This window comes from Gymnoscopelus braueri (genome assembly GCF_963280865.1).
Source record: "Gymnoscopelus braueri genome assembly, chromosome: 12".
Classification (NCBI taxonomy): domain Eukaryota; kingdom Metazoa; phylum Chordata; class Actinopteri; order Myctophiformes; family Myctophidae; genus Gymnoscopelus; species Gymnoscopelus braueri.
Window position 1 is genome coordinate 25,205,725 of NC_137614.1, and position 144,179 is coordinate 25,349,903.

The following is a 144,179-nucleotide window of genomic DNA, read 5'->3' on the forward strand; positions in this document are numbered from 1 at the left end:
GATGACAGAATCCCTTTTGTATGTTGGTTCACACATGACCGTGCCCCCCACTTGCAGATACTCTAATGCACCGATCATAGGCTAAACTTCGGTTAGCTTCTATATAAGGCTGTGTGAGACTGTGTGACACCTCGCCTCGGTGATCTGGACTGCATTAACATCAACATTGACTTATAAGGAGGAGCGTGCCAGATAGCAGTGCAGGGGGGGTATGTGTATGGTCTTTATGGGAGACATTGTGACTCACCGTCATAAACATTTTTTTTTTTCATTTACAGAAGGTGACAGTGACGCACGCTCCTGCTGAAGTACGGTACATTCTTATGAAAGCTCTGCACAACCATGCTGTACACTGGCCTCTGCTGAGCACAGTCTGGACAGGACATAGAACACAATACGTCAGGAAATACTTAGTTGTTCGATAGGGTAGAAATAATGAAACTGTTATCAGCATGGAACAACAGATTTGACAATATACAAAACTTGCAATATTTATATGTGGCAGACTTTATAGAATGACACTGCATCCCTCGACAGCATCATTGGAAAAAGTAAGAAGACGGAATATTTATGTAATACATGTGCTTCCTGTCCATGACAGATTCTGCCGCAGGCAGGAAGAGACAGCTTGGTAAACAAATGCCTTTGGAAAACAAAGGAAGGTGGCAAGCAGGGCATATGGTAGATAGTAAGACAACATTATTTTTGAATAACATTCCTGTGCTAGCGCAAAGTTTGCAAATGCAATCTACAAAATAAAAGAGAAAATTATCATAATGAAGCTTTGTTTTCTCTATCAGGAAAAGAGGAGGTGGGCACGTTGGTCTTGTTCCATCAATCTCCGCTATAGGATCTTCTTTGTCAATGGAGGAAATATATGTCACTGTTCTCCTGATGGATTGTTGAAAGTGTGCACAATAGTGTTGTGTCTGCTAGTGCCATCCACCATTAATAACAAAGGGATTTAGATGTCACAGCAGAAGCAGTTGAAAGAGCTGGTCTAGTGACTTACACGTCAACTTACACCAGCTTCAGGGACTATAGTACATGATGAGGGGATTCTGAGATATGATGCGATGAGTATTTTTCTTTCATGTCACATTTTTTTTTAGAATAAAACAAAAGATTGCAAATGTTCATGTGTGAAATTTTAGCACATTTACAAAGCTCTATTAATCTGATCTTTAGTCTTAAACTACAGATTCTATAAACTATATATATTTGGGTTTTTTTTGTTCCCTTTCTTGGAGTGAAATTGTCATTCATGAGCACTGTGTCAAACATAATATATGGTCAAGAGAGTGGGCGTGGGAAACCTACAGCAGTGAACGCGGATCGAATGTGTATAATTGTGTGCACGTACATGCACGTGCACATGTGTGCACATGTGTGTATGTTTGTGAGAATGAAACAATACCCTCAGGCTCTGCAGTGGTCACACTGATTCACTGCCCTCTCCTGCTGTACCCCCAGATACACACTTTACAGCCGCATTCCTTCACTGCAAGGCCTCGCACACCAGCAGCCCCACAGCACAGCCGCCCCAATAAGAAAACACACAAGGGGGTCAGGGGGCGCACATTATTCTGAGAGACAAATAGGCCATGCAAATAAAACATGACACCCGTACCATGGAGGATGAGAATGCAAAAGCGGAGGGGACGTGTCTTTTTCAATGGTATCTTTGAATTGAGCCATTAACCAATCAGCTTGTTCAAATGTTTTTCCTTCCATAGGCTTTGTGAGATATAGTTAATTCATAGTTGGTTTAACCTTAGGGTTAGGGTTATCCTTAGGCTTAAGCCACTTTTATATTTAAGTGAATATACTTATTTACCCATATTAGCCTCTATATTGAATGTTGAATATTGTATATTTTTTCAATCTTCATCTTTATATTTATATTTGTAGAGAACGTACTATGTAAGTATGTCTTCACACTGTTGTTATGTGTCCAAGGCAAATTCCTTATAGTGCAAACATAGCCTGGCATTAAAAAATATTCTGATTCTGACTATGATTGTGATTCTGACTGTGATTTTGATTGTGAAGATGTAGCGGTTGTTTTGATTACAGCTACAAAAACAAAATAACGATGTGGCTTGAGACACAAAGTTTGTGAAAACGAGTCTTTAAAAGAGATAGGTTTCAGGGGTGAGAGTGTGTGTGATCCACATTGTGAGGGCTCACAGACACGTTGTAAATGCAGACAGGTCAGGGTTGGTATTAGGGGATAGTTATGTGTTATGGGATGTGGAATGTCTCTGGCAGAGTTTGTACCCCCACAACAGCACGCGCACTGCTGCTTTACTGCTCTGCTCCCTCAGACAGATTAGCGGATGTACATAAAACTCAAACTGCTCATTTTCAGATGGTTTGTGGCCACTTTAACAAGGTAATTGAACAATGGACACTCTTAGGATCATCTTGCTGCTCGCCCACATCGCCTGAAGTTCATGGGGGTTCCTCAATAACATCTCAACAATAAGAGAGATGGCAAAGAAATGCAGATGGAACCATGCTTGTGTTAGTATTATGGGGAGGATTATTTCGCCTTGTAAGGAGCCCTCCAGATGAGTCCCCTGTCTAAAACAATGGTATGATTCACTCAACCTCTACGTTGCTAAGAGATGGTGTTGAAAACAAGGGACAGCCAAACTCAGGAGTTCCACTCCTTCATGACAAATCTGTCGACCAGTAAGCAACGTCCCAGAGAGATCAACAACACCCCACCACCCTTCCTCTTTCAGTTTTACTGTACATGCACAATGTTACAGGGAGAAGGGGACTGGGATTTGTGCCAAGAGAGAGAGAGAGAGAGAGAGAGAGAGAGAGAGAGGGAGAGAGGGAGAGAGAGAGAGAGAGAGAGAGAGAGAGAGAGAGAGAGAGAGAGAGAGAGAGAGAGAGAGAGAGAGAGAGAGAGAGAGAGGGGGGGGGGGGGGGTTATGTATGTGCATGTGTGCACAGTCTGAAAGTGCAGGAAGCCCAGGCAGGCAGGCCTTTACATTGGAGGAATTTCCTGTCAGTTAGATGTGTATCAGGACATCACAACAGTGGAGTAGAGAGGATGAAGGGGAGAGACGCAGAGAGAAATAGGGAGGAGGGGAAAACATGGAGAGAGTGACAGGGATAAACAATATAAGGAGGAAGGAAGGAAGGAAGGCCAACTCTGTGTGCTTAAAATGTATTTTGATACAGGTTGTAAAGCTTTAGCTTTAAAGATCAAGACCAGATCCTGCAATGTTAGGCCTAAGCTACAGTAGTTCATTCCTCTCTATACTTTTCTTTTACATACTTTTCAGTTTTAAATGGTAGCACAGACCTTTATCGTTTCATAATCAGAAATCACCCTCCCATTATAACTGCAAATTTCCTTTCTCAATAAGACTTTCTCAGCCCATGGCTAAGCAGATCAGTAAAACAATGGGTCAGAGGGGATTTGCCTACTGCTAGGAACAAATAGATGAATTTATCCTGCTTTGATTGTTGTGGCTAGCGTGTGTGTACATAACATATCGCCTGTTGTGGCTTTTATTTGCTGTCTGCTCCTGGGGCCTTTATCCTGGTGCTAACAGTTGCTTAATGGCAACCATCAGTGTGGCTCTCCACCCCACCCCCATGGAGTCCATCAGTGTCAGGCCACTGTTTGTGTTATAGAGAGAAATGAGATGAGGGAGGCCTGGAGGGCAAGGGCAAGGGCTCAGGGAATAAATATATTGTATTGTGGATAGAGGTGCTGGTAAATTGTTGAATAAGAATCTATAACTAATTCCAAAATGCAACGGTTTGGGAAGAATTAACCACTTAGGCCCTACGATATATAATTTGTCATATGACAAATAGCGAAAATAGCTGATCAACAAGCATACAGATGTGATGTGTTGTGAGTTGGTAGATCTGCTATTTTCAGATAATGATATGCCCCAGGGGGGCCCCCAGGTTGCAAGTGGCCATAATATCTAGTTGATAATATAAATGTTGGAGGGCAGAGTGACAATAATCAAATAACTCCTCCATAGGATTTTGAAACACTGCCAGCAACTTTTAAGTCAATGACTAGAAGTTTCCAGGTTGGCTCAATGAAAAGCGTTCACATCATATAACATATAGCTGCATATAACTGTGCCAAGATAATAATAGTGACTGGCCTTATGGTTGTGCTATTAATAATTTGTCCCAGTGTATGGAAAGACACATGCTCAGTTGCCCAAAAGAGTGTGTAAATGATCATCAGAAATGTATATGTGATGATCTGAACACATTCACCTGTAAGATTACAGAATAAACTTCATAAAGCTCAGTGAGAGAGAAAAGTATGCATAATGGCTAGTTATATTATTTTGTATTACCAGCATTTACTTCTACTTTTGATACTCAAAATACATTCAGAAACCAATGACATCATCCATGGGGATTCCAAGCTTCCAAACTACAGCCTTGCTCTTCCTGGGAAGTCACATTTAAAAAAAAGTTTGAAATCTTGACCAAACATGGCTACCAAGGATGTCAATAGCCATCCTCTGAGTCACAGGGTGACAGGGAGTAGACAGAAATGGTACACATTTAAGAGCACTAGTGAGGACTAATTATACATAGGTTGAAAATGGGTACTGTATAAGACTTGACTGAATTGGTATTTTAATGGGTGACTTTCAGTTTTACTATGAGTATTGAATTGTGAGATAGGCTATCTCTGCTTTGAGTGGCAGGTAGGTAGGTAATTTGGCACCACTGATCATGTAAAACATAGTAGCCTACTTTAAAACAATCTACATTCTAGATTTGTCTACCCCAAAAAAGGTTGTCCAATGATAAATGATAAATGACAATTGATAATTGATAAATGATAATTCTATTCTAAGGCAGTCTTGTCTGACAGCAAATTCATGTTGAAACGGTCAACATAGCAGTCAGATAGCATCCATTGAACACTTGAGATTCATTGTTCATTTTTGGTTAATCTTATCTTCGCATCTGGTAAGCATCTCTCTCTCTCTCTCTCTCTCTCTCTCTCTCTCTCTCTCTCTCTCTCTCTCTCTCTCTATCTCTCTCTCTCTCTCTCAAATTTCCTCCGCTGAAAAGGATTACAGGGACTGTCCCGACCAGGACCACATGATACAACAATATCTAGTATCTACCACCACCAGATTAGCTTATTCTCAGATAGTAGCGGCTGAGAAGCAGAGTTGAGAAGACTCAGAAGAGTGCTCTCCGAACTTTTTGTGAATTAACAGGCTCCACCTCCCCAAAAGTTTGTCACGACTCAAGGAACTCCCTAGTACCGTCTAGCGTTGCCATGTCCGCGTATTATAAGTGACGTTGGGCTTCTTTTTCTGTGAAGTTGCTTGTAAAAATTGGTAATTGCGGGTTGCGGTTTTTTGGGGTTATTTCTAACGTGTAGGCCTACTTGCTTATTTAGGCTTGCTTCCATTTTTTTAATTATGATTTAAACCAGTGATTCTCACATATTTTCATGAAAATGTTTTGTGCCAGGGAACATTTGTGTTGTTAGAATGTTTCAAAAAAAATATTCCACATTTTATTGCAAGAGTTTTTTAAACTAGCAGATCTACAAGCTCACAACGATTTGCAACGCGACCGTTGTGAACTTGTAGATCGGACACTTTCAAATAGTCGATAGTCTAAAATAAAGTAGCCTGAATCGAGTGAAACGAAATGAAAATTCAGGCTGAATGTCAGGTTAAGTTAAGGTGTTAATGTGTTGCTTCTTTTGGGCTTGTTTTCCTGGACCTGGTTGCTTATTTCTCTCACAAAACTTGGCAACGCCTACTACAGTCAATTAGGTGAGGAGAGAGAGAGAGAGAGAGAGAGCGAGAGCGAGAGAGAGTAGTGACTAGTGAAGGAGAGAAGTGAAGTGAAGAAGAGAGAGAGAAGAGAACTGCAGAAGAAAGAGAGAGAGAGAGAGTAGTGAAGTGAAGAAGAGTTCGGTCTGAGGAGGACGCCGAGAGAAGCTGACGGAGCATTTATGAGATACAACCCGGCTAGAGTTACAGGGATGCAGTCTAGCTAGAGACTCAACCGCTATTTCAGGGTCTCTCTGTGGATTTCAAAGCGCTGAAGTTGGGGGGGACATTTTTGGCCTTTCAAACAAACTTTTAGTGGATTAATTTATTCCCTAAAAATGGGGATGAAAAGATTTCGCACCAAAACGCCGGGGACGGCCGTGGTTCTGATCCGCACGCTTCTGTACAGTATTGTTGGGGTTCTTCTGCTCCGATCATGTTCTCAGCCGTTCTGCGAGGCGTTCAACCTGGACGTGGAGAACCCCGCAGTTTACAGCGGACCCAACGGGAGTTACTTCGGATATGCGGTGGAATTTTACTTGCCCGATTCGAATAGGTGAGTTGGGTTTTTCGAGACGAAATCTTTATTTTGCAAGATGTTGCAAACCCCGGGGTGACATTATAAAGCAGTGGTTCTCAACCTTTTCAGGCCGTGACCCCCCAAAATAATCATATTTGAACTGGGGACCCCCACCCTGACAAGCATTTTGAAATGTATAGTTGAGGCATTACATTTGGTTTGACTCTGTTCCACAGATTATTGTGAAAATAGCTTGTAGATCGGCTATTTTATATTTATTCTTATATTATTTGGCCAATGTTTGACCGGTTTTTATAGCATAGTTTGATGATTACTTTTGATGCAATGATGGTCTTTTTATTTTTTATTTTTTAGGTATTAAAATGTCTTAAAAGTCCTTAAATTGTCACTTCACTGTCATCTGGGGACCCCCCCCCCTCAAATCATGTGGGGAACCCCCTGGGGATCCCGACCCACAGGTTGAGGACCACTGATATAAAGCAACGCCAGCTGCCTCCTCGCAAATTCCATTGCTAAGTATGGGGGTTTGTTTATAATGTTTTTGGGTACATTCAAGAGAGCATTATTGTGTTCCTGTATCGCGCACTGGAAATAGAAACTTTTTTTTTCTTCTTTTTTTTTTTACAGAACCCCCATAAATGTTAGAATCAAATCAGGGGTTACATTCGTAAACATTAGGCTACTTTCATGAGATGAGACGTCCATTGGCCTTGACACCGAGCCTACATTTTTGTGTACATCATTTTGGAGACTTTTACGCACTACGCACGCGCTCAGCTCCCATCCAATTATCTTTTAAATTGAATATGCACTGAGGAATTCCATGTCCTTAAGTGTGGTTGCAGACGAATCTGGTGTGTTGAGCCCTGAGCATGTCATTAGAAAAGAGTAGCCATTTCATCATGAAAAATGCATTAACTCAGTCGCAAAAGGAAAATAAACCCTTTTTGATATAATCATCCTCAAATTCTAAGCCAGTTGGTCACTGGCATTTTCATTAAATTCTGACCTTTGAATCTGTCTTCAGGCTTGAAATGCCCCACAAAACCAATTACACCTAACCTGTAACAATCACATCTTATTGGTGTGAAACCCTCACCAGTGCAGGCTACATGAGATGCTTCTTGACATGGCAGGAATGTGATCTCTCAGTCTGTTTTGCGAACATGCTGTGACTATCAGCATTCTATCAGTCCCCCTGTAGAGCTACTGAGACACTGAGAGAGGGATTCTGTCTAGCATATTATATGGGCGTCTCAGCCCTGAAGTAGGCAGTGTAATCAGGTATAATGGCCTGGTGTGCTGTGACGTGGTGTGGTCTGTGGTGAATACACCATATGATGATGCAAGGCAGGCAGGCGGACTGGCACAATATCATGTCCAGGAGACTGTGTAACATCTGGTCCTTGTATCAGAGAAGCTGCCACGGGAGTGAGTGCTGGTGTGCTGGCCAATATGAGTTGTTGCTCTGTCAATCGGCGTCACTGCAGTACATTATGGACCTGCCCTGAAACCAACATCCCTGTGATTTGTATGAACAGCAACACATTTGGCTCCAAGAGGAAGCTTTGTAGCCGAGTGGGTAGCCAGCATCTCTAGTTTCCTGGTGTTCCTCCTCCCCACTTCTCCAGGCAGCAGACACTCAGACATTGGGGGGAACCCCCCTCTCCTTGCCTCTTGCTTTCTCTTTTTAAAGGGCTGCCGCTCTTGGTCTGTATTTTTGATTTAGGCTGTGATGTTAGCAGACACTCGAGTCAGAGAGGAGAGTGTGCTACGACTACCCCCTTACTTCCTATGCTGATGTCATTCTGCCTTTTCTTTTAAATCCCTCCATCCACCATACTTCCCCCACTGTCTAGTCTAGCCTCCCTCCCTCCGCGTCGTCTCTCCGTCTCTCCCCTTTCTACAGTATGTGCAGGAGTACATCTCTCCGATGACTTCATCTGAACTTTCTTTTACCAGCTGAGACACAATGGTTATGGAGAGGATGAGACAATGGGTTGTGTGTGTGTGTGTGTGTGTGTGTGTGTGTGTGTAGATATTCCAACACAGTCCTCTGTGATTTCCCTGTAGATGTTATGTATGTTTTCAAAAGTTGAATGCCAAGCCAAACGACATTATGAGAGCGGGTGTAAGGTGGGCTTATAAGCTGCCAGCCCACCACTGGCACTATTCACGTGTAGCTTCGGAGAACTTGGCATGTCAATAAGTGTGCACCAACGCATCACTATCACCCACGTCTTGGAGACACGGGGGAGTCTAAGAGAATCTGGAATCCAAGGAGGTGGGGGGTTGTCAGACCAGAGAGGGAGTTTCTTCTCCTTCTTCAAAGAACAGTTACACGGTCAAATCCGGAGTATGAAGATTAAGATACTTTAAAAAAATAAATAAATCAGAGTTAATGAACACTGAATTTGACTGTGTATGACTTGATGGGGGGAAATCATTCTTCTCTATAATCTATAATCTGTCAAATTGCTGTCATGTTTCAGCTGCATAATGACAATGAATGATGGAAGATGAGGATATATTGACCTCCCCATATCATGCCCTCTAGCACAAAGGCTCACGTTGTTCTAGTTTGACTGATGGCACTGATCCATGACAATGAGTTTATATATAGTCTTATGTGTGTGTCTGTCATGCCCCCTTGGCTGAGAGTAATAGAATTAAATGTGGACACCCGGGGCACTGGGGGCAGACCACCATAGAGAAATGCCTGAGGATAGGATCTATCTATGAACTGTGTGTGACGGCTCTTGTCAGACACGCATGAACTTAAAGTTCTTATATATGTTCTTGTGCATGGTCTGGAGCCAAGCGGGTTCATGTTGCATTTGCGTGATCATGTGGATAGTACTTGTGTATGATACAAGTGGGAGTGTGTCAGAAAGAGAGACTCCCCGTGCAGGTTTGCAAGTAACGGTTTCAACTAAAGCCGATAGCGGCCTATTATCAGTCCACATCCCATCACGCTTGGGCAGCTCTGCTCACACACATAATCAGTAACTCATTCCTATTTGACTTTACCCCGTGCCAGGCAGAGATCAGGGAGTGGATCACACTGAGATAGACCGGGTCTAAGGTCACGGTCTGTAAATAAAAACAGACTCTGGGTCTGGTAAGGGGGTGGTTGGAAAGACCCAAGAGAGGTTTTTGGAGCTGGTCCATAGGTATATGTAATGGTGACGTTAACAACTGGATGGCTCATAGATTGACTTCTGTTCCTTGTCAGGGAGGCTGAGCACCTCTATACAATAAAATCCTTATGGACCCGCAAGGGTCCATAAGGAATTTACAAATGGATTCATTAACACTAAGGATTTTACTGTGCGCATCCTCCATTCTGAGCTCCTTCAGTGGGACATGCCATCATCTTCTATCTATCGTTGAATATGAATAGGAGGTCATCATCAAATACCTCTGGGTGTTTGTAATGGAGGGTGGCTCTTCCGCTGCGGCTGACGGAGATGGTAATGTGTTCCATTGAGCACGTGTTCTTCTGAGTGGGGCGTGGGTGCCGCGCTGCATTAGCTCATGTGACGAGTGCATACTACATGAGGTCACCCCATCCATGTTGGTCACCCTCCCAGAGTTTACGCTCTCAAACAGGGTTGCCGTTAAAATAAATATTGACCCTGGACCCGATCCTCTTCTTTTTTTTTTTGGCTACCAACACAGAAATGTTTTCCCTACGTCTATGCCACAGTCCCTCTCCATATATGATCAGGCAGTTTTCTGTTATTGTTTTCATTGCTGTCCTTTTCGTATGGACCTGTTTATAAATCAGACCAGTGGGTGTTTGGTTTGCAGAAATGGAGCTTGTATATTTGGACTTCCAGGCTATTCTTCATCCAGGTTCTCAGCTATCGTGGCCCGTTACGGCCGGCCACTGGACAATGGAGCTCTTTGTCCGAGATCGTTCGCTGTTCCCATTGCAAGAACTTTCCATGTGACCCTTTTCTCTATTTATTTATTGGCATTTTGAAAAGCATAGTTATTCTTTAGTAGAGCTAGCTATGTATGCCCCTATAGGCTAAGCTGGTAGCTTGGTAAGCTGAGTAGGCTGCTGTTTTAAAGGTTAATAGGAATATGCTGTGGCCTGGTGACACAAACTGCAGCAGTCTGTCTCTCACATTAAGTGCCCTTCTCGCTTTTACTGGTCTGATGGTTATAAGGGGGTTTACATAATGAGCCTGTGTGTTTCAGTGGAAAAAGATGTCAGTGTGATGATGGGTTTAAAGGGCCCTCGGACCCTGTGTCAGGTCTGCTGTGTGGGGCTGGGAATGCCCCCTGGGTATCCCGTCTACTTTGGATTGGTCCGCGTCATCGTGCTGACGCATGCTTTAGTAAGATGTAATCTCTGACCGCCATCAAGCCTGGTTTGTTTTAACTCCTGGGCCCATAATGACTAATTTCTTTGGTAGCGTTGTAAAGGCCGTAGGCCAAAAAGTGACTTTATGAGACAAAGAATGACACACTGTCACTGGCTATTCATGAAATTCCAACAATATTCCATTGACATTTCAGAATGGGGCGATGGGATAAAAAAATCTAAAATGAATATTTGAGTGTGTGTGTGTGTGTGGGGGGGGGGGCTGTTGGTGTATAGACAAAGAGCTCTAACAGCTGCAGTGATTGGGAGTGATTAGAGAGAGAGGTGGGTTTGTGACACCCTCCTGTTCACCCTACATTCCCAGAACAGCCCCTCTATCCAGAGGTGTGAACACCCGGACCCCCTGCGGTGGCATTGTGGAGAGGTGTTGAAGCAGTCAGCAGTTAAACTCCCCATCGTGAGGTTTTTGGGGTCAGTCAGGCATTGTGAATTACAAGGGTATGTGTAGTTGAGGGGCGGGGGTGGGCGGCAATATGGTATCAGAAAATACACAGCCTGAAACCTCAGCGTGTGTTGATTTTTGAAGCTGCAAGGCATCTAGAATTACCCACTTACCACTTGTGAAACCCTTCTCGGAGCAAAATGACATGGTTGGTGGTTTTGCATAAAGAGTAGCTGGCGTTCACACAATTGGTAGTAAGGAGGTACTCAAATCGAGATAAAAAAGAAAAAGTATTGTTTCTATACATCATTGTACACATGTCACATAGTAAAAAACGGTTTCTAATTTTAACTTTACAGAGTGAAACAGTGATGGCAACATTTGTCAACACGTTGACACAGCTACCAGTTTAGTTTAGTAGGTCCAACACAGGTGTAGAACAAATTGCATAGCCTAAACGAAAACATGTGAAATGCCTCTTATGTCACTGTTTTTCTACCTTGCGATTTGCAGGCCACATGTTACCAGAGAACTTTTATTATCCTTTGAAAATGTTGAGGAAATGCTTTTGTGCTGCTATCTGTATCTGGTGCTTTAACGGGCCAGACTGTTTATCACCTTTTGATGATGAGCCAAATATGTGGAACTGTCTATAAATTCTACTACGATGTGCATCTTTTAACCGCATGGACCTGGGCTTTTGTCTGGACCTAGTTCAGACATGGATGGCTTTGGAGCACTAGTTCAGCATACAAATCCTTTCTCCAGCTCTGTGACTTGTACCAGCTGATTGTAAAATATGTGGCCTCAGCACAGTGTAGTTTCTGTAGCCAGTACACGCTATCCCAGCAGGCACTGCTACTCTCATCATCCTCCGAGCCCCTGGACACCAGCACCGAGCGCGCGCTGCGCGCGCGCGTGTGTGTGTGTGTGTGTGTGTACAAGTGTATTCACTTGATCGCTGAGTAGTCAACCAGCCATAAGGCAGCGGTAAGGACTCAAACAGCTCCTGTCTGGCCTTGACTCTGAGAGGATGCTAGACTAGCCTCATGGCTCCATGCGGTCTAGAATAAGTCATCAATTACTGCTGGGACGACTCATTTCTCATGGGTTCAGTTCCTCCAAAGTGACAATGTAAACTTACAGTAGACACTATTTTAAGTCACATGACATCATATGACATACAGCAGGTGAACTGGACTGAAGGATGTCCGTCACCAGGATTGATGTTATGATTCCTCTTGGTGGGTGGTAAAGAGAGTCTTTGCTGTTTACTCATAGCTGGGGCCACGCCAGTCCTTTGTCCCCATTACTGGAGTGAGGGGACAGGAGGACAAGAGTTGCATCTGGTTCAGCCCAGGACACTGCATCTGAAATAATTAGGCCTCCTTCGCTGATATGGAACCTGTCCAGTCTGTGAGTGTGTGGTGTTAGCTCAGTGTAAACTCTGTGGAACATTGTATAAATGGCGGCTTCGTCCAAGCCCTCTCATGTGGCTAGGAGATGAGCCAAAGCCCTTGGACACATCCGGTTAGCTGTTGGCTGGTTATTATCTTGTAATTAGTATCGGCTAACTAGGTTATATATCATCAGCCAATTTAGCTTATTTTGTAGCTAACAATGGAAAGGGTCAGGGAGAGAGATGCCCACAGGATATTTTCTCCCAGTATTGTTTTGTTCCTCACCCTAATTACTACGGGACCACCAAATACGTATGTATATTTATCTCTGGCAGACTGGAACGGCCAGGGGCGGGGATTATGTTTTTACCCCGTCCATGTGTCTATATACGTGTGTGTGTCTGTGAGCAGCTAATGTTGGACACAGCTGGACCGATTGACATAAAACTGCATGCACACTCACAGTTGACATGAAACTGCATGCACACTCACAGTAGGCAAAGGAAGAACCTTCATGACAAATGTGTCAAATCGGCCTCATGGTAGCGCTATAACAGGCCACGTCATATTTTGGCCTATAACTCTTGAACCGTAGGTGGTACTATAACGATTTGTCCCCTCTGGATTCCTTGGATCATGATGCAACTGTCCGTACAGGCCAGACCCATTTCAGCCAACTCGATTTTCTGTCATTTTGCGATTTCTTCAAAATACACTTTTTGTTGCTACTCCTACAGATTTTGTCCAAAACTCTGGTTACATTTGGCTTCCAAGGGTTGCGGGAGGGGTCAGTTTATCAAAAAATACCACAAATCATGAACACAACATCCGATCTGCTCCAAATTTTTATCACGCATTGAGGGGCCTCTCTAAACAATGCACTTACACCCATCGGGAGCGGCACAAATGCTACAAATGTCACTGTTGCTGAAATGTCACCCCCCCAAACATCGCCACCAAGTTGGGCATCACGAGTCATGTGACAATGACTGTCAAACAGCCTTTAGAATATGTATACTGTTTCCCTGTAACTGACTCCACAAATTTGTGGGTGGGGCATATAAAAAAAAAACTATATATTCAATCATACCCAAATTGGAATCGCATGTTGAACGGCCTCTAAAGCTCACCTCCAAAACCGATTTCACTTCTGCCCATACGTACCACCACAAACGTGAACAGTTCCACTGTCCGTCATACAAACACTATTTCCCCCTCAGCATCCTTATGTTCTGATGGCTGCACCCCACGACTCACATAGCCCTGGGTATGCAACCTGGCCTGGCAAAGATATGCGCTCCGAGGAGCACACCTTTCTAGTATTCAGGAAACAGAATGGAAGTTGGAATGTTCACTTTTGTTATCATTCGTTTGTTAGCTTAGAACTGTTTATCTAATGTTACATGATGTTGTGGAATGTATTCAGGTGTGGCTAAGGTTTGTCCTGGAGCCCATTAAGCCCCCTGCCCTTTTTCCCCCTGGTCTGGTCCTGTCCCTGGGTGTCTGTGCCATAGACTCCCCAATGCCGTCTTTATGACTGCAGATGGTGACTGCATCTGCAGCCGGGAAGCTAACGTGATTGTGATTTCTTGTTTTTTCTGTACAGTTAAACCAGCATGTGTTTTTCCCTACCTAGCTTAAAGCAATTATAATAGTGTTCAAGTGACATAAGCGTTGCAGCTGGGAGGAAGACAATTAAATGTGAAATCGGTGGAAAATGGTGTTTCGGTCACTGGGGAGGGGGGCGCAAGAGGAATTTGCCCTCTGACAACCTCTTTATGGAACCTCATCATAGGCTTGATTAGCTGTGGTTATGAAGGATAGTGTCACTTCAGCAAGTTCCAACATTCTGCATCACCCCTAATTTCTCAACCCCACATAAAATAGTGGTTACAGTGGGGCAATTGTGGTGTGGTGAGATATTTTTTTAGAATGTCATTTGATTGCTTAAGCTTCAAATGAAGCAAGCCAGTCTTTGGTTAGAGTGAGGCTGGTGTTTACGCGTTCCTCTCTTGCAGCCCAAATCAATTACAGTAGTTTTAATTAACAGTAAATCATGAGATGCGTGTTGAGATCGTTAGTGGTTGGCGAATGGCAGCTGATTGGGGTGGTGGAAATGACTATGGCAGACTAATGTTTCAGTTCCACCCATCTGTTCACCAGTAGATTGCTCAAGGCTCTTTCCTACTAAATTGTTTTGTAATTTGTTTGCAGCAACACAAAAATGCATATAGATTCTTTTTTTTATTTTATTTTTTTGTTTTTATAAACCAGAGGCCAAGTCATTCCAGTGAGGAATGTGTTTTTTCTGTGATGGCGCTTGCATTGCCCAACAACTGCAATGCGGTCATGTATTTTCTTGGATTTACGGTTATATCCGGGGCTATATCTCCATAGAAGCCCACGTTCAAACCCCGCTGGGGCCTTTCTGTGTGAAGTTGGCATGTCCTCACACCAGTTGTTTCCTCATCCACCATAGAACTTCATTACATAGAACTCACTGCCATTGACCAAGACAGGCATGTTGCCATTGACCAAGACAGGCATGTTGAGGACATAGTACTCACTACCATTGACAAAGACATCATACATGTTGGGGACACAGTAGTCGGTGCCCTTGACCACTGGCCTTTTGAGCTGGACCTTTTGATCAGTGTGGCTACCCAGTGCCCACTGCTCTTAATAGTTATGATCTGATAAGTAGAGAACAATTATGGTTATGTGCCAATGAAAACAATAAAAACATTTAAAACAATCGTGCCAAAAAATTAATGCCTGCTCATTCTGAACAAATGCTTATAAATTGCTCAACAGAACAGAGTAATCTTGAAAGATAAACCATTAGCCTAAGCAAATACCGTGTTTGTGAAATTATATGGATTTAACCATTCTAGTATCACATTACCTTATGACAATAGAGAAACAGCACACACACTGTAAGATCCTGTAACTGAGTGTACTGCAACCAAATGGACCCTTAGACGTACATTTGATTATATTTGGACACGCGCAAATGAACACACGTTTCTATCTCGGTGACCTTCCTCACGGTGCATCAGGAGCGAGTGATCCGCTGTGTTATACAGCAGGACATCAGGCAAAGGGGCAGTTGACTTTTGGCAGGCGTTCTTTCTTCGGCACAATGCCGGCCCGGCATGGCTTCCCCGTTGACTGTGATCCCTATCAGTGCCACAATGGTGTTGACTCTTCTCCTCTCACTCCCACCGTCTGCAGATTTTCTTCTACCTCAGAGCCTCATTAGTGCTACTTGCAGATAAGTCCATAAGTACATTGTTGAATGAAGCAGCTGACAATAGCTGGTCCCCTATCATTCCCTGTTTGCACACCCATTCATGGGGCAGTCAGTCTCCTCTTTACGTGAAGCCATTCTCAATCCTGCAATCTGTCGACTTCAGTTAAGTCCTTAATAGCTACATCTTTAAGTGCATAGTTGGCACAGGAGGTGGAGGGGAGATTTGCCATTTAGAACCAGACTGATCATCACCAGATAAAGGCCCATTAAATACTAATTCTTCCTTGTTTACAGTGCTTTAAGATTGCTATCAATGTCATTGTGTGTGTGTGTGTGTGTGTCATTGTGTGTGTGTGTGTGTGTGTGTGTGTGTGTGTCATTGTGTGTGTGCTTGTGTGTATATGGAGTGAAATCACGCTTCAGTTACCAATTTGCTTATTAAAGAAAGTCCCCCTCCCACCCCAACATTTATGCCCTTTCAATTGCTGCCATAGCGATTTATGATTGATTCCTTGGTCAGAACTGACATAACAATATGCACATAATTGTGATTGGCTTCCATTACCAATGTATTTGGCTTTTTTTAGTACCTGCATATACTGTCCTAGTGGTATTTGTGTGAGTGAAGGTTTATAACCACAATTTGTTTCTTTCCCATATAAACATCAGATTCACTATCCTCTTGAGTTTGAGTTGGCGTGGAAACTTTCGCAACGTTATTGCTCAAAAGGAGCATTTCAAAATGTTCACGACACACCGGTCAAGATGGGATTGTTTATCTCTTGCAGTTTATTCTTGGAATTTATCTTGGAACAGGCCATCTTTGTTTCCTCAGAAAACTCCTGAATGTTAGCAGCCACAGTCGTGCTGCCATGTTGACCACGGAGCTTGTCCAGAGCAGACGAGCACAACATTGTGGTTTATTATCAGTGTGTACTGTCCATTCACTGCACTGGAGTTCAGATGTTAATTGTTTTTTTATCGGTCTGTTATGGTTTTGTATGTGAAAAGAGGGCATAGAGAGACAGGCAGAAAGATCCCCCAGCTGTTCTCATCGTGAGAATCCGTGACAAGCAGGCTTCACTGGGATTTACATTATTCTACAGAGCAGAGCTGTGGTCCTCCTCTGGGACATCCCCTCCATCTGCACACATGGCAGGAAAGTGCGGGTGCTCTCTCTTTACTTCTCTCTTCTTGCCAGAGGGATATGTTGTTGACTTTTGTCCTTTCCAAAATACAGTTTAGTGTTTCTTTCACACTTCAGCTCATAACCTCCGTTTCATGCCTTTTTGTTATTACAGAAGTGTGTTTTCACAACCACATGCATTTCTTCAGGATTGTCAGTGCAGATAAAAAATGTAATGTATCTTATTGGGATCTTTTTTTCCCTTTTTTTTTTTTTTGTTACCAAATATATTTGGTTGAATTGTATTTCTGCCTCTCCCTTGCTCCTTGTAGGCCTCAGGACTGCTTCTTTTTCTTTGTGTTCAAGTGGCCTTTTTATGATTTATTCTTATATATTCGTCTGAATTCTCTAGATGGGAGAGTGTAGAGAGACAGGAAACCAAGGGCAGAGAGAGGAAAGACATGCATGCACAGTAGTCGGATTCAAACTTGGGCCCAGTGGTCCACACGGCTCTAAGGAGCATTATGGGGTGTGCACTGACAGGCCGAGCTTCTTTATGGACCCTACCGAGCTGTTATCCTTGGGGGCGAGATGCTAATTTTAGCTGACGTATAAACGTCCATGCACTACTGGAAGATCTGGGGCAGGAAAGGGTGTGCACTTCCTGTTTGGGATGCCCCCCAACGTCCCGTCTACAGTCTGTGCCCCCATTCCTCTTCCTTCCACAGCATAATGGGCCGTACCCATTCCTGTGATGTTTAGGAGGATAATGCCTAACTTGTACACCATCGTACGACAAAGCATAAATCAGACTTAAGTGAGTCTGCAATGAGGTAATGGCTGAACCGTCTACTTCAGACAGATTGACTATTGGAAAAAAAAGCGTTTCCAACTTTACCATGCCCAGGTCTCCGTTGTCTCCCATCCCAGCCACTCCTTCTCAGTCTCCATTCACTCATCCATTCATCCATCATCTCCCTCAATTCATCGTCTCCCTCTATGTGCTGTCAGTCTCCTCTGTCTCTGAAGTCTATCTTCCTACCTGTTCTTGGACCTGGCCAGTCACCCGTACGCCCACGTGTTCTCTTCTCCGGGCTGCCAAATCGGTTGGTCGTTTTTTACAGGAGGAGCTCCAGCAGGATTGATGTTTAGTATTGCGTGTCCTTCGGGAGACAGCCACACACACACACACACACACACACACACACACACACACACACACACAGCTGTAGAAACAACAGTGTGGCTCCACTTAGACCGTCTGCTTTCTTGTTTTCCCATCGAATTTGCCCCACGGGGTGTGTGCGTGTGTGTGTTCGTGTTCGTGTGCGTGCGCGTAGGTGTGCGCACGTGTGAGTGTGAGTGCGTATGTGCTATGCTTACACACAGGTGTCTGCATCGGCCTCTCTGTGCTGTAGGTTCCTTTCTCAACGTTTCATGCTTGCACCAGTGGCACTAGCAGCAGTTGCTCTCATATCCAGTGGATTATGTAATGCCATAAAGGAAACCTTTTCAACAGGTTTCATCACTTAGTCGGCATAGAGCGCCTTAAGCAGTAAAACTTGTGTTCTGCACAATGTTCAAAACTGTCGAGTGGGAGGTCTGGAATGCATTCTTTAATTGATGCCAGACCAAGAGCTAATTTTGACCCAACCTTATCGTTGGATAGATAAAGTCATTCAGATTTATGAGGATGTTGCGGTTTGGATCATGTGACATTCTGGTTCTCTCTTCCCCCCCCCCCAGTGCGAGCGTGGTGATCGGGGCGCCCAAGGCCAACACCAGCCAGATGAAAGTCACAGAGGGAGGGTCTGTCTTCTACTGCCCGTGGGGCCCTGACCAGTCAGACTGCCACAGTATTGAGTTCGACCCTCAAGGTAAAACCTCATCATTGACACACAACCATATCTGTATGTTTTTTTTAAAATTTTGATCATTTGTGTTTTTCACTGCAGGTGAGGCAGCAGTCTAGCCTAATATTATGCGTTTATGTCATGCATATTCCTGCACAGGACAGCTGAAATATGAGATTAGAATTGCTAAGTATCCAACAGACATATTTTGATCCTCTCAGCTAAGCCACACATTTAGCATATGGACATTAATAGTGTGCTCCCCCCCCCCCCCGCCCGGTTACATGACATTCATCACTACCCTCTCTTATTGCCTCGGCTGGTGACTTGAGAGCTTCAGGGAAGTAGGGATGGAGTCTTAAGAACTGTTGAGCCGGTCGAGCTTTGCTGCTTCTCCAAACACTTGTTAAGCCAGTAGTCCATTTCCTTTGTGCTGGTGTAGTCAGCAGTAAGTCTGGATCAGACGTCACTGTTCCACTCCACTGGACTGTTGCTGGCCAGGCTAGTTCCTGGAAAAGTGATTCCTGTTCCCTTTTGCGTCCTTTGGGTTGAAAAGGATAATGGAGTGTCTATAACGGTATTCCTTCCTGCCTCGAGGTCATGTTTGTGTTGTCCTGTCCCCAAAGGGCAAGAGAGAGAGATAAGCGACCAATAAACAAATAGGTCAAACAAAGACTCATGTCTCAGTTGTAGGACAACGGAAACAGACACCACGAGTCCCAACAACAGGGCTTCTATGCAGTCAGACTTGGATAATTGGTTCGGGAAAGAAGGGATGCAATCTTTTACCTGAATGATCCGTTTTTTTGGTCAAAGGTCATAGGCCCCACTGATGGAATGAGGCAATGGTGTAGCATGGAAGGCTGGGATAAGGTATAAGTCGTATTTTTAGAGTTTAATGAGGTTTTATATCATGCACAGAACACACACAAACACCCAGACTATTCCTAACACATGTAGTAGGACGGCAGCGTGTGTGCTCTGCTCTCTACTTAGCAGGGGACTCTTGGCGTCTTTCCTGGGAAATCAAAGCCTCACTCCTTGGGCCAACTTAAGATTTACAGTCTATAATGCACAATAGGGGAGAAATATTCCACTGAGTCTTTCACAAGCCTCGTTTAACAGCCCCTTTGTGCAGTATTCCACCACCAGTTGCCTCGCGCTCATTTATTTTTCTACCCCATTCCCCTGCAACAGAAAATGTGCTGCACATCCTTGGGTGCTGGCACGAGGCCACTGTGAGTGATGTCATCCCGCGCCAGCGGGGTCTCAGGGTGAAGGATAGTCCCCTGAGTTGTCAGCGTGTCCTTCATTTTTTCTTTTTGCATCGAGGCCTTTTTGCATCGAGGCTTTGAAGGCGCAAAGAAGTGCTGCGCGAGAGCCAGATTCAGCCATCTGGATCATAGCAGAACCGCTGTACAATAGGAGGACGCTCGATGCATTCTGTTGTTATACAGCCTTTAGACTTCATCGTACGACGGTGTCACGTGCCAGAAATAGTAGATCTATAAGCTCACAGTGTGTCGCATTGTGACATGTTTTGAGCTTGTAGATCTGCTATTGTCAGTGTGTGACACCGCTGTATGACAGAGTATAAATGAAGCATATCTGTGCCATAGAGACATTAAATGGGATGCCTGTGGACATTCACTGCTATAGAATTCCTTTTTCAAAATAATCTAAAAAATAAAAAATCTCCAATCTCCCTGTTTTTTCTGGTCAAATAAAGAACAGATGATAAGATGTTATCGTCTTATAACATTATGCTAAGTGATGCTTATCTTTCTTGCACTACAAACTTTACTCTTAATTCAACTCTGAGAGTGTAAAGATGGACTCCTACGTGCCGAACCCACCAAGAAAGTGTCAGCACAAGCACTTTATTGTGCACGCAGGTTTGTGCGTGACTGTTCTCGCGACTGTGGTCACCCAATGTATTTCTATTAGAATGCGCGAGGGCAAGCTTTTTTCCCTGCCCAGAGCGGGAAAACAATCTTCACGTGTGTGAGCGGAGCGTCTGTATGTGGCCAGTGAGAACGGCTGCATTCATCAACATGGAGTGGAAGAAAAGCAGCGTCCGTGCGCTTATGCTTGCACGTCGCCTGGTGGGTTTTGTGCGTTACAGGCACTTAGAAAGTACAGTGACTTTCCTCTTGTACTTCAGTATTGGTACCCAGCTATCCAGCTCCAGTGTGTCCCCTGCTCTCTAGAGTGTGGGTGAGGTCTGACCCAGAGGCCATGGGCCCTCTTAATTAGCCTAACTAATTGGGTCAAAGTGGTCCGAGAACCCTCCTACCAACTTCCTCTTCCACTGAGATAAGGGCTTGTCTGGATCTGAGCAAAAAAAGGAGAAGGGGAGGGAGGGGAGAGGGGAGGGTGCAAGAGAGAGGGTCATACAGGGCGAGGGAGGGAGGGAGGGAAGGAAGGAAGGGATCCAGAATGGAGGGAGAAACCAGAGCTCTGGTTCTCTATTCTGTTGCCCTCTCATAACCCCCCCTCAACCTCAGCACTCCCACAGGGGCAGCTGATGTGATGAGTGAATTTGGCCATTTGTCTTCTAAGCTATTGACACACACACACACACACACACACACACACACACACACACACACACACACACACACACACACACACCGAGAGGCTCTAACTGCACTAATGGCTATCCTCTCACACACAGTTCAAAGGGTAGAGGGGGGGTATACAGACCCCACTGCAGGCCCCCCACACCACTCTGGTGTCCCAGGAGAGATGTGTCCAGGCACCATGTCACATCAGCACGCTGCTCTAGCCATCTTCCCAGGAGGACCTGAAATGACACGTTATTGTGACAACGTCCCTGGGTTTCTTTCTTTATCTCCCCATCTGAATCGGACCCCTGTCGGATCCACTTCAGTCACCTGTTCTTGTTGGCCCTATTGAATGAACACTGATGAATTGATGGGCTGCGGTGGGAGCTGTGTGTGTGTGTGTGTGTGCGTCAGTGATGTAACATTTCATACCTGGTACCTCCTCAGTACAATGTCTTCTCTGGGCTGCTGAGCAGCTTCAATTAGACACATCGGAAGTTATATTATGCCTCTCTCACTTTAACCCCTTTCAGATTCAACCTGGCATCTCTATTTTGGGCATGTCAAAAAAAAAATCAGTAAGTTATTTTATTTTTTCAAAAACGGCAGATCTAGATCGGCCATATTCGCTATCTGTTCTGCGACAAAGTAAGTAAGGGGCGACCCAGTAGACGAACGGTTAAGGTGCAAACCACATGGGAGCAAAATCCTTCTTCAGTGTCTCCCTTGTTTTACTCCCGGCTGCCCGGACTGTTTGCTCTGTGTCGTTCCCCTGCTGTCTGTAAGCCTTTCCTGGCAATCTCTCACTGTCGCTATCAAAAAGAAAAAAAGAAAAAACTTAAAAACGTTATCAGCAATGGACAGCATTTCTCATTCACATTCCTTCTCCAGATTTTCCCACTGGATGTGGGATTTGACCCCTTACCCTCCAGCCACAGCTAGGCATGCTTATCTAGCGTCTTAGCTGCCGCTGTTGATTGTCAATCAATTATATGGAATACGAAGCATAACAGGAAACTGTTATGCTTCCCTTCTTTCGCCGTGACCGGTTCTCCTCAAGATGTCAATAGACAGAAGTTTTAAGATGTGAGACAGATCTGTTCCAATCCTGGATGCTGTTAGCTTGTGACATCACCTCAAACCTACGCATGGCCCTCTCAAACGTGTCCAAACCCCCAGAGTAGCACTGTGTTCCCTTATCCAAACAATGGGCCTGAGTTATGAAAATATGAAGGAAGGTATGGTGTAGGAACAAGGTTCTGTACAGTTATTGTAGATTAGTTAAAGCAACAAGCTCCTAAAGATGCCGTTTGATGTGCAGGTCACGTTAGTGCCGGTACAGCTAAAGCATGTCCCTTCACACATGGCCTGTCGCAGACATGTAATGGGGTGGGGGGGGGGGGGGGTGGGGTGAGGGAGGTCAGCCGCCGCTTTGCCCCACGATGAGTAATGTTGCATGGAAAAGCCTGGTGATGGACATGGAGCAGAACTACTGTTAGGTTATTATTATTAAGGAGACATAATCCCACGGCTTACCTACGGTTAGGAGAGAGAGAGAGAGATGCCAGAAAAGAGAGAATGATAGCACATAGAAAGGTGTAGAAATGTAATTTAGAAAGAGAGGCGAGTGTAGAGCGAGAGAGATTGAGAGAGGGAAGCATGTGCTTAAACAAAGATGACTGTGGGGTTGCTATGAGGAAGGCAGGCCAGAGAGTGTGTGTTTTCATTGGACGCCAGCCCCCTTTTCTGTTTCTTTCCACCAAGACACGGAGCAGGCCCTCAGCCCCAGCTCCAGGCTGCCTAGTTGGCTGAGAAGTGGAGAGGAAAGGGGTAGGAGAGGCAAGAGTCGGGATATAGAAGGAGCTGACACACAGCCTGCTTTCCTCACATCCACATAGGTCAAGATCTCTCACACAGAGACAGCTTGTTGCTGCTCTGTTGCAACTTGCCTGTGGTTTTTCAATTTTTTCACAGACGAAATATACAGCAGGAAATGAGTCTGGGAGGATTTTAAATGATAAGGGTGGAGTAGTTATTGAAACTTGCTTGGTTACACTTCAAAACACATCTGCACTTCCCCCTGAATATGCTACTTGGGTTCTGACCGACAAGCCCTTGAGGTATCGGACATTGCCTTGCCGGATGGGTTTGTTTGAACCTTGTCCTCGCCATGGCAACGCAGAAGTTGCATCTGTCTCCCAATAAAGCTGTTTGTAGATCGGACTCATTTGGCCATCTGCCGTGTCACCTGCTGCTGTCGCAAAGCTCAAGTGGGAGATCGTAGTTATTGGCCAGGTGGCCAAACAGCCAAAGGTCAACAAGGCTAAGCCAGGCTAGTCCAGTCCAGAAATCCAGACATCAGGCCACACTAAGGGAACGGCCTCATGTTGACATCTGAACAGTGGCTGAGAAGCCAATTCTGTTCCCTTCAAATTCTCACCCCGATCGTTATTACATGAAAAATAATGTAACTGGAGTCTGGAGGCCTGTTTTCTGCCAAACAGGGCAGATGTTTCCAAGAGCCTGGGAGACTGACGGGGGAGGGGGGCGGGATGATTGGTCGGGGTCCTAGTTGAAGACATACATGTTTTGTCAAAAAACTGTCATTCAGTGTTGTTTTTCTCTTGCCTTCCTCCCAGGGGACCGTAATGTCTCGCTCAATGACACAGACTATCAAGCGGAATTCAAGTCTCACCAATGGTTCGGCGCCACTGTGCGTTCCCACGGCGACACCATTCTGGTAAGGTGACCCTCTGAGAGACTGGGGTTCTGGGGGTGGTGGTGGGGGGCATAAAGAGACTTGCCTTTCAGGTTTGCTCCATTGCACTGGTGCCCTTCCCCTGTTATGATTTGTTTTCCTCTGTGAAACCCACCCACATCATGTGGCCATGAGAAACTTTTATAGCAGAACATGTTGTGATGTCATGGAGGGATGTGAATGTGCTTCGTTCAAAGGTCACTGTCCATAGTGTTGTTGTGATTCACCAGTTTTCACTTCCACTCTCGCTTCACTAACTGAGAAGTGCAGTTCTGTGGCCCCTGTGACATCAAAGTTGAACCTCCTGTAGCTTGGTCTCATTGTATGGTACATGTTGTAACCTGGGTTGAGTTAGGTGGTTGCCCTGCTCCAGATGTACCATCGACCTCAGCCTGGATCTCCTCCTGAGTTCAGCGGGGTGTTGTTACAACTGGAAAAACATAATCTACCTATTCTCTCCCCTGTCCACCTCATACCTCCTACTCCCATTCCCGCTGGTTCCTTCCCACCTAATCCCCCTCCCCCTTTCCAGGCTTGTGCCCCTCTCTACTCCTGGCGAACCAAACAGGACACCCCCCATTCGGATGCCACGGGAACCTGCTACCTCTCGGTCCAGAACTTCACAAAGTTTGTGGAGTACGCTCCCTGCCGCACAGGTAACTACTGCAACTCTTCAAAGTTGTCTGTCTGGCTTTTTATTTTATTTTATCATGCTCTCTTGCCTCAAGGGTCTGATGTGGCATTTAACATGACAGCTGTCCATTCCACTCGAAGTTTGGCGTGAGTTCAAATGCTGCGCCCATGGGGCAATACTAAGGGGATGATATAGTATCGAGTAACAGCGGCTAACAGTTTCCAGAAACATCTCGTAGACAGCCTATAGAAACATACTTCAGCCCTCCCAGTTATCGGTAATCAATTATGTCACTTTATATAGACCGAGGCATTACCTGCTTTGACATTAGACAGAGGTTGACATCATCGGCAACAATGCTGAGCTGGCACCTGCATATTTATTGGAACATAGGTGACTTATCTGCATCAATGGTAGAAATGAATTTTAGGAGGTGCTGTTATCACTCGAAACATTTACTCATGCATGAGCATTGAAATAAGTTATTGTTCTCTATAAAGTCAGCCTGTCAGGGATTATGGGCAGTCTATCATGTTGTGGGCATTGAACAACAGTTAGGGATTATGGGCAGTCTATCATGTTGTGGGCATTGAACAACAGTTCTTTCATGAATCACTAATGATTTATGAACTCTTTCCTCTCTGTGTTATAGAGTTATTCGGGGGGGCGGGACAAGGCTATTGTCAGGGAGGATTCAGCGCTGACTTCACTAAGGTACAACAGTTTGTCTTCTGAAGACTTGAAGCGGTTTCTTAAAATTATATTTTCTCCTCTTCATGGCCATCAATAATACCTTTCAATCTTATAGGATGGCAAGGTGGTCTTGGGAGGACCTGGCAGCTACTTTTGGCAAGGTATGCACAACATAAAAATCAACGCCTCTGGAATTCTGTCAGAAATCATGGTGATCATAATCACTTGAAAATATTTTTTGTCTTTCTAGGTACATTCTCAATGATATCTCTCTTGTTTTTTTCTGAAGGTCAAATAATCTCTGCAGCCAAGGAGGAGATTATAAAAGCGTACTACCCAGGTTACCTATTGCAGTCTGTGGCAGGGCAGACCGAGACCACACAGGCTCCAGTCAAATATGATGATAGCTACCGAGGTATGAACAGTTTGCTGACCTCAGACAATGCTATAATATACTGTAACACTTCAGCAAGCTAAACCTATTACCTGTTCTTTGCTGCAGGGTACTCTGTTGCTGTCGGGGAGTTCAGCGGAGATCAGAATGAAGGTAAGGCCAACATGCAGGCCATGCAGGCCATACATCTGCACTGCAGACTTTAATATGTGCACAGGTGAAAGCAAATACAAATACACTCATGTGTACACACACACACACACACACACACACACACACACACACACACACACACACACACGCGCACACACGCACACACGCACACACACGCACACACACATAAAGACTAATGTTATGTATATTTATATTACACCTGAAATGAACTTGAACTGAACTCACCTGGAATATTTTCCTTTACCGCTGAGCTAGAAACGTGATTTCTGGAATTCTCCGAGTTCCAGACTGTTTTGACCTGTGCGATATTTCCCCTACTAAATCTCTGCTCCATTTCTCTCTGTGCACCTCTCAGATTTTGTGGCCGGGGTCCCAAAGGGAGTCATGCTTTACGGTTTGGTAAGAAAGCCACATCATTGCTCATAACTCTGTGAGGAGATTGAGAAGTTAGGACTTGGTCTTAGGGGACAAATGCAGCATGAAATGGAAAGAATAAAAACAGTCCTCTGTAATATTTGTTGAAAGGAGAATAGTTTTTGTTTTGGTCAAGGCCATTGACCATATTCACTCAGCTGCCATTTTGCTCTTACGTCATACACCCCAAGTATGATGTAAGAGCAAAATGGCCACCGTGTGAATGTGGACTATGCTGAAGTCCAATTATATTACAGAGGTTTTCACCGTATGCGTCTGTTGTCTCCCAGGTGTCTATTCTGAACGGCACTGATCTGAAGTCCATGGTTAATTACACTGGTGAGCAGGTGAGTCAAACAGGTCCTATCTACTACTATCCAAAGTGTTTCCAAGGCCCAGTACCTGTGTGTTACCATAAGTTGGTTTCTCATGAGCACTCATAATTTGTTGAATTAGCGCAAGCAGAAATACTGTAATTCCCTTTACCATATTATGTTCACTAATGTTCAAGACCCTTTGTGGTATACTGTAAAGCACAATTATTGAAGAAAAGTACAAAGGCAATTTGTATAAATGGTTTTGGGAGTGGAGTGAGCGTGAGGGTGCTGGTTTTAACAATGCAGATTGGCTCAGCTGAATAAATAAAATTATGCATGTCTACTATGTGCTTTCCTGCTAAGTCTGGGAATTCAGGCTGCTTCTGCATCCTCTGTTCTGCAGACTCAAGTTTATGTCCGCTAATTGTAACGATGGAATGAACAGAGCTGTAACAGGCCAGCATCAAATTAAGCCCCCATGCTCCAGAACTGAATTGTTCACCCGACCCATTTTAAAAGCCTTAAACTGAGGGGCATGCAGTGCACAAGATTTTCCTTTCAATACAAGCAATGGATCAGAATCATAGGCGAGCTGGAGTTTTACGGTAGCGTGACTGTTATGTATAAACAAAGAATAGATGAAACTTTGATGTATTTGATGCTTTTAGTTGATATGAATTACAATGATGACAGTCATGGAAATGTGAGTGACGCGGGTATTTTCACAGATGGGATCATATTTTGGCTACGCTGTGGCGACGACTGACATTAACAGCGATGGGTGAGTAGGAGGCTTTTCCTTTCTCTCTCGCTCTCTCCACTGGAACTCTATCTCTCTCACTTTTTCTCTGTGGTATCAGTCTCTCCTGGTTCCTCTCGGATGGCACCAGGAACATTTAACACATTGTGAAGCATTTAGGGTCTCAAACATTTATTTGTGTTACCCCCACCCCTACCCATGTCTTCAGGCTGGCTGACCTTCTGGTGGGGGCTCCCATGTTCATGTTGAGGGGCTCCGGTGGGCGTCTGGAAGAGATGGGCCGGGTCTATGTCTACCTGCAACGTGGCCCCCTGAACCTGGAGCCCAGCCTACCTCACCTGACAGGCACTGAGGCATATGGGAGGTTTGGTAGCACCATCGCACCACTGGGAGACCTGAACCAGGATGGCTTCAATGGTAAGAATAGAGATAGTTGTAGCAGTGCTATGGAATGGGACAATACATTTAACTTTTTTTTTCTACCGACATCTTTCATACTGTACAACTGCAGTCACTAAAGGCTATCACTAAATTTAAAAAAAAATTATTCATGGAGGATATTCTAAAGCATGATACTCTACTACGCGGGACACTCATGTGACGTGAAGTATAAATCAGGCTTAACTGTCCCTCTGTAGATGTAGCCATCAGCTGTCCATTTGGAGGCGAGAACCAGCAGGGGTTGGTCTTCATCTATAATGGGTACTCGGAGGGACTCAGGGACACGCCGTCTCAGGTGATTGCTGGCCAATGGGCTTCAGGGGTCATTCCTGCCAGCTTTGGATTTGCTCTCAGAGGCACCAAGGACCTGGACATGAATGGGTACCCAGGTGAGCAGGTCTTTAGAAAATGGCTATTTTCTGTCTTCTTTTATCCTTCAATATCTAAATTCTTCAATAGCTAATTTCTGCTCTTTGCCTCATTTCCTCAGATCTAATTGTTGGTGCTTTTGGTGTGGACAAGGCGGTTCTCTATAGGTATGTTCTCCTGACATTTTTATATTCACAATTATTATATTCATGAAATGAATATTCTTTTGCTCTGCTGCAGTACAATTGTAGGTGATGATTTGATGACTTTATGTTCTGTTCTGTTTCCCACAGATCCCGTCCAATAGTAAACACCAGCGCCTTCCTGACGGTTTACCCTACCATGATCAATCCTGAGGAGAAGAACTGCGTGGTCAACAACGACAATGCCAGCATTCCAGTTTCCTGGTGAGTGTCCAGGGGTTTGTTTCCTACACTTTAGTAGCGGAGGCTCTCAAGTCTGCTTTATGCTTTGTCGTATGATTGTGTCATGTGCTGAAAGTAGTGTGTTGTGAGCTTGTAGATCTGCAATATCTGACACGCAACAAAGTATAAATTGAGCTTCGCTATAGCTCGACAGGATATGTTCTGGTGCAAGTACCTGATGAAGACCATCACTTTGGGTGCATTCAGAACAGTGTGTGGATATTCCCTCTTCTCTATTGCTATTCTTTATCCAGCACCTGTGTGTGCATTCTCTTGGACTTCATATGTTCTGGGACCCACCAACAGCAGAACAGCATGGGGTTCCCTGTATCTCGCACGCATAAACCGCTCGATCCTAAGATCAACAGACACGTTACTTGTTCATTCTTTTGCAGGCCGTCAAGTCTTATCTGCCGACCTATTTTCACAGCGGGAAAGGAGCGATGAAATAACGCGCTGAATAACGGCATTGTCAGCATTATTTTCTTTTGCCCTGCTGGAAATGTGCACAGTGTTCATTTTGCAGCAACACTGAACAGGGAAAGGAAACAGGCTCGGCCCGCTCTACATGGTTGACACCACGCTTGTGTGTCTGCTCCCCCCCCCCCCCCTCTATCCAGGTCCCCAGTCCATAAAGGAAACTCTTGTATACACACATGTGTCTTGATTACGCTATGTTGCCTGGTGATGGGGAGAGGGGGGGGGTTGAAAGGAGGGATGGAGGGAGGGATGAAGGAAGGAAGGAGGGAGGAGCCAGAAGGTTCTGCAGTTGCTTTGAATGAGATATTGTTTGGTTGGTGGAACACAGCTGGGAAACATCAAGCCACGCAGACCTGTGTGTGTGTGTGTGTGTGTGTGTGTGTGTGTGTGTGTGTGTGTGTGTGTGTGTGTGTGTGTGTGTGTGTGTGTGTGTGTGTGTGTGTGTGTGTGTGTGTGTGTGTGTGTGTGTGTGTGTGTGTGTGTGTGTGTGTACATGCACTCTCATACCTAAACGGACACAGGAGCACATAGACACACACTGCAAACTGTGTTTATTCAACTTAAATTAACACTCCCGATTTTACTATGCAACACTAGATAATACGACTCCTCACATGCACACGAACTTATTGCTACTCCTTCCAAAGAAGTCCTCCATTTGCCCTTTGTCTTTCTTTGTCTCGTTTTTCACTTCCTCTTTTCCCCATTTTCCTTCACAAGAATCCCCCCCCCCCTCTCTTTCTGTCCTCGATTTCCTCTCTCTTTTCGGCTGGTTCTTCGAGTGTGGGTTCCCCAGTGAAGGGATTTGTTTTGGGGTGGTGTGGGGGTGGGGTTGCTGTCTCTTGGACAGCGTGTTGTATGGCTGATGTCATGGGAGAGAGAGCTACAGGCCGACCGGCCTTCGCTGAAACGCGAGACGTCGCCCAATTTCACCCTTCTTAAACATTCCTTTGTTTAGAATGGAGTGGGCTGGGTTTAAGTGGGAGATACACCAATTTATCAGCTTGGCCAGCCGGAGAGCTGGCAGATGCCAGTATGTCGCTGCCACATTCCGACGTTACATTTTCAAAATTGGTCACCGTTTTCCCATTACGCCGCATGTCTTGTTATGCCAGGCATGTAAACGAGCCTGCACTGACATCATTCATGGTGTGAGGAGGGGCTGTGTGCGAGTATGAATGTGGGTTTGAGAGGGAGAAAGTCAGAGTAAAGCATAATTTATGCTCATCTTATGCTGCTTTTCAAGCTAACATGTCGCATGGTCTGCAACCGCTTCTTTCATTGTGTCCTCGTATCTTCTGTCCAACAACAGTGTCAACCTGAGTTTCTGCCTGTCCGCAGAGGGAAAGTTCCTACCAGACTACCTTGGTGAGACATTTTTCTTTGTTTTTTTCACATCTGCTCTGTATTACATACAGGATAACTTGTCACATGGTCACAAAACGGCAATTTATAAACCCGTAGCAACGTGTAAGCAGAGGCCCTCCTGGATAGGTGACGTAGCTTTTGGACTGCGTTGTGAGGGATGGAGTGCAGTGCTCCTGATATCTGCTCTGATTCACCTTTTAATGACCAGGCTCCTTTTCCCTATCAATCCTATAGTCATTTACTTTAATTACTCCTGCTTTTATATGCCTGCCATTATGTTTCAGCTACATTGATTGCATTGTCTGTGTGCTTCAGAGTAGTTGCGGAGGTCTTTAAAAAAACCCTGTCATTATGGGAATTGGAGCACATTTATCATGCCATGAATGCTCATTTGTGTGTGTACTGTGTTCCAGACTTCCAGGTGGAGGTGCAGCTGGATAGTCACAAGCCTAAACAGAAGGGTGCAGTGAAGAGAGCTCTGTTCTTGGACACCCAGCAGGCAACGTTCCAGGAGAGTGTGAGGCTGTACCATGGCGAGCGATCATGTCAGGATCTCAAGATCTACCTACGGGTGCGTCTTTAGTCTTTCATAATAGCTTCCCTCATTCTTTAGTGAATAAATGTTATTTTGTCCAATCTGTATGGTAGAGTATGTTAATACAATGTAACTTATACAATTGGGGTGGTTGTATTTGGTCTCCCTGCACTTCTATTGAGACATTTAGATACTGTGTCTAGGTTGGATATGACCTTTGACACAATCCTGTTTCTGGTTTGACAATTTTTTTCATCTGAAGGTCAAAATATCAATTTCTCTCCTCAGTAAGCAGGCAGGCATTAGCTCAGTGGTAAAAAAATCAGCACTTGCGCAGGAGACCTGGGTTCAAATCCGGGGTAGAAAAGGAAGGTTATATAGTGCAGCTTTAATAAACTCTGTGTTTGTGTGTCCGTGGTTAACTACAGGATGAGAAGGAGTTCAGGGACAAGCTCTCTGCCATTTATGTTGCATTGAACTTCAGCCTGGATCCAAAAGCTGCGGCGGACTCCCATGGCCTGCGGCCCATCCTCAACTACCAGACCACCAGCCTCTATGAGCAGAAGGTACTTTGAGTATGATATGAGAGAAAAAAGGCCGCTGTATGAATATGGTTAATGTGCAAGAGGTGCTGAGACTGTGAGTTACACTCTATTCACCCTGTGCTGATGCTAATGATAATCATCGCTGGCCAACCATCGCCCAATCATGGACGGCTCCGCTGGGATGGGGTCCAGAGTGTCTGGAAAGCAGTTTTCGGCACGAAAATGTGAGGCATGTGTCGAGTGGAGAGCATTCTTTGACTGCCCCGCTAGGAATTGCTCTCGACCGGGTTCGGCTGCGTAACAGTTCGCAGGAGGCTCGTTCCAGAGTCGCCCAGACGAGGAGGGTTAGTAGATATTTTTGGGTGGGGCACAGGCAGGCCATTTGCCCATCTGGTTGAGATTTGTTGGCATTTCGCCAGTTTTCCTCTGGCAGTGAGAGGGGGCTGGCTCAACGTGTGGGCCTCCTTTCAGCTGCGGCGCAGCGTGCACCATATGCGAGTTCAACAATAACCGCTGGATCGGAGTACTTTGGGAAAGGCAATGAGGTTAGTTTGCCCCTCTCCCCCTCCCATGCTTCTCTCCTATATTTCTGTCGTTTTCCTGTAGGACCAGGCCTGAACCCTGTCATTGGTGTCCCCTCAGAAATATCAAAGCTGTCCGTGGATCATATGTGGTGTATTGCTGATCCAAGGCCTTGAGACCCTGAGCTAAAAATCAAGTCCAAGTTGAAACCTGGAAAAATCATTGTAGTTTTTTTCTGAACATCAGTGAAGGGGGAACCCCCCCCCCCCCACCAGTTGTATATTTGAGTATACAGAGGAGTGGGTGCAGTGCAAAGCTGCCAACATATTTGATGAAACTCGCTTTGGGCGGTGCAAATGTAACAGTGTGTAAACAGAGAAGGGTAGCCTTGATCAGACCCAGGAAGCCTTTTTGATTCCTTCATATCACTGAGAATGTGTGGTGGGCCTTGGAGCAAAAGTTCTCACACCCTCCGGTGTTGAGTGGCAATGAGAGATCATTGATGCAACTCAGCACAGTTTTTGCCCTCTCATTATAATGCACTCCACATGTCGCTGCAAGAGAGCAGAAATATTCTGACAGCTCCATAAAATGCCACGCTGAGAATCTCAGGAGTATAATTCCTTGCACGGCCAATGAGCCAGCCAAGGCATACATTTTATACAAAAAACAAGAATGCTCACACTTGTGTTCACCATCGATAACTGGTAAAAGGGCTGACATTATTGCACAATGACCCCATTGTTCTTCAAATGAGAACATGTTGCAATGTGTGTATGACTTTGATTAATTGACTCCTGATGTGACGTCATTCGTTTTTCATATGCTAGCATGTGCTGCTTGCCCTCAATGAATGCTCCTTGTCCCTATTTATCTAGTTGTTTGTTGACGTTTAACCAGAGCGACGGCCCAACTACTCTTGTTTCCCACTCGCCCAGCAGCGGTCCTGCCTGTGGACCAGCAAGGTTTATGGAGTCGAGTTAGCATGGCGGTTACCATGGTGTCCATAATTAGAGCCCGTGGATGTTGTAATAACAGAGGAGGTGCTTGGCTCTCTCTAATCTCCTCCTCCATTTCTATTTATTATCGCCGTCGTCATCGTCGCACCGTGTCACAATCGCACCGGTAAGCAATTTAACCGCTCCGCAGGGCTTTCCCTGCCGCGGCCCTGCCACACGTTCAGCGGTCACCTCCACCCCCTCCTCACTCCCACCCCCATTCTCTGTTACAGATATTCTATGTCTCAGTGTGTGCCCCTCATGGCTTCAGGCTCCTCCCTCTACATAAGTTCACTCTGCCGCTGTGGTCGGCTGGGTGGTGTAGCGTGTGGTGGTACGTGTGGCTTGCCGCACGGCACAACTGATGTGGACGTCGGCGAGCTGGGCTGGTGGCTTTGTGGCCAGGTCTATGACAGCCTCAGGCTGTATCTCTGGGCCATACGACAGAGATACAACCCCCCCCCCCCCTTTCAACATTCTCCTCTCTGTCCTCTTTTACGACGCACTTGGAAAGCACGCGTGTGTGTCTGGGAGTGTGTAGGTAAATGTGGGTCAAGGCAGTACGTCTTGTCTGTCATCAGCTCACTGAGTCAATCATTGTACCTCTGAGCAATAAGAGCGTTGTTAACCCTGAAGGTGTGCATGTCTGATGTGCGGTGATGACACCTTGTTAAAATGGAACAGGGGAGAGGAGATGGAATGTAGTATTAGTCATTGTACCGCATGTCCCATCCTGCTGCAGTACACCATTTGTCTGCTTTCAAAAATGCCTTGTTTACCTTGGGCCCGATTCAATTCACGTGTGTACAAATGTTGACTATTTGTAGAATCTGATCAGATCAGATCTGTGTCATTGTTTGGACAGTCCTGTAGTCCCTGTTATTAAAATGTTTTATTTGTGCCAATGTGCATCTTTCAGACTCAGATACTGCTGGACTGCGGCGAAGACAACATCTGTGTTCCTGACTTGAAGCTGGAAGTTCACGGGTGAGTCCATTCATTTCCTCATATTTCTATGATCCCAGAGTGTTCTGATCTCAGGAAATAATACTAGATCGCTTTGGATAATACGCAGTAAACTACAGACACTGAACTTTTCACCTCTCTTTCCTATGTAAATGGCGCACATATATACTGTGTGTGTATATATATATATATACATACACACACACACACACACACACACACACACACACACACACACACACACACACACACACACACTCTGAACCTTTCACCTCTCCTTCCTATGTAAATGGCAACTCTTTTATTTATATATATATATATATATATATACATACACATACACATACATATATACATACATGTTAAGGGGAAAAGACAGGAAAGATGAAAGTATATGGGAGTAGCGTGCCAGAGTCCCAGCCTCTTCTGCCTATGAAGCCATGTTTTGAGCACCCTGCCACACTTTGCTTTAAGCAATCTGTTAGCATTTTTCTCAAAAATAACAACCTCCCTGATACTCCCCGCTCTGCCCTGTCATTTTGATTTCACATTTCTATATTTATCGGCCCTCCGCCTCTTTTCAATGTATTGCTAATTCATCTCATAAGCAGAAACCTGCTGAGACTGTTAATGCCTAGTTTTTTTTAATGAAAACTACAGAAGGTGTCAATAGTGTAATAAAACCATAGCCTGCTTTCTAGTTGCCAGTTTCTTAATGTATCCAGCCTTGGGGGTTTTGGGTGTATTTTTTGAATTTCAGTGAAATATATCCATCATTCTCTGCTATGTTATTTTTGCTATTCTTCTGCCAAGGAACATAACCTGTTAGACCAAGATCACCCCAGGGAATGTTTTAGGTTTGTTTTCGTATGTTAGTATTGTCTTGTTTATAAAAGTTGTTGATGCCTGTTTGAATGGGTGTAGGTTGAATTCGTAGAATGGCTAGTAGAATATTAGCTTTAAGAATATGCTCTTTGCTGCTTTTCCTGTGTTGCTTTATGAGATCGAGCTGTAATTAGAAGCGTCTGTGTGGCCCTCATATGGAATTTCTCATTGTTCCAAGCTGTGGAGGGGTACGGGGAGGGAGATTGGGGAAGGGGCGGTAAGTCAGTGAGAGAAAGTGGGAGGGGGAGGTGTTTTACAGTGCTTGTCTGTGCTCTGTTTGCATGTAGGACTTTATTGCTACATTGGAAACGTTTTCATTTGAGGGGGAGAGGAGTGGGCTTCCTGAGATTAATCTAGCTGTCTTTTGGGTCATGTCCCATTTCTAAACCTAAAGCCTGAGTTATACTCGTCGGATGCGGAACAGAAAATCACAAAGATTCATTTGGTTTTTAATAATGTAACAATATATTACACAATCTGTTGTTGGGTTTTGTAAATAATCACATCGTTACTTTATTTCTTTTTATACTAGTGTGTTATATCCTGTTCCACCTTTTTCCACCTTTTTTTTTCTTTTTATCTAAAGAGGCCTGACACCTTGTAACCTGACTGTTGACCCTATTACTAATCAATTTTTGTTTGGTTGGATCCTCAGGGACAGGAAGGAAGTCTACCTAGGCGATGACAACTCGCTGACCTTGACTTTCAACGCCAGGAATGAGGGTGAGGGAGGGGCTTATGAGGCAGAGCTGTATGTGGTGCTGCCCCCTGAAGCAGACTACAGTGGAATAGCACGTAACAATGAGGTGAGTGGAACTGCAAAGTCAAACCCATTTCCTCACATTTTGAAATGATTGTATACATACAGTACTTTACCGACTTACTTTAACAGAATTGTATACAGTAGCCAGTAGCTGCCATTAAAGGTCAGTCTGGAGCCTGTTTAAAGGGATATTTCACTTTCAAAAAAACTTTTGCTCATTTTATCGTCTACTCAGGCTTTTGTGAACCCCACAGACCGTTTTTAAGTTGCTTGATTCATTATTTAGATATTTGATATTCATTTTATCAGACACGCCCCCTTCCTATACAAACCCATTATAACTTCAAACTTCATTTTTAACCCGTTAGATTCATCAAAAACACCCGTCCTTGGTTCTGGTGACTCACCCTGCCCTCCTAATACATGAGGGGGCCGTGTTTTTTCGATTACTTTTTTCATTTATTTTTTATATTCTTTTTGGAAAATGAAAGAAATTAAATACATTAAAAAAATTAAATAAAATAAATGAAAAACGTAATCGAAAAAACACGGTGATATGATTACAGTTTCTAAGTCTCTTGTGGTATGATTACAGTTTCTAACACAGTATGACTATATAAAACCTTGAGGCCCAGATTGGTTGTACTGTACCTGAGCCTCCTGTAATAAATCTCATCTTGTCTTCTAGAGCCTGGCCCAGCTGACCTGCAGCTATGAGACAGAGAACCAGACCCGCTACCTCAGCTGTGATCTGGGCAACCCGATGAAGTCTGGCACCAGTGTAAGAATACTACAACTCCTTGTACCATCTGATGCTTGAACAGATGTTTTCCTTTGACCCGATGAATGAATAGCCATTTCTCTCACCTGCTACTAACTAACCAACCAAGGGTATTTCCTGGTGGTGAGTTGTCCTTGCTTGAAGACCCTGGGGAGTCCAAGGCCTAGTAAACAGGGTTTATATAACACTACCTCTGAGAGGTGCATAATGGTCAAGCGGTCAGTGTGCCTGACTACACACCATTACCACTTCCTCTGCACAGGAAAGGATTGTGTGTCATCCAGGGGGTTGGATACAGCCAGCACAAAAAGGTCATCCATTTCACATGTGAGGCAGAGTAGTGACAGGAAGTGGCCTGAACGGCTTGCAGGAAGTGTCTCTCCATCACTACCCTGGCTCCCTGCTGGGGAGAGTTCCCCTCTCTAATGGTCCTGTCACGGGCTGGCACCATTTAATGGGTCTGAAGAGGAAGACTGTCGATTGGATGGTTTAATATGAAGCGTTAGACATATATGTCTCTGTCTGTGAGAGAGGGCGTCGATTCTAATTCATATTCCCAGAAGGTGTGGGGTTGTAGTTTTGGCTAGACAGTCTGTAGGTGTGATGTGAATCATCTGTAACTCATAAGTGTGTAGGTAGCTGCACAGAGACTTAATGATTATACCAATGACTCAGTGAGGCATGGCTCAGCCAAAAGTTTTATGGGCTGTATTTAAATTTAAATTAGGGCTGGGCAATATTGACAAACTCAAATATCACGATATTGTTGATCAATTGCCTTTTTAGAGAAATTGTGATGATATTTGTGGGGATGGTTATTGGTGCTTTCACAATATATTTACAGAATGAGATTTTTTAATAAATAGTCAACAGTAATGCTTAAGTCATAAATAAGTGGGTAAAGGCAAATAATAGAAAACCTAGATCAATCAGGTATGTAATCACTTTCATGTAATGCAGCTTTTAAAAACAGGAAAAGACAACACATGCCATAGCACAATATTATTATATTATGATATCCAAAGTCCCAGACGATATCTAGTCTCATATCACGATATTGAAATAATATCTATATGTTGCCCAGCCCCAATTTAAATATACATTATTTATTTTTCCTTTTCCCGTACTTCAAGTCAAAACGTCTGCCTCTCTCTCCCTTTCTTTCATGTGCAGGCACATAAAGTCAAATTAAGCTGTAAAACTGGCTCCACTCAGGCCTCCTGATTACAATTACAGTGCTGAACAAGCTTGTGGTCCGGGTTGGGAAAACAAAAGGCTATGGAATTAGACTTGACGAAAGGGCAGCAGAGTGTGCAGGAACTCTCAGCCTTCATGTGGACCTGCACAGGTGTACCACAGCTGCCTGCCAGCCAGGCAGCCACCGGGTTCACAGACTGGCTGACCCCAGAGCATCAGAGAATATACAGGGGAGGGGATGAGCAGGGTGGAGAGGAGAATGAAGAGAGCGAGAGCGAAGGCACGCAGGGCTGTCTGAGAAATCTGGGCCTCCAGGGTATATGCTGTGAAGTAGTTACAGAGACACAATGTTGGCCATCACTGTCACAAGCTGAATGGGCTTTTCAGCACTTCTTCTATACTGCTCCCAAGCTCACATTCTGCAGTTGTAATTTGGGCACAGTCTGCTAACTTCTACTTTTTTTCCCATCATTTGGAAGGTTATAACTGGGATTATTCTGTCTGGCTTAGGGTCTGTTTGATGATGGAAGAATCTAGTCTTGGCATTATGAGCATGATAGTGATGATGATTGATGATACATTTTCTTCATTGCAGCTATGGGCTGGCCTGCGCTTCACAGTGCCACGGCTGAAGGACACGCGCAAGACAGTGCAGTTTGAACTCCAGATCCGCAGGTAGGAGGACTCGCTGGAAAGTATGCTGTAGTTATGGTTCCTGTGGGTGCAGTGTTCCTAGAAATAAAAATAGTCCACACTGTTGTTAGCTCCCACTGTTTATTGCAGATCATCGTTTCAATCCCCAAAGGATCTTCATGAGTATATACCATATACCATATATCATAACATATCCTGACAAAGATAGTTTGGGGATTGAAATGTTGACTTTTTAGGCTTATTTTCTGTTTGTCCTGCACCTGATCACCAGAGTGTATGTGCATGCTCTACATTCCTTATTTTGTGTTCCTGGACGAACAGAAATAAGTTGCCTAAACTCATCCTAGCCACTATTTTTGAATCGTATAATTTTAAGAATGAATGAATTTGCTCTTTTCACAGCAAAAATGAAAATAATTCCCATAGCGAGGCTGTTCCCTACAAGCTGGAAGTGGTTGTTGAAGCTGACGTTATTCTGCAAGGGTGAGTTTATCAGTTAGATTTCCCTTATTTGAGTTTGGAACTTGGTAGAATTGACTAAGCCATAAAGGTGATGTAAGTGATATTTTTGGGGGTTAAAAGTTAAAGCTCAATATTATGATTGTAATCATTGCTATAGAGTTTAACTTCTTTATTCTACAGTACAGTAATTGAAAATATGCTAAAAGGATAACACAAAAAGCTTGGGGGGGACTTGTTTACATTGTGGTCCATTGTACTCAGTTCATCATCATGACATACAATACATAACATATTAGAAACAACACCGAAAGCAACAATAGATATATTTAAAGAAAAAATGGGTTTGGGGGTGGGCAGTGGATGCCACTCACATGGGGCTCCTTCCGTGAAGCTCGCTGAGGGAGTGCGTTGATACTGGAGGCAAGCTATTAGGGGTTCAATTTATTTAAGTCATATTTTGAGAACAGTCATGTTTGAAACTTGTATCGTGACCTCAAAACTTATTTTCTGTTCACTAAAGAGCTGTAGAGACGGGGAGACCCCTGTTACTGAACAAACAATCTATAGCAAACATTGTATAGAGCAATTCAACCCTTACTTTAACAAAACAATATCACTTACACTCCTTTTAAGTTCCTTACTTACGCAAACCCCACACTCCAGTCCTTACTTAAACCCCCTTTCTCTTTTTAAAGTGTGTCCCGGCCAGATAAGGTCTTCTTCCCGCCAGCAAACTGGAAGGTGACCAAAAGCCATCAGGTGGAGCAGGACATCGGCCCTTCTGTGGAGCACATCTATGAGGTAATCAGCCAGGAGCTCCTTCATGAGTCTGTTAGCTGTACAGAACCATCAGGGCTGAGCAGATAGGGTTAGGAAGCAGATCCCATCCATCATGCTGCAATGCTGAGTTCACCACGGTTACAAAGATCTTCGTATAAGCACAGCTTATGACGTCACAGAGTGACAAAAAAACCAAGGAGGATGTATTCCAGATACAGTGATTTATTAGTGTGCTGTACTTATCAACTATTTCTCAGGGGAGAACTACCAGAGCAGCACTTAATGTATTTGTCTATTTCATAATTTCCCTTTCCTCCTTTTAACCTTGCTCTCTATCTCTCTCTTTTTTTCTCTCTCAGCTGGTGAACAACGGTCCCAGTCAAATCAGCCACACCCTGCTTCAGCTGCACTGCCCCCTCAATCTGCAGGGTCATCGCCTCCTCTACCCCCTGGAGTTCTCCACACAAGGACCCCTCAACTGTACCACCAATCACACTATGAACTACCTAAACCTCAAGGTAAATAAACACACATGCATGAACACACACACACACACACACACACACAGACGCACACACACACGCACGCACGGTCAAATGAGGCTAGGTCCAGCTGTGTCTGTGTGAGAGCTCACTTCACAGACAGTCAGAGCAGTGAAGATGTCCCACAGGTTCTAATCCACCGTGTGATTCACAGATGGGCTCTCCCACTAGTGGGGCCCACACCCACCTTCTCCTCCCTGCTTCACAGCCCCACCCAGGACACTCTCCCCACCGCCGCTTTGAAGTCCTAGCTCTTCGCTACGCGCGGCACAGCTTGACGAACCACCCACTTCACCAACGATACACTCCCTAGTCTTTGACATCAGACGATGTGCCATGTTGTAGGGTCGGGTTTATGTGGGCAAAGGGCTCCTGTGTAGTTGTTTGTTTTTTGTTTATATTTGAAGCCAGCCAGATGCCGAGTTTAGGCTTGAGTTGGTTGTGTGTTCTGGCCGTGATCCGTCTTATATTTATGCCCAAGTGAAGTGTTAAGTACAGTACGGAGCCCATGTGGAGAAGAGCTCACATGCTTCAGATTAATGGCAGAAGTTGCGGGTCATGCTAACATTAGGTCTTCTATTGACAGAGAGGGTGGTGTGCTCTTCTGCCTGGTGAGGTCAGTGTCTATGTTGACCTAATGGTTGATGTGTGTGTGTTTTCTCCGTAGCTTCAACAGACCTCGACAGAGCTGCCGCCTATCCTCGCACTGCAGGCCCATGAGCACCACGTTGAGAAGAGGGACGTCCAGCTGGCTCAGTTGACTAATCTGGTGAGAGACTTAGGATGGGACACATGTAATGGTGTTCCTCAATTCTGTCCATCTTCTGCTCGCCCTTTCTAAATACCTCGTGTTGTTATAGGAATGAACCTTTTGGACCAAGTTTGAACTCTAATGCAATACAGTAGGTGACAGAAAGGTCGCAGATTAGTGTAAATGTTATTATACAGTTCAAACGGTGATTATATCGCATTGGATAGCAATCGATTAGATTAGGGTTCATTAGGGTAGAGACTTGAACCAGTGGGGTCGAAACAATACATTTCTCTGAGCAGCCTGAAGTCAAGTGTGTAGGTCTGGAACTATTTTAGTGGCACTAGCCCTTTTTTTTACACAAGGCTCCTGGGATAGGATAATTAGGTTATGATGTCGTTAAAGGGGTGGGGTCAGAGGGCGCGTGGTGGGTCCCGATGTGGTGATTAACATTAAAGGGCCTGCACTGGCCGGGGGTGGGGGGGAGTGGAGCGGAGTGGACCTTGGAGGACCCCCGTAGAGGGGAAGGTGGCCGTTATGTCAGTGATGCATAGGTTGCTTCATAGACTGCCCTCTAATTTTGCACTCTGGGTGTTGTTAGGCTCAGCTCCCCCACACACTGGCCCCATTGATCCACCCAGCTGCAGGTAGCCACTCCATCTCACCCTCTGTCTTCAAGCTACCTGTTTCTGTCAAAGACCTCTTTGTCTATTGGCCTGTCGCTACCAAATGTCCTCGTTCATCAAGCCCTGCCTGATGACATGCTGGCATGAAGGAGCCTATTCTCCCGTTTCGCCAGACCATGCACTTTTGTTTTTATGTCTGTGAGTCCAGACAATCTCTCTCTTTCGATGAAAAGGATAAAGTGTGTTAGTGTTTGGCGTTGTCAGCCCGGGTTGTACTTTGAGAATGACATTTGGTCTCTAAGCCAGTGCATGAGAGCAGTTCATTTTTTGACTGAATTACTTGCCAGGATTATAATTGTTATATATTCATAAACATATAATGCTCATGTGTTTGTGTTCTGAATATGTTGTAGTAATTATATTTTGAATTTGATATTAATCATACAGTAGCCCTCACATCATATCCCTTACTTTATGACTGCTGTGGGAACAGCCTCAAGCCCATGGCCACATAATCCCATTTGGGTTTATATGGAGGGATTTGGACTGTGGCAGCTATGCCACTGGACCATATATTCATTCTAGGTCCACAGACCCACCAGTCTTTACAGGGCCTTTCAGGCCCCTGTACCCTGGGGCATTACGGAGGTCTACCAGGAGGAAGTGGACTGATATGCTCTGTGCATGCCTGTGTGTGCCCTTGTTAAGACTGTCTCTGTCCGTGTTTGCCCTCCTCGGTGTAATAAGTAAACTAATGCACTCCCGCAGGAAACCCACCGAAACCTCTCCGTCTGGGGGTGGTCTGGCTATAACAGCAGCTCTAAAGAAAACGCAGTCTGTAGACTTAAAAAAAAAATAGATGTTTAAAAGCGCCAAGCTGCATTATGGGGCTCTAATTAAGATGGTGTATTCTACAGTCTTGTGAAAAATGGGCTGGTTTTAGTGGTCGGGCCATAATGTGGAGAGTGGTGACTGCATGCTGCATTTTTACAGTCTCGTGACATTCCCTCAATCTCTCTCTAATTTGAAGCAGGCCTGGAAATAGAGATCATAACATTGGGCTCTTTGTTATATTTATTTGGCCTGCAACATTAACATCGCTGTTATTTGCCTTTTCCCATATCTCTACTTTAACTCCTGTCAAGGTTTTAGTGCAAGCATTTAATGACTGAGTTATGTTTTGTGCAACGGGAAATAAAGTTTTGTTGATGCTATGAAAGGAAATGAAGTAGAAAAATCGTTCAGTTTTCAATTACATTATGTGTCATTGCATGAACATTGTTTTCACACTTCCTCTTTTTTTTTTTTCACCCCCAGTCGTGCTCTAATGTGGAGTGCTGGACACTCCAGTGCAACGTTGGTCTTCTGGAGAAGGGAACCACTGCCATCCTCAAAGTTCGGTCCCGCATCTGGGCAGAGACCTTCACTGAGGTTTGTTGGGAGAGGAACCCTCACAAACACACTAAACATGCACTATACTGTACCAGACACATGTTTCCACCAGATGACAAGGGCATGGTACAGGAAAGGCTGTGCCGTGCACTCTATCTCTGCGTTGGTGTCTGTGTATTTTCTCATGTCAGGGCTTGGCAGAAAGTCAGTAGCCACCATGCTTTAACCCTTTAAGACCTGAAGCCGATTCTACATGTCTCCTAAATCCCAACAGTTTTCTGAAAAACGTATGTTTCTATATCAGTGGTGCTCAAACTTTTTAATGTCAAGGACCCCCAAAATTATATGTATTTGGGCTCAAAATATTGTGTTCCAGGGACCCCCAGAAGCAAAGATTTGAGTTACAAATGTTCGCTTAAAAAATATATATATTCAAAGATTTGCACACATTTTCACGATTTTTCTAAAATAGCAGATATACAAGCTCGTAGCGCGGCACTCGGTGCCGCGCTACGAGCTTGTATATCTGCTATTTTTGAATAGCCAATGTGTAAAATAAAGCTTTTTAACTCAAATCTAAATCTATCTTAATGGGTTAAAGCGGCAAGAAGGAAAACATTAAGACCTAAAACCTAAATTCTGAGTCTGGCAAAGATGGATATCCAGTCAGTCTTGCACACATGATTGTATTGACTGGCTGTCAGCATTGACTAAGTCCTTCAGTCAGCCAAAATGCACAGTCTCAAATATTTTGCTCATGTAAGAGAAAACAGCAGCTAACTAAGCATGGCTCTATGCAGGATAACCGTTTGTGTAGTCAGGTATTTTTAATGCAGTAGTGAATATTGTGTGTGTGTGTGTGTGTGTGTGTGTGTGTGTGTGTGTGTGTGTGTGTGTGTGTGTGTGTGTGTGTGTGTGTGTGTGTGTGTGTGTGTGTGTGTGTGTGTGTGTGTGTGTGTGTGTGTGTGTGTGTGTGTGTGTGTGTGTGTGTGTGTGTGTGTGTGTGTGTGTGTGTGTGTGTGTGTGTGTGGGGTTATGAGGTTTCTAGCATAATTTGGCACTGTTGTGTGCACCTACTGTACCTCTACAAAGGAGCTATTCTGAGCAAGACCTTACATGCTCCTCTCTACTGTAATACAAGGCTTATGAGTGACTGTATTGAAAATTCATTAGCTGGTGGTCATGGCCTCTCATACCATTGGAATGTCAGAGGGGCTTTTCTGTGTAAGTTTAATCAGATTCTGTGAGGCTTTAGCACCACCTACTGTACTGTGAATGTAATGCAACTCATTCACCCATTTAAGCTTATACGTTAATAAAACGGTACAATGCTGTTATATACAGGGTCCCCACGGTCATGAAATTCCTGGAAATATTTTGAAATTGAAAAAAAAATTATCCAGTACTGGAAAAGTTTGGGAATTGATCAAAGGTCCTGGAATTTATCAAGGGTCCTGGAAAAATATTTGGCTATGCATTGTTTTTGGCTATTGATTTTATTAATACAAAACATTTTCATAAACATGTATAACATTACACGAAATATGTAACATAAGTAGTTTTTCGCCGAACGGGCTGTGTGATGGCATATATTATTTAAATACGGATGCCATAATGAGTCTTCCAGTGAGCTATGCCCTAATTTTGCACGAAATTTTGAATGAAATTGTACTATTCTATATTCTATGCTTTATTTTTGCTACACTGCCTATCTTTGGGCATTCTACATAGGAGTAAGAGACACATTATTGCGCTGAATGATTGTTATATAGGCCTGGAAATTGGGCTAAATATTCTGGAAAAGTTTTGGAAAAGTTTTGGAAATTCATTGCTAAAAATGTGTGGGGACCCTGTATATATAACATATAATATGTGAAATCGTTTTTCAGTCTGGTCTAAAATGTACCATATTTCTCCCTTTTTAGAACCCGTATAAGAGTTTTGTGCTGGAGTGTCTGGCCAGGTACAGTGTGATGAAGATGCCTTATGCCATCCTGCCCAAGTACACCCCCATGGGACAGAAAAAGGTACTTTTTCTGTCAGTTCACAACTACAGTGCAGTGTGTTTTATCTAAGTACTGTATGTTCACGATTGTTTGAGTTTAGAACGGAGGAATAATACTATGTTTATGTCAGGTGGTGACTCCAGTGGTGTGGAACAAACCAGACAGCCAATACAATGTTCCTTTGTGGATCATCATTCTAGCTATTCTAGCTGGGTTGCTTCTCCTGGCTCTCCTTATCTATGTCCTCTACAAGGTAAGTGTTGCTCACACGCAAAGCTTTATTCATCATTGTGCGATGGCATCGCTTGCAGAAAGGACATTTTCAACCAAATGTATAAATTAGTCTTAACAAGACATGTTACACATACTGTTTATATAGTACATTTCATAAACCATGATTCTTTAAAAAAAAACTAATTGAGTTTCATTATTGATTCAGTCAATGTGATTCAGTGTGAGTGATTGAGTCATTATTCACTTCTAAAAATTCTCCTGTCTCACTCTTGTCCTCGCAGCTTGGCTTCTTCAAGCGATCTCTGCCATATGGCACTGCCATGGAGAAAGCCCAACTCAAACCACAGGCAGCCTCTGAGGCCTAAATCAGCACCAGAGCTTTCGGAACCACAGAAACTACCCATATGATTGCAATGGAGAAACGTGATGAAAGAGAGGATCAGGTTGCAGTTGAAGACTTAGGAGGATAAAGACCACTGGAACTCCACTATGCTGCACTAGAGGAAGATAAAAAAACAAACAAATATAAGGTCTCCAAACCAAATGAATGTGCTTTATTTAATATATGTATTTTTTGTCGGCCGGTTGGGATTGTTACCAAGTAGACCTTTTTTTTTTCAAAGTCAGACTGCTTTGCAATGAACGTTGGACTGAACATGACCTGCCTGCTGCACAGGAATTGCAGTATCAGGCAACATTGGTCCCATAGCATGGATTAAGGAAGACGTCTGGTGTCTAAAAGACTTCTCGTTTGCGATACCCTGTGAGAGAGAATCCCTCTTGAACTTTTGAACTGCCGCATTTTGGTGCTAACGATGGCGTGTTCACTCCTAACAGGATACGGCCACACATGGCGGGAAGGCAGTGTGAATGTGCAACCCTTTTATAGCATGAAAAGAACCTCCTGAGAGGGTCTTTAACAACGTTGTCACAGAAGCCACAAAGTTTAGCTTGAACACTGACCTGACTGACCGTCACAGAGGGCATATTACCTGCCCAGTTCTCAATACCAAAGATGTTTAATAACTCAGATTTTATTTTACATAATTTTGTGTATCTTACATAATTTATACCCAAAGTGCTACCAAAGTGTTCATCAAAAAAGATCTCTCTCTGCCTCAGGTCGGTGGACGGTGCTGGGTTCAGCTGTTTTTGCACTCAGAGGAGAAATCTACTGATGTTACAACAAAAAAAAAAAGAGACACCAAAGACTGATCTTCCTTTGAGTTGTTGACTTTGACTCCTACTGATGTCTCGTTTGCTTCAATCCCAATTGTACGCACTCAGAATAACCAATGCTAGCGTCATCGTTGTCTTGTAGTCAACTGGGATACGACTGGAACCACCACAAACCTATGGAACCTCACAATTGGCTTGAAACGGTGTGGTGCTTCGGTCGGAAAGCTTGGCTTGTGGTGTTCTTATAGCGAAAGATTTAGCATTAACTTAACATTATGCCTGGTCTAGGCTTGTAAGGGGTAGCATTGAGACTCTGACACAAGTTAAGAGAAACCACAATATGGAGTATGGACATGATGTTTTAATGTCTTTAAGTAAAGACTTGACAATCAGTTGTAGCCTCCATGGAGAACCGGGAGGCTACAGTCTCACTACGTAGGATCATGTCAGTGTGGCGAGGCCATTCTCTGCCTATAGTGCATGTGACACTGTGAGAGAATGTGAGTTTGATTGTGCTTTCAGGTGAAAGTTGCCTATGTTTAGAAGGACAAGGGTACAGACTAGAGGCAGGAGGAGTTATCACACTACCACAAGGCTACAGCCATATTACCCAGGGACTGAAGATCAAAATGCCTTGTATTTGGTTCATTTATTTGCCATGTAAATAGGTTTATGTGCCTTAAAATGTAAATAGTCAATGTCTGCGAGAGAGAAGGTATTGTGTGTCTGCATGCGTATGCAAGTCTGTGTGCGCTTGCATGCACCCATGTATGTGTGAGTGGTGTGCTTTGTGAATGTCTGTTGTGTGTGTATGAATTTGGCATATCTTTCTCATTGCTTAGTCCTGTCCGTCGCCATCAACTCTGTCGCTGACATCAAGCCATTATTTGAAATTGTTGCTAATGTTAGCACAAGTACCATCAGTGCCCAGGATTGGCTGTTAAACTACAATGACAGAAAGTAGGATAACTGATGCCCTTGGTAGCTATTCATCTATGTCAGTGAATAGAGAAAGACTAAAGCCTGTTTTATACTTCATTGTACAATGGTTTGTAAATCAAGCAGAACGCAGCCGTCCACACATGTTGCATAGCATACCAGTTTGTACCTCAAACAAAGGGACAGCAACTAGGCACTGGGAACTAAAGGTTGTTTGGAAGTGCAATATTTGTATTCACTCTTGTTAGTATTACAGTTTTGAAGGTTTTTATTTTTTTCTGATTTGTGAGTGAGTTGAGATAAACCAGGAGAGAGAGAGTGTGTGTGTGTGTGTGTGTGTGTGTGTGTGTGTGTGTGTGTGTTTGTGTGTGCACGCGCGTGCGTGAAGGGAAGTCTGTGATGATGATAACCATTAAGACCTCCTGTAAGGGTTTCTGGCTTTTAAACTATTATTACAAAGCACGGCAATAGTGCTAGTGCAAAACCTTTCTTTTGAGAATGTTTCCCACTGCAGATGTACTCGCCACTTAGCTTCTGCACCACTTTTCTGTTTGAGTTGTTTTAATGCCACAGATTGACACCATAGAGTGAAACATGGCTTCTAATGACCTACACAACACATCTTAAGTTGAGCTTAAAGAATGTTGGATGTAGTGTGATAATTTATGTGCAGTGCAGTTGTTTCACTTGTGCAAACACCACCATAGTATTAACCACATGTGTTGGATATGTTTTGCCTCATGTTTTACAATCCCCATTATGTTCTTCAGTAAATCATTATTTGGCCAACTGTCTTAGAAGCACCTCAATATGACTCAAGTTCTCCTAAATAGCCACTTCATTCTTAATTGATTGATATAAGTATAACTGACATTTTTCAACAGCGTCTGTATGGTTCTACTAATAGTTACATATGGACTGATGCCAACCTATTTATAATGAAAGGGGATTATTATTCAATTTCTTTCATGGTTACATCAGGAGAAGGCACTGGGTTTGTATTTTTTTTTAATGTTTGGGCCCATTATCGCTCTCCTGAACTTTTTAAAAGAAGTTGTACATATTTCTGAAAGGAGAGTATTTTTTACTTCAAATGACAAACGTATTTGTTGTGAATTCTTTTCTCCCCATATTGGGGAGATTGTTGTTGTCTTTTGAGGATATGTTGTACCTGCTATGATTTGTATTTTAAATAAAATATTTCTCTTTTTACAGATGGTCTTGAGTTTATCTGAAAACACAAAAATAATTTATTTTGAAAATAACATACTTACACACTTATCTATGCATGTTTAGTTAGTTGCCTGCCTACCAAACATATTGTTGTGATAATGTGCTCTGTACAAAAATGATAGGCCTATACAAATATACAAATGATGTAAATCTGATACCAGAGACCAGACATCTAGAAGTGCACAGCTAGACTCATGTCAAGAGAGCCAATGAAACTGTTTGCATAATTTCTTTAAGCAGATTATCGTTTCCCCAATATAAAACCTTAACACTGCCAAGATGAGGTGTTCAGCTTATACTGGGGCCACATACGTTATTATGCGCTCATGATAGTGATTTTCTTTCAGATAAAATAGTCTGCAAACTTATATTCAACAGCCCAAGGATATCCACCATTACAAGTGCTCTGCTAAGGCACTAGAGGTCGCTGCAACCCACACTGCAAACTTTGTTCATTCTGCAACCCGGATCCAAGGTTACGGTAGCTGCCTTGAAATAGTTCATTTTCACCAGACAACACACACAAACTTGTGGACGTTTTTGCTTGTCGATCCAATATTCACTCTCTGATTCAGAGATTAAAGGCATTGACTGTCTGTCTTCATGTTTGTTTGGCTAGGTACTAGCGTTCCATTGTTCTTGACAGTTGCGTTAGCGAGCGCTGATTGTCGATCACCTGGAGGTTCAGAATGTACTGCCGGATGCTGGTTGGACTCCTTAGTGGCAAAGAGTGGTCCGAGTCTATAGGAACATAAAGGGACTTCAATGACCTGACACATGAAAGCCCTTAGGAATGCACTGCATTTTGTAAAGATAAAGTGTAGCCATGGATCCAAGACGGTCATCTACAATCAGTAGTGGAAAAAGTACTATTTTTTTTTTACTCAAGTAAAAGTATCAATACTGCAATGTAGAAATACTCTTACAAGGAAAAGTCTGGTATTCAAAATTGACTTGAGTATAAGTACAAAAGTATTGGCATCAAAATATACTTAAAGTACCAAAAGTAAAAGTACTCATTTATGCAGACTGTCCTGTTCCACAAGGTAGGCTATTATGATTAAAATCTTTTGAAAATAGCAGATCAATCTGCTATGTATACAAGCTCACAAGGTGTCACGTTGCGGTGCGTTGTGAGCTTGTAGATCAGCAATTTTAAAATAGACAAAGTTTAAATAGGGCTGAAGTAGTTAATATATGTTTTGTAATCATAATTCAAATCTTCAAAGTAACTAGTAACTAAAGTTTTCAAAGAATTGTAGTGGAGTAGGCCTAAAGTAAAATATTTGCCTCAGAGATGTAGTGGAGTAGAAGTAAAAGTATTGAAATTTGTAAATACTCAAGTAAAGTAAAAATAGGTCAAATTTTTACTTAAAGGTAGGGTAAGTGATATTTGATTTTGTTTTTTTGTTAAAAGGTTAAAGTACTATAGTAATCATTGTTTGGTCACAGGGGTCTCTCCAGCTCTTTAGTAAACAGAATATAAATACATTTTCAGGTAGGTGACAACATTTAAGCCAATCAGGAGAGAGCACTGAAAATGCATTTTCTGTTTAATAAAGAGCTGGAGAGACATGGGAGACTCCTTTTACTGAACAAACACTCTATAGCAATACAATATAGCAAAGAGTACTATCAGAATATAGAGCTATTTAACACTTATTTTAACAAAAGTAAATCACTTACCCTACCTTTAAGTGCAGTACTTGAGTACATGTACTTAGTTACTTTACACCACTGTCTATAATATATGACAGTCATGTATCAGGGCTACCTAGGCATGTAGTAGCCCTGATACAGATGACCGTCTTGTGATCCAAGGCTCTAGGCATGATGACATGGGTTATGGACCGGTGCCCAAGGACCCTGTTGGAATTATATGGAGAGTTTAATGGTTAAAATGACTGCTTACATGTAGATATGCGAATAGCAGCAGGTGCCTCTGGAAACATTCGATCTGCCAAACTTTTCTGTGGTGAAGAAGGTGCTAATGAGAGAGAGAGAAGACATTAGATAACGGAGTTCCACAGTGGTTCAAGAGAGACTCCTTGATGTCCATTGTAAGCGACTGAATTTTCTGGTCTGACCAAGGACCAGGACTGCTGCTCAGGGGTCAAGAAGATGATGACAGCTCAAGGTACGCACCCTGTTCTACATGCTGCTTAATTTGATTGGCTATATTTCTCTATGTTCTGTTGTATTGGGGTCTGGGGTGCCAATGAATCATGTTACTGCGGTTTTTGTCTTAGGGAATTGAACATTGGTGATCTATGTCTTATGTGTGTACGATTTGTTTTTTTTTTGTCTGATGTGGCACTGGCATGTGGTACTAGGGGTTTCTGTTGTGACAGGCAGTGTATATTTCTTCCCTTGGTCATTATTCCTCTGTAGATATTAGGTGATTGTGAAGTGAGATTTCTCCAATTTGGTTCAGTAAAATATTACCATATGGTTACCAGTGATGAATATGACCTTCTCACATGGTTTGAGAAGAAAAGGTGAACTGACCTACTGAGGTATTTGTTTGGTGAAAGGCCCAAGTTCAGAGAAATGTACATGTGTTGAATTGAGTAATTTGGTGCGGTAAAATGTTACCATTATAATATGGTTAACATATTATTATGGTTACCAGTGATAGAATGTGACTGACCTACTGAGGTATTTGTTTGGTGAAAGGCCAAAGTTCAGAGAAATGTATTTGTGTTGATCATATTTTTAATAACACCAACACCACCATTACACTATTAATGTCACGCACCCCCTAGAGGCAGCTTGCGCACCCCAGGGGGTGCATGCACCACCGTTTGGGAATCCCCCGCTCTATAACATGCTGTGAACTGGACTCCTTCGGCTCTAATCCCTGTTGTTATTCATTTTCATATTCATTCAAGTGTCATTTGGTGATATGCATCTGATACTGTATTTATCTGAGCATAGCAGTGGCATATCATTTGAAAATGGTGTGTATTACCATTGTTACCATTGGGTCAAATACCATGGGTCAAATTCAGAGAAGTAATGTCCTCTCTGGGATTATTACAAATACCTTACTTTCACAAATTCATGTACACTAGTGACAACATTAGCATGCAGTTATTATATTTAAAAAATGACTTTTTGGCAGTTTTTACTATTCATCGTACAAAAACTATATGGGCTTAAGTGGTTACTGGTGAAAGTGACTCAAATACACATGTGTTTGTGTGCACGAGTGCTTGTGTGAGGGTCTCATCTTTTGTCAGATGTAAGAAGGGGGGGGGGGCACAGTATAATATAATACGACATGTAAGCAGTGGACAACAGCGCAGTCTCCATGTGACTCCAGTTTTGAATTTGATCATTACAAGCCCAGCTGGGCTGATGAACTCACTGTAAGGCTGGCTTCTGCATCCTCGTACTATCTTCACTGTCTTGGCAATCATGCGCTGCAACATGAGAGAATGAAGCATTGAAAGCTCAAGCTCCACGATGCTAGTGCAACATTTTCATGTGCAACATAGAATATTTGTATTTATCCTACCATCTTCTCAAAATTGATAAGTTTTTCTGTGTAGTTCTTGTTTCCCTCATGGATGAATGTCATATCTATGTACAGAAAAGAACATAAGTTAGTAGTGAGTATAGCTTGATTTATACTTCATCATACGCTTTGTGAGATTGTGGGTCTTCTGTTTTTGGCATGCGATGGAGTATAAATTAAGTATAATTATCTCAGTGTGGTAGTCATTGATTATTGCTGTTGGTGGTATTGGTATTGTGTGTTAACATCACTAGGAGTGTGTACACTAGGTAACAGTTACCTTTTAGCAGCAGAGGCATGAAGGGGATGTAAGGTGGACTCAGTTTAGCCACAGCCAGCCTGTATGATCTGTGGTTACGTGAGGGATCCTAATTGGAACAGGAGATAAATAAAGGAACCTCAGATTGGAGACTTTCTATAACAGTGTATGAAAAGGGTTTTGCTGCTTCGGGGTACAGGAAATGAAACATAAATCTATATAGTGTACTGATTAGAGCCCAACAGATATATCGGTTTGGTCGATATATCAGCCATTACTTGACTTTTTTGACTACATCTGTATCAACATCGGTAGCCGATGTGTCGTGATATTTAATCACTTTCAACCTGGCGCAAACATTTTAATCAGGGCTTAACTAGTTAAATAAAATAAAGTTCAAGTTTATTTTTATCTATCAAAAATATATGTCTTTCATTTTCTTTCTTTAATGTTAAGTTAAATGTTCTCAAATAGAAACTTTGAAATTAAGTTTTTCAAATTTATTTGAAAATCTTGCACTTTTTGAAACAATATCAATGGGCTCTGGAACTGACAGTTCTCAAGTATGTAGCGGGCAAATGCCTCTTACCATCAACCTCTCGTAAGTGCAGTAAACTCGTTTTGTTTTACTGGGAATTCTCTGTGACAGACAATAACAAAGAAGAGAAATAATTTCAAAGGTGTTATCCATACTGTGACACCAAATCAATTCTGATGAAGTTGAACTAGTAGCTGTGACCATCATGTTGAGTAGCTCAGTGGTTCTCAACCTTTTTCTGAAGTGGTCTAATGGGTGTGCCGCATGCATTTTCAGAGCATGTTTATTTTAAGGATCAATCAGTCGATTGATCATTGATCAATGAAACTAACATAGAGAAAACTAAATTTTCAAGGTTTTAAAGAAGAAATAGCATGACAGTTTTTTTTACATTAGTTTTTTTTATATGCATTCATGTTATATTATTATTAAAATCTTAGTGTTTTGCCAATTATTTGGGGGCCCACTTGCAATAATAGTTGAGAATGGCTGGAGCAGCTCTTACCTCCCAGGTCTTGTATAGCCTTTGCACGGCGCTGTTGCTCAGACCAAACATCACCGCAAAGAAAGAGTTCAGGTTCCTCTGCTCCTTCAGTCTGGAATAGAGAAGAAACAAGGCTATATAAGGCTTCTTGAAGCTAGTGTTGATATTACTGGTCATTTGCATGACTGAGTGCATGGAAACAAAACTGGGGCTGACTATTGGCCAGAAAGACCCTTACACTGCAGCAATTTTGATGAACTTCTTGAGAAGCATTGCTCGCTTCATCAGGTCTTCACACAGACACAGCTCAGTCACCACCCAGTACTGAACCTCATTGAAGCGGCGCACACACCTCTCCAGATTAGCTGTGGTGGCGCCCAGGAAATTATGGCGGCCAAATATGTAGTAGACGAGCTCTACCTGGAGAGGACACACACCTTATTCAGCAAACATATACTGTGAATTTAGTTTAGAAATGTACTGTAAACGAATTATGTATAAACATTAATGTTGTGTTAATTGAACAACTTATAACTCTGATAAGGTACAAATGAAACCAAATGGATCCCATACGGGTCAATTTCTTTACATTTTGTACACTTTCAGAGTTAAATGAACACTGAGGATTTACTGTGTAGGATCGTGTGTGTTGCGTTTGACAAATGCGGCGCATGTAGGAGTAGTGGTTGGCCAGATAATCTGACGCTACTTGCCGGTGTCTGTCTCGCACAGGAAATTGCAGATCTACAGTACAAGCTTACAATGCAGCTCACTGCAAAGCATTTTGAGCTTGTAGATCTGCTATTTTCTGTGTGTGAGACCAACCCGATCTCCAGAGATTACCGTAACATTGCACGGAACGAGTGCACTTCATTCCGTGGATAGCCGCCTCGGAACTCCCGAATTGCGTGCATATGTACGGCGCTCCCTTTGTGACAAAACCATTTCGGAGGCGCGCAGTCACAGGCGAACTGTCACCCCGTGAAGGACCACCGAGGGAGCTAAGGCGACCGAGTTGCCGTCCTGAACGGTGGGACGTTCGCCTGTGCCTACTCAGCGCCGTTTGAGTTATGTACCGATAGGCACAGAATCGTAATTTTTTTTGTGGGGACTGCTCTGCTTCCGGGTTTTTCCGGGTTGCGACTGGTTACGCCCACCGTGGGACTCGCCGTACATATGCACGCAATTCGGGAGTTCCGAGGCGGCTATCCACGGAATGAAGTGCACTCGTTCCGTGCAATGTTACGGTAATCTCTGGAGATCAGGCTGGTGAGACGGTGCACAACCAAGTACAGTATAAATCAAATCAGCCGTAAAGCTACCACAATCAGATAAAAGGCACCAGAGACAGTGACTCAGATACATGACCGACCAACCAGACATCTATTCTTATGCTGATATGAGCTGGTCTCTGACTGCCAGTATCAGCTTTGACTCAGCTCACAAAGAACAAGCTATTTAACCACTTAAGTCCTATATACTTCATTGACCGGAGTCCCCTGGGGATCTATTATATTTGGTCCCCTCCTTTCTTTCCTCTACAGTAAATGTCTTCGCTGAAAATAGCGATCTATAAGCCCACAACACGTTGCTGTAACGCAGCAAATTGTGAGTTTGTAGATTGGCTATTTTCATCAAATGACATGCCCAGAAAAGCGATGCTAGGGTTCAAGTGGTTAACCATAAATACCCAAATATAAAATAAACACATAAGCAACATGCATGGCTGTATCCGAAGTGATTATTGCACGTGTCACATGTAGTCTAACTGTCTGAGCTGTCATCAGGGCTGCGCTGACTGAGTTGTGGCACTGCAGTACCTCATGCATGGCAGCGAACAGCTCCCAGTCATAATTGGTGAGTTGGCTGGCGATGTCTTTAGAGCACATCTGTTCCAGGGTATCCATGGTTCCCTGCTCTGGTCCCTGCTGTTCCTTAAGAGGCCTCTGTTAGATGCGTGTGCGTGTGCGTGTGTGAGAGAGAGAAATAGGGGGGGGGGCATTGGGGGAGAGGAAGAGAGATACAAGGAGGGAGAGAGAGGGAGAGAAACACAGGGAGAGAGAGAGGGGGGAGAAACACGGGGGGGATTACATCATTCTGCACTGCACCCTAGAGAAGCACTCATACATCATTTCAGATTTATGGAAACTGCAGTATGATGGCAGTTTTTGACTCATGAAGTGTAAAGTGCGGTTGAGGCACAAATAAATTGGGTGTAATAATCATTAACTTGCTGATGTGCTGAGCCTCCATCTCTAGTTTGCAGTAAAAAAAAGCACATGGTTTGTATTAGAAGCAGTTCTCACCAGTTGTTCCACCTGGCTGGCTGTGCAGATGAACAGTCTCTCGTTCAGTCCTAGAGCAGTATACACAGCACTGGCATCCATCTTCAGCTGAGCCCTGTCTGGATGTATGGATAGATTTCAATATAACTTAACCACATTAAGCCTGGAATCCCTATTTTGGACATGTCATTATAAGCAAAAAAATATATTTTATGTATTTGGTACTTCACCCACCCACCCCCCCCACCCAGCATCTACAAGCTCACAACGCGTCGCATCATTATGCATTGTGAGCTTGTAGATCAGCTATTTTTGATACTTTTGACACATTTTGACAATATTGACACGCCCAAAATAGGGAGTTCAGGTTGAAATTGGTTAAACTGGCACAATAATCTTATAGATTGAATTAGAATTGAAACAATAATGTTGATACCATTTTTTTTTCATATTCTGTTCTTTTCTCATTTTCCTCTCCTTTCCAATTTGTTCCCCCTTGTGACCTCCACTTTGAAAACATGTGCAATATACCTCCCATGGAGTTCATTTTGATCAGGATGTGGTCACCTCCCGGTTTGACCATAGCTGCCATCACTTCCTGTACAGTTGAGTTGACAGCCAGCATCAGTGTGAGAGGGATGTTGTCTGGTCTGAAGATCTCATACAATACTACAGTGGGGAGTGGAACAAACAACAATAAGTCACGATAATATTTTCGCTTTTGTTTTTATCACTAAATGTGTGTGTTTTGCTTATAAATGATACTCACAGTGCTGAAAATCTCTAACTTCTTAGTGTGTAACAACAGTTTTGAGCAAGGGCAAATTATGCTGCTGTCTGCAATTTGCCTGTTAATTCACCCGTTTCATTGTCTGAGCCATACTGACCTTTATCCAGCGCTCTGATTGGCTGTATCATCCCCACTGGCTCCTCACAGTTTGAGAACCAATCAAATTGTTGGTTCGGCTGATAAAATCAAACATCTTAGTGAGTGAATCTGTCACACTGTGACATTAAAATGACAAATGAGAGCAAGAAACGCGACGCATGTCGCATGTTCAAATGAATATCTTTCTGACAGGAGGCATATCTATCTACTGGAGTTGACATTCCGGTTTCTACTATTGTCTTTGAACATTCCCTGGATCAGTTCAGTTTCAGTTCAGTTTACTTTTATTTATAGTGCAACATCACCCCAAGGGGTCTCTGTGCACTTCACAACAGGTCATACAACAAAACACGGTAGCAAAGAAACACAGTAAAATGTGCCCGCATGTATGGTCAAACAATTACCATGCGGCAGTGCACTGAGAAATGTACAGATCAGAAAAAAAATCTTGGATGAGATTACCTTGGCCAGTGTCTGGTATCCATTCTCCGACCTGTACATGCATTATGAAAAGCAAAAACAGTCATATTTAAGACTGCCTCTGATGTTATGTATGTTATGTACGTAATGTAGACATAGACAACTTACACTGACACTCTACCGGTATTTCTCCTCCTGTCTCTAAATTGTTCTTTCAGCATGTTTGATAAACGAGAATCAGCTTCCACCTCCTTCTTCAGTCTCTGCCATAACAAGAGAGTGAAAGTTAACATTAACATTGTAAGCCCATAGGCAATAGGCATAGCAGTATATTACCAGCACAAAATATCAGTGTAGCTCAAAAATGCAACTGAATACTTTAGTCATATGTTAACACATATGACTTTTTTTTTATGTCAGCCCGCTCACCTCTAGGAAGTCTCGAACAATATGGTCTTCTTTCAGCACAAGACCATACAGCGCCACCCACTGACCAATCAGTTTCACTACCTTCTGCTTGGTGTTGAGAGCGTAGGCAGCCTTCTCCAGCTCGGAACCTTCCGATGGCTCCGCATGATAAGTGCACCCAGAGTTAAGGGCCAGTTGTATATGCATGCATATTTAAAAAGTATGACTAGCGAAGATGTCTGAGAGAGACAATTATTAATCCAATTAGCTATTAGTGTGCTGTGCTCTCAGATAACATTTAATTCAGGTTTAAAATGATAGAGAACTGATGTGCACTAAACTGCTTTGAAATTACTTTTGTGGAGAATTACTTTTCTACAAAAGCCTATTGAAAATATAGGCAATATCCTCATCATGTGCTATAACACTATTTTTATGATCCTCAGCCCACATTTTCATTTTACTTCATAACTTCATCACTATGACCATCACTGGATATTGGTGTTGTAGAGCAGAACATAACTGGCTGGAGGGCATGAACACTCTGTGGGTGAGTAAGAAGTCACTCACGAAGGAATCTGGGGGCAGAAAAACAACAACAACAACAACACCGCTGAGTAACGAGTAAGCTGCTAATTACTACTAACAACATCCTCACAGTGTCCCCAAAAGCACCAGAATATCCGAGTCATCTGACTGCATGAAAAGAGTATGCCTGATTTATACTTGGCTGCTAGTCGTACCGCGCATTATTAATAACAAATCTACAAGCTCACAACGCGTTGCATGGCGACGCGTTGTGAGCTTGTAGATCTGCTATTTTTGGTGCATGTCACCGGCGAGCCAACAAGTATAAATCAGCCAATACAGGAGGAAGCACGAGGACATGTGCTGACCCCGAAGCACTTTACACACACAGCCTTCACTGTTTTTTGTTTTTGACCAGTTCCAAGTGAAGCACCCAGACAAACATTTCCCAGGAAACCAGAAATTCATAGTAAATCGTTATGTAATCCCTCTTTTCCACAACACATCTTCACACTCAGTGTTGAGTTCAGCCGAATAGGCATGAAGCCATAAGCGAGTGCATGTACTGTACAGTAGGTTCCTACCTATCAGTAGGAAAAAGTAGAAAAATGTTGGTGGACTACCTTTTTTCACTGACAAAAACTAAACAAAAAGTAAATAAAGGCTATTTTTGAAAGCTGGTCTACAAATCAGACACGAGAGACGCCATCAAGGCCCGCCAAAATACATTTTAGTCGACGAAATCAACTGTAGATTTAGTCAACTAAAACTAGACTAAAACTCTGACTGAAACTAAATGGAATTTTATTCATTTATGACTAAAACAAAATCAAAATTTGCTGTAAAAAGTAACACTGCTACCTATAACATCGTTCCCATTGGTGTCCAGCTTCAGGGTTTCCAGCAGGTGTTCTAGAATCTTCTCCGGTGTTCCTGACATGACTGTGTACCTGGAGGTTTGAGACGGAAGATTAATAGAAAAGAAAGAAGAACAGACAGAAGGAAGGAAAACATAATGATGCCTGGTTGCTATTGGTTGTTTAGCAAACAGGTGTTTGAAACAAGGAAATAAATTCCTGAGGTTCAGGGTGGAGAAAACCACTCCAAATGTTTTTTTTTATCTCAAAATCAAAATGACGCGTCAGCTGTGAAGGGAGAGAAAGGGCTGATGAGTGACTGAAAGAAAAATAACATAGTATTGTAGGAACAAAGGAAATCACAGGCCAACAGTCTAAAGGGGAAGTCAATATCTTATTAATTACACTTTTTGTTTGCTGACACACTTGAAAGCAGATAAAACGGCGCTCGTTCAACAAGGCAGGGTTGAAGTCCATTTCTTGTTTTGAACCAACCACTGACTTTCGTTCGCCATTAAAAACGCACATCTCAAATGCGTTTGTTGCCCACATTGTCCTGCGATCAAGAAAATGTTTATTTTAATGCCATTGTTTCTGCCAAATGCCAAAATAATGTATGTTGTCTTGACTGCCACCCTAGCTCGTTAATGAACTGCTGTCTGAGAGGTGGGTGTGTCCAAGTTTCTCACTTGCTCCCGTTTCCGGCTCCTCCCTGGTCTGCCGACTCGGCGGTCTTCTCCAAGACCAACACAGCTTTCCCATGTTCCTCCAGGCGCACTGTATTAGCCTCCACATCCTAAAGAACAATAAACACAGACAGAGACGCGGACACACAAATTGTCATTGGCCATAATTGGGGGGTAGAATTTCTAGTAGATAGACACAAATAGACAAAGAGCAGTTGTAGAGAGCATGCAAAAGCAGCTGGGCTTTTGCTAATTCTGTGACCGTAGCTGGCTTGGGAAAACATTTGGCTCTGCACATACTGTACCTGTATGTATGTTATAATACTCGATATCTTGAGAAAAGAGGTGATCTGATTTACCTTTAGGATGCGTATAAAGTCCTGTTTGTCAACTCTGAGGAAGTGGCAGTTGTCTTCTCTCAGGATGATGGTGGCAGCACGCGGGGCGTCATTCAGCAGAGCTAGTTGTCCAAAGTCCTCACCCTCATGGAGAGTTGTAACTAGCCCCTACACATTGAATACAATGTAGCGGGGTTGATGTAAGAGCACAATGATGTGGCTGTGTGAATATGGTCAGTTGTCAAGTAAAAGACTGATCAATTCACGTTTTATGTTTTTCAAGAATTTGGAGCGCAGCATGTTTTTGTTTTGGTGAACTTGTTTACTATATTACCTTGCCATGTGTGATCACGTTGACAGAGCCTTTCCAGATGATGTACCAGGATGTGCCTTTGTCCCCTTGACTAAACACTGAAATGACACATAAAGATAAGCATTAAACTAATAACAATCTGAATACCCTCCCCAGCACAACCGGCATTTAAATGTCAAAATCATCACGTTCTCCTGGAAACGTGATCTTCATGTAATTTTCATGATTTTGTCATTTTAATCTATTTCTTGCTTAACCCATTAAGACCTGAAGCCGATTCTACACGTCTCCTAAATCTCAACAGTATTCTGAAAAACGTATGTTTCTATATCAGTGGTGCTCAATTTTTTTCATGTCAAGGACCCCCAAAATTGTATGTATTTGGCCGCGGACCCCCATCAAATATGTTGTTCCAGGGACCCCCAGAAGCAAAGATTTGAGTTAAAAATGTTCGCTTTAAAAATATATATATTCAAAGATTTGCACACATTTTCACGATTTTTCAAAAATAGCAGATCTACAAGCTCGTAGCGCGGCACTCGGTGCCGCGCTATGAGCTTGTATATCTGCTATTTTTGAATAGCCCAAAGTGTAAAATGTTGCTTTTTAGCGCAAATCAAAAAATGACACAGTTCCAGGCCTTAATGGAATAAACAAGGCAAAATGGGAAGAATTCGATGAGCGTAAAAGATGCATTACTTCTAGACCTGACAAGAATACAAAAGGAATGCTCACACACATCTAACAAAAGGAATGTCCACAGAGGTTTGGCAGATGCAAAAAAACAAACAAACACTGAGTATATTTTCTTCACTTCCTACTACTGTATTCTCTGGTTTATTTATTTGTAAATATATAAATTGTATCTTGCTGTTCTCTAGTGATTAACCATGATGTTCTTTAACATTAGATTATACTGTATAGAAGTTCACATTTGTCACATGTCTGTGTGTGAGCCCTGTAACATATATGATCCTCTGATTGACTATCTTGTCCCTATAACTAGGACACAGGTGTGTGTCTTTACTCTTCATGTCAGACTGAGGATGGTTTTCGCATACGAAACATGTATCTCCACCTTTACACTTATTATTTTGGTTGCACTCTTTGTTCACTATGGATCATCATGCATCTGACAAACCTCTGTGGACATTCCTTTTGTTATGTTAATAGTGTGCGAGCATTCCTTTTGTATTCTTGATCATTTGTTTTGGCTAATGCACCTGACTGGAAATCTATTTTTTTGGACAATTCAACAAGGGTGCAAACCTTTCTTTTATCTTTGTTGTTACTTCTAGACTGACCAAAGTAATGAGTCCGTCTTTGATGTGTAACTATTCCATTTGGATCACAAAGATTGGAAAAGCAAATGTGTTATGTCTGATGTACAAGTGGCATGCATAAGATGTCAGTAGGACTCCTCAAGCATTGTAATAGTACATTATACTGTGTGTGTGTGTGTGTGTGTGTGTGTGTGTGTGTGTGTGTGTGTGTGTGTGTGTGTGTGTGTGTGTGTGTGTGTGTGTGTGTGTGTGTGTGTGTGTGTGTGTGTGTGTGTGTGTGTGTGTGTGTGTGTGTGTGTGTGTGTGTGTGTGTGTGTGTTAAAGTTAAAATGCCCACAAAGCTGTGACACTCACAGACTGTTCCTGCCTTGGCATGTGACTCAAACACCAGCACCGCTGCCAGCTCCTTGCGCACCTACAGACACAACACAATTGGACTTAGATTGGATCATCCCTGTTTCTGTCATAGGATAGGCAGGGTAAAACAGTAGTTTCAGAGTGAATGGTTTGGTTCTGATAAAAGTCATCCAGTACAAGTATCAAATGTAGTCTTAACAATAATTGGCAGTCATAACTATACCATCTTATATCTTATATAAATTATCATGTTAACATTTGTTTATGGGTGGATGGTGGGTGGGCGTCACAAACGTTTATGACAAATGTAAGACACCGATTTGATTGGCCAAATCCGTTCACAAATGTAACTTCCGGATTTGATTGGCCAAGCTTTGTGTGACATACTGCTCTGATCAGCACTACTAGATTAGAACATCTAGTGCTTCAATCGCAGATAAGTCATTGCAAAATAATATGCAAAATGACAATATTATTTTTGCTGACGGGTCTGTGGGTTTTATAAATACTTAACCAATGAAAAGTATTAATAAGTGCTTGTAACTAAATTGGACCCATTTTTTCCATTTCCTGAAAAGTAACCTTTTTGGACATCCAGTGACGATACAAGAAACATTTGTGGTTGATCTTCAAGTCAATTTAATAGCCATCTTATTAACCACTTAAACTCTATATACTTCATTGACAGGAGTCCCCTTTTGGCCTATACTTAGTCCCCTCATTTCTTCCCTCTACTTCCAAATCCCTGCCAGAAATAGCCTATCTACAAGGCAAGCTCACAATGCGTTGATTTACGACACATTGTGAGCTTGAAGATCTGCTATTTCAATGTTCTATTTATGACATGCCCAGAAAAGGGATGCTAAGTTTCATGCGGTTAAGCATACACATTAGCTTTGCCCTATTTTTAGTAAATCAATCAATCAATCAACCAACCAACCAACCAACCAACCAACCAACCAACCAACCAACCAACCAACCAACCAACCAACCAACCAACCAATCAATCAATATACTTGGCGGCCGTCTTAACAAACCCAGCTATGATTCAGATGAAATGCAAAAGAATTGCAGTGACTGCTGAAGTTATTGATTTAAGTCAATTCCTTCTGTGTTAACCACTTTCAACCTGGCATCCCCATTTTGGTCATAGGCAAAAAAAAAATAGAAATTATCCAAAATAGCAAGAATAGCCGACCAACAAGCTCTCAATGCGCTGCATTGCGACACATTGTGAGCTTGTAGATTGGCTATTTCCGCTGTTCATTTTACGCTGAAGTATATAGGGCATAAGTGGTTAATTTTACTCTGCAAATGGTGACTTACTGAGGAAGAGAGGTGAGAAGCAGCCTTGACATGGAGCAGCTCTTCATAGATGACCTCCAGGTCCTCGGCACTCCTCTGACTTGGACTGTACATGGGAGAAACAACAACACACAAAAGCTGCATTCAGTTGTATGTGGAGGACAGTTAACCTTCCAAAGGGAATCTTCAACCGTTTAGCAGCCTTGGAAAAAGGGCAAACCCCTATTAGGAAGGCCTATTCATACGCTATATATTATTGTATTTGGACAGAAATCTGACAAGGCTAGATATAAAGAAACTCTTAAAGGATATTAACAATTTTCTTTTATTAATTCAAATTCTTCATAATGTTCCTCTCTAGTAATGAGTACGGTTGAGATTTTTTTGGAACCCCCTCAAGGACCCCTGGGGGTCCCTGTACCCCACTTAAAGAACCCCTGATCTCAGTCGTCACACAGGAACAGTATACAATTCTGACCATTTGCGTAGAATCATCGTGAGAAGAGCATCGGGGCCAATCTGAGACAGCAGTGACAGGGCTTCCTGGAGCTCATCCTCAGAGTCCTTCTCATTGGTCGTGTGGCTCAGGCCAAACTCTGAGTCCAGGAAGCGGTAGAACTGGGTGTCCTTATCATGGAAGTTCAACTCTTGTTTCACTTGATGGTGGGAAGGAAATACATGGGAGATTTAAATTCAACCAAGACTGTAAACTGGAATAAGTCCTGGAATAAGGAAAACGCAAGTAAAAATATGAAATGAGAGAATATGTTACGGTAATTGTAGCAAGAAGGGTAATATGGGAAATTTCCCACATTTCCCAACAGACCGGGAAATGTCTAACCTGGCTCCGACAGATGGAAGAAGCTTGCTTCACATACCGCCCCCATCTGGCGGAGTCAGGTTAAGAAATGTCTACATTTCCTGAGAAATGACAACATAGACATTTCCCAGGAGACCGGGAGATGTGGGAAAAATCAACATAATGCTATTCCACTGTAGGTCTCACAATCAATCACTGTGTTTTCACTTTTGCCTACAAAATAATGAACTCATTTCTTGTTAAACAGGTCTCTCTTGTGCCGAATCATGTTTTTCCAGTGATTTTGAAGCGAGAAATTTGGTCATGACAGGGATGGGTGAGCGTTCAACGTCCTGCGCATGTGCAATTTCAAAACAGGTGAATCTATTCAGTCCACCACGACTTGCCAATTTGCACAGCTTGCTCGTCGTCGAGTGAGGCCTTAAGGGTCATGTCGTCCCTGTTGTCCAAAACCGTTACTTTGTTTTCAGGATTCAAATTCAAATACACAAGAAGTTAAAATATGGAGATAAGAGGTTTCTGCCTGACAGCAACGAGGAGATGCGCCCGAGCAAGCTGTTATGGGGACCGTGACGGCTGCTCAGGGCAGGCACACGGTGTGCCTGCCCGTGTGCCTGCCCTGAGCAGCCGTCACGCACACTCGCTGTTGGCCCGCCTGCCTTGTTTTGAAGTGATGTCAAAAGTCATGCATATAAAAAACATTCTTTATTCTGTTGAGAGTGAAACAAAACAAGTCCCCCCTTCACTCCCGGTCCATCCAGTCTAACACTAACCACCTCAGAGCATTCTGACGGACCCCTCTCTGGTGGATGTCAGTGTGTCACCGACAGTATGTGTACAGCATGTTCCTGCATTTCCGTTTTCTATTGATGGCAAAACGAATTGGTCGTGTGCCAGTGAATTGAAACCCATTTAGAGTGATGCTCTTCCTACTATGGTGAAATGGTCTCTTCTCAGATACCCATCAAAAGCGCATTACAGTGTACCCATCAAAAGGGCATTACAGTGTGTACCCATCAAAAGGGCATGAGTGGTTACTAAAAGCTATTTGGCAGTCACTGAATGGTTCGCTGCGGCAAATTATAAGTACAGTATGGCATTTCACATTCAGTTAATAGATGTCAACCTAATTCAGCATGTTTTGGTAAATTCTTGAAGCAATGTTTATGTGTTTACCAAATGTGGAACTTGACTATTTTCCCTTTCTACTACTATCAATAACAGTCACTCTGTTTGATAGTAGTAGAAAGGGAAGAAAAGGGTTTCATTTTGCCATGGTGTGGCTGAAGGCTATGCCTGTACATTTGTATGAAGTGGATTTTTCTAGTCTTTTTGACCATTCAACTGCACTTCACATTCACCCATTCACACACACCGCAATGGCAGAACACTTACATATTCCGTGTTACACACATGGTACACATTCACACACCGCCGGTGGAGGCAACCTGAATCGGGAGCAGTTGGGGGTTCTGTGTCTTTAAGGATACTTGGCACACAGCTAGGAGGAGCCAGTGATACCGGGGATCGAACAGGGAAGCTTCTGACTCCCAAATAGCCATTGTACCTCCTGAGCCACTGCCACTCTTGTATCTATCTACAGTATGTCCATCCCCTCAAGAGTAAACCAGTCACTGTTCATGCCACTACGTGCATGATATCACTATACAGAAACACCCTCGGGCAGCATGTCTTCACAACCACAAAATGCCTGTGGATATGAAAGTGAAACTTTCATGTCCACATATATCCTTCTGTTCTTGTGGAGCACTATAGATGAAGTATTTACTGTATCAAGGTCACTATTTCCATTTGGCCAAAGGAGACATTGACCGTCACCACACTAGGACCAAAACACAAGCAGCCGTTCTGTCAATGCTAGTACAATGCGACTGAACACCGCATTGTGATTTGTGTGGGTTTGTTCACAAACTACCCACATGGCATGGTGACTTACTATCCATAGCTAAGAAAAGAAACACCTTAAATATGCCTTTTCTTACCATGAACAATGATTCCTTCATCCACCAAGACTTGCCACATTCCAACAGCCTGGCTCCTCTGGAAGCCTTCGTTTAGCTTCATTAGCCAATCAACAAGTTCCTTCCCTGAGCAACACTGTCTTTAAAGGGGAGAGGGAGAGTACATTTACAATCAACATTACGTTCATGGTTCAATATGGACAAAGACACAGCACTAGTGTAGGTACAGTACCTGTATGTTTTGAGGTGATACTTTCTGTCTCGGATCAGACCGCGGTTTCGTTCCATCAAGGCACTGTACACCGCCCTTGCAGCCTTCAGAATACGTTCTGACAGAAACTGTTATAGGAGAAAGAGAAGCAAACATTGCAACAAAGACTATATCATAAATGCATAGACTGCAATGGCCCTTATTTGCAGACCTTTTTTTTACTACTGCATGTTGTGGAAATGAAGGGAGCTTAACATGAGTGGATACAGTATGTAACAGATGGTCTTGTTTACTGAGAGAAACAGTGTCGGTGGCAGACAGAAGTTAGTATAAGAAAGAAACGGGTTCATAGTGTGTGTGAGAGAGTGCTCGTGTTTCTTTGCATTTCCCCTCAGAGGGAAACGCACTGTGGCATCGTGTGATGCCACATACGTCTACCGTGTGAGTGGAGAGTTTTGTGGGGGTTGGAGTGTACTGTGACGTGTGTGGGAGGCAGGATGGTGAGAAAGGGTTATTTAGAACGTCTGTGCTAAACTCCCACTCTTTAGCTGCACTCCCGTCCTCCACAATGCAGTAACTGGCTGGTACAAGTTGGCGACGACGATTTTCTTTTCAGAATATTTTCACTAGATTGCTTCTGAACTCATCTTGGTATTCCTTTGCGGCCTAGCCTGCCCTCTCGCACGTCTCACCCGGACACCCCACACCCTGCTTGGAAACCCAAAAAGGGTGTGGAGAACAACACAAGTGGAATGTACGAATCTGTATCAGCTACTGATCCAGGAACAATATTTATATAATACAACAGAGAACATGCCGAATGTGTTGCTGAGCAGCCACTATCCTACTTCCTGCCTTTTAGCGTGGAATCCCTTTTGTAAGCGATAAAACTGTTGACAAAACTACAACACATCAATATTTAATTAATTGACCACATGAACCCCAGCAATGTTTCGCCGTGTGAGCTTGTCGACTGGCTATTTTCAACTAAGGGATTTGGCGTAGAAGGACAAAAGGAAGGGGCCTAGTATAGACACCCGGGGGTCTATAGACCCCTGGGGGTCTATACTAATTAAACCCAATATACGTCATTGACTGGAGTGGTCAATGACGTATGTTGGGTTTAAGTGGTTAATTAATGATTGACTGTGGTAGACCTCATGTTTCTATCTCTCCCTCTTTCTTTGCCTTTACTTATTTCTCTTCCTCACAATCTTGTGATTTACAAGGGACTCCGACAGTGTCCTGTTTGTTCTTTGCTGTCCCCCTCTCAGCAGTGTTATTAGTCAAAGCGATGGTCTCAACGATGCACAGCTCTGGTTCCCTGCTGTTCTCAGAGTGGGGAAAAGCGGCAGTGGCAGAAACTCCCTGAAGCTTTCCCTCCATAAGCAGCATGTCTTATGAGTCAGTCTGTCATGATGAAGATATTGGCTGGTGAAGCTAACCTATGACTCGTCTGCTGACCCTCAGCAACCTGGGAGTCTCACACAGTCTGACCCAGGCAATAAACTATGTGCGCTTTCACTCAAGCTGGGAGCAAATGAAACAGGACACAAGCATGCATGATCAAAGGTCACAGAGCTACTGATTATAATCTATAAAGTGTCCAGACCTATCTAGAACAGTACACCCTTCAACCTATCGCACGCACACATGAACGCAGACACGCACAGTTATAGTTATTCTTATTGCTATTCCACCAGCCTGTTCCCAAGACCTGACATATACAGATTACATCTGAACTGTGAATGTCCCCAGACACCAACTGTGCCTCATGAGAGTTATGTTGTGCCCTGCTGCCTCCCTTCCCATTCTCAGGGGATGGGGCAGACTCCCAGAGGGGGTCACCAGTATTCCCAGGGGCCTGTTTCCCCCCCCGTAGCCCCCTCAACCTCCATTCTCAGGCATGTCGGCGCTAAACCTGAAATATGGAGCTCAACATGCATCAATCTTCAACAGCTGATGCTACTGCTGGGAGGACGCAAAGTTCTGCATCCTGACCCAGTCTTTATTACAAACTACATACATATTTTTTTTGGAACAAAATGCCTCAAATTATGAATGCAGTGTCTGATTGCCGTGAAATACCTAAGAATAAATGGCACCCTTTTCACATTGGCCTATTATAGCGCCACCAGGAGGTCAGAATAACGTACCTGACCTGGCGTAGACCTGTGCTCCGAGGAGCACTTTCTCTAGTTTAAATATAATTCACATTGGGACAAGAACTTACCATTAAAATGTAAAACTATGCCTACAACACAGCAGAGATGTAACTCAAAAGCTCTATTCTGTGATTCCCTTGTCTACTTTTCACCACCTGTGGTATACTACTGTACTGTAGATTGTTCATTGTCTGTATGTGGGCCACCTAATCTACAGACTATAGTCCATGTGTTGAGCAGCTAGGCTAATTGTTCTGAGTCAGGTTACAAAGTAAACAGTACGTTCGCACAGGTGTGCCAGTCAATGACACAGAGTACAATACACACTGACTTAGACTGAGCCAATCGTGACCCATATTCACGATATATGAGTGTACTTCCGTAGTTGTGTCCTCCTAGTCAGATTTGTTGAACTTGACTTTATTTCGCTCTCGCAAACTCTATGTTCTAGTCCGTATTTGATGTTTGTGTGGTTTGCTTACAGGACATGTAAATGTGGGGTGGAATTATGATGAATACAGTTCTCCGTTATACAGTTTGGGGGTGATGTTTCCTTTGTGGGGGAAGCTGTCACTCTCTCCCTCTCTGTCTCTCACTCGCTTGTCATTCAGCGACCTCGGTGGGCTCCGCTTTGTGGCGTGAGAAAAGACTACAAAGGTGGGTTGACTCCCCCCTCTTTCTGTTTCCGTCCTTTGGGTTGACTCCCCCTCTCTCTGTTTCCGTCCTTACACTACACTACTCTGTGAAATATAGAGTTCATTTAACGCTGAGAGTGTAAAAATAGACCCGAGCTAAATGAACACTGGATTGTTTTGACTGTGTATCATTCAATATGGAAGGAGAGCGAATTTTACCTTTGAGAAAGTTGTTTATGCAACACTAACTTTGAGATCTCTCATGTAGTTAGGTCAGGTCAGGTGGCTACTTGATTATTACACGGCTTCTTTGAATTCTCAATACTGATTGGTTAATCATGCCATTCTGTGGTCAGTTATTTCTCAGTAAAAGACACCTTGCTCAACTACAAACCCTTCACTATCAGCTCATTCACAACACCTGTTGCAACTGCAGAATCTATTAGTGGAAGCCATTAAATCCATCCAAATGCCATTTTGCGTTTTCTTCAAAACACACTTTTACCTACTACTGTACAGATTTAGTCCAAAAGTCACACACATTGGTATGATCTCTGGAGTCATGTGATCAAGATGAGTCAGTCAGATTTTTCATAATTTCATTCCCATTGGCTATGATTGATTTCCAAAGTTTGCGGGCCCTGCCCCTGGGTAGCCCACCCGACCTGGCATAGATCTTTGCTCCAAGGAGCACGCTTTTCCAGTTTTCTTTGCACTAGACGAGGTGCAAAACACACTAACTGCAGTCCTTAACCTCCAAAGTAAACTGCAAATAAAACGCACTCAGCTTTGAAATCTCTATATGAAAACGGGTCACTTCTCCAGGACAAGCACGCTTGTGACGCAAAATAGAAATCTCATATCAAGTAGTACAGTTCAACAGCTTATCAGCCCTGCCTGTTATCAAATATGATCACAACTCTCATGTTTCATGTTTGCTTTGTACGTTAACACCGAACTGTGTTTCATTTGTCGGCAGTGCAACAGGAGCTCCATGGGCTGAAGTTATTAAAATTCATCCATCTCATGGAACGCTGTCAGGATGCAAGATTAGAAACTGCTACTGTGGGTGTCTCCGGCCAACTCTTGCTAAGCAACCAAACAAAGCACAGAGATTTTTGAATAAAGCAAGACCCTATGAAGACCTGCCTCCTGCAGTCTCTCTTTCTCCCATTAAAGTTCTCCTTTTCCAAACACGAAAGTACACACAAAAAACCTCTACAAAAACCTTTAGAAATTAAGAGCATCCCTCTCTGCTGACTAGAACATTTACATAATGTTCTATGCCTCTGGGTATTGAGGAAATAGGAGATAGAGCTGAATCTTTCTTTAAAGAGATAAAATATATTTAAAAATACATTATTAATGCTGCTCTCCCTCTGTGCCACTTTCTCTCTCTCTCTTTCTCAGTGTCTGTCTCTCTCTCGTTCTCTCTCTCTCTCTCTCTCTCTCTCTCTCCCTCTCTCCTTCTCTCTCTCCTCCTGTCTGCCTCTTTTGATGGTCTGGGGGAGTCTGCAAAACCCTGTCAGAGATCTCGCTTTCCATATCAAACCCTGTTATCAGAGTCTTAAAAGTTCTTTCCTCTGCGGGTCATTCAAGGAGCTGAGATAAAGGAGTATGAGAGGGCTGGGCTGGGTTGAGTGAGGAAGGGTCAGGGTCAATTAGGTGTAGACCCTGGAGTGCCCTTTAGACTGCTTGACTGCCTGCTCTGCCAGGAATGTGTTTTTTGAGTGGTGCTAGCCACTCCAAGGAGTGACTTTGTCCTGGTGTGTGTCTGTGTGTCTGTGTGTCCGTCCGTCCGTCCGTCCGTATGAGCCTCTCTGTATGTTTGAGCACAGCCTCAACAGCTGCGGCTGATTGCAACACAAAGATGCAACCAGTTACACTAATTATACACACACACACACACACACTCACACACACACACTTTTGAGTACAAATACTTAACATGAGTAAAAATACTTAAAATGAGTAAAAATACTTAAATATTAGTAAAGATACTTTAAAGTTCCTAAACTGAGTAAAAATACTTAAACTCAGTAAAAATACTTACAATGAGTAAAAATACTTAAAAGATGTTAAAATGAGTAAAAACACGTAAAAATCAGTAAAACATTTTAAAGTACTTAAAATGAGTAAAAATACTTTGAAGTCATCAAAGTCTGTAAAAAGTAACTAACGAAATGAACTCATGAAAGGCACCACTCTCTTCACATTGGGTGTGATTTTTTTTACTTGGCTTGAGTAGTACTGGTGGCTATTATGACAACAGAAGAACAAGTTCAGCAGTTTGAGAGGATGCAAGCGCTGCACGGTGAATGGTCAGCAGACACCACACTGCCATGGGACAGAGAGAACTAGGCTCAAACTGCATGTACCTGAACCCTAGCGTCCCTATTCTGGGCATGTCAAAACAGGCGAAATAGGCAAAATGGGCAAACATTCTGCGAAAATAGCAGATCTACAAGCTTGTGGGCTTTTAGATTGGCTATTTTCACTGTTTGATGTGTAGACAAGTAAATAGGGGTTTAAAGTCATACTGCTCAACATAAATTGTAATAGTCTACTCTCGTAGCTCCGTTGCCATTACAGCTTTTGTCTATAAGTGCCGCTCAAAAAGGAATGCTGCAGGCCAGGGTCCTAGCGCCCGAGGATATCATGGAGTTATTAAAGTTATTTATTAATGTTAAAATATATAAATAAATTTTTGGTACATTTCTGGTGCCTTTGTCATCTACATTTTGTTTAAAAGTGTTTAGAGAAGTTGTCAAAATACACGATTATGTGGAATGGTTATTGTGAAATATATACCAATGAAAAAGTGTGTGTGTGTGTGTGTGTGTGTGTGTGTGTGTGTGTGTGTGTGTGTGTGTGTGTGTGTGTGTGTGTGTGTGTGTGTGTGTGTGTGTGTGTGTGTGTGTGTGTGTGTGTGTGTGTGTGTGTGTGTGTGTGTGTTACATACATACACTGTGTATATTCATTATTTTATCAAAATAAGAGACACGTTGTGAGCTTGTAGATCGGCTATTTTTGCCGAAGAGATTTGGTGTACAGTAGCCAACTCAGGTCCAGTTGACTAGTCTAGATTGGTTTAAGTGGTTATGGAGGTAAACGGGACACGTGTTTTTTATGTGCATTTCAGTTCATTGTTGATGGTTATCATCATAGTCTAATTGACAGAGAACATTCCCCTTACTATGGAGTATGGATGGACCCTCCCCCCTGTTACTACAATTCCCTTGATGCATTTCACAGGCAAGCATTGGACTGGCACGCCCCATACAGTCTAATTGTTGCCTTATTAATGATTAATGAACCTGATTAATATTTTGTGAAATCAGGATAGTTGTTTTTAGGACAATGTCACAGCCACTGAGGTTATCGGCTAAAAAACAGAAGCAAGAAAGGGTTAGTTTTCACATTCACTGATTTTACTCCAATCAATGACGTCACTGGAGTAGACATTTCAGAGACACCCAGAATATTTCTCAGTTTGATAGCGACAGCTTCCCTTTAAGCAATCAAGCCCTATTTTATACTTAAGTCCTAAGCCTGTGTCGACAACAGTGGTGAAATTAGCCGACTTATGCGTTGTGAGCATGTTATCTTTTGCTATTTCTGAATGTTTTAGGCAAATTTTTACTTTAATGACGAGCCCAAAATATCTTTCTAGAATATCTTGATACAAACGTCATCATGATGCTGATGCAAATGATGTAATGCAACTTCAGATGTGTGTAAAATGGCATGGAGTTCACAATGTCCCATGACTGAAGGTCATTACACACCAGGAGCGATGCTCAGGTTACATTTGTTCACTCTCAGGATTTGCCTGTGTAGGTTCCCGCTATCAAGAAGCGAGTCCATAAAAACATGTCTCCACCGCTGTTTTTAGATTTTTTTGTTTTGTTTTCGTAAGTTTGTATCACTGATTGGGCCTTAAAGTGATACAAAATAATTGACATCCCTCGTCTAACATTGTGTATCTCAGCAGACTGACCACCAGAAGCGAAAACAACACTATGACATAAGAACATTAGCAAGCTGTGGGAAGGTCATGTACCACTGTACGGGTCAGTAGTTTGTGCAGCTCACAATGTCCATGTTACACATACACACCTGCTTCATGGTGTTCTTTGAATCCAGGGTCTCTGGCAGGGGGGTCTAAAGAGAGAAAACAAAGTCTGATAAATCATCAAGGCTTTTATAATGAAATTAGCCATATAACTTGCTTTGCTCAACAGAACTGGCCGGACTGGTTGTTCAGTACAATCTCACGGGAAGAGAGATAGTGTTTGCCTCTGTGTAGCAGATACAGTATGTCCAAGCTGGAATATCCAGATAGAGATATACATTGTTTGTTTTTCACTTCAAGTCTGTTTTTCTTTCGTCTTATCCTTGCCTGTACTATTTACTTGGATGTCAGTCTGTGTAATGCAGTGGAATAACACATGAAGTACATACTGCTGCCACTGCCATGCACTTTGATGTGGGAAGGGGTTGCTTTAAATATTCAGGCTCTCCTTTATAACAAATGTCTTTGGAGTGTGCTACAGCAGTGGTTCTCTTTTGACCTATAGTCTGGACCACTACCTCCCCATAACAAAATGCATATATGTAGTATACTGTATAAGAATGCATATCACATCATTTCTATTTTATTGTTTTATTAATATTTAACATTAATGAACTGAAAGTGCTTAACTTATACTTAGTTGTGCGCACTGGTGTTGCACACTGAAAATAGCTGAACTACGAGCACACTATTTTCGGTGCACGACATCGCGCGCAACCACGCTGGGCAAGACCTTGGCGGAAGTACTGCCCAAGGAAATGTCGTTGACGCTTTACAAATCTGTTTATATTCTCCACGAATGAAACGAGTGTTATGATTGGTCGAAAAATATCGTTTCCGGGGGGGAAATGGAAGTCCCGCCCCTACAGACTCGTGACCAGGCTTTTCTCTTCGCAGATGAGTAAGGCTGGGAAGACATAACAGTAATTTTTTCAGTATTTTAAGTAAAATGTGATGGACTGAAATATTTAAACATTATTTAAATATATGTTTGATACATTTAACAAAGGTTCAATATATTTAAACATTTTTAAAGATTTTCCCATGGACCACCTGTAAGTAGTATGCCATGGACCACTAGTGGTCCATCGACCACTAGTTGAGAAACGGTGTGCTACAGCACTGAGTATCACAGGTCCGACTCTGATATAGTTTGGCCCCATTTGGACTTCCTCTTTTTGCTGTCTATTTATCTTCAACTCTTTTATGACTACCGTCCCTGTTTTCCCAAGTTGACTATGGTGTCAGAAAAGGTGCAGAAATCTTCTGCTAGAAGATTGCTTTTTCCTGCACCAGAGCAGATCTGGTTAATGCGAGGGCCGTTTGTGTTTTGCTTGGAGCCCCCAGAGACTAAAGCAGTGTATTTTCACTGTGCCAGTGTGCTGTTGCAAGCTCAGGTGACGAGGACAAAGAATTTATGGCACGTGATGTTAGTATCTGTTGTGTGGTAAATGTGTGTCTCTGTGGTATGTTTGTTTATGATGTATTGTACAGGTATTGTTTGAAGAGAATAAAAGGAAGGCTTAATCATGCAAAAGAATCACACAAAATGGCTGACATTTCTAACTAGCTGGCTGTCATTATTGGAGAATTGTTATCGCCTACTCGATACTTATATATACGTATTCAATTAATATGTACACATTGTTTCTTTTTTCTATCCCAGCATTCTTTGTTCACAGCATGGATCCCCACCCAGCCCTTTCTGTTGACAGAGTAAATTCAGTATGCTTGGTCTATTGTGCAGCTAGTCATGTCACATGATCTTAACCTGAGTGGTACACTGCCCTTGTTTTTAACTTTAGCTCCAGTAATAAATAGAAAATACTCCTTCAGCACCCATTGCAAGTATGCCTCATCTGTCTTGTAGAATCATCTTACAGAATTGAAAGCCTGAAATTAAAATTGAATCTGTTTTGTTGTTTTATACTTCAGTTCAGACAGAGACCAGTGAGACAAAGGTGGCTAAAAATGTGATGTGTAGAAGGGTCAGTCTAATGTGGCATAATTAGGATGATGTGTGCCCCATTGAGTGGAGAAACAAAACAATGTAGACAGGCAGTCATTATGAGGACCATATGTGAATGTGAGGCATTTAGTTCTGCTTTATCTCCATGTCTCAGCACCTCACCACTGGTATGAGGACAGAGAGAAAGTGCCATGGCATCCCCTAATGACTGTAAAATGACCCATAGCTTTCTCCTTGTTGTTGGTATCTGAATGCATGTGTTCAGAGCAGCCAGATCCTCAGTGTGGAGCCGCTTTAATTGTCAATCTTGCATGCCAATGAGTAACAGATACATTGGAGACCAGAGACATTTTTTAGGAAGAATGGATCTTTGCAAGTGAGCCTTTCTCACACAAAAAAAATAAAAAGGAGGATAATTGCAACATGTTTTTTTTAAGCAGATCTCTTTATCTCATTGCCTTACCATAATTATAAAAAGCATATTTCCCCAGGCATGGCAAAGATGATCCTGTGTGCTACGTAGATTAAGATGTCATATGTAATGTATCTTCCAGGATTATTATTCTGACCTGCATCTGGTAACTGGGAGCGTTGCTGGCCTATTCTCATTGAAAGCTGTGCCATTTAATAATTTTGTGCAAAACATTACGTTCACTTTGTTTTGATAATACAGTGATAGTAAACATTTTATAGTGTACTTTCTAAATGATTCAGGTAGGAATGGGAGATAACACAGTCCTGTCACAGTTGCTAAGACATGCTGTTTATTACTGCTAAAGAACGGTTTATTGTTTAATGATACTTTAGATATCATAAAAGTTGACATTGACTTTTTTTGTTTTTATTACAACAGTTTTTGTTACAACAGTTTCGTTTTTATAGAGATTTAACATAGCGCTTTAGACTACCATACTGTATGTCCACATTTAACAGATTTACAGTAAATATTTTTGGTTAGTGGCTTGACCTATATTGAATAATAGATGCTATAAATCTAACTAAATTTAGACGATAGATTTCCATTCTGTGTCTTCCGGTGACCTGGAAACAAAAGACTCCCCTTTGTACATTCTGAACTGTGTGTAAACTGAGTTGGGGGGGGAATGAAGGTGAACAATAAACAATGCACTATTTATAACTTTGGTTTGATACAAACTTTGGTTGCACTTTGCTACCTTCCTGTGCACCCACACCCAAATGGTTAGACAATAGTGAAACTTTTCTTGGCATTCTTGAGATGTTTTGGGGATGTTAGTTGTGTCATATTGAAAATCATTTGTTTAATAGCCCCCTCCCCATGTCCTATTGACACACACTGTATATTCTCTGACTAGGTCCTTGCACTGCTCCTACAACTGACGTTCATTTACCAGTTTCAGTTAAAGGCTGCAGCACAATATAGATGCTATCTCCCCAGATCTTGTGCTGAAGGGTGGCTGATATGTTCAGAACAACCATGGCGGGTTTTAAAGATTTCTAAGCCCTTATTCAAGACTAGAAAATGCAACCACCCCAAAAAGTTATAGATAATGTCCTGTTTTTTTATATTCTGACTCACCCATCGTTTTGCCATTTACATTGTTTCTGCTGTAAATCCAAGAATATGAACGAGGTCAATGTAGAGATACCTTATTTTTTTTTCTTTTTAAATGACTTAGGCCTTCAATAATTCCACATTAAGGGGGCAATGATGTTAGAGGATGACAGGCACCATCTTCATCAAAATGATCAACATCACCATGAATCAGGATTATAGGCTACAGTCTACAGCTGTCTAATTAGCTTGTCTATAAATAGTAGATACAACATTCTAGTGATTCTACAACGGGTTTATAACTGTAGTAATCGTGCGTACCCAGCTGATGCCTCGTATAGATGGAGTCTCCACGGAACAGCGGTCCGGGAAAACTTGGTAGATATGATGACTCCGAAACAGATGCATCTTCTATTGGATCAGAACGAATAACTTTCCCAGGTATAGTATATAGATGATGATCCACAGACGAAGTCAGCGCGTCCAAACACTGTTACTAGAACGTCGCATACCGATAGTGAAACGTTCACATTTCCCTTGCACTTCATAGACTACATGACGTCCGCACAGTTTAATCGGGATCCCCTCCTGGAGGAATATTTTGCGTCTCTTCTTCTCCATACAAAACCATAACCTGTTGTTAATGTTACCTCCTCGCACAACGTTGCTTGTGTGAGGACGATCTGCCGGCGTGAACTTCAGCCATGCCTCTCTCAGCACAGGCGCACATTGTTGTTGAAGTGCGTGTTGAGCGCACCTCTTCACCTCGGCTTTTTTTGGCAAGAGAAACTCCAGTCATTAAAAGCGGCTTCCTCAGATCATTTGACTGGTCAGTTAAATGGGTCTAATTCTCAGTGGTGTAAAGTAACTATAGTACATTTACTCAAGTACTGGACTTAAGTGTACATTTTGAGGTACTTTTGTTTTACTTTACTGGAGTTTTTCCAATTTTCCCACAATTATTTGAAAACTTTAGTTACCAGTTACTTTGTAGTTTATTGTTACAAAACATTTACCACTTCAGCCCTATTTAAACTTTGGCTATATTTGAAAATAGCTGATCTACACAGGTGTTGTAAGTTAAGTTGTAAATCTGCTATTTTCAAAAGATTTTAATACATTTCAGTCAGACAACTTGTTAAACATGGACACTTTGCATAATGAGTACTTTTACTTTTAGTACTTTAAGTATATTATGATGCCAATACTTTTGTACTAGACTTGAGTAAATTGTGATTACCGGACTTTTGCATTGCAGTATTGATGTTTTTACTTAAATAAGAATTTAGTACCCTGAGATTTCTCAAAGTACTTTTTCTACCCCTGCTCATTCTGGTTGACTAACATTGATGTCATGCGTGGCCTACATGGTTTAAAAAATAAGAGTGTTTTGGAAATCAAAAATGATAACGAAAAATTGCACATAGGCTTATTTTACTAGCTACACCTCATGCAAGCTATTTTGATCTTCTGTAGAATAAATAGGCCTAATGACGATTAACCACGTTCAACCTGGTGTTCCTATTTTGGACATGTCATAGATGGGACATATGTAGCTTGCATAGAGTGAGCTTGCAGATTAGCTATTTTTGTGCAGCACCATCATGTGATCAAGTATATGTTGGCCAACGAATAAAGTGTCAACTTAAAGAGATATATTCCCGGCAAATATTATATTTTCAGTAGTTCAGTGCAGTCCAGTTGTGTGTGTGTGAGAGAGAGAGAGAGAGAGAGAGAGAGAGAGAGAGAGAGAGAGAGGGAGAGGGAGAGAGAGAGAGAGAGAGAGAGAGAGAGAGAGAGAGAGAGAGAGAGAGAGAGAGAGAGAGAGAGAGAGAGAGAGAGAGAGAGAGAGAGAGAGAGAGAGAGAGAGAGAGAGAGAGATTATGCCTGCATGTGTACACATTTGACCATGTGCACATGCATGCACACTTATCAGGTAGCACAGCTGTCTGACTGCCCTGCAACGTAGACACATGGGCACACAGATAAACTGTTCCAAGGACAGTCAACAGCCAAGGCATGATGGCCACGGAACAGGCACTTGACTGGAGTCGCCCATCACTCAACCGCTGATCACTTTAATTTGATTCAAAAGGTCACAAATGTTCAGTTCAATGGCATCTGTTTACCTGTTACACTGGTGTAAAACCTGAGTTTACCTACTGCACACACTAGTCTTTTTTTCCCCCAGCGCCCGTAAACCAAAATGCAGTGTATATATCATGATGCTGAATGGTATTGTGACATCCAGGTAATGTGTGTGATGGTTCATCTTATTGTTGTGGACTTTCTTTCATTGACTCTAGGATTTATAAACAGATGACTTACTTCCTCCATCCCTGCTGTCACCCGCCTGGCTGAGAGGAATGGTCTTAATAAGGTTTCCATAGCGTCAGCAGTGTCTGTAGAACATGGAGAATGTTAAAACATGATTAGGTTTTGATGTATATTTTATAGTCTAAGAGCGGCTATACTTAGTTTTCCTGGAAGAGGTTTAAGGAGAAGGGTCCAGTCAAGGTTTTTGTCGTCTGAGCGTAGTTTTATTCAGACCGACCTGGCGGTTGCCTGGTGGCCGGATCAGCAACGCGCCCATTCACATGAAAAGCAACATCATTTATACACAGCTTACAACCTGACCAGTTTCTTTCTTCGTGTGTCATTAATTGCCATGCAGGTAGACTCGCGAGCCAGATTGTTGCCTCCCACAATTTTCAAATGCTGCCGTCATACATAGCATTGGGAGATAGTGGAATAGTTGTCTGGCTACGCGAGACTAGCATGCAGGTGATCTTAACATTGCTTATACATCACAAGGTAAAGATTTCCAGACGTGAGGGAAGAACAGCCCATTTGACTTGGTTTCCCTCCAGCAGCATCTGTGTCCTGCAGGCTGGACATGTTATGTAAGACCTGCTTAGATCCCAGCTATTGTTCCAGCAGTGGGCTGCCCTTCCTGTACAGACCTCAACAAAGTGGAACTGCCATGTCTTTCCACATGAAGTACATTGGCAAGTATAATTGTGCTGTCCTGTTTTTTTACAAGCAAATGTGCATATTCCTGTTTTTCAGCTCTATGTTGAAAAGACTTTGGTGTGCTGCACAGTATTCTGTAAGTCCCTCACACATCTGTTTCATCAACAAAACTCATCCCTCACCTTTTCCTGTTATTTCCATCTTAGATGTGACCATTATACCCCTGGAACTGTATCCTTGTAGTGAGAGTTATGTGTACACATGATAGAGCAGTGGTCATCAAACTTTTTTTGCATCAGTACCCCCTTTCCCTGATTTTTGAATCCAAACGCCCCCTTTAACCAACTACAACATTATGCTTAGAAAACTACCAGACAAAACCATTCTAGCATAATTATGCTATGAATGAATTCAATTAGGGCCTCCTGAACAGATTTATTTGAAGCTGTGGCCACAGCATTTCAGAAAGTCCAATTTTGATCAATCAATATGTTCAAAATAAAATAATATAATAAATAAAACAGCATAACGGCAATTAAGTATTGCTTTGTATTCAGTAACAGCTGTGCTAGTTACATTTTGTTTAACACTTTACAGATCAGCACTTTCTACTTTCTTGCGCTTTCTCTGTAGTAACAGCCACACCCCCCTAGGGGTACATGTACAAACACTTAAGGGCCACCAAACCCAGTTCAGCTGCCTATGAGTATGTTGCCTCCCAAGTCCCAAATAGCAGCCGAGGCATACTCACAAATCAAGAAATATCCACCATTACTAGAAATAACAACTGCTTACCCAGTTGGACTTCCTTTGGGGTACAGATGGTGTATTGTTTGCCTTGCTGCGTCTGCAGAGGCTTAAAATGCCCCCAAACAAACAAATAAAGAAACAAAAATACAATCTCAAGAAACGGTACAGTAGCTTCACGAAACACCAACCAATGCTCGCTGGCTCTGGTTAGTCTTGTATGGCTCTCTGTCTTTTATGAATGCCTCCCGGGGCGCTGTACTGTTTGTCAATTTAAGAATGTTCATGGTGGAGAAATGCAGTTTTCCTTCTTATGACCCGACTCACCCGAGAGAATGTAAACATGTACCGTAGGTTGATAAAGAAGAGCACATAGCTGAGATTTATGTGATAGGATCTCGTGACTGTCATTGTGTTCAGTGCAAAGAAGTGTGTTTAGTTTAGATTATTAGTTTTATTTGTGTCAGGAACAATGTGCAAAATACATAAATCTCAAGCAAAGAGAAAAAATGTTTTGTTGCATTCTATTCATTCACTCATACACACACACACACACACACACACACACACACACACACACGACACACACACACACACACACACACACACACACACACACACACACACACACACACACACACACACACACACACACACACACACACACACACACACACACACACACACACACACACACACACAATATGGTACTATATACAAGAGCCATGGAGAACAATCAGGCTTTAGGGTAACTGTAATTATAATACTGGGCTCCAAAGTTTATGAGACTGTCAAGTTACACTGGATGGAACCTAGTTAATATTATCCTCAGAATGTGAAAAGAAGTCTGAAGTCAGAGTAAATAATAAATACATAAATAAATACTAATAATTGCTTTTTGGCTGAGAGAACTGGGGCAAAAGCTTATTAACACATTGATTCTAAAACCAGGGATGGCTTGATGTTAGATTACCTTGGTTTAAGTTGGAGGCAGCTGCAATCATCAAAAATATGGATTACACTGATGAAATATTATAATTCAGCATCACTGATGACATTCTGAACTTGTTTCAAGCACTGTTTAATGCACATGGATCTCCACAAGGCTATCTTGCATTTTGAAAACAAATGCTGCCCTCTAGTGAGTATACATACAAAAATACTCAATGTTACTTTTCAATAAATCCTTTGCATCCATTAGGGAACATGAGAAGTTAAACTACATGGAGATTTTGAAAGTCATTAGAGGCACAAATGGAAGGGATTTGTGTGTGTGTGTGTGTGTGTGTGTGTGTGTGTGTGTGTGTGCGTGCGTGCGTGTGTGTGTGCGTGTGTGCGTGCGTGCGTGCGTGCGTGCGTGCGTGCGTGCGTGCGTGCGTGCGTGCGTGTGGTGTGCGCGTGTGTTTTAAGCTTCACAGAGAACACATGGTTGGGTAGGTACAACAAATAAAAGTAGCCGCATTACTTATTGTCATTATAGTGGATTACTGCTACAACACGCCACGGTTCCTATGTCTATTTTTGACGTGTGTGCGTGTGCGTGTGCGTGCGTGCGTGCATGCGTTCAATTCTTCAGGGAATGGGAGTGGGATTTCCTGCATCACGCCCATGGAATGGGTTCTTTTTTTGCCAGCTATCTTTGTTTTGTCTGTCCACTGACTGGTCCATTACTCCAATACTCTTAAAAAACATAACACACAGCCATCCACACATATCTATGTACAGTAAATACAAATATTCACACACACACACACACACACACACGCACACACACACACACACACACACACACACACACACACACACACACACACACACACACACACACACACACACACACACACACACACACACACACACACACACACAATGACAAACATCTTCCTTCCTAATGTCTGGAGTGGAGGGGAAAGTGGAGCCAGAAAGGATGACAGATATTTGATTCATATGACCCGACCGGTCACTGGGGAAAGGGAGACCGGTGTTGAAATACAAACAGTGTATAAAAAGAGGAATAAAGAGGCAGACAGTAATAAATCCTCAGTCCTTTTTTTGTCATATCACCTTTACAGCAGACAGCCTGCCCACATGGGCATGACATGTGCCATTAGTTAGCTAGCATACCCTCCTCATATATTCAAAAGGGATAAAAACATAGTATTAACCACTTAACCACATCTGATATTAAAAAATATCAGATGTACAAGCTCACACTAGCTACTTTAAAAAAAAAAAGTGATACGCTATTATTTAGCCACATTATTGCAACAATATTCTAAAATATCGTAGGCTACAATATTAAAATATGGTTGTATCCATCAGGCATTGGCTTTCCATTTTCCTCTACAAAATAGATTTTTTTTTACAGCAATCAATACTATGGACAGATGACAAGTATTCAGTAGATTTTACACTATTGACCTCATTAGTAGAGTACTGGAATACAATATAAAACTCCTCTTACTTGAGACCTCCTCTGCCATACTTGAAATATATTCCACTCCTGAGGCTTCTCTGTCTTCTCTTTTAGCCTCTCCTCCTATCCTGTGTATTATTATGTGCCAGATGATGACTGACTCACTGTGTACGAGTTCTAGTGTTTTTAGACACAGCTTCCTGAATCTCTCCAATTGGTGAGATGAGTTGATGAGAGTGCCCTGGGGCAAGGGGTGGGTGAGACAGTGAAATGGTGTGTGCACGCGTATACGAGTGCGCGTATGTCTGTGTGTGTGTGTGTGTGTGTGTGTGTGTGTGTGTGTGTGTGTGTGTTGTGTTGTGTAAGTAATAGAAAGGATGATGACAGAATTAATGTGTAAGTCAGTGAGAGGCTATTTAAATGGGGAATAAAAATTGCTCGCCGCTACACTGTAACTTCTCTAAGATTATGTGGTATCTCGTCAGGATATGAGTTTCCTCTGTCACATCCGTGTTAACATCAAAGCAACCACACAAGAAACCTTGCCAATGATTCTTTGATTGCAGATATACTGTACCCACAGATGTCTGCAACTATTTGCAACTTGTGTTGTATCTCACGTTACGGGAAAGGTTTTGTTATGTTTTGTTTTATCATTGATGTGAATATTGATGTGAAAATGAAATTGTACTTGGATTGTCACTGCAAATGAGGTCAACCTCAATGTATTTAAAATCACATGATTTCTTATTTAAAACGGTTCCTTTGAAATAAATACATAAAAATGGACATTGGACAGCCAGTGGCCATGACCCATGACTATTTCACACAGCAACATGAATGTATAGCCTATGATGCACATGTCCCATGTCTTTGCTGCTATGGTTCTAATAGAGGTCTAGAATTGCAAACTCTCTTGAGTCCACTAGAGGCGCTGTATGTGAGACTGAGGTTTCCTCTGCGCAAAGATGTTTCAAGTATTAGTGATAGTCAACTTCATGTTTAAAATTGCTAATAATTTCCCGATATTAATGAGCCCAAGGGTTTGTGTACACCATACCAACGTATTTACAGAACGGCAACAGTATAGACTTATAATAAGAACTAGGAAAAAGCCCGTATTAGGACACCACTGAATACGCTGAATACGTAAATGTAGAACAACAGAGCTATCCGCACAGCAACACAAACTCTTGCTAATTCCCCCGACGACTAAAATCTGATAAACACTTTATTTTACTGCTGTTTTTAAGCGATCGAAATAACGTCATCGCTGTTTCGTGATCATTTTTTCGTGTGCCTAGAAGCCATGCGTTTGTATTTTTCATAAAATACTCGTATTTGTAAGAGCTGTCAGACTGGTTCAGACGAGGGGGTTTTTGACGCTGGTATTTCCCCATCACCTCGGTCTAGGGATCCTAAAGGAATATTCTTACATAATGTGTTAAGCCGCTGATACAGACTGACACCATCCAGCACAACTTCCACAACATAGCCTACTTCTATTAAACGTTGATCTTTTTGGACAGCTATACAGACTATAGGTTATTCTTCTAGCATTTTGGAATGGGGACCAGCAAAACATACATCAGCATTGGATATGCTACCTTTGGTACGCTGGTTGGATTTTCGGCATTTTTGGTGTGGAATATTGTATATAAACAACCATGGACGGCGGCTATGGGAGGTTTGTCAGGTATGAAAACAGGCTTGTTTATACATACTATGTTATTAGAAATAATGTGCGATTCTAGAAATGTTGCAATTCATTATTCGTATTCGGTTTACATCTTAGCATTTAGCACATAGGCCACATTAAAATAAAGTTGTTTGTAAAAATAAATAAATTACGCCACACCTTATGGAATATTATTGTTTTTAATGATAATAACAATAACTAATCATTATTATTATGCATTATTTGACATTTTAGGTTTTAGGTCTTTAGGGGGTCACACTTGTGCATCACGTGATCATATTTATTTTATACAGTAAAGTTATACATTTATTTTATACAGTAAAGTTATCCAAATTTTAGAGCCTTTTAGTCTACCATACACAGTAAAATCCTCAGGGTCCATTTGATTACAATTGTACCATTACAATGAGGATTTTACTGTGTAGTGTAGTGTGTACACCATAGAGTTAAACACAGAGTAGTTGTTTGATGTAGAGAGTAGTGTTACAGTTCAAGGCCAACTAATAGCTGCCCTAATAGATCAGACACAATGTATATGGGATTTTTGTTTATCTGTATAAGTCTGTCATAATCATAATGTTCATCATAAGTATGTTGTTAGCCATGGATCAATGATAACATAAGGACTGGACAACAGATGGACACGATGAGCTAGTTAATAAATCTAGCAATTGAATCTTTTCTCTTTGTGATCAATGTCATTTCGTTTTTTGTCTCCTGACAGGAGTGCTGGCGCTCTGGGCTCTCGTCACACACATCATGTACTTACAGGTAGGGCAGCAACTGTTCATTATCATTTTCACTATTTTTTAAAATACATTGTCGATTTATTGTTTACAATCAATTAAATTGATTAGTTCAATAACTGTTGCACCCCTATTTTACAGGACTACTGGCGCACCTGGCTGAAGGGCCTCAAGTTCTTCATCGTTGTCGGAACACTCTTCTCTGGGTTGGCTGTAGCCGCACTTATCACCTTCCTCACTCTTGCCATCACAGAGAAGCAATGTAAATCTTCCTCTCCTGCTCATACAGTAGTTTCTAAAATTGTATGTGTAGTAGTCACACATAGGCATGGGACGATATGAAAATGTCATGTTATGATTACCCTGAGCAAAATAATTATGATTCGTGTTATCCCGATAATAGAATTGTTGTGTTATTTTACCACGGGTGACAGACAGATCTCAGTGACCGGATATCCTGCTGTCAACAAAGTGGACAGCACTGTTAGTGACAAAGCACGCAACTACACCATGAATACTTGAATACAGGTATCCTTTCTTTGTCTTAACCACTTAAACCCAAGCCCCCAGAACCCAGAGGTTGCATTGAAGCGCAGCCTGGGCCACTGTCACGAACGAGCGAAAACGGTTTTGACCAATGGGCTCGACTCACGAGCTTGACTCACGCTCGACGTGTTGTGAGCTTGTCGGTCTGCTATTTTCAGCGAAAGCTTTCCCTACAATGAGGATGCTGGGGTTCAAGTGGTTAAACAATCCGATTACCAACGATTTTGTTGTCTCTGCCAGGCAGGACAGCCAAAGGCCGGAGACAAATTCGCTCATGTCCGTCCGTGTGTGTCCGTCCGTCTGTCAGTAGGCCAAAAAATCAGCCTCTATAACGGATAAAAAAAGATCTAATCTTATATCCTCCCATCCCTATATTTTAATTGTATCAGTTTTATTGCATGCAGCCTTATAACAACAGGGCTTGAGACAAAGATGACTGCATTCTTAGATAATTCTTTCACTGATGAGGAACATGTTTTCATTCACAGAAATATTTCACTAAATAGCCTTTCTGTCCCACAGCTCCAACCGACCCCAGAAGCCTCTACCTGTCCGGTGTGTGGAGCTTTCTAACCCTCAAATGGGCCTTCCTCCTGGCCTTGTACTCTTACAGATACCGCCAAGAGTTTGCAGACATCAGCATCCTGAGTGATTTCTAAACACCATTGGTTTTCTACACAGGGTTATACTAAAGTTTTTGGGTGGCCAGCAGGAGCTGGTCAAAGAGCTTTTTAAAAAAAGGAAAAGTGGATATTGCTGGATAAAATGTCACATGACTTTTTATGCGTGCAGCTGAACTTGTTGGACTTGTAGAACAAGCCCTGTATTTGTCATGTAACCTGTTCTACTTCTAATCCCCCATCTTTATACCTGTCACAAGTCATATTCAACTTTGTAAAGCGCTGATTGGAAACTGCTTAGATTAGGATTGACCTCTATAGGTTGTGCTATAATAGCAATATCTTGTCAAGCCTTTTTGAGAACTTGCATACAAAACGTGGTTCAAATCTGAGCTACATATGATTTATAGTAAAATAATTGTTTTAATGCTCTCCATAATCTCATAGTCATACTATTTAAAGGGAAATTCCACCTAAACAAGACAGGTTCTAATAACTGCATGACTTCCCTTTCTCTGATTCTCTGATGTTGATGACATCATATTGACACTGTGACGTCATATTATATTGACCTCCTAATAGGCTTTCCAGTATTACATGAAAGTTTTAAAAAGTTAAATATTTCAACAAGAAATTTGGCGCTGTTAGCTTCAGTAGATTACGAGATTAGCCACATACAGACAGACAGACAGACCCTCTTCTAGGTGGCTCGACCCTCAGTGCTACGCCATAAAAAATAAAGTTATTCCTATGATCATGTATAGTTCATACTTATGGTAGGAAGGTTATCATAGAGAACGTTCTCGAAGCTTGCATTTGGAAAAGCAAAACTGACAACGCATCAATAACTTTATTGTTCCGCTGAGACTGAATATGCCCAGAGGACTGGAGAAGAGGGCCATTGTGGCCATGTTCAAGGCTAATTCATATCCGACTAATCACGTCACATTTTTCTGTTGAATATCAGGCATGTTCGTGGAGTGACATGTTTGTATGACTAAATATACATTAGGCTATAGAAAGACATCCTGGATCTGTGTCCAGTGTCCATATAGTCAGTCAATTATTCATTGCCAACAAAGACACTTGAAAGCGTCTTGGCTCATTTAAAGGAATTTTCACTACATTACCTAAGACAATTGTTGTGATTCATACCGTAACATGCTCCCTCCCCCATTTTTTATTCTGTCTGAAATGTAGGGCCATCATATCATACAGACGTGTTTATGATCTGTCAAACATGCCGAAAGAGAGAATATTATGTACACTTTATGCTATTCGTCTTTTGTTCCACTAGGGGGATACTTGCACCATTATAGTATCTTTGCAAATTTGACATCCCTCTCAGAGAAAACAAGGATGGATTTGATAAATGATTGCACTTTAGATTTTGATATTGCTGCCATTGTTTTGCACACACATTGCTGCCATTTTTTCCACAAACAAATATGAAGTCCTGAAAAATTTTAAACGTTCTCCATATTGTCATCTCACACGAGTCAACATTGATAAGCACTATACAGTATACAGTAATTTGTTTTGTTTAAAAATCTGATAGGGTTTTTTGTCTGTTAAATGATTAATGTTTTGTAAGTCATTGTTTGATTAGTTCCGATCTAAATGTCTACCTTTTACCATGAAATGTTTTTTTTTTTTTTTTTTTTAACATAATAAAAGTGAGAAGGCTGTAAAGAGATTGAAAAACATTAAAATACATTAAATAAAATGATCATGGCCGTTTTTCATAGTTTGTACAGATAGAGTAGCACCCTCACCAATCAGCTGCATCCGATAGAGCAGTGTTTCCCAAACAATGGGTTGGGACCCATTCTCGGGTCACGGACCAATTTTTATGGGTTGTGAGTACATTTTATGCTTCCTATATTTCAAAAATAATATAAAAAAATATTTTCACAAATAAAAAAATCCAACTTTTCAGAAATAAAGACAAAATAAAATATTCAAAGGAATTTCAGAAATGTTAAAACATTTTTTAGAATTCCATAAATAAATAAAAACATCCCAATGCGATGCCTTGTGACCTTGTAGATTGGCTATTTTCACTTGTTTTGAAATCGGGCAGAAGTTATTAATTCATAATGTTTCTTTGGGTCCTGGTGTTGCAACAAAATTATCTTTTAGGTCTCAGCTGAAACAGTTTGGGGACCACTGAGATAGCACCCTCACCCAAATGGCTGCACAATGCAGCTCAATTTACAACCAAGGATTTGCAGAAGATCCTGAGTGTTTATTTATCCATTTGTAACTCAGACTGTACAAATCAACCAAATGGCTACTTACGGGTCCTTTTACACTCAGAGTTAGATTATCACTGGAATTTACTGGCTAGCTGTGAACAAGTTTATCTTAAGCTCCACCCAGAGGTGTGCAAGTTGATAAAAAAAAACAGTGCCAGTAATCATAACTGAACCCAAATCTTTGCTCCAATTGTAAGGTACTGTACACATTATTTTCCACACTTTCCTACTGTCATTAATGGAACAACGATTATCATCACTAGTTAATACAGGAAACAAATTTTACATTTATTTATTACTGAGCTTTGATATGACTTTCAAAGCTCAGATATATGAGTTTTCATATCAGGGATAAGCTGACATTTTCAAATCAATATTTGTGAGAGAAATTCTAGCACATTTATAGTAAATTATTAAGCTGATAATTTATTACAAAGAGCAACGTATGCATTTTTTAACTGCAGCACAGTTTTGGAGCATGCAGCTTTTCATTATATTTTGTTAGCTTAGACGGCATAGAAGCACTTGAACCTTGCATAGACTCTTCTAACAGTCTAACCATACTTGTTTAAGTCCGATTGTACCACAATACCATTGTCTTATTGCGTTGGAGTACACCAGTAATACTATCAGATTTATCTGTATTATGTAAATGGATTTTAAGGCTTTTGGTGACAATGCATCAGATGAACAATCAAAATCATTCAGGGAAGTATGAATTTATGCATGGACTATTGTTTACCTGGTACTTGTCAAATACAGGTAGCCTACTCCATTGACCTGTTGCCAACACTTTCAAGGTTAGATTAGGAACTCAGAGGCATTATACCAGAGCTATGCCCTGGCCCCCCACCTTACCTAACCTTACCTTACCTTATCTTACCTTACCTTATGTATCTTGTAATGTAATGACGCTTTCAAACACAATGAATTTAAAATCTGTTTGTCATAACAGAAATGTTGTATATATTGAGCTAGCCTTACCCATGAGAACCTGACTTTTCTTAATATGCCATTCTTTATTTTTGCTCATACTATAATTTGTGGGCTATATATACAGTATTAATAGTAACTGTGTTAACCTTAAGCTGTCTTCATCAAGCATTCATCATTTCAGTTGGCTGAATGTTTCCTGAAAGGCGCAACCATGCACCAGGACTACCCACGCTATGTAATTGATAGACCCGCCTATAATGTCCACGATTTTGATAAAGACTTTGAAAAGAAGACTCGACAGTTTCCTATTGGTGAGAAAGTGAAGAAGCTCTTCAGGTACAGAATCCATTCAATCTGTTCTATTGCCAACTCAGTGGCCTTGAGGTTAGAGTATCTGCCCTGAGACTAGGAAGTCCGGGTTAAGTCCTTGGCCGAATCATGCCAAAGACAAAAAATCTTACCCAATGCCTCCCTGCTTGGCACTCAGCATCAAGGGTTGGATTGAAGGTTCCTACGACATACTAGCGTCATGTCCACGGGCTGTACACATGTACACCAAGCTGCCTCACGCTACGGAAACAGGAGATATAGGCTCCTGGCCTATGGGCTATATGGCTCGGGAAACATTGGTTCCTAAGGCTACTTACTTCCTATCCGTGGTGTCAAAGCATGTTATATTATTTCAGTGTTATCTATTTTTTAAATTATATTCACCAACAGTGTAAAACTGAGGATTCAAATCAAAGTTTGGAAATGTGGTTTGGAGTCTTTGAAATAACTGCAATCAAACCCACATTCTTCTAAATTGCTTAATTTAAACACCGTCATATGATAAAGTATAAATCAGGCTTAGTGATTCCATCCTGTTTGGTCACTTCATACTAAAGTGCGGAATGTTTCTTCCTGTCAGATGCTCTGGGCCTAGACTTAAGGCCTTGTTATCCAGGCACCTGCCTGTGCTAAGCTGGCTGCCCAAGTACAAAGTGAAGGAAAACCTGTTGTGTGACACCATCAGCGGGGTCAGCGCAGGCACCATTCAGGTGCCCCAAGGTCTGTCGATCAGTTTTTATCTCTGATGGTTCCGTGTAATACCCCTCTTCCTACAGCATACCCACTGCTGATGCAGCTTGGCTTGACTTTTTGGGGGGGTATTTTATCATGACATAATTTGACGATTGTATTGTTTTTTTGTTTTCGTTTTTGGATTCTTCCCAGGTATGGCATTTGCCCTGCTGGCAAACCTGCCTCCTGTCAATGGGCTTTACTCCTCATTTTTCCCCCTCATCCCTTATTTCTTCATGGGCACTGCTCACCAGATGGTCCCAGGTAAAGCAAGAAGATTCATCCACACTCATTTCATATGATGACAATGATTAGTTGCCAGACCCACACAATGCTGATGCCATGCTGCATACACCCTTGTTAACCTTTCTGTGTCCAGGTACCTTTGCTGTTCTCAGCATCATGGTGGGTATGGTGTGTCTTAGGCTGGCACCCGAGTCTGAGTTCAGTCACTTCAACACCACTCTCAACGCTACAGTAGTTGACACAGACAAGATGAATGAGGTTCGACTAGGCATATCAGGAACCTTGGCCTGCCTCACTGCAATCATACAGGTACTGGCACCATTAGATTTGTTCTATTTAAGTACTTGAACCTTAGCATTCCTATTCCAGGGGCAAACCTTGTTCAAAATGAGCAGATCTACAAGCTCACACTTGTAGGCGTAAAAATTGGGGAGAAGGAAACAAAAAGTATGATTTTGACATTGCAACTGATTCTTGAAGTCACTGACATGATATGTTCATAGATGGGGCTGGGCATGTTGCAGTTTGGCTTTGTGGCCATCTATCTATCGGAATCCTTTATACGAGGCTTCATGACAGCAGCTGGACTACAGATCCTCATCTCGGTGCTGAAGTATATCTTTGGTATTAAGGTGCCACCCTACAGTGGGCCCCTGGCCGTTGTATATGTAAGTAACATCTCAGGTAAAAAAAAAATGGAATGATTGCAGAGCTTGGCAACAGTCACATAGATCTAAGACCTGTTATAAAAACACCCTTTTAGCTGCCTTTTCTCTCCTAGACTCTCGTAGATATCTGCTCTGGCCTGCCAGATACCAACATAGCCTCTTTAGTGTTTGCTCTGGTGAGCAGTGTTGTTCTCATCATAGCGAAGGAACTGAGTGCACGCTACCGCCACAAGCTACCATTCCCTATCCCAATGGAGATCATCATTGTAAGTAGCCAAACCTTCCAGCTATTTTCCTTTTTGAAAGCGTAACGCACTGTCAAATCCTCAGTGTTCATTTAACTTATAACACTCAATCACGACGGAACATCTGCTTGACCAGGGGAGATATTGCACTTATGAGTTTCAGACAATACTACTTATCAACCAATAGTGTCTTACCTTATTAGCCTTATTTTGTATTAACCCACCCTATCCCGGGCATTACACAGGCACCGTCTGACCAATTGACCTTAAACTTGTCGTGTGTGTCCCAGGTGACCCGGAGGTGTGCAGTGCCAAGTCGGCCACCGCTCTAGTTTTATTAATTAAAATACGTTTTTGCAGCTTTACCACTGAGAGCGTACAAATGGAACCACATGGACCTAGAGTTAAATTAATACTTAATACAGTGGGATTTATGTTTGTCTCATGTTATGTAACTTTTGTGCAACCATTGTTATAGACTAGTCATGCCATTCCATTTATGAAATACTGTATACTGTATAACCAAAATGTACATAATACATGCTATTTGTACTCCAGTATCTAGCTGGGTCCATTTTTTTTTACAATTCCCTGAACGCTTTCTGAACTATACATCTTAAAAAAAATGAAGAAAAAAAAGCTGGTTCATCTCTTGACCCCTTCTGGCACAGGTGGTGGTGGCTACAGCACTCTCAGGACCCCTGGACCTTCCGGAGATTTATCACATGGACATAGTGGGAGAAATTCCATTGGGGTAAAGCTCACTCAACAATCTCAAAGTCAGTGACTAAATAAAATAATTGATCGCGCAATAATTTTGCTGCATTTGTTTCCCTGTCTTCATCATATAGATTCCCAGCTCCGATGCTTCCAACAGTGAGTCAGTGGGAGGACATGTTGAGCACAGCCTTCTCCTTGGCTATAGTCGGATATGTCATTAACCTGGCTATGGGCAGGACGCTGGCAGCAAAGCATGGATATGATGTGGATCCCAACCAGGTAGAAAAACATGTAGCGGTTAACTGCTGTTAATTTAACTCTGTACAAAGTGTGTGAGAGTGTACAAATGCAACCAAATGGATTTAGTTACATTTGTACACTCTCTCAGTTATTAAATGGATAAATAACACAGCAAAATCTGTGTTATTTGTGCATGCATTTGTGCAACCCAGTTCTGGGAAGTAACGTGGTCCTTACATTTAACACTATTCACTCGAATACGCACTTTCCCATAATAGGAGATGTTAGCTCTTGGCTGCAGCAACTTTCTTGGGTCCTTCTTTAAGATCCATGTCATTTGTTGCGCCCTGTCGGTGACACTGGCTGTGGACGCCGCTGGGGGACAGTCACAGGTGGGTGATTTTCTGCCATTCAAAACTACTGGAAGTATCATTTAAAGTGAGCATACCAGCCCTTTTGACATTTAGGTCCTTTGTCATTCTTACATTGATAGGATTTCATTCATGCTCTATTCACTGCTTTATATGTAAAGGGTCTTGAGACAACTTGTTGTGATTTGTCACTGTAATACATTTGAATTGAATTCCTCAAAATAATATTTTTTATGTTATTGAGGTGTACCGGTATATTCATGATTGTAATTGAATTCTGATACCTCTCAAAACATTTTGTTCAATGTGACATGAGCATCAATGCAATGGCAACTCACCAGCAATGTAATTGGCCACGCTTGGTTGTTTTGTATAGATTTGTGAATGTAGCATCAGAGTGACAAAAGGACCCACATGTAAAAAAAAATAAAAAGCCTTGCATTCTCCTTTAAATCAGATCACTTCTGTATGTCATCAACAAAGAAACACCACAAATATCACAAAGCTTGGTTTGCGCTAACTAGTGCTCTTCTTCTGCTCTATCCTCATTTCTAGTTTGCCAGTCTATGTGTGATGCTGGTGGTAATGGTCACCATGCTAGCCTTAGGAGCCTTCCTGAAACCACTGCCAAAAGTATGTAGAAAGTTATGTGAAGAAATTATATATTTATTCCATAGTGTAGTGTATGCACATGTCAGTAAACAAGTTTGCCAGGTGCTTGGCACAGTGCAGACGAAGTAGAAAAATAAAATACTCAAGCATGCATGATAAAGACATGGTAATATCAACCAGTGCAGTAATTATGATACTGTTTTCTTTTCTTCTTTTTAGTCAGTGCTTGGAGCCCTGATTGCAGTCAACCTGAAGAACACCCTCCTGCAGCTCTCTGACCCATATTATCTGTGGAAGAAAAGCAAACTGGACTGTGTCAGTTAAGCCTTGAATGCAATAGTACAGTGAAATCCATCGTAATTCTTATAGCCTGATTTATATGGTGTTGTTTGCCGTAAATAGCCAATCTACAAGATCACAATGCGTTGCAATGCCATTTTTGACGAGCGACAACGTCGTTCATCTTATTGTTCTTTCTCATACAGTTGGTGTGGGTAGTGTCATTCCTGGCCACGTTCTTCCTCAGTTTGCCTTTCGGGGTTGCCATAGGGGTGGGATTCTCTATCCTGGTGGTCATATTCAAGACACAATTGTAAGTGAAATGTATGCAACTTTCACTAATATATATTGGGAGCTAATAAGTAATCAAAGTCCTGAAAATGTATAACGAGATCTATCTGACAATATTGTGTTCCCTTTAGTCGCAATGGTTCAGAAGTTGTGCAAGTCATTGATACAGATATCTACAAAAACCCCAAGGTTTACAGTAAGGTATTGCAACTTCACATTTATGTGTGTTCTTGTATACAGCAAAATCCTGAGTGTTGATGTGACTGTGTTGATTTGAGTGTAAAAATTGATTGATTTTTGGGGGGATGAAATATGAGCAAACTGTTCGTCATCATGTTATTCTACCTCCACAGGTAACACCTGTCAAGGGTGTGAAAATAGTCAACTACTGTTCCCCCCTCTATTTTGCCAATGCTGAGATATTCCGACGGAAGGTGATTGAAAAGGTACGATGGGTTAATGACCTCCTCCGCTCCCCACTCAAGGTCGGCTATGTTTGAATGAATGAAAGTGTGTGTCAGTGTTTACCTACGCATGTTTGTGTCTAGACCGGACTGGACCCTGGCAAACTTATCCTGGCCAGGCGTAAGTTCTTAAAGAAACAACAGCACGAAACCGAGGAAGAGGAGAATAAGGACAAGGTGGTTAGAAGAAGGACCCTCGGCTCTCTGGTGAAGTCTCAGGAGGTGGGGAACCAAATTAACCTTTTTGAATTTAATGTCTTGTACAAAGGGATTAACTTTATCATTAACTATAAGCTGCAACTGGCAGATAATCAAGTTAGTTGTTTCTACATATTCATGAACTATTGTTGTATGTGAAGTATTACCTTGGACTGTTTCTGTATGACATGTCACCTCTCCCCCCAAAAAACAATCCAGACCACATCACAGCTTGAGCTGCAGAATTACTTTGACTCGGGGGACGGTAGTGCCAACAAACCAGAGTCACCTACCAGCTATGTCAACTTCAGCTGTAGTGACATTGAGATAAGTGAGAAGGCACCGGACCAAGGGCTGCCCAGTCCTTCTGCGGTCACACCGGAAATGCAGCCCATGCCCTTCCACACACTGATCCTGGACATGTCGGGGGTGTGCTTCATCGACCTCATGGGAATCAAAACGCTCACCAAGGTCAGCCTGTGTGTAGTGTCACTTTACTGGCAGAATCACAATTACCTTGTGTGCGCGAAATGGTTACTTTTCAGGAAATGAAAAGTGGAACCTGTGTTCCAATGGATTCAGTGTAGTTATTGTTTAGTCACAAGCTCTTTCTTTGAATTATTTTCATTCGTTCAATATTTACAAAACCCACAGCCACACTTAACCACTTTGCATCTTTCAAAAGTAGCAAAAATAGCAGATCTACAAGCTCCTTGTAGATCATCTATTTTTGCTACCTTTGCATGACACTCTTTTATGACGAAGTAGGGCATTGATTTATGAAAAAATATATATACATATATATATATAAGTTTTCTTCCCAACAGCCACGATGTGCATGTATTTAGTATACGTTGCCTTCTGTCTCCCACACAGATGAACACAAGCTATCAGATGCTTGGGATTCAACTCTACCTGGCTAATGTTCAAGGTAAAGATGACACAAGTGCTTTTCAGATTCATTGGCTCTAGTATAGATACAGTATTGCCATGGCGACTTAAGCTTTGTTGCCGATGCAGCGCCGTTTCGCCAGGTTCTGTGGATGAAAGAGACTACAGTTCCCACTTCTAAAACAGAAATTCATTTTGTACATGTTCATACACAACACAGTCCAGAATGTTAACACTACAGACCAAGCTGTGTAACAGAAAATATGTAATCTATTTATTTATTTTTCTTCATTACCCAGATAAAGTCAGATAAAGTAGTGATTCATTCATTCATTATGTGACCAGTCCAGATTGGTGTATATTTAAACAGGAATTAACAACCTGTTCCCTGTTCCTGCCTGTCTTTGTAACACATTTCAATGCCCCATGTCATCATCAGGCTAAATACAATGTCGAGGTCATTTGAGTTTTAGCATGGTGTACGGCTATTTCCTTTAGAGTTTTATGGCCTTGCCTCTTATCTACATTCTTTTTTTTTTTTTTGTACCTCCTGGTAAATAGTCTTGTGCTTTCATGTTTCTCAATGAATCCAGTGTAAGACTTAAAGGGCAAGACCACTTTAGTAAAGGTTTGGATTGTGTAGTTACCTTCCCATGATGTAACTCCAAAGGTGTGCAAGAAATAAAAAATAATGGCTCCATTGATTAGAAATTGATAATTCAAAATATGCTCCTCATTGACTTACATTGTATGCTGAAACAGCTTTCAAAGTCACTCTTTTAGCCCGTAAACCAACACAAACAAAGTTGATTCAGACAATATAGAGAATCACCAAACCCAGTAATGTTTTTTTTTTTTATAAAAATGTTAACTTCCTGCTGATTTTACTGTTTGAAGATCTGGATCCGGATCCGCAAATCCAGTCCGGGTTTTCTTCTTAATAAAAATAGCAAAATCAACAGGAAGTTAACATTTTTATATGAAAAACAAACACTGGGTTTGGTGATGTTCTATATTGTCTGAATCATCTTTGTTTTTGTTTGTTTATGTGCTAAAAGAGTGACTTTGAGAGCTGTTTTACCGTACAATGTAAGTCAATGAGGAGCATATTTTGAATGATCAATTTCTAATCAATGGAGCAATTATTTTTGATTTCTTGTCCACGTTTGGAGTTACACCATGGCAAGGTAACTACACAACCGAAACCTCTACTAAAGTGGTCTTGCCCTTTAAGGTTGCTGGGTTACGTTTTGGCCTGGCGCTTCTTGTATGATTTGTCTCCTACTCATTTATATTCCGTTGTATGACAGTGGCGCTCACCTAAAATAGCAGATCTACAAGCTCAAAATGCGACGCATTGTGACGCCTTGTGAGCTTGTAAACCGGCTATTTTTTGGGAAATCACCTTCCTCTGCTGCTTGCAGCCCAGGTGTATGAGGAACTGGAGGCAGGAGGGGTGTTTAATGAAGGCAGCATTGCACGGAGTCACCTCTTCCTATCTGTCCATGATGCCATGCTCTTTGCCCAGCAGAGCTGTGCAGACTCAGGAACCTCCCAAAAGGCAAGTCCCTCTGTAGTTCCTTATCGTAAGACTCCTAAAAATAATCACATGCGAAGTTATCTGTGGTCAAACGGTTGGGAAGAAAAAGGAGGTACTAATAAATGCAGGAAACTGATATCTATTCCCTGACTTATAAATTCCTTCTTCCTTTCAACCTTTTGTCAACCTATCTAGGCAAGCGTGGGTCAACAGTAAATATCACACAACTAACAAAGTCCCGTATTTCACCTTACTGACACCGTTCAATGTTGTTTCTTTTCACCTATATCTGCCTGATGATGACGCATTACTTGTGTACTCTCAAAAGCAGTGGGAATGAGCAATGGAATATTGACATGTGAACAGACACAAACATGAAACAAATATAATTAGTTTGTTCTAATTCCAAAATCTTTATGAAAGCATTTTTTGTTTAGCTACACTTGTTTTTCTCCTATGCTTTAGGCCCTCACGTGATTTTAATGTTTTTAAATTCTTTTTTAGCTTTGTCATTGTAGCACTTTGAGATTTGTTTCAAATGTAAAGTGCATTATAAATTAAATGTATTAATATAATAAAAGCGCAATACAATGAACTTTACATAATCTATCTATTGTATTTACAGATAAATAATAAAGTTACATTTTGTACTGTATAATGTGTAAAACAAATCTGTGTTGGTTACAGGCAGTGCGAGAGAAACAAGAACTTGCCTTTAACATGGAGGAAGAGAAAGATCTTGAACAGGTATAGTCACGCTGTATAATGTGATGTGAAATGATGATTATTATTTATCATCAATGCATAATTTTTATATAAGACTTCTTTTGCTTTCACAGAACATGTTTTGAGCACATACTATATAGTGTCTTGAAAATAAACAGGAGCATGATGTTGAAGAGAGTTTGCTGCAGAAGAAAAATGTACTGTCATCATAATTTACATAAATTCATTACATTTTCTGGACATAAACATGTATCGTTTTACTGCTGACATCCAATTAATGATCCTAATAAAACATAATACACTAACTGGTGCGTTATCAGTGCTTCGCTCTGATGACAGGGGGCAGTGTGTTATAGCACATGAGCCCTTTTGAAACACAAGTGAAAGCATGAGCAGATAATGAGGGGACCTTTAAAGACAATTTGCCCACTTCTCACAACAACTGTTGAGTGAACCTGCTGACTGAGCAGACATGCAGACAGCGGTTCTGTAATTAACTGAGAGCTTGCACGGCCACAGCTGTGAGGTGTAGCCGGTTGAGCAGCCCGGCTGGTCCCCGCGGAGACAACGAGACTCAGGGAAAGGCCAGGCAGGGGAGAGAGGGGAGGAACATATAGCATCAGCAGTTTCGCGCAGCTTTGTTTGTCTTGCAACTTCAATTTTACAGAACACCATTATCTCTTCCAATTGTGAGGACAGGAGGACACCCACCCCCCCCCCCCCCCCTATCATCCCACCCCAGCGGAATACAGAATACAGTTGCAACAACAAAATCACACCTCTAATTGCAGCCAGTCATGTTGTGTGTGTGTGTGTGTGTGTGTGTGTGTGTGTGTGTGTGTGTGTGTGTGTGTGTGTGTGTGTGTGTGTGTGTGTGTGTGTGTGTGTGTGTGTGTGTGTGTGTGTGTGTGTGTGTGTGTGTGTGTGTGTGTGTGTGTAGTATAGTCATTCTGGAATGATGATGAACTAAAGAAATGTATGGGCTAACGTGCAGTCACGTAGCAGGTGCTCAGAAAGGCCTGTGGTTCTCGCCTGGCACCGGGCTGATGATGGCGTTGGGATGCCTGTGATGCATGAATGGATTTATGAAGCTATTAAGAAATCATCCCTAAGATATACTGGCGCACACCTGGTCCTCTGCGCTCCTGCTTCCGTGGAGCCAAATTGGCACCACAAGTAATTACAAGGCTTCCATGGGCATCAGATTTAATTTGGAGCTCTGGGAGAGAGCCTCTCCCAGTTGAAATTGCCAAGTGAAATTGCCAGACGGGGAGAGGTTTAAAGTGATGTTGAACTTTGTTAGAACCTTGGGTTGTACAGCTTCCTGGGTGCTGATACAAGTCCAAAAATTGTTGAGAAGAAGAAGAGAAGAGGGGTTAGTTTGTCATTCAGGTACAAGCAGGGAATTGTTGATGGGACATCTTTCTGCAAAGACCGTGCTTACACAAACAATGCAATATAATATAATATAAAATAATAATAATGGATGTAACAAAGTAAAAGATAAGTTATTGTTGAGTAAGTTGATCGTCATTATCTGTTGCTCCTGTGGTGCGTCAGCTAGAAACCATAAGTACGCGATTTTTCTTGCTGTCCCATTAATATGGCAAAAACAAAAAGCAAAAAACAGTTCTGGCACACCCTCCAAAAATAAGTACCAGGACCAAAAAATAAGAAGCAGTACATTTGTGCAATTCCCATTGACAGAGTACTCGGAGGTCAGTCTATGACATCAGTCATCTATGATGCACAAACATGGGAGAGATCAGGGATCTCCATATATGCACGCACACACGCACGCACGCACGCACGTACACACGCACGCACACACACACGCAAACATGCTTTTCAGCAAACTTTAACAGGGCTGTTGTTGCTGAAAGAGTACAGAGAAAGCCTGGGGTACAGAAGGTCACAGGTTCGATTCCAGGCCTCGGCTAAACTAGCCAGGTATACTGTAGTGATGAAAAGCTTTAGCCTATTTAGAATACACAATTGTTTCTGTTGTGTAGTTGACGCAGAGGAATTGGCAAGCCTTTGTCTTTACTGCATTTTTAACAAGAGTTTGAAATGTGCCATTATAAGCAACATAATAAAGACATGCATTTTAATATCCACAATCCCGCAGAACTCTGCTCATCTGTTTACAATGCTCATTTTTAATTGCATGGTGTTCTTTCTCTCAAGTTCAGTCTTTTTGTTCCTATATGGCTTATTGCGCATATAGTGCTTTTTTCATATTGCTTTTTGCATTGCTTGGCCCACGTATTGCTGCTTGCAGCTATATTTATTATTATTATAACAATAATAATAATAATAATAATAATAACAATAACAATATTATTATTATTGTTATTATTATTAGAAGTAGTAATAGTTGAATAAGTAGTATAATAGTAGTATGACATTTAATTCATTCATATAAGATGATTCTGTAGGCAGGCAAACCCAATACTTTCTGAGGATTGCATTAAATCATTAATATTTCTACCCCAAACCATTTTTCAAGTGAGATACGGCTATAATGGAGTGTAGGTACTCAATCCCTGTAATTGCAAGTTCACCAAGAAATTAATTTTACACTCATTGCACTTTCATTGACCATGATGGTTTAATTAGCAAGGTCTCTTTTGTAAATTTCAGGCAGAAAGATTTATGTATTAATTTTGTTTACACGCCCAGTGGTTTCACACCATTGAGACTAATTGCGTGGTGTCAAGGGCTATCTTGTTGATGAGTCATGGAACCTTGTCGTTTAGCACTTGCCTGCCCTGGGAAAAAGTTATGCCCTGACCTTTTGCAATAAAGATGACATTTTTTGGCATTTGAATAACAAGACAGAGGGAGACATTTGATCAGATGACTGCTGCCCAAGGGGTTTCGGCCTATCTTTAGAAAGAGGAAGAGTCATTTCCGCATGGACAGAGGCAAACAGGCATCCTAAGCTAGCTCTGGAAATGCAAAAAAAATGCTTTTTGACATTGATCAAGTGAAAGCAGTTGGTGCTTTGCATATGCATTTCATAGGCTTGTGTAGGCGATCTATTATGCTTCATTAGCTAAACAGTTTGCAACCAGGGGGATCATAAATCTTGATTGTGCAATTTCAGCAAAATGCATGGGCTTTGGACAGGGTTTGTTTACCGAGTTGTTGGGCAAATTTGACCACTGATAGCTGATATTAATTAATGTTGCCTATTGTCTTGTTCCAGCAGTCCTGTGGCAATTAAATACACCAAGAATGGAACATTCTCTGGTGATTAATTAAGGCAAAAAATAGCTTCAGAGGCTGCTCCTTGTAAGAGGATTTTTTTAATAATTTAATGTTACATAAAGGCAAAGGCCCATGTTTAGCTAATGCATACTACTATTATATCTATCTCCTAATTCAGTTTTTTTTTGCTTTGTTTTACTACTTTGTGAAATATGTTTTTTGGTTTCATGGAAGAATGATAGTATTAACATTAATTTAAATTGCTGTGTTAAAAAAAGCGTGGCCTTTGTGGAAGGCCATTCAATAACAAAGTTATTGAGATGGATTACAAAGAGAAGGGTTTTTCCAGGATAACTGCTCTTATCTAGTGCAGAATGCCTTTTGTGAAATAAATAATTATTTACAGTTTTCTATAGTAGCCTGTACTGGAGCTGAAGCATATAGCTAATGATGCATTGCCAAACGAATACACAAGACATGTGCACTTAATTTGAATGTTACATTCATTCTGTTGAAGTAAGTTAACCCGGCAACACCTATTTGTGGTTATCACATAGGACAGATGTGAGAGGGATTTATGGCTAATTTATAGTTGACAAAATATAAACTACAAGCTTTATATGAGGGTCATTAGTACGGTGTCAGCGTCCCATCACATCATCAACTCATTAAACTGATTGGGAGATAGTCTACTGTATGCTATCCTGTCTTCCTAGTAGATAAAGATCCCAGTCTGATGAATACAGATACTAGCTGCTTATTGGGCTGTTGAGCATCAGCAGGGAAATTAGAGTCGACAATCCAAAGTGATGGCATGTGGTGCAACGCTAAGCGAACTCATTAGAACACCACAACTTGGGAGGAAGCCACCTAATGCTTTGCAGCGACATGTCATCGTGGGTGTTGTGTGTTATCATATCCCAGTAATTTAATAACATTTGCGCAATTACTTCATTAATGTTATAAATCATGCATGGTATTCCACTGGGCCAAGATGCATGTAAATAAGGAGCAGTGATGATGCAATACACTGAAGCGGAAATTGTGCTGTGGCCGTGAGAGCTAAAAGCCAGCCAGTCATTTGTGTTGTTTGTGTGGGTCCAGTTGCCACAAAATCCTTGCCTGAAGAAGGATTTCAAAATTGTAAAATTAGTAAATGAGTAAAATTGTAAATGAACATGCAGGGATAAGCCATCAGTTTCAAAAAGCTTGTGTAGTTAGTGGTCTCGGCCAGTATTCAGCCAGTATTCAGTTTGAGTCACTCAGGCCTATCTCATTTCAACGCCCTATTTCTAGATCTAGAAATGTTCTTTATTCGACATTTTCAATTGATAAACTTTATTTTATTTCATTTAGCCAAACACAAAACTAGCCTAAATGTTCTAGCCTACTGCCTTCCTCTTAATCATCACAATAATCACAATAATCACTTCCAAAGTCAATTATCCTGAGTAAATTTGCCAAATATCATCAACCAAATTCATGAAATAATACTAACCAAAATCTCTCTCTCGCACGCACGCACACACGCACGCACGCATGCACACACGCGTGCACGCACACACACGTGTGTGTGTTTTGAATAATTGGTGGAAATTATAACAATTCAATTTCTTTCATGAGGCATCATTGCTTTATTAAACCGCGGTCATGTACTTCAGATAATGCTGTCTGTCTGGGATTAAGTAACACTTCATTCTATCACATTTGATTGAAATATAAATCTTTTGTATGTGTTAATCAAGGCCTTCTTGTGACTAATAACTTGCTAATCTCTGGATACTCCTGTCCTGATAACGGTTGAGTTGAGAAACTCTTTAAAATGACCTTCAAGCAGACTATAGAAGTGATTAAAATCAGATCAGCTCAGGTCTCGTTTGTCCTTGGCTTATGTCCAATCAGAGGGACTGACGATAATGTTTTCAGCTTCCAAACCCACACACCTGTCTGAAGCTTAGAAGAACAGACCCCTGTCTCTATCTCAATAAACAGCCTGTCCAGGTGGCCATTCACCAGATACCATCACTCTTTCTCTCTCTCTTTACACCTCACGCCATTGCTTTCTCATCACCAACCTTCCCTCAGGGAAATTTAGGAGTTGTTATGGAGGTTAATTAATTTAATTTTGAGAAATAGAGGAAAATCAAAGCAAACCAACAGCTTCAGACAACTTAAAAAAAACATATCACTACCGTAACAACAAACATTTTATTTTACAGATAGCTGCAAGATATTAACATAGACACCCAGACATCTGTGATGTGATCTATATGTGAGCATTCTAGTTAAACTTCTACTTAAAGCCGCACTCATGTTCTACCCCGGATTTGAACCTGGGTCTCCTCCGCAAGTGCTGAAATTTCTACCACTGAGTTAGAGCCTGCTTGCTTGCTCAGGGGTCAAAGGCCATGTCAAACCAGAGACGGGATCTAGATGTCTCAATAGAACAGCAGGGAGATCTAATACAACCACGCTAATTGTATACCGTTAAGTTATATTGTATTAAAACATACTCTAACATAATCTACCATACAGATTGGACAAAGTAACATTTTATTCACCTTTTGTTTTTTTACATAATACAGCTTTACGGTAAGATTGTCTAAGAAATATACACATGAAAATAAAATAGTAGCTTACTCACTGAAGGCAGTAGTGCACAATTAACTTTTTTTGTTACTGTCCTTTCAAATAATTTGGTGGTCTATATAATATATCCACAAGTTTCCTAGGGCGTTGTGGGCATCACTTCCTGTCGATTTGATCAGGTATCAGGGATCAAATCGACAGGAAGTGATGCCCACAATGCCCTAGGAAACTTGTGGATAGACAATATTATTGTCAGGCCAGGCTTTGGAACTGTCCATTTTGATTATATCAACAATGTTTATTTGTAACACAGATGTCATCAGACTCACAACTCCCATGAATAGAAATAGAACTTGGAAAAGCAGAAGTAATAATATTGAATTTCTCAATTAATATGCTCAACAGCAGTAGCTTTCTAGCTCTGGTTGCGGTAATGAGCCTTCAGAACCACAGGATGGCACTGTGGCTCCATCTCTACCCCATGATTCCTGCCTATCAGATCATTGATGAAAACTTTGAAAAAGTATCAGGCCCCCCAAGGAGAAGGAAACCATGACAGAAAAAGTTGTGAGAGGCGATTAAAAAGAAAGTACCTTGACTTAAAAGAGCTTGCGTTGTGATCTTGTTTTCTGTGATCCATATATATTGAGTAAAGGGAGAGTGATGGCTGAGCAGGGACTACGGTACCTCTGTGGCCCCATGGATGAATGACGATGCAAATGGTGGGAGGGGAGGAAGTTAAAGCCTTTAGTGACACTAAGCACACTTTAGAGGCCTGGCACACAGCGCTCAGCCGCTGTGCATCAAGGACGCGGCTTCTCTGTCTGAGTGTCCCCTTGGCACGCATCACATCCCGTCCATCTACATTTTCATCCAGACCCAAGCTCTTGATTCCTCATGCGGAAGCCGAGGCAAGAGACAGATGTGCTCGCCTCCGAACAGCCCAGTTTGATAAAATCCACGCTCTGCAAACTGTTAAATAACCAAAATAAACCATGAGAATGAAAAGAAAAGAGGCCCTGTTTTACATGAGAATGGATGTGCCTGGAAAGCGTCACCTCATACATCGACTGCGCCCGAGCTGTAAATGTCAATTTCATGTCAGAATCTCTCTGTTCATCCGTGACGTCTGTGATTGCTTCATCCCTTTGCATAAGAATGGTTCGAAATGAAAGTTGGCCTATTCCAAGGGGGGGGGGGGGGGGGGGGCTTCAACTTCTATATATAAAATCATATTCAAGGACCCTGATGCCAAACAAACATGTACATAAACATAGTGCCACGGTATAGCTCAAAGCGTATAATGGTATGTATTAGCAGACGGGCACCGTGCTTGTGTGTCACACAGTTATTTTCCTACATATGCTAAGAGCAGTTTGTTGGAGAGACCTTGGCTACTGTGGAGTGGCTGATGATGCAGGCCCCATGTGTCATGTTGTCTCTGTGAGTCACTCAGGCATACAGTACTCTGGCTTTCCTCTCCGCTGGTTACAGAAACACAGGTGAGCCCGCAGCAGGTGAACCTGTCATAGTCAGCACCTGCAGGATGCTAACTGCCAACACGGGAGAGCTGAAGTGGAGAGGAAGTTTTGTAGTGAGTTCTGTTACGCCACCTGGGGAAGCTTTGGGATGAAGGTGAGACACACAACCCCTGCAGAATGACATTGGCATTCCTGATTTGGGTTTACTTCCTATAAATCTACCTCCTATTTTCAAGAGGAAAATAAGAAATGCATGTGGATGGTTAGGCAAGCATAGCATTGTCATTGCTCTGGTCATTCGTGTTACTGTATAGCTTGAATCCATGCACTCTTGGCCTTTAAGCACTTTGCAAATAGCTTGGTCCTAACTTGGAAATATAATTTGCTTAAATGTTGATTCATGAACTAATTGCCTGTAATTGCTACTTAGTATCACTGTTAATCCAAGCCGTCTCTCTCCTGAAGCATATTAGGGCAGACTTGTATAATGTAATTAGTATAAAGTAATTAGTTCAATTAAGATTTAGAAAGTAGGGATGGGGTAAAATAAAGGAAACGCGAAGAGAGACGGTACCCCCGAGTGCCATGAGGATATGTTCTGTATCCCTATTATGAAAGTGTTTGTCTCAGCAGAGTATATTAAAAGGGCCTTGTTATGAGCAAAGTGGAACATTGCAATTTTATTCTTAATTAAAGCCTCCAAAGAAAAAAAAGAATGCTTTTCTTTTTTTGCCAACTTTTGGACCCGGCCAACATACCCCTCTATAACATCTCATACTCATACTGTATCGCAAATCATTTCAGCTTGCTACCAAATCCTTGCAACTTCATACCTGCAAAAATATTGTTCTGTATTTTGGAATCTGTCACCCTCCAGAAACTGCCATCACAACCATTGTCTGCTTGCATTGTCATTGTTATTAGTCTTTTTGGATTGCCTGTGGAGGGGCAGGCTCTGGGGGAAGCGGGCGCCAGGCTGGATAATTAGTTGTTCTTCGATGCCAGACGGGCACGTTGCCGTCACTTGGAGGGGAGATTGAAAGTGGCATCACTATCATAGTTACACCGGAACAGCCCTTGGAATAAGGGCTAGCTTCCAGCACATCTGTCACACCCGTCACCAGCCACCCAGCCACTGGTAAGACAACAGCACTTTGCCACTCTGACAAGAAACAGCATCGATAATCACGTTATCTGAAAGTAGCTTATTCTTGTCATATTTGATCATAATTAGCTCTGGTTTTAGTGTAACCAATGCTGACCGGGTTGCTTTGGTTGTTCTGGATCTTATGGATATAACAAAATCATCAGAACAACAAAGCAGAAACATACTTTTATTTGTACGCATAAACACACATGCATGAAATCTTCAGGCTATCATATTTTGTAAGGCTGGCTTGAGATGAACTGTATCTTTAAGTAACTTATTTGGAAACCCCTGAACACACAACCACAGACATTTACACATCACCAAAAATCAGATGCCTTGACTCGACCTCTACCATTCCCTCTGGTCCTCTGCTTCTCTATAGAACTCTGCCATCTCTAAGAGAAATGTGGATGATGAAGAGAAGGATAGAAATGCTGATCAGTGAGGGTCCCCAGTTGGATGAAATGGACCAGAGGTCACACAATGAGCTAGACTGGGATCAATTTGCTTTGTAGTTTGAGGATCCAGTCTGGAGCCTGCCTATTCCAAAACATCTGTGTTAGATGTACTTCAAGTTTCTTGAAGTACATTTTGGAATATTATGTCCATATTTTATTCTAAGTCATAGTAACTGGTAAGACTAGTCTACTCAGTTCGGCATTTACAGTATGTGGTTGAGCAATAACATTGCGGCACAAACCAGACACAGGATTTCTAGGGTTGGCAGGGTTTAGACCAAATCACATAGAAACAAGGCTTTCCACATTATGTAGACACAAGGTTACAATGTCCAGCAGTCTCCTCTGGAGGGCGGGAATGTGTTCCACATCAAATCCAAATTACGCCATGTCAGATCCCTCAATAACACACAAATTAAACGTCAGTGTGTTACCCGTCCATACTGTCACTGCTGTGTACACGCACATTAACAGTTCTGTCACTGCTATCTCACAGGACCATGGGACTGTTATCCCTATCATAGGATGCCACCTGTTTCTTTCTTTTTTGGGGGGTGGAGTGCCCAGGAGAATATGAGGGGAGAAATTGACAGGTGATAATTACATTTTTTAGTTTGTGTCTGTCCTGGGAACAAAATAAGGCTTCATATAGTGAGGGTCTGATGTTGATTAGTAATGAGTTGGAAGAATGCCCACGGCCACCAAATCTAATCTGGCATCTAATCTTAACATTTAATAGATGTACAGTAGGCGATGGTGAAAAATTACAACATTTGTCATTCATACAGGCTCCAGAAGGATATCCCCAAATATCTGTTGACATCAGGAGGACAGTAGTGTCTTATGTCATACCTCCAAGTATCAAAATGGCCACAGTGTGAATGTGGTCAATAACCTACTACAGCTTGATCTTACCTATTCTTCTTCTTTGGGACTGCTGGCCTGCAGAGTTGCAGTTATTTGTCCCTGGTTGGACCACTGAGAACTTCGAAGAGCCAGAACGTTTACGGTAGTCTTCTTGAATTCATTGCATGGTGTTATTTGTTTTAATGTTGAGGTGTTTCTCTGTTTGTTTATTTCATTCGGACGGCATGGACAGTAAGTAGTTAGCACAATAGCTTAATAGTCAGCTTTGCTCACTATTGTGAGCAAAGCTCACTATTGCTCACTAGATAAAGCAACGCAAAGCACTAAAGTTTCTATATGTCTAAGTAGATTTTGTTCATTATAGCCATCAAGTGCTTGATAACTGTTGCATTGTCCCTCCACAATTTTTTTTGATCTAACCATAAATAGCTTTTGTCAACCTGTCAACCACTGCACCCCCTCGCTTCTCTTCCCATCCTCTTCCTCTCTTTTCTTCCTCGAGCTCTGCTGATGAAAGGAGCAGATGGTTTGTTCAGAGGCTGGTGTCAGCTCCACTGAGTCCTCTGTCAGATCATTTACACCTCCTCCTATCCAACGCCACTCAGCTGTGGAGTTCCTTGCACACTGGACTGCACCACATGCCAGGGGCTGGCATTGTGCAAAAATGCCACTATTGAAGTTCCAATTAAAAATGAGTCTCAAAGTAATGAAGCAATTATACAGACAATATTGTTTAAGTCTCAAGGAGCCCTTTTTAACGGAAATAAACTCATTTTGAGAATATACGCAGCATAGACCTATATCCAAATGAGACTTTGTTCCAATTTCCCTTTGTCATATTGTTGCTGCAATGTTCACCCATGAGATGTGCAATACTGAGCCACACTGCACTGTACATAGAAAGTAAATTAGTTCAGCTTGAAACCCATGACATTGTAGTAAAACTGCTCTGTTTGAAAAGTTGTTTACTGCTGCAGAAATACCGTGCGTGCTGCCATACAAAGTGCTGCGCAATTGTATTATAATTTACATTGAAGCTATTGTGTTGTGGCAATTAATTTCACTCTCACCCACAGCGATGTCTGTCCTGCCGGCATGCTGCAAGGCACGAGAAAGGCGGTTGTTGTAGGTCTGGTCGCCGTACTTCAGCATCCAGCCTGTCAGAGCCGTCCGGCACTGAGCCTCCCTGTCTGGTAAACATAAAACATATGCCCCTTAGACTCCACAGACAGACAGGCCTCTGACAGTCCCCTCACTCCCAGTGCCTCCCCATGCTGAGTTGGACGTGGGAGAAACAGACAAGGTCATACAGTGGGCTCTCACAGACAATGAAGTTGAAAACTTCTCATTGGGTTTTTGTCTCATTACACGCCATAGTATGCCCACTGTTTGCAGCACTGAGTGGGACTTTCAGTTCTTTGATATTCACACTGGTTAACTCCTTTGGAATAATTGGTGCATTGCTGCAAACCTGTGAATTGTGTAGTTTGATGTGACCAAAAAGTCTAATAGGTGAGATAGTACTGTATGTTTCGGATGACGTGTGACTGTGAGTATCTACGAACAGCAGAAGTGGCATCTTTCCTGCTGTGGGTCTTGAGGTATAGCTTTATTTTTTTTGTCTGGTGACAGGTGGTCCAAAAGCTGTAAGTTCCCCTCTGGATAAGAGAGGGCCCTCGCTAGGCCCTCGCACTCCATTAGATGCCAGCATCTCCAGCTCCAGGACACTAATGCCTTCTGCCACAATAGAATGCTAAACTGTTATTCCCACTCAAGTCTTTATGTAGCAGCAGTTGAAAATTGCACTGGCAGTACTGTAATATTAGGTAGCTGTCAATTGAATGGACACTTTCCTTTGTCACAAAGCCATGACCATGTAGTCTATACTGTAACACCTTTACAGGTAGCCTATACATCACACTTAGTGAGGCTTAATGCTAATATTACATGACATTACAGCAGCATGACATTGCTGGCAATTAGTGAACGCTGCTGCTTGTGTGGTGTGAAACTGTCACATTATCATTCCTCAGCTGCAACAATTAGGAGGCTGAACAATCAACATTTCACAACAGGGAACATAGTCTGTGTCTGCAGCTGTAGTCTATATTACATTTTTCCATCTGACTTCGGCATGCTAATAAGGGACTGCTCTTACCTGTGTCCTCCCCAAAGCTTTTACTTTGGAGTAAAATGATGGGGAGAAGACTGGCGACAGATTGGTCCACTCCAGTGACCGTTGGCTGTTTATTGAAGTGATCAACAATTCATCGATGTTTAACGGCTGGCTTGCACAGAGTTCTGTTCTGTCGAACCGCCAATCAGTATACAAGCAAATAAATAAAAAACTAGAAAATGTGCTCCTCGGAGCACAAGTCTCCGCCAGCAGACCCGTGCTATTTTAATAGCACGGGTCGTCTTGGTAGAACGGGTCGTCTTGGTAGACTGCGCGTGGTTTTTGGTGTTCTGCAGGGGCGACTGAATATGTAGTGTCTGCATCTAAAAGATGTTCTTCTTGAAGCAATGTGTCATATGGGAGTCGTCGTAATTGACTGGTTTGTTCAAATGCTTGTCTGTCTTCTTCATCTTCATTGTCTTGAACAGTTTCAGCAGTTGATTGGTGTGTTTGATCTATGTCAGTTTTCTCTAGTGCTACATAATGTATTTGATCAAGGCGGCCAATTGTTACAGTATTAAGACTTCGGCCTTGTTGTGGGATCAATTCAACTCTATAGTCCTCTTCTGTGTTACTGTTGTAGATGAGTATGCTTTCTTAGCTTTGGCCTTCTGCGCCTTTGCTTGGCCTTCTGCGCCTTTGCTTGACCAATGTCATTTGCTGCTTCTTTAGTTTGCATAATGGGAGTTAGTTACATTGTGTGATCTCAGCCTCCTATTTATATATTTATATTACATATTGTGATGTCACGTAAAACTGACCAATGTTAGGTGTTCTCAGAGGAACACACACACGCACGGACGGGTGATTTGTACTGCAAGGTACTGTTGGTAGAATGTGCGTGGTTTTTGGTGTTCTGCAGGGGCGACTGAATATGTAGTGTTTGCATCTAAAGAATGTTCTTCTTGAAGCAATGTGTCATATGGGACTGGTCGTAATTGACTGGTTTGTTCAAATACTTGTCTGTCTTCTTCATCTTCATTGTTGTCTTGAACAGTTTCAGCAGTTGATTGGTGTGTTTGATCTATGTCAGTTTTCTCTAGTGCTACATAATGTATTTGATCAAGGTGGCCAATTGTTACAGTATTAAGACTTCGGCCTTGTTGTTGTGGGATCAATTCAACTCTATAGTCCTCTTCTGTGTTACTGTTGTAGATGAGTATGCTTTCTTAGCTTTGGCCTTCTGCGCCTTTGCTTGACCAATGTTAGGTGTTCTCAGAGGGACACACACACGCACGGACGGGTGATTTGGACTGGAAGGTACTGTTCCAATCAAGACTGATTGATCCTGTCTTACCTCACTTCAAAAAGTAATAGCTTTTTGAAGTGACACACCTATTTATAGGATTATATTTCGTCATGCGTCCCTCTAGCCAATCAAAGGCATTGGTGTCAACATATTGACACGTGTCACGTGGAGCTTGACCAATGTTAGCTTGGCTAACAATGTTTGCTCACACACGGCGGGACGAAGCGAAAACATACTCTCCACCTACGGCGGAGACAATCAGAATGCAAAATACAATAAAGTAATTTTGAATTAGTTTAAAGAAAAGCATTCCTCTTGTATGCTTTCGTACATTTACAGTATTGCTATTCATGTAACCTAATCCATTCTCAATTTTGCGTTGTTCTGTACTCTTAGCTAGCAATTAGCAACAGGTACCATTGTTATGTGTGTGTGTGATATAGGCCTATACTGTATTAGTAATATTGTGACTACAGTAGAGCATATAGTTTAGATGTTTGCTTCTTTTCCCGATGACACCGTTCTTCACCAGACTGACAGACAGTATGGGAGCATCCTTGGCGTGCACAATTCTCATGCTCCTCACTGTGTTTTTGTGTTGCCTGACAGGCCAGCATTGCTGTCTGTACAACAATAGCAGTGCACATGAAAGCCTGTCATTGTTTAGCTGCTCAAAGTCTTTATGAGGCATATGGTAAACTAATCCATTCCATGCCAATGAGAGCAATGAGAGCAAGAGGGTGCATTTGTGTGTTATTATGAAAAGGACCCACAGGCATAACGATAGGCCAAAAGTGTGGTGCTCTTTGCTTTGGTATTGTTGTTTCATCTCTAAAAAGGTCCCCAAAGGGGAATTGATTGTATGGAACCAAAACAAAATAGACCCTATAAACAGCATAGGGGCACTTTCACATACCTCTACTGTATATCATCTCTGTCGGGTGGAAACCTCATATCTCCAAAACTGTTACTTTTCGGGATTCAAATTCAAAAGTATCAAAAGTAGCAGATCTACAAGCTCAAAACGAGTCGCTTCGCGCCGAGTTTTGAGCTTGTGGATCTGCTACTTTTGATACTTTTGTGTGACGCTGTAGTATCATCAAGTAGGGCGTTCATTTACGAAAAACACAAAAAGTTAGAATATGGAGTTAAGAGGTTTCTGCAACAGCAATGATATGTACCGCTCTACTTTATTCAATGTCCTATTGCACTTAAAAGCTCTGTCCAGACCAGTTGAAAAATCCCTGCTTTTAAAGACTTTGAATTTTAGAGAGAAATGTTTGTTTCATGGAACAAGCGTTACATCATGGAATCGCCATCACTCATGGCAAACTGTGTGTACACATACTGTGAATATTAACCCATTCAATCCGGGAACGCGTCTGTGTCATTTTAGATTTCTTTGGGCTATTAAAAAAAATTGCGGTTATACAAGCTCAGTGTAGATCTGCTATTTTAGAAAAATCTTGAAAATGTGTGCAAATCTTTGAATATAATATATTCAAAGATTTGCACACATATATTTATTAAAGCGAAAATGTTTAACTCAAATCTTTGCTTCTGGGGGGTCCCTGGAACAAAATATTTTGTTCCAGGGGGGTCCGCGGCCAAATAGAGAGTGCCAAAAATCCTGAAGGGGGCGTCAACAAGTGTCTTTTGGTAGCGGCGGACATCTTTGAGGGGTAAAAACCAGGTTGACTTAACATTGCCCAATGCCACGCCCAATGCCACGCCCACGCCCGTGGTGACGACACGTTGGCACGCTCTATACATAATAAAAATGTTTTCTAAATCCTAACAGTATGTTGCTCTATTAGTGGTGCTCCAACCTTTTCATGTCAAGGACCACCCAAAATTATATGTTATTTGGCCGCGGACCCCCATCTCAAAATATTTTGTTCCAGGGACCCCCAGAAGCAAATATTGGAGTTACAAATGTTTGATTTAAAAAATATATATACATTAAAAGATTTGCACAAATGTTCAAGATTTTTTTAAAACAATGTGCCGTGCTATGAGCTTGAATATCTGCTATTTTTGAATAGCCAAAGAAATCTAAAATGACACAGATGCGTTCTTAATGGATTTAACAAGAACCCCTAGCAACAGGGAGACATGAGACATTTGTGCTTGACCTACCTCTTGTGTAATACTGGAGAAATTGTAACAGGGACATTGCAAAGATGCATATCTTGAGCAGTGAACCAAAAAAAAAAGGTTTAATGACATTATAGCACAGGAGAGTTTAAGGGCATGTTTATAGCCTATTTGTAAAAGATCTTGGTAGATTCTCTATTGTGCAGTTAAACAGCATTTGATGAACTGTAAAGGTTGTTTGTGTGGGCTGGCCGGCTAATGAAAAAATCATGCTCTGGGGCTGAGGGCCACAATATTGATGTGGGTGGTGCAATGGTTACATGTAAATGCTGGAGATATACTCGCACAAAGACAACACACAGGGCACAAGGTCAGGCAATGTATTCATGTCATTGAGTTGCTGTACATTCTGTACATGTCAGGACTTACTATAGCAATTCCTGTAGTCAATGTATAATGTATGTAACATATCAATTACTGTACATATCGTTACATACACATTCATTTTGATAAAGGACATCATTATCATACAACAATTTCAATATTCAATAAAAAAAATGGCATCATTATAAGAAAATATGTTTTTAGAACAGTTGTATCATTTATTTGGTCATATCATTTCCACTGGGTTGGGTAATCACATTAACGTCTTGATCTCCGACTTGGATGATGATGTCTGACAGTGTGACTGCTGTGATGCTAAATCTCCATGACTCTTACTCTTCACACCACTGAAATCTGGTAGAACAGATACAGACTCCGGTGGAATGAAGGATAGAACACATGGAATGTTCTCGCTGACGGCTTGCAAACATTTTCTGAAACACACAATAAAACATGCAATGTTCATAATGGTGAACTAGCAACACATTTTCAGCTTTGTTAAACTCCAGTCCCTGGGATGTCTATTCCCGTTTTCACATACAAATATACCAATATGTGTTTTCTGCACTAACACTGAGTACTACAGTAGCTTACATTATGGAAAACCTTAAACTTTCCAATTCCATGTTAGGTGCTATAGAAGGGAATCAGACCCAAGTACCTGGTGCAGAGCAGGTACATGGAACTGTATGATTTATGAGGAAGCCTGCGAGGGAGAGGGGGGGTGGCTGGGAGTGGATCTGGGAGGGGAACCTGGCCGCTCCCTACACTGGAGTCTGAACCTGAGCTTGTGCGAGACCAGGCCTGCCCTGCTCTGTGGCTCCAGGGCTTCAGGCTGCTGTTGTGATCCTGGGCTCTGGCACAAAATCACAGGCCTGAGCCAAGCCACTGTTTAGTCATCACTCATGCCTTCCCCCAGCCAAACACTGCCACCATGGCCTACCTTGGTGCCTGTCTTCCTCAGAGCCCCCATTGTGGGGGAAATTGGGAAAACGCAACAATAGCTCAACAATGGCCCCTCTGCTCACACCCCACACCTGCAGACAAGCATTGATATCGATACCTTTGCCGTTTTCGTGCACTTAGAGCTACACACAAGTTCATGTAACCCCACCCTGCACCACCCAGGAGACTGTTGCAATACATTTTTAAAAAGTAGCTACTTGTGCTGTCATGAGTCTTTTAGATGTCTCCTCACAAAAACAAAATATCCCCTCGAAACATTTGCATTGGGTTATCATTAGGCTATAGAAAATATTAAAAGTTAATCTTCAGTCTAAAAGAAATATATATACAAATATTTAGATCCTTCTCCCGTGCATGCATGGACGTCTTACCTGGTGTGAAATGTGCCTTGTTTGATTCCCCTATAAGCAAGCAAACGCCGGTCTGAAAAGCAAACGATCACAATATTCAGAGGATGAAAGATTCTTCGAAGAGCCCTGCCGATAGACAAGAGTGTCACATCACTATCCGTCTTCCCCTCTGACTTTTTTCTCTACCTGACTCAGGTATTGGCATTTTAGAGTACTGCGAGGACCAATGGGACGCTAGCACCTGAGTTAGACCATCCCTCTTCTTGGCAAAAAAAAACCTAAAGAAAAGAAAAAAAGAGCAGCCACACCCTGCAATGTGGCATTGTTTTATGGCCCAGACTTGGTGGAAGAGAATTATAAAGTCTAAAATGAAAATGAATGTTCAAAGTGAATCTAGTGTAGCAACAGTTACAGTGTAACCTACCGCCATGATTTTGAAAAAAAGATTACAACAGAAATACAATAACTACTAAAGGTTTTGAAACATGTCATTGGTTTCATTACATGGAAGAACCCACAAAGGAATCAACAACGTGAAACAAGGGCATAGCATCCAATAAATCTGCCCTCAATATGTCAGCTGCAAGGCCCTAGTGGTCATTCAAACTGTTTGATGGGCTAGAGTCTGGCTCATCCTCCAGAGGTTTCCACTTTCTTCATTAAGCTGTAGCGTTTCTGTTTTGTTTCAGAGCCCTGCTCTACTCATATCAATCTTCATAACAATATTTGAAAGATAATTGCCTACCATTTCTACTCTTTGTAATTAGTCACATCACTGAATGGTCTATCTCTCAGCAGCAATCATCCCTAGAATTACTATAATCCACATGGAAATGTGATATTAACATAATATTTCCACAGTGCAGTTAACTGTATCTGCCTTTGGGCTATGCGTGCTGTATCTTTTTTGTTAATTTTTTTTTTGTAATAGCCATCTTCGTAAAATAATATAATTTTGTGTATGACTTCTTAGCAAAGTTCAACATTGCTGGCTGTGCACTGTAGCTTTCTGGTAAACCTCTTTCTTTCAGAATTAAATGAAAAAAGGGCGACACCCAACATCCCTCACCGTGAAAAGGTTGTGGCTGGGTGAAAAGCATTCCTTCCCTGCACAATAGAGGGGCCAGGGGGTGCCAGGGGGATGGGATCTGGGGGAGAAGAGCACCGGCACATTCCTGAGGTCTAGATGCAGCCAGCCTCACCTGACAATATATTTCTCTCGAGAGCACATTCATTTGAGCCCAATCTTCTTTATATGTGATTTTATTGACAAGGACACCAATATCTTTGAGTTATGAGCTGTTGTTCTCAAGAGACAGACTGGGTTATACTCCCGTATTCTGTGTGGGCCTGATAGGTCTGGACAGTGCGGCCTGTCGAGGGTAATCTTTGGGAGCATGGCGGGGTGACAGCTGAAAAACGAGCCTCTAAAAGCACTCAGATGTTAGGCTCCCCGTGTCTGGCTTAGTAACTGCAGGAGTGAAAACTTCACAGAAGTATTTCATGGTTGCATAGGCCAGTGATTCTCAAGCTTTTGAATTTCAAGGGCCCCCAGTTTGAAATGCATTACACCACTGACCCCTACGTATTTGATACCATTGTGTTTTCATCCTTTGGACCCCAATCTAAACTTTTAAATCCTCAATGTTAATTTAACTCTGAGAGTGTACATATGCTACCAAATATACATGTGTGGGTCCATTTGGTTCCATTTGTACACTCTGAGTTACAGACCTGTAAGGTCCGTTTGGACCCCTGGTCCCCGGACTCTATGTTGAAAACCAGTGGCATATGCCATCCTCCATGATGTCTACGGTCAGCTACTGCTGATCATCATATACTGTGGATACATCATAACTGTGGATTTTCTGTCCTGTCCTGTCAGTGGTGCAGTGTATATCAAATGAATCAATGGGTCTTTAGTTATGATCCCAACCCCTGACCAGGTTGTCCATTCATTCTGGGGAGTTGTCACAGATGAGATAAACATCACTCTTGGGTCTTTTGTTATAGCACCATAAACATACATACAAATCAAGATTTTTGTTTACTAAATGTCACACATTAACATTCATAGTCTGCCATTTTTGTTTCACTGTGTCACCAAAATGGCATCAAACAATCCTTTTATAGAGACTTAACACAATCAGTGTTTCTTGGAAAAGATTGTCTTAAATTGACTTTTTTCGCCTGTTACAAAATGTAATATACTGTAGATTACAGGAGGGGGAAAAATTATGTTGTGAATTGTATTTGTAGAGCAGACTGTTAAAAATAAATGCTGGTTCCTGATGTGCCTATACCATAAATCATACATTTGCATGTTTTTCTGCAAACAACCACCACGGTCACTGGTTCAAGAACATACAAAAGTATTGAGATGTTGTTGGGTGAGCACTGACCCATGCAAGAGAAAGACGTTTTTAATAAAATAGTCTCTACACTCCTAGAAGGCAGCACAAAGAATGAAGGCTCCGTCTGAACACGTCACTATGAGGAATGTGTCCTCCCTTCAGGCGCTTTACACTCTGATTTATTTAAAGTCCCAAGACACCAGATCAGCAAACTGGTATTTATGCATATGAGAGAAATGTTGCATACTGTATGAGAAAAAATAGTGTTTACTTTGGAACTCAGCAAATTAGCTTTGCACTGTTGTTGTTCTGTTCGCTCTTGTATTAGATACTTATTCTGTTGCTTTATAGAATGATTTGTACACAAAAGGCAATTTAATTGTATCAGTGTGTTAACAGTAATGGGTAATTTTATTTAACACGTTCTTAACTGGACCAGGACATGATTTGTGACTTACATAAATGAACAATCAACATTTCTAACTTCAGTGCGCACAAGGACTACCTTGGACCATAGGTCATATCTGAATGGTGTTTGTTTCCACCCCTCTACATTTGTGGCATTTAATTTAAAACATGTACATTGTTTTAAACCCTCAAATGAAGAAGAGGTTGTAGGATAGTTAATGGCTTATACTCCATTTATCCCATAGTGTTATCCTTGTGGATCATTAACTTGCAAATCGCTCTAGCCTGCTGTGTTAGAGAGTAGTATGAAGCAAGCATGCACCTGAATTGCATTTTGTCCCCCAAAGGCATAAAGTTTGAGCTCAATTCACTTCAAATCAGTTCAAATAACTGATCTATAATAATCTCTGGATTGATACATAATAATGTGTGAAGCCGCCGCAATGCCATGTTGGTATTAGTCTGCTAATCTATAATAATTCATTATGGTAGAGATTAATATTATTTGAGCGCTGTAAATCTATCTGTATCCCTGTTATCTAAATTAAACATTTTCATTTTGTAATTATTTATTCAAGATAATCAGTTGGATGCCTGTAGCACCTCAAGCCGCGTGCCCTCAAGCCATGGATCCTTTGTTTCACCCAACTGTTGAATGTTGATGTTTCTGAACCAAAAATGTGTTTCTTGTAACCATTTGTAGACGTGAACCATGTTCAACACAGACTATGTGGAAACTAATCCTAGTCTAGCGCCACCAGGAGGCCGATTCTTGCTAAAAAAAAAATTGCTATTACTCCGAATACAAGAACGCTTGCCCCAAAACACGCTCACCCCGGGTCAAATCCGGCGACCTCGGAACGGTTTAGATGGCGACGCCACCTAAACGATGCCTAAACCTTATCTTATTCCTGAACGTAACCTCTGTAAAACTATGCCTAACCTAGCTCTGGTCCATAGCGTTAAAAGGAGTTCTCCTTAACGCTATGTTACTTCTCTGCCGTTGCCCGCACACCCCCGGTAACGCAGCCTCTCGTCTCTAGTAAAAATAAAAGATACACTTTCGCTACTCACCATCACCAAAACAAAACGTTTTAAGTTATATTATGTTGAAAGCCTACTTTCCTTAGTGGGAACACTCTGAGCCCCCCACCTCACGTTTAAATACACTTTTTGGCCAGAAAATAAAAATATTCCACCGGATGGAAAAATGTTTTAGTTACTCCACTGCGTCCCCTACAGATTTGGTCAATGGAATTTTTGTATTGACAAGATCTGTAGGGGGCGCAGTGGAGTAACCAAAAAAATCTAAAGTGTATTTTTTATTTTGACTAAAGACGAGAGGTTGGCTACCGGGGGTGTGCGGGCATTCCGGGCCAACGGCTGAAAAGTAACAGCATTAAGAAGAACTCCTTCTAACGCTATGGACCAGAGCTAGCCTAACCCTAGACTGCACCAACGCTCCTGATTTCGTGTATAGAGGGGCGGGTGTATAGAGGCGCAGAGAGACTGCGCCTGATCCCATTGGTTCATTACGAGCGACGGCCACTGCACTCTGGTTGGTTGGGGAAATGAACACTTCCTCATACCGGGTACACCGATGCGCTGGTCCAGGCTTTTATTTTTTAGCAAAACTAAACAATAAAAGCCTGGAGATCGAGGCTAGCCTAACCCTAACCTTATTCCTAACCTTAACCTCAGTATAACAAATACAAGAACGCAAGAACCGCTGGGGGCGAGCGGTCCACGGAAGAAATGGGGGCGTGTTTTGGGGTGTTTTGGGGCGAGTCCTCTGGTTTACCATTACTCCTACAGATTTTGTCCAAACATCACGCAAATCGGTACACATTATCTCTATTAGTCATGTCATCAAGACAGACCTGTCTGATTTTTGGGCAGTGTAGCCGCCCCTATAAGTGGGGTTGGGACACCTCATTAGTAAACATTTTCTGTACTGTGATTGGCTCATTAGTACACCCCTAGCTGTACTGTGATTGGCTGACTCTATTGGCTGACTCTATTCAGCACTGTGATTGGCTAGCGAGACACATGATGACATTAATAACCTATAAATAGGACTATGCCTACTTTTTTAAGTGAGCTTGTCATCACTGTGATGACCACTGTGATGACCACACCGCCCACTTCACACTGGGTGTGATTTTTTATATTTCATCCTGATTGGCTAAGATTGACTTCTACTACCTGGCCTGGCGGAGACCTGTGCTCCGAGGAGCACATTTTTCTAGTTTACTTTCATTTTTCTGAAAATGTATTCAAATTAAATACATTCAAATGTAATTCAGGCTTTTATGGGACTGTGTGGCAGACGCAATTTACAATAATAGCACATGAAAGTTTGCATGGCATGTTATAGCCTACCCTATCCTTTTGTCTATCAAATGAATGCCACAACTGCAGAAAGGAGGGCTAACTACTGCTTAAATATACCTATTGAGTAAATTTATAGGATAATCAAAATGCAAATTATAGTGGTCTACGCTATGTTAATTTGGTAAGCTGCAAAGTGAACAACATACATACATACCGGTACATTTTTCATAAATGTTTAATGAGGTTGTAATAAAAACTGATTGTTTATTCATGAATGTGTCATGAAACATGTAATAAGCCAACTATGCGCAATGCAAAACACCACACAAAGTCAATATTACCAAAGCCCAAGATATTGCTCTCAATTTTGGCCTGAAAACCCTACCCCATAACATGTAATGAATAATTAAACAAAGGAGATTTTCATATTGAGATGATGGCATTGGTTTGGAGGCACTTGACATTTACAGTGATTTGAATGTGTATGTGCTGTGTGTTGGCTCCGCTCCGTGTGAATTCACACAGCTCTTTAGCCTCTGGCTGTCCATAGGTTGTTTCACTCTCCCGATCCTCCCCATCTCTTTCTTTGTCTCTCTTCTGCCTATGCTCAGTCGTATGACAGTGCCGCATGTTGAAAACATAGCAGATCTATAAGCTCACAACGTGTTGCATCCGCGTCAGCATGTAGATCAGCTATTTTCGGTGCACGACACAGTTGTACAACGAAGTATAAATTGGACTTATCAGGCTTTATGTCTCTCCGTCCCTGCTCCCTCATTACATCCCTCCCTTCTCTCTTCCTGCCTCCCTCCCTCAATCACTCCCTCCCTCCCTCCCTTCTCTCTCTGTCTCTCTCTCCTTGTGGGAATCTGATGCCTCATTGACTGAGCCCGTTCTGACTTGCCTGGGCAGGAATGCACCTACCGTCTAATGCACTTTTATGTTCAAGCAAATTGACAATGAAGAGTACCATCATTTTGCAGCATAAATATTTCATTCCCCATTTGGATGCAGATTCAAGATGTCACGCCCAGAATACAAATGGGCTCTCGGGCTGTCTCTTGGACCCTGGGAGAATATGATTTGTGTGCTCTATGGGATAATAGTGCAGTGTGTGGAATATTCATGTCTGATTAGGTGTTATTGGAAATCCAAGTTTTCATTGTAGAAAAACAAAATAATAACACTTTAGGTCATGATCAAATTGCTGTTATTGTTGGGTATAAGCAGTGAATGAGCGGATATGCACACAGACAGAATCCTCTCTGGGCTGGAAATAATGTTGGAATAGCTCCTCAATGGAGGCCAAATCAAGATCTTGCTGGTCAAAATATTGTAGAATAAAGTATATGGGTGCTTAAGTCAGCAGTGTGCAGACAGACACTGGGGTCCGGGGACCCCCTGGGGTCCTTGCTGGTGTTCCAGGCAGGGGGTCCCCAGCAAAATTAGTTCATGTAGCATCAAAATCAGTTTAACCGCTTAACTTTAACCATACAGTATTATACATTAGTTATTTGAAAATAGTCAATCAGACATTTTGAAGAACTAGGAAAAATGTGGAATATATTTTCAAACATTTTCACAACACAAATCTTGTATGGGGCCCCTGGTACCAAATATTTTCAGATTGGGGACTTTAGGGGTCCTTGACATGAAAAGGTTTGAGAACCACTGTGTTAGTACCTTCTGTTTATCTTCTTCTCTCCCGACATATATAATTAGCAGGGCAGGGGAGAGGGTCCCAGTGCACCCGAGTGGAATTATTTTAGGACCCTAATGGTGTCTAGTTAAGATTTCTTCTTTTTGCCCAGGTCAACTAATGTCCCATGGGGATTTTAAGCCTTTCTTACACCTATCCCCAACCCGAACCATAAAATGGAGATAAAAGAAAACGCCATAACTCTTGAAGTAAACAATATACAGAGACAAATGAACACATTTTCAAATTATTTTGACCCAAGGAATTCATTAAAGTGGCTATTATTAAGATTCAAGCGCATCTTGACTCTATTTCAGGACAGAAACTGCAAAAAACTAGCAGAAAATGTTCTATATTTCTCTTTGTACTAAATACTTAAGGTGTATTCTATTTTGCCGTATATTTTTTAGGACCCTAATAGTGTCTGGTTAAGATTTCTTCTTGTTTCTCATGTCAGCTAATGTCCCCTTTTGTTTATTTGCTTTGGACAGTATATAATACAGCATAAAGAAAAACGTGACTCCTGTTGCCAAGAGAGTTGAACGTGTTATATCTCTTTACTATTCCAGTGCATTATTATGCACTTCCAGGGCATTATAATTTTTTATGTTTGATTATTGATTTATTATTAATACATTATTCATCTCATCTTAGTTTTAGTTTTGTACTGTATGACTGTAATCTGCATTAGTTTATTATACTACACATGTTATGATTATGTGTGAATGGAGTGTCCTAGCAGAGAAAGTAAACAAGACGGATAAGGGGCCAGTGTATACCGGGTAAGGAGACTGCATAGCCAAATTATCAAGGTCGTCTGATCCTTGGGGTTAACCTTGTATCCTCTGTATTTAGCTTTCACCAACTTTCAGATCAGTGTCAAGACTCCTGTGGCCTTCCGAGGCATTATATTATTAAATCAGCATTACATTATTAAATCTACTAACAGACATTTAGTAGCAATTCTTTATTCTCTCAACTGAGGAAATCCACGTTTTTCCATTGCCAAATGTACTCTCTGTCAGTAAGATTACTTGATGAAAAATGTCTCAGACTAAACAGCCCTCCACTTTTCATTATGGTGGTACATTCTTGGTGTGCGCATGCTTTTGTGTCATATGTTTGTGGGAGGGGTTTGTTTGCGGGGGGGAGTAGAGAGGTCAACTGGTTTAGATTCACCTTTTGACGAACAGACATTGCACTAACCACAACTTCTGGCTAGCTAGCCCGTTGGTTAACCTTTCAACCTGCTGTCCCTATTTTGGGCATGTCGTTACAGGCGAAATAATAATTTTCGAAAACAACAAATCACAACTCACCGCGAAGCATTTTGAGCTTGTAGATCTGTTACTTTTCATCACACCATGGAGTATACAAGGCTTAAGTGGTTAACCTGGTTGTACGAAAGAACAGCCCTGTACCACCTCGGTCAGATGTGACCCTGCTGGAATTTTGGCTCTGAATGGTCCGACGGTGAGGTCAAGTCTCCAGGCTTCAGGGAATGTACACGAGTGTGTGTGTGTGTGTGTGTGTGTGTGTGTGTGTGTGTGTGTGTGTGTGTGTGTGTGTGTGTGTGTGTGTGTGTGTGTGTGTGTGTGTGTGTGTGTGTGTGTGTGTGTTCACAACCTCACCTCTACCCATTACGATAGCACACTGCCTAGGCTTGCGGCTTGCATAGAATTCAGGTGAAGATGTGTCTCACTTTGCCCTGCCTGGCTGACTCACATGGGAGTGATATAGCTAACTTGTTAGTTCTGCTATTAACACAGATCCAAACTTAAATTCAACCAAAACCTGTTATTAAAGTAGGTGGGGTAGGCCTAGTCTACCTTGTGGTACCTTTACCCAATCCTACTCAGCATAACCCTGAGTGATGAGTGTTCATTTAGCTTAAGCTGTTGAGTGTAAACATTCAAATAGATTAACGCTCAAGATTTTCCTGTGTATTTTCCAAATGAATCATCCAGTAATGGACTGCCGTCCCACCTACACACAATAGACTGAACAGGGTCAGTTAGGGCCAATTTAGATTCCTCAGCCTCTCCACAGTCAGAAGTTAATCCAGAGACAAAGCAAACAGTAGAAAGGTGTGTCATTCAGACTCCCATTTCACAGGTTATTCCCCCAAATGCTGAAGGTAGCATGCAAAATGAATAGCAAAAGGAAGGCAGGAGTGTTGCTACAGTACAGGACTCTACATCCAAGTACTTATTGGGATTGAGCAGCGCACAATAGGAGCTGCTGCTCCACATTGGCTCAAAAAGAGTGTAAGAGATGATCAAACCAAAAATCCTTACTGTATTTGTGTCCACTCAATATGAATATACTAACTTTATAAGTTGTATAAAGTTGAGTAAAGTTATCTGTAATTTTAGTTTACATAGTGTGTGTTTGTCTGATTAGATATTCAACAAATGCTGACTTAAAATCTTAAGGAAATTACAAAGGTTTCTTTTGCAGTGTAATATACCTATCAAGATGCAAAGTGCTAAAATAATTATTAATTGAAATAACAAATCCCTTCGTGAAATATGTGCGATTACCAAACCAAATCACTTTGGCAGCAGAAGTGTCTTTTTGATTAAAAGACAAAATATAACAAGAACACTTTTCTTTGTGTTTCACAGGACTTAAGGTACAACACAAAATCACACATAAAGATGTATTTTTAAAAAGAAAACCTATATCACATAACATCAGCAATATCGTAAATTATGCTTCCAACACTTAATAATAATACATTTTATTCATTATTGTCTCTGCCAGGCCGAAAGGCATGGCGAGAGAGTATGTTTTACCCCTTGTCCGTCCGTCCGTGTGTGTGTGTGTGTGTGTGTGTGTGTGTCCGTGTGTGTGTCCATCTGTCTGTGAACAGCTAAGCTCCGGCACCGTTGGCCCGGTCGCTGCGAAACTATGCAAAATTGCCAATTCAGAACCTCTGACCCAATTTTTTTACATGGCCCTGTTATAGCGCCACCAGGAGGCCGATTTGTGCAAAACCCATTTTTTTATATTACTCCTACAGATTTTATCCAAACATCACGCAAATCGGTACACAGTATCTCTATATTCATGTGATCAACACGGATCTGTCTGATTTTCCATATTCCATCCTGATTGGCTAAGGTTGGCTTCCAAAGTTTGCAGGATTGGTCCATTTTGAACTAAATGCCTCAAATCATGAACGCAGCTTGCGATTTCCGTGAAATTTTACACGCACATTCCCACTAGGCCGAGGAAGAAATGCCACTTGAACATTTTCAAATCAGCCTCATGGTGGCGCTATAAAAGCCCAATTTGCGTTTTTAACTGTAATTGCACCGACCTGTGTGAGACTTTGCACACATACTCCCTAGAGGCCAAGGAAAAACAGCTGCCCTGCATTTTTCACATTAGCCTTTTATAGCGCCACCAGGAGGCCGACTTATGTAAAACACATATTTTGAGATTAAGCTTTCATATTTTATCCAAATTTTACGCAAATCAGTTTACATGATCTCTATAGTCATGTGATCAAGATGGATCTGTTTGATTTTTCATATTCCATCCTGATTGGCTAACATTGACATCTAAAATTTGCAGGAGTGGCCCGTTTTGAACAAAATGCCGCAAATCATGAACGCAGCGTCCGATTGTGGTGGAACTTTGCACGCACATTTGCACTACGTTGAAGAAGAAACGCCACCCTTTTAACATTGCCCTATTATAGCGTCACCAGGAGGCCGATATTTATTTTTTATATTACTCCTACACATTTTGTCCAAACATCATGCAAATCAGTACACATTATCTCTATAGTCAAGTGATCAAGATGGTTCCGTCCGTTTTTTTATATTCCATCCTGATTGACAAATTCTGAACATTGCTGGCCCACAATAACCTACCTGACCTGGCGGAGACCTGTGCTCCGAGAAGCACTTTTTCTAGTTACGGGGCCAGAGCTCAGCTCTGGACCTGTTTTAATATTGCCTGTATTCTTCTGTTTCTGCCACTTTTCGCAGTTCTGGGTGAACCGTGCTGTCGCTTTTTACGAAACTCGGCCATATGGTAGATGTTCATGAAAAACTATCAAGAAATAAATCTCACAATCTTTCGTCAAAAGGTGGCGCTATAGCACTCAATTGAAAATGCCAACTTTGAACAGGTACAACTCATGCCCTGTTTGACCTACAGCCATAAAACTTCAATACACACATGCGTCTACTCATGATGAACAACTTTAACCCTCTGACTTTTGACCTCTGACCTTTAGATCTCCCACCATTTTGAATTATATGAAAAGCAGCTAAAATCTATCTCGTCCTGGGATTTTTGAGCAATCTGCACGAAACGTTTTACACATGAACTTTGGACCTATGCCGACAAACCTGTGCAAAAGATTTTCCATAAGTGAAAAAATGAAGCTTTAATGAGCCAATGAATATTGCAGTTTTATGACAATTATTCATCTGCCCCTAACACATACATGCAGACTCACATTTCTTTGAAACTTTGCGTTAATGTTGAGAGTCATTCCAAATATTACTGAAACCAATCTTACTCCAATTGGTCAAAGGGGGGCGCTATAGCGATTTTTTGAAAGTGCAAACTTTAAACAGGCAAAAGTCATGCCTCGTTTGGCCGACAGCCATTAAAGGTTTAATGACATTCACTTTTACACCACATTCAAAGTCTTTGTCATGGTCCTTCAAAAGTGTACAAAAAGTTTTAAGTGAAAATTCCATTCCAGTGATCCATGGCAGGTGTTTTTCTCTCACATTTCTAAAGCCTTTTCAACTGCAACGAAAAAAGAAATCTTTGCCTGCGGGTGTCGCTGGTAAGGGATTTTGCCTGTCAATCATCGCCTCTGCTCCGCCCCCCCCAAAGGAAAGGATAGGGGAGGGGAGGGGCGAGGAGGAGAGTGGGCGGGATTAACCGACTGTGACCTCACTGTCGAAGGGCCAAGCTCAGATTACTTTTCAGCCTAATTATTCAGAAAACCCCAGACCACAGAAAATCCACTGAATGTTCTAAGTTCAGGTTTTTTGGGTGTAATTGAGGTCATAAAACCCCAAATAAAACATTGAAAATAAAAAAAGTGAAAATGAATGTCATGATACCTTTAAACCTGCTTACACATGTGCCTTGACTCATGAGGAACACATGTATCACGTTGACCAGTAAGCTCCGCCCTTAGATTGTCCGCAATTTTGAGCAGTTTGAAAAACACTTAAACCCAGGATTTTCCAGCTATTTGCGTGAAACTGTATCATCTGTGTGATCTCCTTTTTCACAGGTTCTTGTCTGTTGCTCCAATGGCTTCTCCCTTAAACGTGTGCCTCACGACCGCAAGGTTGCCGGTTCAAGCCTCACTTGATGTAGAATCATTTAAGTTGAATTGCAAAAAACATGACTGTATCAATGAATACATGTGCAAACGGTAAAGATAACATGAAATGCTTATTTGAGAGTATGTTTTTTCAATGTATGGCGTACTTCATTGTGAAAATAGCCGATCTACAATCTCACAACTTTTCAGATAGCAACGTTTTGTGAGCTTGTAGATCGGCTGCTTTCACTGGTTTCGGTTTCGAGGAGACATACAATTTCTCTATTGGTAAATGGTTTGTGAACGAGTGATCTTAGTGTTAGTGTTAGTGTGAATTCTTTTTTCACTGGTTCTGGTCTGTTGGTCCAATGGCGTCTCACTTCAGCATCAGCCTCTGGATCCAATGTCGCCAGTTCAAGCCTCAACTCTTGCTGGCTACTTCTCAATTGTATCGCACAAAACATGACTGTATCAATTAATGCATGCGCAACTATTAAAGGTAACATGAAATGCTTCTTGGAGAGAGTATTTTTTGCAATATATGACAAAATTGTGAAAATAGCCGATCTACAATCTCACAACTTTTCAGATAGCAACGTGATTCTGAGCTTGTAGATCGGCTGCTGTGTTATCTCTTTTTTCACAGGTCTTGTCTGTTGGTCCAATGGCTTCTCCCTTAAGTGAGTGCCTCATGACTGCAAGGTTGCCAGTTCAAGCCTCACTTGATGCAGACTCATTTAAGTTGAATTGCAAAAAACATGAATGTATCAATGAATACATGTTCAAAGGGTAAAGATAACATGAAATGCTTATTTGAGAGGGTATGTTTTTGCAATGTATGACATACTTCATTCTGAAAATAGCCGATCTACAATCTCAAAACTTTTCAGATAGCAACGTGTTTCTGAGCTTGTAGATCGGCTGCTTTCACTGGTTCACTTTTATCTTCAACAGACAACCTCAGCCTGGACAAAGCTATAGAACTATAGGTAGTGTTGCAGCCTGTCAATCCGAAGGTTGAGGGTTTGATTCCTGTTAATGGCAATAGGTTGAGACGTCCAATCAATCCATTCTGCTTCCATCTCTCTCTCTCTTCAATCTATTCCGTTTCCATGTCTCTCACTCCGCCCTTAGATTGTCCGCAATTTTAAGCAGTTTGAAAAACACTTAAACCCAGGATTTTTCAGCTATTTGCGTGAAACTGTATCATCTGTCTGATCTCTTTTTTCACAGATTTTATCTGTTGGTCCAATGGCTTCTCCCTTAAGTGAGTGCCACACGACCGCAAGGTTGCCGGTTCAAGCCTCACTTGATGCAGACTCATTTAAGTTGAATTGCAAAAAACATGACTGTATCAATGAATACATGTGCAAACGGTAAAGATAACATGAAATGCTTATTTGAGAGTATGTTTTTTCAATGTATGACGTACTTCATTGTGAAAATAGCCGATCTACAATCTCACAACTTTTCAGATAGCAACGTGTTTCTGAGCTTGTAGATCAGCTACTTTCACCAGTTTCAGCCAGGGGCTTGGTTCATGACAGAAGTCTGTCTGTCTCTCACTCTGTGTCTCTGTCTGTCTGTCTGTCTCTCACTCTGTGTCTCTGTGTCTCTGTCTGTCTCTCACTCTGTGTCTCTGTCTGTCTCTCACTCTGTGTCTCTGTGTCTCTCACTCTGTGTCTCTGTCTGTCTGTCTGTCTCTCACTCTATGTCTCTGTCTGTCTGTCTCTCACTCTGTGTCTCTGTCTCTCACTCTGTGTCTCTGTCTGTCTGTCTCTCACTCTGTGTCTCTGTCTGTCTGTCTCTCACTCTGTGTCTCTGTCTGTCTGTCTCTCACTCTGTGTCTCTGTGTCTCTGTCTGTCTCTCACTCTGTGTCTCTGTCTGTCTGTCTCTCACTCTGTGTCTCTGTCTGTCTGTCTCTCACTCTGTGTCTCTGTCTGTCTGTCTCTCACTCTGTGTCTCTGTCTGTCTGTCTCTCACTCTGTGTCTCTGTCTGTCTGTCTGTCTGTCTGTCTGTGTCTCTGTCTGTCTGTCTGTGTCTCTGTCTGTCTGTCTGTGTCTCTGTCTGTCTGTGTCTCTGTCTGTCTGTCTGTCTGTCTGTCTGTCTGTCTCTCACTCTGTGTCTCTGTCTGTCTGTCTGTCTCTCACTCTGTCTCTCACTCTGTCTCTGTGTCTCTCTGTCTCTGTGTCTCTCTGTCTCTGTGTCTCTGTGTCTCTGTGTCTCTCTGTCTCTCTGTCTCTGTGTCTCTGTCTGTGTCTCTGTCTGTCTCTCACTCTGTGTCTCTGTCTGTCTCTCACTCTGTGTCTCACTCTGTCTGTCTGTCTGTCTGTCTGTCTGTCTGTCTGTCTGTCTGTCTGTCTCTCACTCTGTCTGTCTGTCTGTCTGTCTCTCACTCTGTGTCTCTGTCTGTCTGTCTGTCTGTCTCTCACTCTGTGTCTCTGTCTGTCTGTCTCTCTGTCTCTGTCTCTGTGTCTCTGTCTGTCTCTCACTCTGTGTCTCTGTCTGTCTGTCTGTCTCTCACTCTGTGTCTCTGTCTGTCTCTCACTCTGTGTCTCTGTCTGTCTGTCTGTCTCTCACTCTGTGTCTCTGTCTGTCTGTCTGTCTGTCTGTCTCTCACTCTGTCTCTGTGTGTCTCTGTGTCTCTCTGTCTGTCTGCCTGCCTGCCTGCCTGCCTGCCTGCCTGCCTGCCTGCCTGCCTGCCTGCCTGCCTGCCTGCCTGCCTATATACAGTACATACAGCATATTATGCATATTGATATATATATAGACTGTTTTCCCCGTTAGAATAAAATTTGCCTTAAAATCTTAGAAGACTCAAAGAATAATGTAAACTAGAAAAGGTGCTCCTCGGAGCACAGGTCTCCGCCAGGTCAGGTTATTGTGGCCTCCTGGTGGCGCTATAATAGGCCAATGTGAAAGGGGTGTCATTTCTTCTTAGGCCTTTCACGGCAATCGGACACTGCATTCATGATTTGAGGCATTCTGTTCCAATAAATGTTTTGCTAAATTAGACCTGCTGGTTGCAGGCCAATGTGAAAAGGGTGGCATTTCTTCCTCAGCCTAGTGGGAATGTGCGTGCAAAATTTCACGGAAATCGCATGCTGCGTTCATGATTTGAGGCATTCAAAACGGACCTATCCTGCAAACTTTGGAAGCCAATGTTAGCCAATTAGGATGGAATATGAAATATCGGACACATCTGTCTTGATCACATGACTATAGAGATACTGTGTACCGATTTGCGTGATTTCTGGACAGAATCTGAAGGAGTAATAGCAATTTTTTTTTTTTACAAAAGTCGGCAGATGTGAAAAATGTAGGGCAAAGGTTTTTCCTTGGCCTCTTTCATTTGCATGATGTTTGGACAAAATCTGTAGGGGTAATATCCATTTTATGTGTCTCTGTCTGTCTCTCACTCTGTGTCTCTGTGTCTCTCACTCTGTGTCTCTGTCTGTCTGTCTGTCTGTCTCTCACTCTGTGTCTCTGTCTGTCTGTCTCTCACTCTGTGTCTCTGTCTCTCACTCTGTGTCTCTGTCTGTCTGTCTCTCACTCTGTGTCTCTGTCTGTCTGTCTCTCACTCTGTGTCTCTGTCTGTCTGTCTCTCACTCTGTGTCTCTGTCTGTCTGTCTCTCACTCTGTGTCTCTGTCTGTCTGTCTCTCACTCTGTGTCTCTGTCTGTCTGTCTCTCACTCTGTGTCTCTGTCTGTCTGTCTCTCACTCTGTGTCTCTGTCTGTCTGTCTGTCTGTCTGTCTGTCTGTCTGTCTGTCTGTCTGTCTGTGTCTCTGTCTGTCTGTCTGTGTCTCTGTCTGTCTGTCTGTCTGTGTCTCTGTCTGTCTGTCTGTCTGTCTCTCACTCTGTGTCTCTGTCTGTCTGTCTGTCTGTCTGTCTGTCTGTCTCTCACTCTGTCTCTCACTCTGTCTCTCACTCTGTCTCTGTGTCTCTCTGTCTCTCTGTCTCTGTGTCTCTGTGTCTCTCTGTCTCTGTGTCTCTCTGTCTCTGTGTCTCTCTGTCTCTGTGTCTCTGTCTGTCTCTCACTCTGTGTCTCTGTCTGTCTGTCTGTCTCTCACTCTGTGTCTCACTCTGTCTGTCTGTCTGTCTGTCTGTCTGTCTGTCTGTCTGTCTGTCTGTCTGTCTGTCTGTCTGTCTGTCTGTCTGTCTCACTCTGTCTGTCTGTCTGTCTGTCTGTCTGTCTGTCTCTCACTCTGTCTGTCTGTCTGTCTGTCTCTCACTCTGTGTCTCTGTCTGTCTGTCTGTCTGTCTCTCACTCTGTGTCTCTGTCTGTCTGTCTCTCTGTCTCTGTCTGTCTCTCACTCTGTGTCTCTGTCTGTCTGTCTGTCTCTCACTCTGTGTCTCTGTCTGTCTCTCACTCTGTGTCTCTGTCTGTCTGTCTGTCTCTCACTCTGTGTCTCTGTCTGTCTGTCTGTCTGTCTGTCTGTCTGTCTGTCTGTCTCTCACTCTGTCTCTGTGTGTCTCTGTGTCTCTGTGTCTCTGTGTCTCTCTGTCTCTGTGTCTCTCTGTCTCTCTGTCTGTCTGCCTGCCTGCCTGCCTGCCTGCCTGCCTGCCTGCCTATATACAGTACATACAGCATATTATGCATATTGATATATATAGACTGTTTTCCCCGTTAGAATAAAATTTGCCTTAAAATCTTAGAAGACTCAAAGAATAATGTAAACTAGAAAAGGTGCTCCTCGGAGCACAGGTCTCCGCCAGGTCAGGTTATTGTGGCCTCCTGGTGGCGCTATAATAGGCCAATGTGAAAGGGGTGTCATTTCTTCTTAGGCCTTTCACGGCAATCGGACACTGCATTCATGATTTGAGGCATTCTGTTCCAATAAATGTTTTGCTAAATTAGACCTGCTGGTTGCAGGCCAATGTGAAAAGGGTGGCATTTCTTCCTCAGCCTAGTGGGAATGTGCAAAATTGTGCAAAATTTCACGGAAATCGCATGCTGCGTTCATGATTTGAGGCATTCAAAACGGACCTATCCTGCAAACTTTGGAAGCCAATGTTAGCCAATTAGGATGGAATATGAAATATCGGACACATCTGTCTTGATCACATGACTATAGAGATACTGTGTACCGATTTGCGTGATTTCTGGACAGAATCTGAAGGAGTAATAGCAATTTTTTTTTTTTACAAAAGTCGGCAGATGTGAAAAATGTAGGGCAAAGGTTTTTCCTTGGCCTCTTTCATTTGCATGATGTTTGGACAAAATCTGTAGGGGTAATATCCATTTTATGGGTTGGAGATAGGTGTAAGAAAGGCTTAAAATCCCCATGGGACATTAGTTGACCTGGGCAAAAAGAAGAAATCTTAACTAGACACCATTAGGGTCCTAAAAGACCTCCTGGTGGCGCTATAACAGGCCAATTTACAAAATTCAGGGCAGAAGTTCGACTTTGGCATCCAGGGAGTGTTTGTGTACAGTTTCGCAGCGACTGGGCCAACGGTGCCGGAGATTAGCTGTTCACAGACAGACGGACACACGGACGGACACATGGACGGACGTACGGACAGGGTGCAAAACATAATCTCGGCCATGCCTTTCGGCCTGGCGGAGACAATAATGTAATGTAAATAACCAGTAAACCAACTGGCTATTTGAAAAAAAGCAATCATAATTTTACATTGATTAATATCAGAGTAAATCGTCTCAGACAACTAGGCTACTACTAACTAGACAGTTAGAGGATTACTTATGCTTAGCTAGCAAAAGCACATAAACACCGCATTTCTACTGTCAGCGTATATTCAATATGAGATGATCCTTTATCAGACAACAAAGTACATGTCTACCCAATGGATTATACCCTATTAGTTCTAGGAGGTGGGATGGTTTGGACATTTTCTGTATTCTTTTGTTTCTCACATTTTTTCACTGCATCAGTCACATTATGCCATTCATCTGAGGTGTAAAAAATTAATCAACTGAATCGACAAAGTTTAAATTAGCTTCAAGACTCATACATGAATTATTGAATCATCCTGATCCTACATTAAAAGAAAATAGAGGGGTTGTTATTGCAACATCATTACTTCCAGACTGGAGGTGGCTCATATTTAGCACAGAGGCTATTAATCTAGCATTATATTTACAGAAGTCATTGGCATTAAATTGAGAATTTGTAATCTGGCATTGGCTATTTTTTGGCCTCTGCTTATCTGAATGAAACATGAGGAGTAGAATGAGTTTCCAACTTTTAGAAATAAGAACCGCCGCCCTTGGCTTTACATATTTATTTGGTGGCAAAGGTTGGATAACCCAGGCTCGGAAACTAAATTATACATATCTAATGCTGATTCCTCTTCATAGGCCAGCCTCTTTATCTGAAGAGGGGGTAACAAAGAAGGCAGATGTGAAGCCATGCTACCGCTTATTTATCACTTTGAAATACACAGTGCTCAAATATTCCCTACTTTACATGTGGATAAGAATACTGTAGTCTAGAGAGGATGGGATTTGATGGAATACACTACCATCTAATCTATGATAAATATTCATCCCATGGCCCCTTTTATTCATTCTGTGTGGTGCACCAGAATAAATGAAAATTTATCTCTGAGATGTGTTGAAGATTCATGACATTTTGATTTTTCCAGATGGGGAGGGCTTTGAATTGTATTGTACGGGATGGCAAGGCAAAAATATGCCTGCTATGTTATTATATATTTTTTGCAGCAAGTGTAAAGTTGTTCTAAGTTTTGAGGAGTCATCTAAACCAACAATCAATTAACGTTTATTTCACTATCAGTCAAACACATAAGAAATTGATTTATTTTCTCCTTGGCTCTGCTCTGAATCTTTACCAACCTCCTTCAGTCTTATCCATGTTCACTCAGATAGGAATTTTCCAGAGGCAGTGTTGCAGAGAGCTGTGGAATGCTGACAGGACTGAGCATGTCTCTGCATCTCTTCCCCTCTGCAGTACAGGCTTACCTCGCCTCCAGTTCTTGTGTAAACCAGCTCAGCCGTTTAATAGACGCCTGCAGTTAAGTCCACCTAAAGCAGAGTAATTATCTTAAAACACAAATGTTCCAATGACTGTTCGTGTCTGAGCTAATTTGTTACTAAAATACTGCCCTTTCCAGGTATGTTTCCTGAACATATAATAAGATAAACCCTTTACAGCAGTGGTTCTCAAAAAATTTTATGTCAAGGACGCCCAAATTGATATGTATTTGGCTGTGGACCCCAGTTGCAAAAGTTTTTGTGCCAGGTACCCCCATAAGAGAAGATTTGTCAACATTTGCCAACATAAATTTTTTTTAAGTGAATCTCCAAGCTCTCGTGCTATTATGCGACGCGATGCAAGGCCTTCTGAGCTTGTAGATTGGCCATTTTCGAATAACCGAAACATTTAATGGGGTGTAAGTGTTTAAACTGTTCCTCATTGTGCTGGGGACCCCCTGGAACCCCCCAAGGACCCCCCGAGAACCATTGCATTACACTGCCTGGTGTCTGATAACATTTACAGTACTGTCAACATAGCCTGAGAAAATGTGAATAATATAAAGGCAGACGAGAAAACTAATGTATTTCATTCTCTATAAATGCATCAACCATTAGTCAATAATACAGGGGGATACAGTTTCATCAAAACACATAGAAGAGGATTAACATGCACTTTAGGCTGAGTCACAAACACGTAGCATGGACACATATCCATGCTACCTTCACCACCTCCTCCTGAGGAGGAGGTGGTGAAGGTAGCATGGATATGTGTCCATGCTACCTTCACCTCCTCCTGGGTGAAGGTAGCATGGATAAGTGTTTGTGACTCAGCCTAAAGTGCATGTAAATCCTCTTCACAGTGATAGTAATCATTGCTATAGAGTGTTTGTTCAGTAGCAGGGGTCTCTGCGTCTCTCCAGCTTTTTGATAAACAGAAAACACATTTTCAGGGGTGGCCAATCTTCAGCCAATCAGGAGAAAGTACCATTTATCAGCTATAAGTGTTGCAGTTCCAATTTTGTCTGCTCATTTCTTTGTGTCATTACTTCCAAATTCACTTGTTTATCCTGTGTCTTGTGTGAGTTCTCTCTCCTGATTGGATACAATTGGCATCCCGACCTGAAAATGTATTTTCTGTTTAATCAAGAGCTGGAGGGTCGGGGAGACCCCTGTTACTGAACAAACACGAATCCCTTACCCTACCTTTAAGCTCTATTTAGAAAATAGTAGATCTACAAGCTCACAAATGTTATAATTGAAATAACTAAATGTCAATACAGCAATGCATTGATATTAAAAAGAAAATGTACTTTGTAATTTGTACTATTGAACACAAAATTATTTAGCACACACTTGAATGAGTAGCTTTCACTTTTAGTTGAATAATATTTGACCAGGAGTATCTATACTTGACCTATACCATGACTCCTCTCGCTCATTGAGGCAGCCTATACTGAGATGACTGCAAGAACAGAGTGGAGAATGCCTTTATTTTCTCCTGAATGATGCTGACATGGGGCAACATGAGCTGCAGCATCTTTGTGAGGGCTCTAGCCTTCTCTGATCAGTGTTGGTTAAGTCACAGGACCCGTCTGCCTCTGAAACTTGATCCAGTGATGAGATTTCCTTTGAAATGGCAAGGTAATACAGCTCGGCTGCCTCGAGCGTACTGTAGATAACTGCTCGGCCCTTCTGAGTTCTTTGACTCCCTCTATAATGTGGGAGTACTATTGAAATGCATCAGCGCAACACATCTCAGTGGAGCTAATGGGATTTGAGTCACTGATAATGGTGTTACAATTTGAAACCTCATTTTTGGAAGGGTGGTTAAGCTTTAACACCAGCAGTGCTTCTATGACGTTATCTTTTTTTGCCACTGATAAATATTAAGTGAAGTCCTTGAATTATACAAACATGACGTCCTTTGATTAAAAATAAATGAATAAATAAAAAAGAGTTGTGTTAAAGTTGCTCCTTTTTTAAATGAAACCAAGGGAGGTGACTAAGGACAAGTACTGTACTGCATAAAACTCACATTTCCTGTCGATGTGAGTATAGCACTGGAACTAGAGCGCCATCTATTGAAAAGGACGAAGAGAAAATAAGAAGCAAATAAAAGTCAAGTGAAGCCAATATTATTTGTATAGCACATTTCATGCAGATGCAATCCCAATGAGCTTCACAATAAAGTACAACAATAGTGAAATACCCCATAGTAGCAAAGATATACAGCGACCAACCTAACCTCACACCCACACAGCATTTAAAAATCCACTTCCACATTCACATGGTACAGCATTAACGAATGCTGTCAAGCTGTTTCTACAGTAATTCAAGACATATCTTCTCATAATTATTTCAGCATGGTGAGAAGCAAAGAGGAGAAAGTTAATCCTCTCCAGTTATTATTGTTAGTATTTTTTTATGTTGTCCAGAGTATTAAAAAATCACACCCTGTGTGAAGTGGGCGGTGTCTTGCTAGCGAATCACAATACTGAATGGAGTCGATCAATCATGTACAAAGGATAAATACATTTATTGAAACACTCTTTATGATGGACAAAACCATAACTTGAAAAAAACAAATATTTTTTTTCAAGTTATGGTTGCTTATATAGGGCTATGCACATGTGTCATGTGACACTGGCCAATCACAGTCCTGAATAGGCTGTGATTGGCCAATCACATCGCAGGATAATTCTACTAATTTCCTGGGCCCAGATCACAGCGCAGGAAAATGTACATTTTTCCAAATCTCACTTATAGGGGCGGTTTCACCGCCCAAAAAAAAAAATTTGTATTGTTATTATTACAATATTCTAAAAGTTAATACTTTAAAATGTTCAATTTCACCAACAATATTAAGACCTGGGATTAACCATGCAGTCACAAGATCTCTTTAACAGGGAGACCTGGCCAAGACAACATGAATACAAATGACAGTAAAACACATTAAGAACATACAAGAATTATGCCACGCATATGCTTATATATGGAGATCGCTGATGTCATCAGCATATGCCCATATATGGGCATATCGGTTCGTATCGGTGGTTCTGGATAACCACCTACATGTATCTGACGCCAGGCACTGCACTCCCTCGGGTCCTTGCCAAACCAGAAAATATGTCTTGATTCTGATAATGATGTTGTCCTATTCACCTTTTCCATCTTCCACATGCATCTGTGCTTGATAATACAAAAATGTGGAAAGACTTATTTCAAGGCTGAAATTCCCTGATATTTAGTTTTATACTTGTTATGTGGGACTTAACAATTCCTTTCTCCTTATTCGTCACATAACACGAGAGATCTTGACTTTTTCTCACTCTCGCTGTCTGAGACCTCACTCGCTCTTTAATTTTAATACTATAGAGAACAGAACTCCACAATGTAGGCTGCTGAGAAATGTCTAATGAGAAATGAGTGGGTTGACTTTCACACTGCACATAGGCCTATGCTTAATAAGCTCCAACTTTTTTTCTTTTTTTTAACAAAAATGTGCCTGTCAATTAAATTGGTCCAAGACACAGTGTAAAAGCAGTTTAGAACACTGTGTGATTTCACACCTTATCCAAAGCCACAGAGAGAGGATTTTTATTATTATCATCAAACAGGAGAGATAAAAGACCTCACTGTCTCCATTTTGGGGAGAAGCAATGATCTATGGCCCATACTTTAGATGACGATAATGACTGTGCAAAGATGGCTTTGAATATGTAATCAAGCACTCAGCCAAGCACAAAATATATGACACTTAGCTATTGTCTAATGTCTTATGGTAATGTTCTATAGATAATGTGAGAGAACACTATAACTCACAGGTTTTTCTCTCTGAGAACAGGTAATTGTCCCATGTCTGCAGTAAATCTGTTTGGGTTATAAATGTATTCCAGCTACATCTTGGCTTCAGACAACTATTAAGTACAGTATACAGCATATTCATCCAGCTTTACAAACTGGGGAAAGAGTAATCCACTGCTTTTTTCTCTCATGCATCAAAAGTTGAAGCATGCAGACTATTCTTTTTTGTTTTCCAACTTTTTCCAACTCTTCCAAGAACTGTGCAGAAATTTGATTTCTTTTTTCTTTTCTTTTCTTTTCTGCTCTTGCAACTTTTGAAAATTACAAATGCTTTCAGCTCCCACTTTCCTTCATATGAGAGTGAGCGAGTCCTGTGGAGCTGTTTTCTCCGGCCGGGGGAGACACATAAAAACGAATGATGGCAATATTATTTCTGAAACTGAGTTGACGTTATTGCAGTTTTATGCGTCAAGGGAAATCATTGTGTCCTGGACTGCAGCAAATGATTATTGAGAGCTAATAGGGTGCGATGTTTAATATAACGGAAAGAAAAGACAAAATCACTCATAGCACCTCAGGGAATAAATTAAAGGGGGGGGGGGGGGGGAGAGGCATCTCTGCAGAAAGATCTTTATTTCCACCTGCCTGGCTCTGTGTTGCATCATTACTGGGACACACAATACATTTCATACTCACTGTACAGCTGGGTGGGCATCGAATTCCCAGATTGCGCCGAGTATAATCTCCAGTATTTACTGAAGCCAATACAGGCAACAAATATTGACCTGCAAAATATACTCACAAGACAATGGGATTTCAAACTCTAGAGACCATCTGGTGTTACTTCTATTTCTTGAGCAATGTGTTTAACTTGCCAAGTAACACACCCATCTGCACACTTGTGTTTTCAAGCAGCTGGAGACAAACAAGGATAGATTTGCTGTCTGCAAACTAGTTCATATATAATTTACTCCTTTAACTGGTTGGAGACGTGCAGCCCTGTGGCCTGTGGTGTCAGGTCATTGAGTCTCCTCTACATCCTGGTCCCCAGGCAGACAGAGATCTCCCTTCCATTGACCTTCTGCAGGGCTCTTGTGTTGTGTTGTGGAGAAAAGCTGCACACTCCCTGGAGGCCTGCTGCATGTGCCTGTGTGTGCTTATCAGCAGGCTAACCAGGGAACCTATTTTCCACTACCCTTCAATGAAGGGCATCCGAAGAGGTTCCAGTACAGGTGGGACTGACTCCGCCGGATCTGTGGCTGTTAGACTGCAGAGGGAAGGAGGTGAAAATGAAATTTAACACAGAAGCTACAGTATGTCACTGATTCACCATGGCCAATGCTTTTCCTAATTTAGACTGACATATAGTCCAGCTTGCAGCCGCCTGTGCAGTAGACAATACTGTAGCTGTATTCAGTGAAAAGAGCATTGAAAATTAGCCATGACTTGCTTCTTTTGATCGGCATTCTCTCCTCAACAGCTGCTCTCTACTGCACTTCTCACCTATCCTTAGGGCATTGGCCCTGAGCCATTCAGGTGCAAAATGGGTTTTTTGGTGGAGGACGGCGGGTTGAGAGTGGTGAAACGTGCCCACATTATATCCCAATGTCAAACCAGTCCGCTGTTCAACCGTCCTAGAGCCATCACAGCTTGTAGCATCTCAACCTGACCTGACCTTACTGTATGGCTCTTATCATCCTGTCACAGCCCAGTGAGGATTCTTTCATCATCTCCGCAACAGGAATGCAGCCATGGGATATGGCCATACTCGGTGGCCTGCTGCCATGGTCGTTCAACAATTTTACTGCACCACACGTCTGGCAGTTGCACCAACTCTGCCTTTTACCTAATTTAGTGATACAGTAATTGTAGGTAATATCTCTTTCTTTGCCCACAAACAGTCTCTCTTGCCAGTCTCTCTCTCTCTCTCCCCATTTTTGCCCACCACAGGCCTGGCCCTCTGCATCATCTCAGAGTGCTGGAGGTCTTGACAGAGCGGCAGTGGAGCGAGTGGTGATTAGGTTGGAAGGTCAGGTGGAATTGATTCCTTCCCCCATGGCTCAGCCAGCCTTGTGCGACTCAGATCAGAGATGGGTCTACAGTACACACAGCAGATTTGTTTTGCGAGGATAGGATTATTTTGGAGATGTAAGACCTCTCTTATTTACCCTCCACCACCTGCGTTCTCTCCCTTTCTTTGGGCTTCCTCTGCCCTTGTATGACCCAATCTCGCTGCCCTCAACTGTACAGCATCGTGGAAACAGATCTGATATTGGTTAGGCTAGCTGTGGCAGGCGTTGGTCAGACATTGGGAGAGCAAGGCAAGCCCCTCACAGATTGGCTTAATCGAGCTCAATTGATTTGATGGGTTGGCATACGGCAGCCAGAATGAGCTCTTCGGATGATTCATTACTGTATTAAATCACCCATTTAGCTCATGGGGATAACCCTTCCATGTTGTAGCTCTGCAAGAATGATTCTGCCCATGTCTACGGCATGCACAATCCGTTGGTGTGTCACAGTTGTTCTGGCCGGTGCCTGCCTGTGTTGGACAAAACAATCTATAGTGAGACATCGTTGCCAGCTTTCAGTGGCTACCTCCCTCAGCGGTAAACCTTTCTCCTATCCAATAATTAACAACATAAATGCCTGACTAACATCATACCAAACTGTCTGCCTTCTTTGTTTGGAACAACATCTGTTTTTTGTACGCATGTGTGGCCTGTGCAGTGTTTTCAGAGTGAAGTGAAGGAGGCACACGTTCTTCAGACATTGCGTGCTTCATGTCATGTATTGTAGACAATATCTGAGCAGCGTGAGCATCAATCTGACAGCATGCTCTGTTGTCTTTACGCCACATCAAGATGTGACAGCAGGTTGTAATTACAGAGCATGCATCTTGTTTTGATAGAGTTGATTGGCACAAAGCTTACAACACACAATTGTCGGAATGCCTCTTGTCTATCTACATGTTTATGCAATGTTGGAATGTGCTGATTAAAGGTTTAATGACATTCACTTTTACACCACATTCAAAGTCTTTGTCCTGGTCCTTCAAAAGTGTACAAAAAGTTTTAAGTGAAAATTCCATTCCAGTGATCCATGGCAGGTGTTTTTCTCTCACATTTCTAAAGCCTTTTCAACTGCAATGAAAAAAGAAATCTATGCCTGCGGGTGTCGCTGGTGAGGGATTTTGCCTGTCAATCATCGCCTCTGCTCCGCCCCCCAAAGGAAAGGATAGGGGAGGGGAGGGGCGAGGAGGAGAGTGGGCGGGATTAATCGACTGTGACCTCACTGTCGAAGGGCCAAGCTCAGATTACTTTTCAGCCTAATTATTCAGAAAACCCCAGACCACAGAAAATCCACTGAATGTTCTAAGTTCAGGTTTTTTGGGTGTAATTGAGGTCATAAAACCCCAAATAAAACATGAATGTCATGATACCTTTAAAATTCAATCGTGAAAACCATACTTTCATTATGTCTCCTAGTGCGTCTCTATTATACTTAAATAATTTCTTTAGATTAATGTCCTTAAAGGAGCTACAGCCATTAATTAGCATTGTGTCAAACTGCCAAGAAAGTAGATAATAACTGTACATGCTGTCCTCAAAGTCAGCTTTTAAAAGGACTGACTAATACACCCTTTATCTCAGCATGATTTACCTTTTGTAATGTGTGTTTGTGCATTTTATTGGTGGTGCATGTTTGTGCATGTGTGTACAAGCAGCATTCTTTGTTTATTTATTTATTTATATATATATATATATATATATATATATGTATATTATATATACATGTACACACACACACACACACACACACACACACACACACACACACACACACACACACACACACACACACACACACACACACACACACACACACACACACACACACACACACACACACACACACACACACACACACACACACACACACACACACACACACACACAAAGCTGTGTGTTCTGTATGTATGTATATTTCAGTGTTTTTCTCTTCAATAAATTGCTGTTCTCCCATCTCTGTGGGTGGCAGCAGGGACACTGGCAGTGGAGAATGGGTGTAAAATGTGCTGCTGCTAAGCGCCTCTCCATACGTCCCCGGGGAAACATAGAGACTGCACTCTCCCTCACCTTGCTTGGTAATGTCCGCAGGATATGGGGACGGTGGGTGGGAGGCGGGGGTCGAGGAGGGGAGAGAAACAAATGCAATCATGACGTAGGTAGAGGCTGCTGAGAATGGTAATGCTATTATAATGGCTTTGAAGGAATGTCTTCATAAATGTCTGGTCTCTGGGGAGCGAGAGGGGCTCCATTCTGGTGGATGGGCTGTTTTTTTTTACCATGTGGTCTGCATGAATAAATTCATGTCCACTCCTATGTGCCGGTGCAGCCTCTGTTTGCTCATTATGTATGCAGCTGGCTCTGCAGCCCGTCCCGAGAGATGAAAGTTTGTAAACATGAATAATAATTAAGAACAGGTCTACAGGCAGGTAATCTGCATGTGTGTTCTTCAGGCATCTTTACTCAGGTCAATATGCATCCATTTGGGGGCTGTGTTATATTAGCATTTTGTTTGCACAGAGGCACAGGTAATGTTTGATCTTCTATCAGGGCAAACAGAATAGATGTAATTTCTAAATGCCTTTAAAGAACATTAGACCCTATACAAAGAGGGGAATGTGTGGCAAATATATTAGATAGCTCCTGGTCAGGCAGGTGTTTTAACTAGATTATTATTTAATAATCCAATTTACTGTACCCACCACACATACACACAACCACGCACGCACGCACGCACAGTAACAAGGCAACGACATGAATCAACAATGCTGCTTGCATTTGAAATGGACATGGGAACCTTGGTGTGTTGTAGCAATAATCCACTGTAATGGACAACAAGCAATGTAGCTTAATTTGTTGTATGCAATGTGTTTTCTGGCCTCAGTGGAGCTTAAAACAAAGTATAAATATGTAGAAGCACACTCTACCACACCAAGAAGGATCATGATGAGCTACAGGGGGATGGCTAAATTAGAACTCAGGGGTTTTATAGATTAGATAGGGCCTCTGGTGCATCTAGAGCCCCTCTATCCTGACTGACTTGTCAACACATTGACAGGAAGCTGACGATTAATTAAGAGCCCAGTTTGTTATTACTATAACAAGGGAGGTGGTTGATCTTGGGATGACATTGGTGCAAGCGAAGGAATACAGTATTCTGCAGCCATCCCTTCACCTGGCCCTAACAAGCCCCTGACAGCAAACAAATCTTTGACAAGTACCCTATCCACCCACCCCCCCCCCCCCCCTTTTATAGATGGTCTTAAGACCTTAATCCGGATCCAGTGACAGGCTCATCCTCAGTCAATAGGGTAAATAGAATCTCATGCTGGGGATGTACGTACTTGTCCAAAGTCTGGTTCAAGTAGGCATGCTCCGAATCTTAAATTGGAGCTCACCTTAAAGGAAGGGTATTGAAGGAGAGCGTGAAACATAACGCTGTCACACTCTATAACACCTCTTTGGTTTTGATTCATTCCATAGGACCTCAGCTGCTCAAAAAGAATGTAACCTTTCCAAATGAGCTCTCTGTTCTAGCTCAACCGCAGAAATTTGGGCACTTGCGCTGGGGACCTGGGTTCGGATCCCTGATAGGACATGAAAGTTACGTATTTCAGCATTAATTACAGTTATACTGAGCAGTTAAATGAAAAAAATAAACTGTATTACACTAGTACTGTTGAATTGACAAAATGTATTTCACTTCAACTTATCTTAAAATTGCTGCGATACTTCTCTGTCTTGAACTTTCAGAAGTGTGTGGCCTTTATTCTGCATGTTGTGGGTGCATGATATCTCTGTTCTGTCAGCCGTGATCCATGCACACAGTCACCTTTCCCAGCTTTAAACTGGAGCATGTGTGAGGATCTACTGGTTATAGCTATGTGCCCTGCAGGTCCCAATCTGTCTCTGTTAGGCCTGCTGTTCAGCCCATCGTGCCTGCCTACGCAAAGACCGATCACCGTCTCCTCCAGCCAGTGCAGTAGCTAATATTACAGTTCAGAGTGACACTTTTACACTTTTCTTCACGAATCTTGCTTCCAGATTCAACAGCCATCTTCAGTATGTATGTTGACGATGACATGACAAATCAGATGTGAGATTTCAATCAATACAAATTGAGAATGTGATCCTGATCGTGATCCTATATTAAATTAATCTAATTCAGTTGCATTTTAAACTGGTCTCTGTTATCTGCTGTACAGGTTTTATGTTTTATTGTGATGGCAGCTGTGTAATGAATGGTGTAATCACATGTGGATGAATCATATGCCAGCTTGACTCATTGTTTTAACACAAAGCCCCTCTGCATTGAGTAGTTGTTAACTTTATCAGGATGTCAATAGTCATTATTGCTTATCTTGT

General features: G+C 42.0%; 4 protein-coding genes and 1 long non-coding RNA gene across 7 annotated transcripts; 3 read left to right on the plus strand and 2 right to left on the minus strand.

The window, feature by feature from the left end:
• Positions 1-5,902: 5,902 nt before the first annotated feature.
• itga5 (integrin, alpha 5 (fibronectin receptor, alpha polypeptide)) lies at positions 5,903-48,518 on the plus strand. The gene is made up of 30 exons (XM_080444159.1): positions 5,903-6,360; positions 18,649-18,779; positions 23,962-24,062; positions 24,613-24,736; positions 25,367-25,428; positions 25,523-25,568; positions 25,697-25,822; positions 25,910-25,954; positions 26,331-26,374; positions 26,680-26,736; positions 27,435-27,487; positions 27,675-27,883; positions 28,105-28,296; positions 28,398-28,443; positions 28,570-28,683; positions 30,494-30,549; positions 30,963-31,120; positions 31,513-31,650; positions 34,069-34,136; positions 35,656-35,806; positions 36,452-36,544; positions 38,337-38,416; positions 38,798-38,878; positions 39,553-39,658; positions 39,997-40,155; positions 40,847-40,948; positions 42,874-42,987; positions 44,874-44,975; positions 45,085-45,207; positions 45,470-48,518. The coding sequence occupies exons 1-30, from the start codon at positions 6,143-6,145 to the stop codon at positions 45,551-45,553; spliced, it is 3,183 nt and encodes a 1,060-aa protein (XP_080300285.1). The 5' UTR covers positions 5,903-6,142; the 3' UTR covers positions 45,554-48,518.
• Positions 48,519-48,654: 136 nt separating this feature from the next.
• On the minus strand, positions 48,655-82,684 carry rapgef3 (Rap guanine nucleotide exchange factor (GEF) 3). 3 transcript variants are annotated; one of them, XM_080444160.1, is made up of 28 exons: positions 82,585-82,684; positions 78,729-78,802; positions 72,942-72,986; positions 66,044-66,150; positions 65,833-65,951; positions 63,488-63,665; positions 63,031-63,115; positions 61,702-61,762; positions 60,086-60,162; positions 59,773-59,919; positions 59,417-59,523; positions 58,732-58,820; positions 57,842-57,920; positions 57,364-57,514; positions 57,103-57,197; positions 56,977-57,007; positions 56,513-56,591; positions 56,157-56,294; positions 55,647-55,744; positions 55,161-55,286; positions 53,579-53,760; positions 53,362-53,452; positions 52,908-52,958; positions 52,340-52,427; positions 52,060-52,124; positions 51,910-51,964; positions 50,452-50,526; positions 48,655-49,280 (listed from the first exon to the last, which is right to left on the minus strand). In XM_080444160.1, the coding sequence occupies exons 1-28, from the start codon at positions 82,601-82,603 to the stop codon at positions 49,162-49,164; spliced, it is 2,631 nt and encodes an 876-aa protein (XP_080300286.1). In that variant the 5' UTR covers positions 82,604-82,684; the 3' UTR covers positions 48,655-49,161. The 3 variants fall into 3 exon arrangements, with proteins under 3 accessions (XP_080300286.1, XP_080300288.1, XP_080300287.1); XM_080444162.1 differs by lacking the exon at positions 72,942-72,986; XM_080444161.1 differs by lacking the exons at positions 78,729-78,802; positions 82,585-82,684 and adding an exon at positions 76,722-77,103.
• A 999-nt stretch (positions 82,685-83,683) lies between these two features.
• Positions 83,684-87,876, plus strand: slc48a1a (solute carrier family 48 member 1a). The gene is made up of 4 exons (XM_080444891.1): positions 83,684-84,232; positions 84,960-85,006; positions 85,123-85,243; positions 86,050-87,876. Exons 1-4 carry the CDS (start codon positions 84,103-84,105, stop codon positions 86,184-86,186), a joined length of 435 nt encoding a protein of 144 aa, XP_080301017.1. The 5' UTR covers positions 83,684-84,102; the 3' UTR covers positions 86,187-87,876.
• Positions 87,877-89,552: 1,676 nt separating this feature from the next.
• On the plus strand, positions 89,553-98,050 carry LOC308097091 (solute carrier family 26 member 9-like; the record flags this gene model as incomplete). The annotated part of the gene is made up of 20 exons (XM_080444687.1): positions 89,553-89,677; positions 90,252-90,391; positions 90,557-90,667; positions 90,783-90,958; positions 91,153-91,317; positions 91,431-91,583; positions 92,234-92,316; positions 92,414-92,561; positions 92,801-92,914; positions 93,449-93,526; positions 93,725-93,820; positions 93,991-94,097; positions 94,207-94,276; positions 94,429-94,521; positions 94,624-94,761; positions 94,957-95,208; positions 95,614-95,668; positions 97,053-97,193; positions 97,860-97,915; positions 98,008-98,050. 20 exons carry the CDS (start codon positions 89,553-89,555, stop codon positions 98,017-98,019), a joined length of 2,313 nt encoding a protein of 770 aa, XP_080300813.1. The 3' UTR covers positions 98,020-98,050.
• Positions 98,051-113,540: 15,490 nt separating this feature from the next.
• Positions 113,541-115,036, minus strand: LOC308096811. Its single transcript, XR_013934155.1, has 2 exons — positions 114,896-115,036; positions 113,541-113,992 (listed from the first exon to the last, which is right to left on the minus strand). It is a non-coding gene; the product is annotated as an uncharacterized lncRNA (long non-coding RNA).
• Positions 115,037-144,179: the final 29,143 nt, after the last annotated feature.

Bases quoted from the DNA above. Each gene is read 5' to 3' on its own strand.
- slc48a1a (XM_080444891.1), top strand. From the start codon at position 84,103: ATGGGGACCAGCAAAACATACATCAGCATTGGATATGCTACCTTTGGT. The intron at 84,233-84,959 runs GTATGAAAACAG...GTCTCCTGACAG, and splicing joins GGCTATGGGAGGTTTGTCAG to GAGTGCTGGCGCTCTGGGCT. The intron at 85,244-86,049 runs GTAAATCTTCCT...TCTGTCCCACAG, and splicing joins TGCCATCACAGAGAAGCAAT to CTCCAACCGACCCCAGAAGC.
- rapgef3 (XM_080444160.1), bottom strand. The intron at 52,959-53,361 runs GTAAGAGCTGCT...TGTCTGTCACAG, and splicing joins GGCTATACAAGACCTGGGAG to AGAATTCCCAGTAAAACAAA. The intron at 50,527-51,909 runs GTGAGTTCATCA...CTCTCTCATTAG, and splicing joins ATGCAGAAGCCAGCCTTACA to CACCTTCTTCACCACAGAAA.
- itga5 (XM_080444159.1), top strand. From the start codon at position 6,143: ATGGGGATGAAAAGATTTCGCACCAAAACGCCGGGGACGGCCGTGGTT. The intron at 25,955-26,330 runs GTAAGGCCAACA...TGCACCTCTCAG, and splicing joins CAGCGGAGATCAGAATGAAG to ATTTTGTGGCCGGGGTCCCA. The intron at 27,488-27,674 runs GTGAGTAGGAGG...CCATGTCTTCAG, and splicing joins ACTGACATTAACAGCGATGG to GCTGGCTGACCTTCTGGTGG.